Below are 120,954 nucleotides of genomic sequence, written 5' to 3' on the forward strand. Positions count from 1 at the left end.
ACCCCAGGGACTCGGTTAGACAGACAGGATGGGTGGTCAGTGGCAAGCAAATCTCAATTACACTGACAGGTGACGGTGAACTGAATAAATTATCATTACGCCTGCAGAGTAGAGCCAAATGTATTACAGACTGTGTCTATGCATGTTTGCGCCTGTACACGTGCGTCCCCCTTTTGGGATGAACAGCCATATGCATGAATTCATTCTGTGGAGCAGCAGCAAATGCCAATGAGGTGCCTAATAGCACCATTAGGCTCTGACAAATGAAAACGCTAACTTGCTCCAAAATGGAGATTCATACGTTTCAGTGCATTCGGTTTCTTAACCATCACTTCTGGGTGAGTCTTATGATTATCTATGGCTGTGACATTTTGAACTGCAATTGATTCAAATGGAGCATTCATGTCCACGGATCACTGTTATTCAGACAGTACAAAAGATGAAATTGTGGAATGTGACTGTGGACTGATTCCATTATCACCGGTGATTGGTAATATCCAGCTGGAATACTGAGCAAAATCAGGCAATCAGGGAAGGTTAACTCTACACTGACTTTCAAATACCAATATTTTATTAAGCCGCGATCGACGTGATCTGATTGAGCCAAACTCAAAATGACTGACTCACAACTGCAGAGGAAGTTTTTTTTTACCTGCACTGCACACGAATACCCATGTGCAATGCATAATTACTATCGAATCCAAGTCTAACTTGGGAAATAAATGAATAAATTGTGGATAGCTGCATGATGAGGATGCTGTTTGCCCTTGCACAATGTGTCTTTATGTTTATTTCTGTTGCAAATTGTCTTAAATATATATATAAAGTACATGTGCATCATTAAGGTGTCACTTTTATACAGAATCAACCCATTTTCCAGTACCTCATGTCATGGGGTAAAATGCAGTATATAATCTCTATAAAAAAAAAAAGTAATCTGCATTTTACACATGCATCAGAAACTAGGGGAGTAAGGAATATCCCATTTAAACCATGCTGATATGCAGTGTAGACACCATGCTACATTTTAACATTTTTCCCCTCTTATCCTTATCAGGATAATCCAAACCCACCCCCCCAAAAAAGGACTAAAATGTCATGGTCCTCTATCTCATGTACATACCCGTGACATTTCTCAAGAATGGGGTGTAAACTTTGTATATGCCAACATCGTTCTGGTGTTCATGCATGCGGTTTTTAGTTGTGTGTTTGGGAGTGCTGTGTGTGTCTGTGTCTGTCTGTGCAGGTGGACTTTTTTTTTTTTTTTTTTAAATTGACTTTCCGGTAGATGTCCTTGATTTGCAATGTCAGTGGATGTGCACTGATAGACAGGCCAGTTTAATGCAAAAACAGATAATCCCCAGCCAGCCTCGTGGTGGATGCAATACGATAAGAAATGTATTGTCGTTCGAATGTGCCTCCATTGATACCATCATCTGTCAAAAGTAGGGAGGAAAAGTGCATGAGGAAAAAAAAAAAATGAGAGAGAAACAGAACGGTGCGGGGAAAAAGGGAAAGGCAGACACTAAGGCAATTAGTCACAAAGTGAGACCGAATGAGCACGGGCAAGAATAAAAACCTATTCACTTACGCCGAAAGAAAGAATGACAAAGACAGCAGGAGCAAGTGATAGAAAGAGGCAGATGGGCGACATTAAGTCAAAGTTAAGTAACCATCGTCTGCTTCTTTATCTCACCCAGATATGCTAATCCAGTGAGCCTCTGCTGATATGAGTTTAACAGCCTGGCTGGTGTGTGTGCGCGTGTGTGTGTGTGTGTGTGTGAATGAGAATGAGAGCGAGAAAAGACCCAGTTGTCCTTTTTCATCATGCTTCCAGTTACACCAGCTCTGCTTAGCCAGTGCCACATGACACAGTTATAATCTCATTTGGGATGGAAAAGTGAGTACAAATTACCTCCAAGGCACTCGGAAAAATGCAACTGCGTGCATGTTAAAGCAAAGGACAAACATGAGAACAGTGGGTATACGGAGGAGACGCGCGCGTGTGTGTGTGCGCGAAGGAAGTTGAAGAGGGTAGAAGTGTGTTTGCTTTATCATGGAAAATATCAAAGAGTGGGCGTGTGTGACTATGTGTCAGAGGGATGAGGACATCAGCTGCAAAGCCACAATTGGTAAATATACATATTAGGACTTATACAAAGCTAAGTCAGTTCTCCATGAATTTATATATTTACACACACCGATCAAACATAACATTAGGACCACCTTCCTAATATTGTGTAGGTCTCCCTTGTGCCTCCAAAACAGTTGTGACTCATCAGAGAATGGACATGGGCCTTCTGAGGGTGTCCTGAGGTGTCTGGCAACAGAATGTTGTTAGTGGGGGCCTTTGGGTCCTATGGGTTGAGGGGAGGGGCCTCTGTGGATCAGGCTTGTTCCAGTGCATCCCACAGATACTTGATCAGTTTGGGATCTAGGGAATTTGGAGGCCAGGTCAACACCTTGTGCTGTTGGGACCCCACTAACTACAATCTGTTGCCGGTCACCACAGGAAAGGAGTTTGGGAGTCCAGCAGGCTGCTAAACCTCAGCTAAACCTGGCCTTATCTGAGTTCTGAATACAATCAGCTTTACCTCGTACACCCTTTTAGCATCTGCTGAAATCAAGGTTGAGTTTCTTTGGACAACCACAACAAGTAACTATTACTGACAAGTCAACATTGTCGACATGATTTCCGTTCAGATCTAACTGTGTGGATCTCCCTGGGAACCCATACTTTGGTTACTGTACTATAGCCCAAACTCAGCGTTATAAAAAATGTACAAGGAACACATTAAAGTCATTGAAGTCTTCACTATAGTGCTCTTTATACCCCATAAATCTGTTTGGTATTGTGGCTTTGTACCAATATAGTTTTAGTTAATAGCCGTTGGCTCACCAAGACTAGAAGAACACCATGAATACTGTCAGGAATCTTGCAGTCTGTTAGATTATGGTGTCCCTTAGATGACTGTTTGACAGATGGTGCCAGAGCAAAACACACATTATTTGTCATCTTGGTCACATGATTATATTTTGTAAAGTACACGACAGTCTGCCCTCTAGGGGGGTATTTTCTCCTAGTGGCAAGCGGGAGGAAGATTTCATCATTACAGCTCATCAGCCACTGGTCCTGGACGCCCCGTCTCATTTGAGGGGATGGAAATGTCTCGCCTCCTCCCCTTCCACAGTCGGCACAGTAATCTGCAACTCCGCTGGGGTTTAACCCGGTCCCAAGGGGAAGATCCTGGCATCTACCTTTGGTGGTGGTGCTATCATCTTCCGTCCCATGGGATTCGACAGTTATCGGGAGGACCACTACAGAGTTACGCGCAATTAGATGCAATAATTACAAAATTTATCGAATTAATCTGTAATTATCTGGCATGTTTGGTTTTAAAACATGTTTGTATGGTGTTAGTAATGTAAAAATGTGTGTACAACAAAGCCAAGTAGTGTCCAGCAGCGACTGGGGAAGGCCCTATCCAAGGTTGGATAACATGTGCTGACCCATTTAAATATATTTCTAACTTTTTTCCACATTTTCTTAATCCAAGTAGACACAACGTCCCAAATGTGACTCCTGCATTGTCAAGTGTGTCTCATAGCTTTTACAGATCTCTCATATAGTTGCTATGACTGTTACACAAATCATGCTCCACATCATGGCAATCTTTCCTGAAATGGTTTCATACATGTAAGAGCTTTAAAACCTGATTACAGCGGTTTTGTATCACATGGCCGTGAGTTTATCTTCCACTCTTGTGACCAATCAATTGGACATGCATCTTGCTATCTCTGAGACTTGACCTAGTAACACATTTAGGCGATATTCCAACTAGTACTTTTTAAGTAAGGACATGTGTAGACAGGGGAAAGCCGTGTTCACATTTGTGTAGTGTGACTGATCATCTGCTATGCTGGCACGTCTGATTCAAACAAATCATGTGTCATTCTCAGTGCCTTACAGTGTTAATGGGACTTGGACATGCCCCGGCGAGGTGTACCCAATCTGCTCTCCTGTAACAACTGGACGAATATACTGTATATAACAATGTATGAACCAATGCACATGCCCACATGCTGTTTAATCCATGGCAAACCTGCAAGCATTGACATGTACCGAGAGCCACGCTTTTGCTCACCGACTCACATCTGAACAAACTGGCAAAGACCTCTTTCCTGCAAAAATGACTATTTCAGGCCCTGATAGCTAAAGTGAATAAAGCTCCTTTAACTTAATCTTTTCCTTCTCTGCAGATCTCTCTCTTTTTCCCTCCCCACTTTATGCCCATTCCCTTTCTTGGTCCCGTCTTTTCTCCCTCTCTCCCTGTTTTCTTCCTAACCCCCCGCCTCCTATCCATCTAACTCTCCTCCTCAGCCCTCTCTCTAATATCTCCCCTGCAGCCATTTTCGGGACTCTACAGGGAGGGAAGCAATCTTAGATTTATTTTACCTCGAATTTCCAATTTGAGAGACCCCTGCTGCTGGAGGCGAATCTTCAGAGGGCCTGATGTGAGTCGTCCTGTTAAATTAAAGTCTGTAAAAAATGGCAAAATATTTCAATGGCTCCCCGTGTTTCCTAAATAGAGCAACAAGAACTAGAACACCACCCATGTCCAGCACACATAGCGGAGTGCATCATTTTCCATCATGGGATACAATTCAGGGCTCATTACGCTTGAGCTCCCAAATGACATAATAAATAACATGACTCAAAAGGGCTCCAACGCAAGACGAGACGGAAATTGGCTCAGAAACTCATAAGAAACCTAACTTGCTGGTGATGGAACAGCCCTCATGTGACAAAGTAAATCCTTTCAGTAGGAATCACTGGAAAGACTTGGAAAACATTTAAAGGCTGGTTTTGCTCATACGATAGTACATAATTGATTAAATTACTTCCTATTGCATTATTAGTTGCATTAATGTTCCTGGGACTGTATTTCAGCAGTCACTGCACCAAACAAGCATTCAACAGTTACAGTAAAATTAGATCTTTTGAGATACCGTTAATCTAACCCCCTGCAAAATAAAACCCCAACTATTCCCCCCAAATATCCTTTGATACTCCATTACCACTGAAAAGAATACAGTCTGCCTTGTAGTCTCCATATGTCCGTTCTCAAATCCACTCACAAAGGAGCCACACACACACACACCCACGATTTCTTCTTTTTTTTCTGCTCTTGATCTCCCACAAACACAAACTGTCTCCCTCTCTGAAAAACACACTCCCTCGTTTGCTCTCCCGTACACACTGTACTCTCGCATTCACACAGCACACAGCCCTCTATTCCCAGTATAAAGCCTGGAGACAGGTGTTGGATTAGCTTTCTGGAAGAAAAGAGCTCAGCCCCTTTGATAGGAGTTGAGCTGGCCTGGAGAGCAGGGAGGCAGGTGCACCACGAGAAGAGAGGCGTGTGTATATGTGTGTGTGAGTCTCTGTGTGTGTGTGTGTGTTTGTGTGTCAGAGGATGCAGCCCAGTCATCCCATCTATTGAGAGGAAAAGAGGGGGCTTTTGGCAGAGCTGGCTTCTGTAATTGGAGAGCTTGGCGCGGCCAGAAGTGAAGCGTGGTTGGCTGTTGCCACGTGGTGACAGTTGCTTGCCAGCCGTCATATATATACGCAGACACACAAATACACACTGGGGCAGACGTTTAAACTTACAATGCCCTCCATTAGCTACCAATTTTTCAATTTCCTATTTCCAGCTACAAAAATAGCCACTTTTTTTCATAACCTACATTATGATCCTCATCTTAAAAACATATTTTTTTCTTGTATTTATAATCTTAACACAGGGATATTTTTTTAATGGAGGACCTGCACAATCGGGCAAATACTTACATTACAGACTCGCATACTATACAAACACGCACAAGCTGCCAGCCTGTAACCAGGGTAACAGAGAGAGTAAAGGAGGCCTCTTCCAGATGCTTTTGTTCTTAAGGACATCCCTTGGAGATTGTCTGCCATATCACCATGGGACTGTCTCTCTCTCACTCCAACACACAAACACACAGAGCGACAGACAGGGTGAGTGAGAGGGAGACCTGCACCTCTAATCCTCCAATTTAAGTCTTTTTCATTTAAATGACCAATTACAGAAACACGGGGGGGACGGAGTGGGAGGGTGGGAAGGGGAGCAAACTGAAGGGCAGATGGAAGAGTACAAAAAGAGCAATGGATGGGAGAGTTAGTGCTGTGCGTGCCGTGTTGAAACCCAGCTGGACCCAACTTCAGAATACTTCAGCTGAGGCTGGCGCAAGGTTACATGTAGCTGGACCATGTCAGGTTCAAGTTAACTTGGACTCTTCTACAAAAAATAAATAATGAAATGCATTTATGAGTAGGAACTAGGTGCGAGTAAAGGCTCTTTTAGGGTACTGCGGGACCTAGAAGCCGTAACTTACTCACACAGCCTGAGCTCTGTAAAAACGCCACCCTGACGCTAGCCGGTGCTGTGTCTTTTTTGCCAGTCGGGTTAATTTTTGTTTCTACTTCCTGCTTCACTTTCAACAATGGCTGAAACTTCCACCGAAATTTCGCCTCAAGATGAGTCATACAAATGTTTGTATCTCCGAACCTCAGTTACGTGCACGTCAGTTACGGCGCCAGGGTCTGGGCAGGGTCTGCGCTGTCGCCGTAGCTACTGCTTCAACTTAACGTAGAAGTCTAAACCGCCTATTAGACCCTAGATTTTCTGGCATTCAGTAGTCATGATGAAATCTGAAGAAGCTTGACTTTGCTAGGCCACAGATCAGTAAAACAGGCGCATACCACGGTGAGAAAGTGTGCAAACCCCTTACCCAGGTTTTCTTTATTCTGATCATGGCAAAAATATTTCAGCTCATCAGTTACATCAATAATTTGTTGGACGTACGCATTAAACTGGACTGTCACACAGTCTGCAGCAACATTATTCTCTTTAAAAGGGGACTGTGGGTGTCTCTGTGGTGTCCCGACATGGACACTGAGGATCATTTACTGTTCCTCTAAAGCTTTCGCTGCGCTCCTTGTTTTTGCATCAAACATCGTAGTCAGTTGAGCGCAGAGTCTCCATTTATAGGTGGTTTGTCTTATTTAACTGTGTTCAGAATCGCAACTCTTTGAGATTGCTCTGCCGCCCTTTACTGCTTTATTTAAATCTAGATTGTAAGTATTCTGAGATCTTTTTTTCTTCCCTGGGCAAGGTTCACAAAGGCAGCCGCTTCCTGTGAATAGCAAAATGTAGTTATTTCATAGGCCAAGGCAACTCTAACCCACACCACCAGCCTTACATTGACTAATTCGCCAACTCCTCCAATTAGATTTCGCTGATGTTATTTGCCTTGCGGTTCACCAACCTGTTCTCATTCGGGTCACACACTTTTCCCAATCTACACTGTGGATGTTTGAATAATGCATTCACTGTGGACAAAAACGATATAATAATTTGAACGTTAGTTGAAATAGATTTTTTCATTTTCTTCCCTTGGAAAAAATAGAGGAAAAAAAATACAACTTACACGAAGATCTGAACATATTTATGGACATTTTATGGACAAAAATAGATATACGTATGGATCTTCTGTTGTTAGATACCGATATTGTGACATCCTCCAGTTCTTACCCCATCAAAACAGAATTTTCTTTAGTCTCAACCTACAGACATCCAATTTTTTACTTAAAGTCAACCACTTCTTCAAAGCCGCTGGAAATAAGCACAAGCCTCTGGGAAGCATTCCTAACCTAAATTCAATAGTAGTTTGTCTAACATTTACTCTTTTTTTGGCAGCCTTCACCTAAATGGCTTGAAAAACACAATAGGGAGAGGTGTGTGTGTGTGAGAGAGAGAGAGAGAGGGAGAGAGAGTCTGTGGGGTGTGATCCAGAATGATTAATTGCTGTTAAGTGTGATTCTTTGATGTTGTGCCTGGAGAGCAAAGCAGAGACTATTACAGTTCAGAGCCATACATCACCCCTGATAGACCGGTGAATGATGACCACTCAGTGCAAATGCTTGAAATGGTGCAATTAAAACACGGGGGCAGCTGAGGACCTCTGTGGGGACACCAGGCTACAGCCCCAGAAACCTGTGTATAACTGTGTGTGTGTGTGTCAGGGCCTACGGGGTAAAGTGTTGCCGCAAAGCTTAAACAAATCACTAGCAATTAATTATGTAGGATGTTTGATTAATACCCAACTTGTTTTTTTTTTGGTATGGTTTCTACCAGGCATCCTGAATAGAGATAACTTTTACAACTAAACAGCTGCAAGTTTAAATTGTGATCCCAGTCCAATATTTATATGAGGGGTTTATTTTTGAAATCCCTACCTGTGTTTTTGCCACTGTAACATTAAAGCTTCTGACTTGGTTAGTGCATGATTACAGAAAACTGGGGGTAAAGAAACATGTTCATACGGACTTGGTGAAGTAAAACAGATTACGTTTCAGTGATAATGCAGTGGATATACTATATACAGTATATTTAACAGATATTATTATAAGGAAAAGAACATGTGTTAAGGCCAATATATGGTTCTCTGTTGGTGTCCAATTAAGTATCCCCCAGTGAAGAGTGAAGGTTCATGGGAATTCAACCAATGTGGAATCTACAGTGAGACATTTGGGTACAGTAACAGTGTGTGGCCTCTGGGTGAACGTGCTATGTGTAGGTCAAACGTCAAGGTTGAAAAGGGTTGGCTTGTACAAGAAACACATCAAATTTGCACAAAAAAACAACAAAAAGACAGACAAAAACAAAACCAAAGAATAAAGAAGCACAGACAATGGAAACAAATTTGAACGTGGCTTCACTCCGCTACAAAAAAAGTTCTTTGTCCAGTCTTTTCCACAGCAGGGCTAAACCTAAAGGATTAACAACCAAATGGCAGCAGACAGGTACAAATTAGCAGTTAGACATGCCACATGCATCCTCTCATTTGCCTAAAGTACTTAAAAAATATGACAGACATTAGCAACAGCTTTAGGTATCATCCGAGGAAGCTGAACAGTTGTGCCATGTTAAGGTTTTTTGGTGTGATGTCTCTATTGTTCTAACACAGGACACTTGGCAAAGCTACACAAAGCCAATTATTTTACCAAAGACGACGTCTTTATGTTCCGAACGAAACAACAGAGGTTTTACTACGCCATTTCCTCGCCACCATTCTTTGAGAATGTATAAATGTTGCCTCAGTTTAATGCCTGTACAGCTATAACTTTGACAGCTTTGTCCCACAGAGAAAGATCACTTCCATCACAGCAACACTTTTTTGCCCCCTCCAGCCAGTGGTTTATGAAATACTGCATGGTCCAAGTGGAAAGTCCGAGCTTCCAGCTCTGGTGTGGCAGAATGACAGAGGAATCAATAAGATGACAAATGGACGACAATGCCAAGGCTAAGGTTCCTGAGATGGATAGATCTGCCGTTCCTTCCTCTCATCCATCATAAAATATAAGAGAAGATGGGGAGGGCCAATGCAAGACAGAGAAAATTTGTCAAACCTTTTTGTCTCATTTGAGGAATCGTACACCGAAACCATTAATTGTTTGGGTGAGTGTAAGTAATCTGTTGTAGGAATTCTGTTGTAACTACAACAAAGAGTATTATCGAACAATTAACTTTCATTACTTCGGCCCCTTTCATTTGCAGTACAATTCAAACGGAAACAAACATTAACATTTATTGCACATGCGCACTTTATGCTCCAAGTTGATTTTATGTCAAACACATGTTTGTCAAGTGTGCTAAAAATGTTTCATGAGTTATAATAGCTGCACCAGCATGATCTGGGCAACTGGAATATATGCAACTGAGGCCGTTTTATGTATTAACCTCACGGTCTTATTAAAGTGAGTGGCAAACACTTTACATGCTGTAACTGAATAAATCACATTACAAATATATGTGACAAACACAGGCCACACTAAAGGAAGCATGAAATACTCATGTGGCCTAACTAATTCATGTCTCCACATATATTGACTGTTATTGCAGATCCCACGGGGTCCAGTAGATGTCAGCCTTGCTAGCAGGAAGTCTTTACTGAGGCCGGCGTTGATGTTTACAGTGGTTTTGAGCATGTTCTTTCTTCCTTCTTTTTCCCCTCACTTGGTCTCATTTCTAGCAATTTAGAGTGTAATTTCAGTGTATACATCAGGGGCTAACAAATTACTTGAAAGACTACGGGGAGCATGGGAACAAAGTGTTAATATACCAACATTTGTAAAACTTCTCATATGTTTCTATTCATAAATTCTTGGTGAGTGGCTTCAGTTTGCCTAGTGAAAGGTTTTTAGGATGCCTCTTTTACATATTTGTTTTTCTTAGACAATGCAACACTGGCAGCTAGTGAGTGAAATATCCGACATATTTAATGTATTTATTCAACACTGTTCCGTTAGAGCCAGATATATAACATGTGGGTAATGCCTCTTTTTCTGCTTTATTTGCACAAGAAACTTGCAAAGTTCGGTTCTGTTTCCAGCAATGTTCACCACACTACACCACACATCTTCTGAAATTGTACAAACCTTTTATTACCCACAGAAACTTTTTTGAATATTTTTAATTGATACCCGCTAAAATTAAATAAACTGAAGGTGTAATTGTGCATATAGGATAGCCATACATAGATAGACATAGATTTTGAAACATGGCAAGGAGGATGACAATGCCTTTCAGGAATCAGGTCAGTAAAACAGCAGGTGCCGTCGTCACTGACACAAAGGTGTTGGGAATATTTTTATCTGAGGGTAATCAACCAAAGCATGCAAGGAGTCAAGTCAGAGATGTAGCTGAGCTTGAAGGGGAAATAAATCACTACAGTCAATCCAACGGATAGCCCATGGCAAAAAAAAAAAACGATTGATTAAAAGCTCGACTTAAACCGTTTGTGAAAACCAAGGTCACGGCCAATAAATAATCCTGAAGAACTCCTTAAGAAGAATATACACTTAGATCTTGAGCCAGTCAACTGTAATGATCATTTTAAAGTCCCCCTTCCCAGGCTGGTGTAATAAAGTTCTGTTTTTTTGAATTAATAGTGCATTTCGTCATCTGCTGTCATGCTTGAGCATAGAAGAGATGTCTAACGCCACAGTATAGCTGCAGCAAGTCTGCTAAAGTAGGTCACAAAATCCTCACATTTCTGTCTAAGTGACCCACAAAGAAGTAAATACAATGCAATTTTATTCACGTTACTAGCCACCGGGTTCTATCTATTTGTGTCATCGGCTACCTGCATCATGTCACATTACGTGGACACTGCATTTATAATAATAACTGCATGTGGGCTTAGCATCTCTGAACACCCGGTTAGCCAAACATGTTCACAAAACAGAGGCAGTGTGAAAGTGTGGCGTACAATTAGGATAAATGTTCTACTGCTTCTTTGCACTATGACTAATAATCCCCTCCCGCTCACCCCACCCTATCACGGTCTTTCTCTCTAATGAGCTGTGGTCTGTTATCAGTCATTACAGGAAGCCTGATTATCCAGCTAGCATTCTGCACACGCTCACAGAGAACTTCCTGAAGGTGACCTTTTCGCGTCGCCATAGAAACCGCCTCTCTCTGCTCGGAGATGCTCAGCTTGTACACAGACTGACTGCGAGACAGAGGCAGAGAGAGAGAGAGAAAGAGAGAACAGAGCGTGTTTTCCAAATAAAAGTCCATTAGTATGCTGCAATGTAATTGCACAGGCACAGATCATTTTGTGATGGCAGCGCAGATTATTTTGTTTGAACAGATATGAATTCATCACATCATCAAACACGGAGCTGTGACTTCTTATACTTTATTGCATCCAATTTATCTCAAAATTAGAACTGTAAAGGTTCATTATTCCCTCTGGTTTTCACAGTCACTCATTCCTTATTTAACATATGCCCTCGATCTGTGTGAAAGATTGCACTTCAAGCAAGTTTCTTACTACTTAGATTTAGCCAAGCCAGCAGCACAAGCTAGAAATTTATTTCAGAGCCATCTAAAACGATCATTTCAGAGAAGTGAGATTTGCAACCACTGGTTAAGCTGCTGTTATGTTTAAGTGAGAAGTAGGCTTGTTCTGATTGAACACCAGTATTTGGACTCTTTCTCATTCTAATACATAATCACATGGGTTTTGGTCTATGAAAACACAGATCGAGCAAAAAGCTGGAACACAACAAATCTGCGCCACTCATTAAACTGCACTGAATGGTCACTGATGGTGGCACTTAGAGTTAAGGCAATCATACATCGATGCAACCCACACCAGTAAATACGTCGATATGTGTGCGAGTCAGTGAGTCAATTATACTGGCTCCCACAGCCAGGCATGCTGAATATGGGCCTTTACCCCCCAAAAAAGGCCAGAAGTGTGGGAATTTTTGTAACAGACACCTGACAACGGACAACATCCGCCAAGTTTCCAACCTCAAAACAGCAAGAGGGCATTGCCAGTATTTGGACTATTAACAGTGAGTACCGTCAGATTCTTGGTTGGTGTCCAGTGGATGGGAGCCGATGTTGTGTCATCTGGTGTTTTTCCAGACAAAAGCTCAACAAAGACTCTCTGGAGCAGACGCTAATGACCAGTTTGGCAACGCAGCTTTTCGGTGCATCTGCAAGTTGTAGGCTGATTTTCTATACATATTTAGACCTATAAAATAAAGAGATGTTTGTTTTTTTTCAAGTGGGTGTAAGCACCCTTTAGCAGACAAATATTACAGCTGCATTTTTTTAAATTTCCAATTATAATCAGCACAAGACATTAAAGTTAATTCACACTCAACACTGCATTGGATACTTAATAGCAGACTATTATTGTTTTTACTTCAACACTACAGAAACCTTAGAGTTTGAAATCGTTTTTCCATTCACATATTTCATGTGAAATATCTTTTCCGGGAAAATGTTTGAATAATAGGTCGAGAGCACAAGGCAACTCGACCTCTCCTTCGGGACCTCTTCATCTTAAGATCATTGTCATGGCGACGGCTGTAACGGAAATCCTTATTTCCTCTAGCATTGCTAATGTTTTCTGCGCACTAATCTCTCCTATACTGCCCGCCACACACACACAGGCGCCACATCATACCTGCCCGACGGCTGTCAGTCAGAAGCTTCTCACTCCAGCTTTTTATTTGACTTTAGCACCTGCTGCTGCTGCTCCACATACCTCAGTATAAACAAAGGGGACTCATATCAATAAGTGTTCCGTCTCAAAATTGTAACTTAATTGTTAGGCCCAAGGGTTACTGTGTGCTGCAGATCTCTAGTCCGGTAATACTGCATATCCTTTAACAGTTACTAAAAATTCTAAATGTCGAGGTTGCTTACGTGGAATCATTAATTTTAGCTGCTGTTTAGTCAACACCTCAGAGAGGAAGTCATAATTAATCAGTCTTATTTATACAGATTCTAAAGCGAGAATGAAAAGCCAACTAAAAATAATGTCAGACTCATTCTTCCTCCACTTTTCAACATGACTCTATATCCTGATGCTTGATCAGGTTTTTAGGAAAACAATACTTAATATTAGGTTATTAAGTTACTGGGGAAAAACACAAAATATCATCTGATATTGTAACAGCAGGGCAAGAAAAGACATTACCTACTTTTCTTACTTTCTTGTGAAGTAGGTGGATGACTATGACAAAACCTTAAGAGTAAAAAAGGTTCTTGATAAATCAGATAAACGACCGAGTGAATGGGATGCTCATTCTCACAGTCTGCTGGAGCAGGGCTTTCGTATTTTGAGTCGTGATGCGCTTCTTTAGGTCATACCTTCCCCAAGAGCAGGTGGTGACTAACGCTTCCTTCAACAGTGTACGTCACTGAGCGAGCTAAAAATAGGCTGCCCTGGAATGTGACGGGAATTCTGGAAAATCGCGAGCGTGTTTCGCATTGTTTATTGGAGTGCTGCTGACGTCTCGCTGAGCCGGGGTACAGTTTATGGGGAAGTGACTGTGCCATTTTTTTGTTTTCATGCACCCCAACATGTAACTGCAGTTGATGCAGTTCTGTGTGTACATGTGTGCAAATGCATTAATACTGTGATAGTACTATACAAGACTACTGTATAAACTCCATGGGGTATGAAAAACAATGAGTGTTTGGCCCTCTATCTATCTATCTATCTATCTATCTATCTATCCCTTTCGTTCATTCATGAATGTCAATCCTTTCTGCTCATCCCTCCAACCATCTTGCCAGGTTATTTATATTCCCCACTGAATCATATATTGTCATGGATGGGACGCCTGCGCAGTAGACGGCGTGAAAATCTGAATCATCGATGGAAACTAACTGAGAGAGAGAGAGAGAGAGAGAGAGAGAGAGAGAGAGGTGACTGTAGAGTGATGGGACCCGGCTGAGGGAGCAGCAGCGAGTGATCACTCTCCGAGCTTGTAATGACAGGTAAATGCCACTTTTTTATTATTTGCCTCATATTATTTGTAATCATATACTGACAATGCCACGGCAGCAGAGTTGGGATTGTTGCTTTCGGGGATAACGGAAACTCACGTCGCCTGCGCAGATCGCTTCACCTTGCACAGCGAAGCCTACCGCTTTGCACATCTGGAAGTGGCTCCCATGTGGAGAACACCATCGAACAAATGTTAGTTTTAATCCAAGTGCCATCGTCCTCGGCCAAATTTCATTACTTGCACCGTGATTTATGCGCGTGTCGTCCGTTGGCATGGCAATCAAATTAAATAAAACTTAATGGTTGTACCTTCAGATGGCATTTTGTGTCAGGGATTACTTTTTTTTTAATCAAGTGCTTGACACGATTCGATTTGGTCAAACGGATTTGACGCGAAGTCCACCTTTTGTAAGTTTAATTGAAAAGCGTGCCGTGTGACTGTTTGCGTCTCATGGGGGGTTGGGAGGACGAATGGATGAGGTCTGTTTCCAGACTGGCGTCACACATTACGTCTGTGTGTTTTCCTGCTGGCTGGGGTGAGGGCTCGATGGAGGCTAATAATGGCGTTCAGCACCACGGACAGCTCCGGGCTCAGCGGCTGATATGAAACACTGCAGATGCATTTAGATATCAACGCATATTTCATGAGCTGGCGGCTTTAAGGGCGAGACAGGTTTGCGTTTGTTTGAAACGGGGAGCTCGTCTAGCGTGTTGTGGATAAGGGGAAGCGTCAAAGCTGAGAATGAAACTAATCTCACAATTGAGCTACAATTACGCGCTGATCATTCATTCAGTTTGGTTTTATTGATTTAGCCACTTCTGAAACACACAGTTCCAGTTTTTATTTAATTCAATTATACTGTCCAACCATATTTATAAGCCAGTTTTGACAGTTTATGTTGGCTGTGTATCTGTTTGTGTATACTTGACCAACCTACAGTCACTGATTCATTCTGGAGCTAGCTGTGTGTTATTTTGGATTAATATATGTGAAAAGCTCATTGTCCCGTAAAATATATGAGTACCCATTCCTGCTTAATGCAAAGGTTTGAAGTGAAACATGCAATCAACAATCTCGTATTTCCACTAAGTATACAGCTGGATAATAATTTGGAAACTGCCCTTGCGAAAATGCAGAGAAAAAGAAAAAGAGACTTAGAAGAATCTGGACAGAGATGTTCATGAGTGTCCTGCGCAGGTACAAATCAAGCAGTTTTATGGAAGGTTACAGAGAACAATGCGCTTCACGTTAATGGAGTTTTTCACCAATCACACTCTGTGGTCCCAATATTATATGTATTGTGTGTATTCACGTTTGGTCATTCATAACCTACCTCATCAATTTCCAATCTTTTACCACCCTTTCCAGATCACAAAGTCAGTGGATACGTGGAATAACATACTAGTGGGGCCTTGCCAAAAAACAAATTCAAATGAAACACCCTCTTTCAACAAACAAAACAGATTTGACCTTGGCCTTGACTGGCGTTTGATCAGTTCGATCAGATTGTAAAACTCAATCCACGATCGCGATGAGCAAATATAAGCACTTGCACAGTTTACAGACAGCCAGATACTTGATTGATCCCGTGGGAAATTCAGTCACTCTCTGGTAAATAAGAGTGACGCAATTAAAGGCACTGATGAAAACAAGGTACGGAGGCTAAAAGTGCTTGGCTTCTGCTTACACTACTCAAATCTGCCCCCATGGGACTCTTTCATGTTGCATTATTACCGCACACCTTGCAACGGTTAAGGCACACAGCCTTAGTGCAATTTAACTCTTACATTTACCCACACATAAGAGTTTAAATAATTTACTAACTAGTTGTCTTAAAATACAAAAGGTCCATACCCACTAATTTAACATTACATCACCTTCAACATGATTTACATATCTCCCCTGATGAACCAGAACGCCTGCTGGTTCTCTTTCAAGGGCGACTCTTTTGTCCATTTGCTTTGTGCGTTGTCACAGAACACGACACTGCTTTGGAACAATAACACAATGTAATGCAAAGTAATGCATTTCCGGGACGTTTAATCCTATTGGCATCTAAAAGAAACATTGCCAACAATGGGATCGATATTTTATTTCCACTTTTGTTCCCTAACAATCCAACTGTATGAGTTCGCTGCAGAAACAGCAGTGCAGATTTAGTGCTAGACTTAGACTTAGATAAACTTTATTCATCCACAAGGGGAATTGCTTGGTCACAGTAGCACAGTTGCACATAAAAAACAAAACACTATTAAGAACAATGTACAAGAAATGCCAGCTGACAAAAACTTGAAGCGCATTTTGCTCGTATCGAGGCAGTGAGCCGTGAACTGCCTTCGGATTCCGGACACTGAGAATTAATGTGTGTAGGGTAACACGTCCCACAGCAGGTGCATTCTTGTCTTTTATGGCAGTGGTTGTGAGGATGCAAGAGTTACTTTTATAGCAGCAAGACAAACCTCAGGGGAAAGGTCATTACAAAACACATTTAAGTCTGTGGGACCTGCCACATCAAATCTTAATAGTACACACACTGGTAGTCACATGTATTGTGAAAAGTATGCTTTTGTTTTTAGTAACAGTTGATTATTGCTTATTATCTCATGCTGTTTATGTTCAACTTTAAAGATTCTTACTTTACAGCACAAATCTTGCAAACGATAGGAGCTCTGCTTTGTTTGTAACACACAGCACAAACTGTGGTTTTGATGGTATGATTCTTCCATCAAGCACTGAAAAGAAGATAATTCGGTGCATGTCAGCACTCTCAGTACTCAGCTGAAACAATATTGAATCTAGAGAATGATACATCATGGCGTATTTCATAATGGCAGACAAGGGGTATGCATCATTAATCTCAATGTACAGAGGCACCCGTGCCCTCAGTACAGTGTTACATAATGTTCTAGCAGTATGTGCTAGGGTACATGCTGGTGTGTAACGCAAATGTGTGTGTGCCTGTTTATGCATGGGTAAAAGCCAGAGAGACTTTGTGCACAAACAGCGTGGGTGGTTTCTTAAAGGAAGCCTGCATTAAAGCATTTGTGTCTGCTCTCAGGTAGACAGATGTGAAGGATGACTTCATGCACAGACGTCTGTGGGTCAGACTATGGTGAGCATGCTCAAGCCAGCGGAAACTACCAGCAGTATGGAGTCCGCTCCTACCTACACCAGGTAAGACAGCAGAGAGACATACTAGAGCAGGCCGTTCTCCTGCGACTATCTATCATTCCCAGCTAACAAGTCGTAATCGCAGCATCGCTTGATCGCATAATCACTAGATCTTCATCTCCTGTGGAGTCATTTCCCATTTTTGAAAAGGTGTGAACAATTTCATTCTGATCCCTTATCCAGTTTTATGAGGAGTGCACAGCTTCCATCTGGGAACGTGATGAAGATTTTCAGATTCAGAGATCGCCTGGGAGGTGGAGCTCTTTACTCTGGAAGGTGAGGTTAAGTTTCTCAGTGTATTTTCAAACAAAACAGCGTATCACGTGCTGTGATTCGAGCAACATTACGCAACTGAAAAAAAAAAAATAAAAATCTGCGTTATCGAGCTGCTAATGCCAATCACTGCGGGATGCGCACAACCCATACTCACGAACACTTGACAGTATGGCACAAACGCGCGTCCCTTTCGCAGCCTGCTTTCTCCACGTAGTAACCAAACTTTGCTTTGTGTCAGTAGCGCGCATTTTTGTTGCCCTATTTCCATAAACGCACACATTTACATAAAGGTTACATTCGCTTACCATGCGTTGAAGTGCGTTGCGCATTCACCTCGCCGCCTCCCCTCACAAAGTTTGGTTGGCAAATCCGGGGCATAACATTTTCCTCTGTTAAATACCATGTTCTCGCGCGCTTTCACAGCCACGTGAACTTTCCCGTTGATATTAACGTTTGTTGTAAATAGCTTGATTTGGAGTGGAAATAGAAATTTAATTCTTTAGTCTTACAAGGTCTTTTAAATACGGAAGCACTTAACGCTTTATTTGGTAAGAAATTTTTTTTTATGACATAAATATTAAGTCTAGTGGGAGGGACTAGAGGCTGAAAGGGTGCTTCAACCTTGTTGAAGGTAAACCTGGCTTTGTTACACAACACTGTTGAATTTCCAGATAGAATAACATCCGATTAGGAATAATAATAAAACTTACTTTTGTAATATTTTCCAAATACACCTGAGTTTTTTCTAACTCCATCTTGATGGAGAACCATGTGACACTCTGAAATCAATGATCTACAACTACATGTAGAACAATGCGTGTGTTTCCTAAAGCATCCTTAGACCGGCCTCATTCTCTGTCTTCTTTCCCTCCAGGTCTGTCTCGCGTTCGGTACCCTGATCTTGCTTGCGGGCTTCATTGTTGTTTTGGTGGGCTATGCCACTCCAGCCAGGATTGAAGCATTTGGTGAAGACGATCTACTTTTTGTTGACAGGTACAGGAGTAATACAATATGTTAATGAGAAGGAGTTGATGTCACTTTTATTGCTCTGACACAACTAAACTGTATACTTGACGTCATCTGTGGTAATCCGTTAAAGGGGCGTACCCCAGAGATCAGTTCTGGAACCACTAACTACTTCATATTGCATTTAGCGTTCGCATAGACAGAAGCTCAGACTTTATTACAAAACTTAAAGGGCTTACTCACCATTGCTTGTTGTATGCTTGGGTCAGATGGTTTGCCATATCCACCCCTTAGTCCCATTGGTTTATTCCAGTTCAAAAGCTTTCCTTGATCCTGATCGGACAACTTATGCCTCCTACTTGTCCCGTAAGTCTGGCCTTTAAGTACACTTTTCCCTTTTTTAGGAATCAAAATTATCTAAGGTTCAAAGTAACTTTAAACTACTTAGAGGCATCCACAGCCGGGCTGTAGATGTTTGCTGTGATTCATATAGTCCCTTTTTGATCCCTTATGTTGATGATGAATATTCAAAGAGTATTTTTGTGTTCTTTTAATTAGTCTTTATCTTCATGTAGTGCAAATAAAGATGCGTATGCATGTTTGTAATGCTGCAGCCCTAGAGTTTGCGCTGACCAGGAAGCCCTTAAAATCATAAAGATTATAGATTATAAAGATTATAATATTGATGACAGTAATTTGCATGAATTGCCTGCTACAATTAATGTCATAATGAAGAGGATAGTGGGTAAACAAACAGTCCTGTTTTTGAACAGCCACGCCGTCAGTTTCAACCGTGCACTGGATGTTTGCAAGCTGACTGGTGCTGTGCTGTTCTGTGTGGGAGGCACCTCCGTGGCTGTGGGTCTCCTGCTGTCTGCCTTTGCCAAGAGCTACTCCAAAGAAGAATTGTATCTGCAGCAGAAGTTTAAGGAGAGGTTGGCAGATCTGCATGCAACAGTTGGTAAGATTCCATTCTCTACTCTACTACTATGACGCATGATGGGATGATGTTCAAAAATAAAATTGCCAAGATGTAAGAAGAGTAAGGGAAAGGATTTTTTTTAGTGTCAGGGATAGTTTTTGTGTCAGTGTCAATGCTGTACTTACATTGCAGTGTATGAATGTCCCTCTAGCACTAACTGCTTATGTCACAGGTACCCCAATAATGAGAGCCCCAACCCCCGGAGAGGGAAAGGTGCCTGTCACACTTTCCAAAGTCCAGAACATCCAGCCAGTCACCACAAAGTCAGAAACCTGATCAATGTCCAGATGAAGGCGTAAAATGAAGCGTGTGTCTGTGGACTCATTGGTGTGCAGACTGTGTGTGACTGCGCACAAGTGCTTTATGTTGATCCGTGTGCAGTTTCTGTTTTTGAAAGGTCAGCTTACATGACTGATTGTATTGATTCCCCATCTTCATTTGTCTGAGCTTGATTTTTGATATGGGTTAATATAGATGAACAAAGTTTTTGTTGTCGTACGTTGTATTAAGCTCACGATAATTTAACAAAGCACATTCAGTCTAAACTAGAAAACAAATTACAGAAACCATCCAGTGAACAACAGATTTTTGTTTTCCTGTCGAGAGAATTCACATTTTTATTAAGTGGATGGCGTTTCTGCTGAAGTGTGTAGAGCAGCTAATGCAGTGTCATTTGAAGTTAATGGTGATAGGCCCCTCTTCCCAGAAATAATCAAAAGTTGCACTGAGCACAACGATTATCTCTGCCCAGTGAACCTGACAGGATGAGTGTCTGTCCGTGCAGAATACTTACTAGTTAAGTGCTTACATGAACAGTCAGATCAAGGGTTCATGCAAAGAGTGAAGTGAATCACAACATTACTGGCAGCAGTAAAATCCCTGCTCTAGTATTTTTAGTTTAGGTTTGTTTAGGCTACATGTGACAATAACCTAATAGTCTTCACAGGTGCAAAAGGTTCACCATGCCAGAACAGATTAGATACAAAAAGTGCTCAGAACAAACCTTAAGGGCAGATTTCACACTGACATTTCCTTCTGTCTCGCCAGGCCTCTGACCTTGTTTCCTTCAGTAAATCTTCAGACAGGATCAATAGACAAGACCAGACAGGCTGATGAAAGGTGCATTGAACCACAGAACAGAACATTCAGAACAGCACAGTCTGTCAGATTACCTTTTCAGGGATTTGTCCTCCCTTCTATCTTTGCGAACCGTCCATTTTTCTTACCTAAACACTTACCTAGCCTCCCTTTCTGCTTTTGACAAACGCAAGCAAGCGGACACACATTTTCAGACCAAATGTTATTAGCTACCGTGAGGCGGGGCTGCTCGTGAAAGTCAAGACGGAATGAGGGCACGTCAAGAGAGACAAACAACGTGACGAGGAGGTTACATAACAGAGCGATGTGGAGAGCACATCCAGCCCTCCAGTGAGACATCAGCAACCTCGTATCTGATGATGACTGTAATGATTCAAAGTTGCTTCAGATAGAGCTATGCCTTCCTGCTCTCACACACAACGCTTGAAATTACATTGTTGCAGTCAGCTGGACATATAATGTGTAATACTACTGGACTGATAAGCTGCAGCATCATCAAAGCTTTCATGGCAGATTGTTAATTTGCTTCTTTACTGTATCTGAAACAGATGTTGCATTGAGAAGGAACTGATTTTATTTTACACACTCACTGTAACTTACAAGCACAATAAGCTGTTCATTGTCATGTTTTGCTGCTTTTTCAAAACGTACATGTATTTTTAATATGTTCTGAAATACGGTGACCATGTCACTTCTTCTTTTTACTTTATTCTTGTTTATGTTCTGGTTTCATCTCACAAAAAACACAACATGTAATGTAAAAATGACGTATTTGGTTAGTAGAACAAGTAGTGGTTTTAAGTGGCATACATCTCTAAACCTGGTCCTTCCATACTATGCCTCATCTTCAAATCCATACAGCAACACTTACTGATATTACTGTATTATATTATATTTGAAATGTTGAATTGCTATGCTGGCTACATAATATATGTTCATGTAAGTTGACCTTTTATTATTATTCTCACAACTTCCACTCTACTTTTACTTTAAATTATTCTCAAATGACATTTTAACACATTTAGACCTGAATAAAACACAACAACTAAGACAAACAACATACTGAAAACAAACAAAAAATGATATTTTCAATTCACCACTGAGCTGCAAAAATACAGAACAGGAAGAAAAGCCAATATGTTGAACAAGCTGATATGGACAAACTCTTCAGTGAGGTCAGAACTTTAGGTAGTGACCAGTAAATGTGCTGATTTGTAATTTCATTATGTTCCATGCTGCATTACAATAACAAATCCACAGTGAATACAATTTTTTTTTGCCCTGGTTCTAACTTCAACTCTCTCCTGACGTAACAGTGAATAAAAAAGTATACTGTACTTATTGAAAATGAGATCGGATTAAAAACAAATGTCTATATACAGTATGTCTATTTTTCAAAGAACACAATAAAACAGACGTATCTGCAGCTCAACAATGTGTGAACTTTTTGTTTCACTTTAAAGGTGCCATATGTAGGGGCTAGTGACATCTAGTGGTGAGATTGCAAATTGCAATGAACTGTGTATATTCCTCCCTCTGTGCTCTACAGTCTAGAGCTTTTCAGAAAATTCACCATGTTATACTGGTAATGGAACGAATCTGTGAGACAACTCTCTGATTGGCTGAAAACAAAGTCATTTTTATCTCAGTTTTCAAAAACACTAATGTTTTTACAACAACGTGACGTAGAATGAATAAGGTGTAGACCAACTGATCACCATGATTCTGAAGAGACCAGCTCGGTATGAAGATTTGTAGGTCTTCCTAGCTTCCCAGGCTGCCAGCTAATAGTAGCTCTTCTGGTTTCCTCCTTTCAGTGACAAATACAGATTACCTCCTGGTATGAGGAGGCATTGTTTCCTTTCAAGCAGAGACTTAGTGTTTGTGGTATGTTCAAGTGCAACTTTTCTTACAGTCTGCCCTTATTGTCCGTACTTTGCAGATGTCAGTTTGGTGTGTCTGTACCTTAAGTATAAATGTGCAAAGCTCTCTGCAGCAGGTGTTTGGTTTGTCCATCCTGGGCTGATGTAGAAACATGATGACACAACATCACAGGCTCCATGTAAGAGGATCCACACCCTGTGTGGATAGGAAGAAGCAAACTACCAAAAACATAAAGATTTGTCACTATAGGTTACAGGTTATAATACACAAATATGAAAACTACTCCATTTGTGCTAATCTCTCATAACATAAACTAGCGGGGGGAAAAGAGTTAAAAATTCCAACCAATTCTGTCACAGCCGTCACATGGACCAAGTGTTTTATTTAGTTTTAATCTTTTCTCTGCTCTTTCATTGTAAAATCACCTGGTGTTTTGAATTTTGCCAAAGCACTGACTCCTTTTGTATCTGCAGATACCGGGTCAGTTCAGTGTATATGTAGACTTTATTAGGTACACTACCAAAAGCAAATGCATTCTAATTACATCTCCTTCTGTGTTATAATATTCCATTTATGTTTAAACTGTGGATAAAAGGTGGTAATTGAACTGTATGATCACTCTGCGAGATGTAGTTTGTGGTGCCGTTATTTGACCTAGCGCACTGGCTACAGTGGGGGTTGTCAAAATAATAGGAACATACAATACAATAGCACTACAAACTGCAGCATCTAAATTGAAAGCACAGTTGAAAAAAAAAACACCATAACCATCACGAAGCTAAGATTTAGTGCAGCACTGTTATATTAGAATGCATTAATTTTCACGGGTCTACCTAATGAAGTAGCAAGTGAGTGTAAGTAAGGTCTTTCTGTTGATGTATGCCCTTCACTTAACAATGAATGACAAGAAATGGATGTTAGTTATAGCATTACAGTTGTCATTTTATTAATTATAGGATTAAAGTAATCAGAGGAAGACTCCATACCATCTATCAACATACTAAACCTTTACTGCACTGCGTAGCAGCTCTTATTGTAATCAATCAGGAGAGTCTTCCATTCATGGTCTTATTAACACGGACACATGAATGCACACTCTCACACTCACACACACACGTACGCTGAGAGGCAGGTGGAGAAGATAAGACAGAAGTGATGGCGGCTCCAGAAATAGCATCTCAAGGATCACCACCTCAACCATTCGGGCCTTATGACTCACCCGCACTCCCGCCTCCTCTGCTTTTCAGTGTGTCTTTTGCTCTCTGCTCTCCCCTTCTCCCTCACCCTCCCTCTCAACCATGCTCTCCGTCTCTCGTGGGATGGTGACTCACAAACACGCCGGCTGCATGAATCCCAGTTTGAACAGCTGCCGCGATGAGAGGGCTCTGAGGCCATCACAGACACAGAATTAGATCACAGTTTACATTATGGCTTCCTGCCGGTGGGAGGCAGTTTCTTGTGGCTCTCTACAGCCTTGTTTCAGTGACGCAAAGAAATGAGTGAATGAAACAGAGGAGACTACTGTCTTAACCAGAACTGTTTTGTCTGGTAAGCAGCTCAGCACAGATGCACACTGAGGCTGGCTTAGTTTGGTTCATACATTTGTAGGGCTAGTTTGCTATGCATTCTGGGCAATGTTCTCCAACTTCTAGTCAGTTAGTGTCACTACATTACCATGGAAACACAAGTATTAGTTATTTTAGTAAGCCTGAGGGTAGAGTGGCTTACATGTTTTGTTTTAAAGTGAGGCAGTTTGAATTCTGATTGATTTAACTGTCTAACATGCATCAGGCCAATCCCCCAAAACACAAGTCCAGGACCAGGACCAGGACCAGGTCCAGGACCAGGAGACTTTGTCGCAAAGCATTTGGTACCGGATTGTTATACGATTCTGCAAATCCCTTCAATGATAAAACAAATATATATGGGAACAGTGAGCAGATTGCTTCCATTTCTAACGTCATATTGTGTTGTTTTTTCTTTTTGCAATAATCAAAACGTATATGAAGCTAATCTGAAAATTGAAATATCAGACTAATCAAGGGGCAAATCTGAGACTGGTCTAATAGTCTAACTAAAGGTTGCTCCATCTCACTACATCATTCTCACACTTGACAAATTCGATCTGAGGTGCCAGGGTTACAGAGAAGGAGAAAGGAGACGGCTGTCGTTTTTATTCTCTTTAACTTTTATTTTCTGCTCAGATATATAAATAAACCAATATCCATTGGACACAGTGGCTACATTAAGACAGACTAGGATATGGGATAGCTTTAAAAGTTCGACTTTCAAACTGTATTCACTATATAATTTAGCTTATCATTCGGACACATACAGTGTTACACATACATTAGCTTATTATACTCACTTAAAAAGTCCATTTGGACCAGCTGCTTTGGGAAGTACCCAAACACACCAGACATACAAAACCGCCTTTTAAAAACTAGCTGCTAGCATAATCATACCTGTTGGAAATAAATATAAGGTTCTCAATTCAAACATTTAATTTCTAAGTTAAGTCTTAATTTCCCAGCATCCCCCACGACAGTGCTAACAGACAGTGTAAACTGAAACAATAACGCAACCCAGAGGGGACAGTGTGTCTTAATGCAAGATCCGTATACATCTCTATAGCTTGTATGTTTTCAGTCAAACATGATAGTTGTGAATAACTCTTTGTTGAATGCATACCTGAAATCTTTTAGCAGCCAGCCATTCAAAGCTTTTATTACTCGCTCAGCATTGTAAAACTGCTTCCCTTTCAATCCAGCTACACAACCATCCATTAATATATCTCTGACTGCAGTTTAGTCCCTCTTTGATTTCTGGGAATTCACTGCCATCTTCATTATTATTTTTCTTACCACTTTCAGTATTGCCCATTCAACAACTTTGACATTTTCTCTGTCTTTCCTAGTCTTTCTGCTTGTTGTCTTGATTCTTTTTATCACCATCTTCCCCTTTCTCTCCATCTGCTGTTGCATCTTCGCCATCGGCTGAATTTATCTCCCCCAGCTCTGCTTCACTTTCCACCCCATCATCTTCTCCACTGACCTCTCCGTTCACCTCCCTCTCTCCTTCTCCCGACTCTTTGGTATCTCCCTCTTTTGATTCGCCAACGCCTTTCTCTTGGTTACTGTTGCTACTGCTACTTCTGCTGTTATCGTTCTCCTTTGTCTCGTTATCTGCCCGAGCCTTCCCCGGGTCACTGCCGTTTTCTGTCCCTTCCTGTTCCTCCCCTGTGTCTAGATCATTACAGTGGTCCTCGCTCTTATCACCGTTAGTACTGCTGGATCCCTGCTCCTCACTCTTAACCTGCTCCTTGCTCCCCTCCGTGACCTCTTCCTTCACCTCCTCCACCTTCTCCTCATTCCCCGTTGCTGCCTCTCCTTCTTCTCCATCATTTTTGTCATCACTTCCCTTCTCATCCCCTTCTCCTTCTTCTCCATCATTTTTGTCATCACTTCCCTTCTCCTCCCCTTCTTCTCCTCCTCCTTCTTTTGCCCCATTCGCCTCCGGGATTTCCTTTTTGTCATCCGCGCTGGCCGAAGCGTCTTCTTGTGTGGGGTTTTCGGCGACGGCCTCCTCTTTCTCTTCTGCCTTTTCACCGTTCTCCTCGGCGGCGTTTGCAACATCAGTGTCAAGTTTCTGTAATGCAGCAATACCACAGAAACAATTTATACCTCTAAATATTTTAACAGGCACACAGTGCAATTGGATTGTTTACAACGACTCTAGCTGTGTCCTATAGTATAACAGGGTATCAAGCCATAAATAAAAATGTATACGTTAATAACTATCACATAGCTCTACAACAGCATGACATTGAATAGCGAATACAAATCAAACAAATTCACAACAACATGCATGATTTCTCTTTACTGAGGTACGCAAGCACGAATGACATGTCAAACTTAACGAGAGGTCACATCATAAAGTATGTACATTTCTTTACAGTGAAGCCAATGTTGGCCCTATTATGGACAGCGCTGCATGTTTATACCTCTACAGATTGCTGGTCTTGGGGGGGGTTGCCTTCAGTGCTTCCATCATCCGCCTTTGGTCCCGGGTCATCTGGAAATAGAGGGATATCCTAAGTGAGACCAACATTGCTGAAAGGTGGCCATTTCTTCTACACACAGCGCATTTGGCGTGTGATATCCCACATATAGAAAGCCACGTGATCCATTCTAATGTGTGATACTGGGTCCTGAATGGGCCTGCAGGGGCCAGTGTAAGAGACAGTGAAGGTAAACAATGACTGTCGTGACAATTATTGTATTTCACAAAGGTGTAAGTACACGTGTCTGGGCCAAATCAGAGGAAAATGTGGAGAGAAAGGCAATAAATTCATGTGCATGACAAGTGAGGATCAGTTATGACACTTACACTGATTGCAAACAGCATTCATTTGTATTTCAAACACAGGAATATAATGTCAGCTCACCCCTTTATGCGCTCACGGCTCAGCTCAAATGTCCCAGTCATAGCGAATTAATTTCAAAAATCCATAAAATGTGTCCCATAAACAAGGAAGCTGTTATTCATCCTACGGTGAGAGACTTGTTGAAATTACACAGCTCCTATTCAGCAGCTGCGTGTTGTCAGGCTTGAGCAAACACGGCACAAGAGTGACACCTGGCGGCGAAGAGGGGAAAAGCCAGCGACTACTTGAGTAAACAACTTCCCCCACAGACAATGGGAGCAGAGAGCCAGTAAAAAAATTTTTTAGAGATCTGCATGTCACAATGGATCACTGTCATCTTCATCAGCATCATTGTTCTTAAAATTGCAACTGCAGTAATGATCCTAATCATAACCACAGGTGTGATAAGGTAGATGTGGTTGCTTTTAGGTAATGCTGCGCATCCCCGTTCAAAAACACAAGCTAGTCCTATCAGATATGTTTAAATGTTGTTCGTCCTGTAGCACAATGCGCAGGACAAACTGAGTGGAGCGACAAGAGGTGGCAGACTGGTGTAAATGCCCCAAATGAATATCCAAAAGATTAGTTGTATTTGAAAGGAAATATCTCCCGGTGTCCTCCAGAGGAAGGAACACCTGTCATCATTTACCAGCTAAACAACCGTATAGTGATAGTCCTGGTATTCAGTGACGACATCATTCTGCAACTCAGTGCCAGCTACACACTCATTTCTATTGAAGCAATCAGCTCAGCAAGGTTGTTAGAGTGCAAAATGAATATGTGGCTTTTGAGTTTTGCTTTTTTTTTTTCTCTTATGTGAGCATGTGCATCAAAAGCCTTGGAGTAATTAACCCTAAACATCATAAGAGGAATACAACTATACGCTCTGATAAACAACATAATTACGCACTTGTTTTGAAACGCTGAATGAGACTGAAATTTCCAATCAGAAATAAGCAGCGAAGGAGTGCAATAAAAATAAATTATAAAAAGAAAAAAAAAAAAACAGAACAGTGTAATTAATGCCTTTAATATTAGTTTCCCTTTCTGCACGTACCGGTTAAAGAAGAAAAATGACTCGGGTAGAGATTAGAAGAGTTTATGGAGACATTTAATGCATTTCAAATGCAAAACTGATTGAAGTTTAGCCATGGTGGGAGATGAAACGTTATGGTAATAATAACGGACCTCTTTAAGAATATTTTATGGAAATCAGCCGCATTCATTAACGGCGAGGGCCGAACCTTTGAGCGTAAGCAGCGGATGAGCTGCTATGACTCTAAACATCTTAACGTGATTTGAGGATGAGGCACAGGCTCATGAAAATGCTAAATCAGATTTAAGACAATATTTAGAATCCCCCCTTCTTCTTCTTGTTCTTCATTAAATCCAGTAGATTTGGGTTCTGGCAGAGCAGATTGGTTGGACTGTAATTGTGCGTGGAAGTGAGTGTGAACTGGGAGTGTGACTTTGTTTTTCCTTCATTATCAGGCAAACACACACACACATACATTCCTTCCAACACTACTGGAACAAACATAGACAGAAGTAAAGCTACCTCATCTATCAGTATGAGGTAAAACAAGGATGCAACTGTAAGTGGGTATAATTACTCATATAAATGGCTCTTGCTGCCATTATCAGGCAAGGTAACGTTATATATGACTGTTGCTCTGGAGAAATGTAATAAAACACAACTGAAGATGAAGTGATAGCCTAGATAGAGAATCTTCCACTGCTACACACACACAATTGTGCTCAGACGAACCCAGAACATGAACTACTTTATCAAGAACTTTAACATTAAACTTTTATTAGTATTGTTATTATTCAAGACCCACCACAGAGTAGACAAGCAGGTGTATCTCTTTACTTCTGCTACCGGATGTGAGGGATTGCTGCAATCTTCTCCTGTTTACAGAAGTGGTCGCTATGAGTGTAAGCCTCGCGGGGAGCTGAATAAAGAATGTGAACGAAACCTTTTTTTTTTTTAGCTGGACATCGTTGTAATAACAGAGCCACACTCTTAATATCGTGTTTAAAAGCGCGTTTCCACTCCTACAGGAAGCAATTTTGAGCTAAAGAGCATACAGTACAATCAGGTTCTTGACTCCACGGGGCATATGTGGCAGAGCAGCGGAAGAAAACTTCTTTTTTTTTTTTTTCCATTGCAAATGGAACCACAAATGGGTTTATTGAGCGTGTCTGAGTGTGAAGCCTCTATACTGCTGTTTTCAATGTGTGGCGAGTCTTCTAGTTTCTCTGAAAGGTGAAAAATCGTGTCCTAGGATCAGAAGTGCTTCTGAGAAAAAGCTGCTGTTAGACACAAGTTAGTGAGAGATTTCAACAAAGAAAGCGTGCTGATAAACAGAACCAGACACTAGAGTATAATGAATACAGCTGATATTTACCCCCTGAATTGCTATGAGTTTGCCAACGCATTCCTTGAAAGAAAGACGTACTGAAAAGAAATCAAACCTCTACCACTACTCACGCACAAGCTGACAACTGCTTCATAGCACACTGGACAGATCCTGAATGCTTATGAGAACACAATATAAAAGAGCAGAATGCAGAGGTTGCAATCCTAACTAAATACAAATCACTGCTTTACAGTGTGGTATGCATATAAACCAAAGCATTAAAAATAATGTTGACACGGCCTCCTCAAGCCAGCTCCACTTTCACTGGATTAGCTCAGTGTTATTAAATCAACACGCGCATCTTGAAATACTACTTAATGCACCTAAATCACCCCACACAACACTCCTTGTATATCACCGTTCAGCAGGGCAAATTGCTTATTTACACCCAGATGATTTAATCCACTCAGCACATGCGCTGAGTTACAGTGCGGTGTAAAACAACATTGGTTGTAACTCTGAATGGTAATTACGAAATGTTGCCACTCAGCAAGTGTGCTCCAGTCGCCGGCCGGGGTCCTGTTAAAACATTTAATGGCTGCGTTGGCCAGCTGAAACGAGACGAGAGTTTCATCGAGGCCCGGTTGGTGTTGAGCTTACGGCGACGTGACACAGAGAAAAAAAAAAATAAATCCAGCAGCTTGGTTTAAAATATGAAAATCTGATGAGTGGGCAGTTCTTTCTCCATCGCTCATGGTGAGATCTTGGGCTAGGATGATGACCCACCGCACAACACAACCTGACAAGATATTATGTTGGAAAATGAAACGATCAGCCATAACATTATGACCATCATTTGAATAACCATTTGAATAACCAGTTGGACCTGCCAAAGCACCTACGATGCAATGGAAGAATGGAATGAATTTCTTTTCCATCATACGGACGGCTGAGGGCCTATGCGAAATGTACGGACACCAGGATGTAAGGAACACCCCCTTGCTGTCGTCATGGGGTTGTGCTTTTTGTGCAAGATTATTCAGGTGGTGGTACGTATCAAAGTAACATCCATGGGACTCGGGTTTCCCAAAAGAACCATACATCATGATGAGATCATCGATGTAATTGATTTAACAGGTCGGTGGTTTTAATGTCGTGTCTGATCAGTCTGCACATAAATGATGTAAAAACAAAAATGGCTAAAATCATAATTGTGATTTAAAGTGGCGTTGCAATGTCACATTAAATCAAAATAATACTTTTCCTGCTAGTAGAACTCAGGTCTATGTTTAATAGTGAAAGTAAAAACATTTCCACACGTACAATGTGAAGGGAACTCAAGGGATCTGGACTGAACAGCTGTGTAGCCTTAAGAAAACCACTAATCAGTGAGGCTAACTGGAATAAAAGGCTTCAATTTGCTATGGAGCATAAAGATTGGACTCTGAGCAATGGAAGAAGGTCATGTGGTCTGATGAGTCCAGATTTACCCTGTTCCAGAGTGATGGGGGCATCAGGGTAAGAAGAGAGGCAGATGAAGTGATGCACCCATCATGCCTAGTGTCTACTGTACAAGCCTGTGAGGGCAGAGCTATGATCTGGGGTTGCTGCAGTTGCTCAGGTCTAGGTTCAGCAACATTATGTGCCCAAAGAATGAGGTCAGCTGACTACCTGAATATACTGAATGACCAGGTTATTCCATCAATGGATTTTTTCTTCCCTGATGGCACGGGCATATTCCAAGATGACAATGCCAGGATTCATCAGGCTCAAATTGTGAAATTGTGGTTCAGGGAGGATGTGGAAGGATGTAGGATGTGCTGGAGAAGGCTTTGCTCAGTGGTCAGACTCTCCCATCATCAATACAAGATCTTGGTGAAAAATGAATGCAACACTGGATGGAAATAAATCTTGTGACTTTGCAGAAGCTTATTAAAAGAATGACACAGCGAATGTGTGCTGTAACCAAAATTAAAGGCGGTCCAACAAAATATTAAAGTGTGTGCCAGGCAGTGTAGTTCAACATGCATTCATTTTGTGAAGCTGTCTACATGGGCAAAAAATTAACTCAAGACCGCTCGCTGTTTGAAATTAAATCATATGCCACCTTAATTATCAATGGCAGGGCCTCTCCAAATCAAGTGTGCACACAAAGCGCAGTTCAGTTGCCATAAAGAGTCCTCCTTTACCTGGAGAAAAGGCTTAATTTAATTGCAGATGCTATTCAAAGACGATCCACCTGTTTCGGAGATTAACTTGTCTTGACTTTTCTTGGCCTCTGCTCCTACAACATTGACCTTTAGGTTTTAAAAAATAACAAGAAAGTCCCACAGCTTTATGAGAGTTTAAATGAATGGAGAATTAATACTCTAAAAACAGATGACATCTCTGCCTCGACATTCATTATATAAAGCATTTCAATCATTATAAAGCAATATCCTCCTTTTTTTGCCAAGATGAATCTGAATGAATGAACATTTCCACTCGTGTAAAAAAAAAAAAAACTCCCCACGTCTCCAGCAGCGCGCGGCTCCGGGTTGGCTCTGACATAAATCAAAGGAAAGCTCTGCTTAACAATGTTGGAGTCAGACAGGCAGAGTAATATTTATAAAGGTCATGGCTTCAGTTAAATTTTTAAATAATTCACGGACCTTGTTCTCTCTCTTTCAATCTCCGCACCGTTGCCTGGAATGCTACCATCCGGTGTCTTCATTAGAGGACGGTTTTACTGTGAATGGCTTCGGTCTAATCATTTCGGAGCTGCTGAAATTGGATTTTTCTTTTCTCCTTTTCTTTTTTTTTTCCCCTCAAAAGAAACAAAAATGACAGCATGCTATTTCACTCGAAAAAAAAAAATCTTAATAACCGGTAACCGCTGAATATGGTTAGGTATTTAATTATTAAAACAAAGAAGCACCTGATTGAGCGGGTCCTGCATACAGTCTTCACCGCAGTGCCCCCTTTGCTGCAGGTTGTCGCCTCTCTCTCTCTTGCCTCATTACTTCCTGTCTATCCTAGCTAATCTAACAGAGGCACAGAATACTTTTGTCTTCAGTCAAGTTCAAGTGAATTCAAGTTCAATTAGGCTTTCTCTGAAACAGTTCATCTTCTCATCTAAAACACTTCACCGTGTTGCATTCACTCTCTCTTGACCTTCCGAAGTCAATCATGAGGACTGGAACTGGCTAAAGACAGAGCTAAACAGCGCTCGACTATGTTCCCCGTCACAAGTGACAGTGACAAACACGCAGAGTCGTACTCTGGCAACACAGCAACTTCAGATTCCCTCCTAAGCCCGGATCTAACACATGGCGTAAACTTCAAACATCCACAAATGCCGCGTATTTACTCTTGCCATTTAGGCTGCATGTCAAAGCTGTTTGAGGGGTTTTCGGGTTGATGCCGAGGCTCCTATCAGAGCCACTCACATGTGCGTGCTCAAAAAAAAATAAAAAAGCAGACCTGATTACAAGTGACAGACGTGAAGTAAATTTGTGTCATTGAACGTGTCACACACTACCCTAACCCTATACTTTGTATGTCACAGCCTGCACTGTTGTATGTCACAGCTGAAACACTTGTTAGCAGATTAATGTGGCAGATTAGTGCAGCAACCCAGCACTTTAATCCAGTAATCCTGCATCAAAGGGTCATGAAGAACCTGTTTTTTTTAGTTTTTTTATCTGCTGCAGTGAAAAGAGTCAGATTGCAGGTCTGAGAGACAAGGATGCCCATATTGTCTCAAATGGGACGTATGAGCGTGTGTACAAATGCACATACTGTAACAGGTAAATTCATTAAACACACTTTCTAAGATCTTTGGAAAGTTTTCCATTAAGTGCTCATCCCTCATCCGTCGCTGCTGAGCCCCCATTCCTTGACACAGGCACACGATTTAAGACACACGAGCCCCTTTGTGCGCGCATCTCCTGCCACCCAACGCTGTTTTGAACCCTGTTTCACTCTGACAGGCATTATAGATACATACGCTAACGGGGCTAATTCCCCCGAGGCAGAATCACATTTTATGACACCAGAGGCGAAGGCTGATCTGGCTGGATGGGCTCATGCAAATGCACAGGCACGCATAAACACACGCACACATACGTGCAGCCGTCTTTATTTCACTCACATTCAACGTGCAAATAATGCAAGGAATGTTTTCATTTAGATTTTTTTTTTTTTATTGCTTTTTTTTTAAGTCCCTTCAAGGAAAGTCGTGGGAGTGAAAATAATGTGCATCCTTTATGTAGCTCAAATTGAACGGGCTCCTGCTGCATTCAAAGATATAGAAGAGCACAGTAAAAGGAGGCGGCGGCGGGCTTTTCAGAGGGTGAGGTTTTGTGTGAAGTGGGTGCCCTTGAGGTTTCAATTCGAGTTTGTGACAGGGTTACCTGGATTGTCTGGAACTCGGCATCTCCGGACTTTACTTATGTATAATAGGAGACGGCGTTTTCATAGAGTGAGACTGCGCTTCGCGGTTCTGAAATATGTTGTAGCGGGGTTGTTTCGTTTTTTTTTAAGGTTGTAATTTTAGTTGCAATTGTTGCATTCCGGGCTGCACTGAATCTGCAGTTTCCTGTAGCGTGAACGCAAAGCAAGCTTGACGAAAACACTGTTTATCATTACAACTGTACATCGTAATTTGTGTTCTGGTGATCTCACGGTCCGCATATAAGATAGATTTCGTGATGTTATCTTGGAAAAGCCTGACTCTGCCTAAATCCTGGCTAATTCAAACAAGGGGGGCGGCAGACACCTAGGCAGACGAATAGCAACATGTGAGTCCATCCAACTGTCACTCAATGTGGCAACTCCCTTAAATATGCATATCTTTAAACTTAAATTCAACGGCTGACTTGGAAAAAATAAAATAAAATAAGTTAGCTTAGACAAAGGCTGTAAACGTGTGTATTTCTGCTGTAAAGTTAAACATTTTAACATGGCGGTCTAGCATTGATGATTCGGTTTTGGAGGCACCCTCAAGCGGCCTTTCAAGGAACTGCATGTCGGCATAATTATTATTTTTTTTTCTTTTAACCCACACAGGTTCCTGAAAGGATTTTTCTCGAAACATCTACCAAAATAAGAGCAAAACCACTCCACAAAGTACAAACTACCTAAAGTTATTCAACACAACATAATGAATCTAACTTGTCACGACCCACCCCTGGTTTTAATTAGCATGCCCCCCACCCCCCGGTTAACACATGCAGGAAGCGTGCACGAGGCATGTAATAGTTGAGATAATCAGCAGGCCCACCTTCTCTAGCTCTTTCCTCTCTCTCTCCTCTTGTGCATACCTTTCTGTCAGTCCTTCCGTCTTGAAGTACAAGGCTCTTTTGTTGATTTCCAGAGCAGCAATTTGGCCCCAGCAAGGGGCACAGGCAAGTAAAAATCTGCTTTGATGACTCTAAATGGAGAGATTATCCAAATGAAAGGCAATTATCCAAAAACCCACCCATCCCTCTAGCCTTCAGTATCTCTCTCTGCCGTTTTTTTATTTTTTTTTCCCTTTCCATCCAGTGCTCATGCTCCATCATCTCGGGCTATTCATTACATTCACTATTTGATTCCACCTGTGTTCCTTCTCCTTCCCCTCTCCCTCCTCGTAATGTTCGCTCCCCTTCATCAGCTCAACCTTTTGTTCCCCCTTCTTTAACCTTCGCTTTTATCTTTCCTTTTTCTTTACATCCCGTCCCCTATTACCTGCCCAAACACATCCCTTTCTCATCCTCTTTTATTCTCCTCCCTTTCCTCACTCCTGCTGCGTTCACTTCTTCGCTCCTCTTTTCTCGAGGGAGCCATTACCAGAATTGGTCACTAAGGCCCTTTAAGAAAGAGAACAGTGATAAACATCCTCTTTCTATTTTGAGGTTAGCAACAACTGCTAATTGCCGCTATGCAAACTGAGCATGTGTGTGCGGCTGGAACGCAAAAGCTAACGCCGGGCAAACTGTTTTAAGTTTAAAAGAGCTACCAAAACATAGAACTATATCAGGTGAAGCATAAGACAAGACATTGCATCTTGTTGGTTAATTCTTTTAAGGCAGATGTCTTTGTTATAGCGAGTTCAAATTCATTCCATGACCTTTGCTGCATGAGTTGTCGCACCTCCCCTCCCTTGTCTTTGCTGTCACTCACCACTGTGTTCCCTCTAATGAAGCAGAAAAACAGACTTTACAATACACCAGACAGAAAGTGCTGGAGTTATTCTCAGTCTGGCTCCCAGCAGCTGATAGGCAGTGAATAATGGAGACCGGCGTACCGACAAATACACACACACACACACACACTCACACAACGAGACACGCACGAACCAACCTCGCTGTCACAACAGAGTCAGAACGGAACAGAGGGAGAGTCTCAAGTTACGGGGTCACTTTTGTCTTTTTCCTTCCCTCTATCACCTGCTTGCTTTCTTGCCTCAGAGCCCTCCGGTCCGTTGCGCCTCTCCAACTGTGCCGCCCCCCCCCATCTATCCCCTCACAGATGCATTTATAATGACACGACTCCTTAATATTAATCTTTCGTTGTTGTTCCAATGTTCCAGCAGATAAGACGTGTGGGTTTCACACTGTGCTCTTTCCACAGCCTCTGCCAGTCAGACAACTTTTTGGCCGTGCTCCTCTTGTTTACCTTATACCCAACCAGGTCAGGATTTCCCATAGGAAAAATAACACCAAAAACACTTCTGCGCTGCAGTGAATCAGCATATGAAAGCGATACGTACATGGTGTTCCAACTGAGAAGCTAAATATCACTACAACTTAGCTGGTCTACAGGTGCTAATGGGTACAGAGCTAATTTGTTTTCGGTGAGCCAGTGGGTAGCTATAATAGCTTCGGTTTGCTTTTGAGAAGCCAAATGGACAAATAACATTTTAGCATCTATTTGGTGCGGGGAAAGGCAATGAACAAAATGAACAAAAATAGTAAAGATGCATTTGGGAAAGCTCAACGTACACTCAGTTCAGCACCACGGACAGAGATAGACTAACTGCCATACAGAGACTGCATTACGTGCGCCATGCCTCGCCGCAAAACTAAACAAATAAGCAAAACACTGAGGCAGCGTTCGGATGAGATTTTACAGGTCAAACAGTGAAGAGCGCACGAGAGAGTGATATGCTCTCAAAGCCATTCAAACAACCTTGTCTTGTGCCCGGTCTTATTTTCTGAGCTGTCTTTCCCTTAATTTAATTTTTGGTCAATGTCACCCAAGGGGACCAATAATACAACATGGTTTTCTGTGCCGGTAATACGGCATGCCACACAATCTGATTCAGAGGATTTTGAGGGTGACATTACAAATACAAAATTGCAGACACACACAGGCACACACACAGACACGTTCCTCAGTCCTCTCTTTTGATGCAAAATGCCAGCTCCCCTGAACCGCAGACACAAATTCTCCACGCTGCTTTGGGCTTCTGCTGCCAACCCTCCTGCCGGAGGACCAAACAGGCAACATCTATCAGGAGCCACAAGATGACGTAATGCGGTTCACACAGCAGACGGAGCTTTACAATCACGGGGTCGCCAGCAGTCTGCAGAGGACATACATCCCTTTTATTGTGTAAATTCAGAAACATTATAAAGAATGTTTCCAATTTCTTAACACAATCATGGAAAAGAGCTGTTTGTGTCCCAGAGCCACAAGAGGTCTCATAGTTGAGAAGAACGCCATCGAGGCGGCAAGTAAAGATAATAACAAACTAATCACAAGCCAAGGAGGTGACGTAATGTGTTTCCTGTAATAACGGCCAATGTCATCATGCTAGACCTACTTTCAATATTTCATGCGACACGTTTTGCAGAGCAACAGTGCCACTATGTGGGGATTCAAGAAGGCAGCAGTTTACGTAAGGTTTCAAAGTCAAAGCATGACATCATACTGTGTGTATCTTATATAAGAGAGGAACATTCAAAGAGGCCTGTTTGTTTGAGGTATGTTGGGAATTATTGTATGGCATTGTGAACATTTGCTGAAAAGTCTCTATAAGGAAGGAATTTCCACTGAAAACTTATTCAGTTTCAAGAATATATAAACTCCCACACACACTTGCACACGTGAGTATAGCACACCCAGGCAAACGCTGAACCTGGGGATGATAAAGGCTGGAGCCACAAGAGCATAAACAACCTATTTTCAAAAATGTGACATCGCATCGGGTTGTTTTACTGGGGTCACAGCAAAATGTTGCAAGAAATGATTGTTTTGACTATTGCCAATTATAATTCCATCATTAATATTTACCTTCAATGCAACATTTTTGGATATATTAAAGGCTTTCAGATTAATTGCATGAAACGATACGAGCATAGGATATAAGGTATGTATCACTTCTGTGTTTTTCTTCGTCGTAATGTTCGGCTAATCTCTCAAACAATAGATTCAAAAGAATCTATTGTTTTTTTTTTTTTTTTCAGCGTTACCGTTCAAGCTTTGTCCGCTCCTCCTCTTCCTGAGTGAGAGGAGTCTGGCCTGAGAGATCTCTCTCACGATGGACGACAGGTGCTCCTTGCTGTTGCTGTTGCCGTTGCCGTTATGGCTCAAAGGAGAGGCCTTGGACTCCCCGTCTCCGCTGTTGCTGCAACGAACGATGGACTTGCTCTGCCGGAAACGTTAAGAGCGATTTAGGAACTTGTGAAACTCAAGAGCAATAACAACAGCATGCAGTGTAGAAATATAAAACAGATGGTACAAAAATATTAAGGACATCTTCCTGTTGAGCTGAAGCCACTTTTTCTTTCCATCTTTGCAGCTTCTGTTTACCTGCTTGGAATTTTGTTCTCATAGTTCTCATAGTTTTACCAAAGATGTAAGACTGCTGGAGCCTTACAAATATATAAGACAGATACTAAATTTAATCCACCTTTAAAATTTAAGACTGACTGCTGTTTTTTTTGTCCTCCTAACCATCCTCGTAAAACTGAAAAGCAACAAAAGTATGCAGGAAACCAAACACCTTCTCCCGCCACTTGTTAAGGAATGTTGGGATGGAGATTATTTTGCAAGTTGAAGTTCTTATCCCCAATTGTGGGAATGCAAAACGTTGGCTAAAATATTAACACACACACAAAAAAAGGTACATGCAATTCTTACGTTTCCACTTTGCTTTGAGAATCTGTAGATAGGCGGAAGAGAGTAAGCTTTCATTCTGTAAACAAAATAGACAAAAAAAAATACTTATTGACACCTGAGTCATAAACAAAGACATATATCTGTCATGATAAAACACTGTACTGTTTTACGGCCAGTAATGTGTATCAGGCTTGACTTGCAATTTCGCTCAAAAAAAAAACAAAAAAAAACGTTTTTTGAGATGTTTTGTGTTGTATCTGCATGTAAACTGACTAATATGACACATTCCTAATTTCAGAATCCCCATTGTTTTTTGTTTTGTCTCCACAGAGTGTAAAAATCATTTAAACATATAACAGAACACTTTCGTTCACACGTGGCCCACTTTTGAAAATAATATTCAGAGCCAAGGGGACGTGCATGGATCTTTCAGGAGACTTGAAAAAAGATTTTAGCCCTAAAGGAGTAATTAGTTGCCACACTGGAACAGAGACAAACACAAACTGAATGGTTTCCAGGAACAGTCCCTGGTAGCCATAGCATTCAATTTTCCACAACTGTTCATGAAGGACTCCGTGCATACTGGTGGATACCACAAATGTTGATGCTGTCCGTGTCAGAATAAATGAAACGGCTCGAAGGGTTTAGTATGTGAAGACGTGCAGGTACAAACTACAGCTAGCTTCATGTAGGTTCTGCTCACATATGAGATAACAAAGAAAACTTTCTGTGTTATAAGGGCAGCAAGTAACGTGTAGTAGAAGAAAAAGCAAAAAAATCCGTCAAAATCAGTGATCATCATTTGAAAGATTTATAAAATGTGACCTCTGGTAGTGAAATTCAACCGAATCTGTCATTAAGGAAAATCACAACTGAATGCAAACTGACAGATTAACTCTCAAGCTGTCTGTCTTCAGAAAACATGTGGCTTTAGTGTATTTTCTAAAGTGCACAGGACCTACCCTTTGGCCCTCCTTGTTCCCTTGAGTTTGGTGAAGAGCACATCGCTGTAGGGAAGCTTCTTAAACTTTTCTCTTCCCACGGCCACATAAAGCTGACCGATCTCCAGCTGGTTTCCGTCAGTCACCTGCTGGCCTTCACAGGTGTAGAGACTAGAACACACAAGGTTTCCACCGGTTTATGGTTTCCATCATGTGCACACACTATGCTCTTGTGCCATACTGCAAGAAATATAAAACATCTAGCAGTTCAGTTGGAAAACAAAAATCATTTCTTTTTCATTCAAGCAGACCGAATGACATCATCTGTAATAATGGAAGAACAGATTTTTCGTATCAACAGAAATTATATCATGAAGTGTGGAAACAAATCTGTGTGCGCCTTTTGTGCAGCCTTTTCTAAAGAGCGGTACCTCCGCACGCCACCCAAGACTCTCAAACCCATCTTCTCTGTGATCATTTCCAGGATTCTGTCAAACTGGTCCAGCATCCTCTGGTGGATCAGCAGCCTCATTGCAGGGTCCAAGACGTCGCCATTGGCTACCACACTAAGTAAAGAAAATGCACGTGGTTGAGGTAAACACTCAGCCGGAACATTACTTTTTTTTTGGGAGCTATGGCATTGTGACGACCTTCAGTAAAATGTCAGTGTATATGTCATACTCAAATGAAGGGATAAAATAAAACTACACGGTGGAGAATTTGTCTCCCTCTTCTGGCAAGAACACTGATTGTGACATACACTGATCAGGCATAACATTAAGACCATCTTCCTAATACTATGTAAGTCTCTTTCATATCTGAAGAATCAAGGACCTGTTTGGACATTTCCTAGATTCAGTTTTATTCACCCTAACCGTCAGAGACAGTGAATTCATAGAACCTCAGTTATAATTTTGATGAAGGATTACTTTAATAAACTCAGCCATATTCCTAGTTGCTATAGGCTACGCCATCTCAGTATTTTAATTTTGAAAAGTTTTAAGTTTTAAGACATGTTCTCAAGCCAGAATCAGTGCTGTAGGTCAGGATTGTGACAAAACAGTTTAAGCTATTAGGATATTCTTACAATATTGTGCACGGCTCCTTGATGGGCTTCAGAAACCGAGCCGAGACGACGATTCTGTTCTGCGGCAGAGGTTTGGCCTGAAAAAGAGCGACAAGGCACGGACAAAATGTCAAACATATAGTTGCTGAAAGAGCTTTAGAAATTACCTGACACACAAATGTCATACATCCAGCATTGCTAATCAAGCTAAGCATATATAAATATATGAAGTCCCGGCTCATTTATGTGTTACGATAACAGGGAACCCACTCTGAAAGCTTGTTAAGAGATCACCGTGTCAACTTGGGATTTAAGGACAGCGGGAGGTTTAGAACAACAGACCTGAACAAACTTGAGGGACCTTTGCTTCGGGGACAAATGCCAGCCCTAGAGTCAGTATTGATAAGCCAGTTGATGAAGACATGTACGTTAACTTTAGATCCTAAATATAGTTCACGTGAAAAACAGCCTGCACAGTTAATAATGTACAACTTGAAGTGCCTAGAGAACCAGAGCCACCAGTGGCAGCAGTTTCATTTAGCGCAATGAGCTAATTGAGAACAATAATTTCAGTTTTATCAGTTTTTGTCACACTTACCGTAGCCCAAGGCACAAAAAAGTTGGATAACATCAAATGATATTACCCCTAAAGGGACAAAAGGGCTTTGTTCACGCTGAAATAATGTGCGTCTGATCTCTCTGACAGCGCAAGAATGAGGCCATTGTGATCCTGCGAGGTTGTAAAGAGTGAGCTCCACAGGTCACGTCCCATAACACCTGTAACCCACTGTGACTCTAAGGCCAGGATTTGACTCCTATGAGAGCATGAGATATGGGAGGAGGCATATTTAAAGTCTTCTGGGGTCTGAGAGCACAGCCTGGCAACTGAAGGGCTTCAACAACAATACGGAGTCGGGCCTGCCCAGAGGTGTACCAGTAACAGGGACAGAGGCCATGTACGCGTAGAAAAACTTCTACAAACCACCATGGAGAGACTCTACTAAGTTTCAGCCTCTTGTATCGGCTGCAAAGCTTTTAATTGCATGTATAATCTCATAAAGCTGGTCAGACATCCTGCTGCTTGTCAACTTGCTGTAACCATAGGCCTTGAATTCAATTCAATTCATTGTACAGTGTGCAAAAAGTCCCCTCAGCTTTGTTTTAGAATCATTGTGCACATTTCACTTGGCAACAACCAAGCCAAGGAAAACACCTTGCACTTTTGATGCAGCTCAGACCCACGCCCTTCCATCTGGTGTGCACATGACGGGTGCAGCTGAACTGATAAGTCAGGTCTCATTTACGATTTGGTGTGAAACAGTGGTGGAAATCACAACGGTCAATCTTCACCTCCACTTCAGTCTCCACTGAATTAGTATTTTAACATCGCTGTTTTCTCAAACCAGCTGATCTGAGCGCTGCCCAAAGTGGGAGAGTCTCGAGTGCACGAAGACGGAGCACGCTGCAATCAGGACGGGAAATTAGAACAATCTCTTATCGGTCGTCATAAGCCATATACATCTAAGGTAGTAACCTTAAAACTTCACTGGCCTGCCCTGTAATGCCTCAAAATTAGCGAGGATAAATAAATAAGCATGGCAACCACGCAGCCAGCTAAGAGTTCTCATCATTAATTGAGCCAATCAGGCAGGTTTGAGTGCGTTAGCCAGGGTGAAGCAGAGTCCTTGTAAACTAAATTGGCTCTTTCCTTTTTTTACGCTCACCAGGCAATAACAAGCCCTTAAGCCTGTCTGTGATGAATAAGGCTCTTGCTAGCGGGTGATAAGACAAAATCAAGAACACACTCATTTTGTACATGCTACAGTGGAGAGAGACAAGGGGCACTTAGTCAGTGTCTGTAAAGCTCTAGTCACGGGCAAAAATTAAAACACACAAAAGATTGTCTGCATGCTGTATAAAGAACCGTGATTTATTTATTTATTTTTGACGGATCGTTTCCATAAAAGCAAGGACGGAGTTGTTAAGGTTAGTGGCATTGGAATAAATGCTATTATAAAGAAACAGCAGGTCGTTGTCGTCGTGTGGAAAGAGGACCTGCTGTTGACTTTCAAAATAGATGAGCCTGACTTTAAGCTGTTCTTGCTTTGGCTGTGACTTCATAGCTCTGGTGATTAAAGATGCATTGAAAGGAGGGATGATTATGATCCATAAATCAATAATGCATGGCCACTGAGACAACAACAAAGTGTTTCTTCACCGAGAACAATACTGGAGTAATGCTAAACATAACACCTCGCTTAAAGGAGATCTTTATAAAATCTACACCGTGGGCGTTCCCAAATCCTCATGTATCTTGCATTTCGAGGCAGTTTCAAATGTTGAAAACTTGGATGGAGCAAAGGTTTTGTAGTGGAAACCGCGCTTCTAAAACATATCAGGTGAAAGGTTTTATTAAGTTCTCAGTCGACAGTAAAGAAGCAATTTAAAGATTTGGTTTAGGATGAATTATTGGACACTTTACCATATGGTTCCCTTCTCAACTGACTGTGATTACATTAATTTTATTTATTTTTGTAATTCTTAGCAAGGACCCGTGTCTCTTCATTTTGTCTGAAGAGGCAACAACTAGGCTGACTTTATTTGTGCTGTGCTCATACTACTAGCGCACTGTAAATAAGGTGTGACTTGTGGTGATTCTCACCGTTAAAAACCGAAGGGGTAGTAAAACCTGAGGACCTTCTCGGGTAAAGGCATGTGAGGACGCACCACACCTCCCGAGCCCGTCTAGATTATTGACAGTGTGAATTATGTAAACCGCTGCCATCTCCTCTGATGCTTTTAATATCATGCCGGCGATCAAGTTACCCGGGATTCCCAGATAACGGCCGTTAACCTCGGCCGTCACGGCAGCTTGTTTGCACTGGATGGATTCACACACTGTTTGCCATGCTGCGCCACAAAACCACAACTGATGCTCTACGATTACCACTACAGCGGGGAAGGACAAGGTGGCTGGACTCGTTTGAGGCTCCTTGAAGTTATTTCACAGCTCACCCAAGCGGCTTCTTCAGTTCTTCAGACAGTTAGATGAGTTCTTCTTGAGTTCTGAAGAACTGGAGAAGCCATGAGTGAAATAGTCCAGTTGAGCTGTCTTACATCGGTGTACATAGTGTTAATCGTAGTGCAGTAGTTGTGGTTTTGCATTGCAGCATAGCAAACAGTGTGTGGATCCATCCAGTGCAAACAAACTGCCATGACGATAGAGGGTGACGGCTGTCAGAAAACAAGTCTAGCTGGCTTGTTTAAAATATATTGTACAATGAGCCTTTTTAACAGACATGTAATCGAGCAGTACTATTAGTAATTTTACCACATTCAACAGAAACTTGCCTTTTCTTACATGTTTGCTGATAAAACTGCTGCCTTACCTGCATTGGAAGTGTCTGCATCATTTTCTTCTTTCTGGAGCCAATCTGTTGATAACTACAGACAAAGCACAAAGTGAAGTAAGCCCGAGTTAATCACATACATCACTAATACTGCAGCTCACAAATGAATACTATGTTCTATACGTTTGGGGAGGGAATGTGCACCCCAAAACTTGCAACTTTAAAGCAGGAGTTACCATTATTCTGGGTCTTTATTGTTGCTACTTGTGCTAACTAGCTCTTATTTATATAAAACATATGCATTGCAAGAAAAAGGGGGCGGCAGGTAAATGTGTGGTGTGCAGGGAGACAACAGTGATGAGTTTAAATCCAGCAGCAGAGGGCTCTCACATTTTCACTGTAGGCACACAGGAGCACGGAGACAAACTTGACGGATGCAGAATACACCCACCACTGTATTCTATGAATAACCGGCTGCACAAATCTCATTATCTGCTGTATAAGCCCTCTTATTTTTAGGGCGGTCTACTCACAGCACTGATCTCGTTTGCCTCGTGCTGTGACTCAGCGCTGGTGCATAAGCTGTTTGAGCCACATAAACTTTAAAACCATGACTCAGTGAACAGGCACGATGCTGAGTGCTTAATTTCATGTACTGTATGCAACAAATGTCAGGCTGGTCACACTGGCTGGGAAACAACCCAGAAAACATCCAGTAGATTAACACAGATTTGAGCTACCCACAGTTAACAGTATTTACTAGTCATCAGCAGCTGTCCACAGCTTACTGCTGTTCCAGGTCAGTTGCATGCAAGTAATAAACTTATAAATACGCATATTCTTTAAGATAGTTAATTGTGAGGAAACCATTTGAATGCAGGCTAGATTGTTTGCCCAAACTTTAGATAAGTCTTACTCCAGCCTTTTGAACTTCTCCTTCCCAGCAGCGACGTACTGCTCCCCGCTCTGCAGGCTCTCCAAGCTGTCCACCTTATGGCCTCCTCTCGGCGTGTAGATGTTTCTCACCGCTCCAAATGGGGCTTGTATCCCTCCGGTCACCTCTCTCAGCAAAGTCTCGAAGGTGCACACCCTCTTTTGGTTTATCACTATCCGGCGAGCCTCGTAGTATGGATCACCATTGCGGTACATGAAAATGTTCTTCACTACTGGCTGCGAAAGAAAGTTGGGCTTCTCCGAGCTCATGTTGGCGCGTAAAAGCAGCCCGCCTGGCGCACGGCTGGGAGGTGTTTCTTACAGTAAACTCAAAACAGGTCGAACGCAACTGCGAGTCAAGCGCGCACAAACCATGATAACTTGCTTAGAGTTGCTCCATCCTGTTCAAACGTAAAAAGCTAAGGAGCGACACAGATCTTCGGACTGCAGTTTGGATAGATACGCATCCAGGTCAAAAGGCTACTCACAAGAAAGAGGTTACTGATTAAAAATACAAGCACATGCATGGACCCTCTGATGTGTCCCACCGCTATAAATGTCATCTACCTACAGGTTCTGCAGAATCTGTTTGCGCGAAAAAGAAAACGGTGCGGAGTAATCGTCACAGCATGTGCACCGCTACGCCGCAGGTGATGCTAAAAGCCAACTGGCTCTGTGTAGTTTCCCCACTATGCAGGCTGGGTATCATGGGAGCTCATCTGTTGGGATGTATCTATGGGAACAAGCCGCTGTTCTCTGCCGATTACGAGGGACCTCGCACAGCCGTAGTCATCAGGCAGTCAAACATTAACTGATGAGAAAGAAAGATAGACTTGCTTAATAAAATACACATCCTCGGTGTTTAAAGCGCAACGTTGCCACTGAGAGGTCTGTGATCGGAGAGGGGGAAAAAAATAGACAATTTCTAAGACTTGGACGGTGCAGAGGTCTCCCACAGTCAGAGTGAGGCAGTTAATTGGGCATCAAGAGACCAAGTGGAAACCCGGGTTGCCGGTGATATCCTCAAAGTGGGACAAAAAACATGTTTGTTTTGTGAACTATAATTGTGTTGCACAACAACAGGGAGAGCTGTACTCAATGTCCTTTAGTTGATTATTGTCAAGTGGCACGTTTCCTACAGAGGCTGCCAGAAGTCAGAGGAATTCACTAAGTATGAACGCCCTGGTTAAGTATTTTTAATCCAAATGCCTGTGCGTACATGCATGTGGGTACATATTTTCCATACCGTCAAACTGGACTTATATATTTGCTCGTTTGTTTACACTGTAAGTTGTGGCCAGAAGATTAATCATCACCAAAACCTATGCGTAATTCCTTCCCTCCTCCTTCCCCTTCTTGTTGTCATGACCTCCTTCATCAGCAATCAGAGGCAATAATTGCGCCAATGGGCGTGCAATTATTTGGTGGGGTTGCTAACAAAAATTACTGAGGGCCAAAAGCCCCAAAGGAGCTTCAACAAAATATAAAAGAAGCTGCAGAATATATTTTGTGTACAAGATATAAAGTACATCCCACTCTAGTTGTTGCAACCGACACCTCCCCCTCCAGAGACCCCATTCAGTCTTCTAGGCTACTCTCTTTTAAAGCCACGTGATGGAGACATAGCATAGGCTCATGTACTAGTAGATATCCTACCAGTGAGGCTACCATACAACATCATGTATACACCGATCAGCCGCAACATTAAAACCACTGAGGAGAAGTAAATGACATTGACCATCTTGTGACAATCCAGTGTTCTGCTGGGAAACGTTTGGACCTGGCATTTGTGTTGATGTTACTTAGACATGTACCACCCACCTAGACCAGACCAGACAAGGCACCCCTACCCCATAGCAATGACACTCCTTGATGGCAGCAGCCATTTCAAGCGGGGTGCAGCATGACACAAGCACACACACAAAAACGGTTTAGGAACAACTCAAAAAAACATGAAAAACAGCACAAGGTGTTGACCTGGCCTCGAAATTCACTAGATCCCAAACTGCTTAAGTATCTGTGGGATGCACTGGAACAAGCCTGATCCACAGAGACCCCTCCCCTCAACCCATAGGACCCAAAGACCCCCACTAATACCATTCTGTTGGAAGACACCACAGGACACCCTCAGAAGGCCCATGTCCATTCTCTGATGAGTCACAACTGTTTTAGAGGCACAAGGGAGACCTACACAGTATTAAGAAGGTGGCTGATCTGTGTATGCCATGACATGAATTACTGAAAATCTTCATACACATGTAGTGCCTTTGTTTTGCCAGTAGAGGGAAGTGTACTCCAAATAACGGTTCACTTTTTTTTCCTTTCAATTTAAAAGTTGTTTGGTGTAAATCTAATGCTTTGCACTTGCATTTTCTGAAACTAGACATGTTTTGCTAATAATGCATGCAAATATACAGCTTTACTTTCACCATGGCTTGATTCTATGGATAATTATTTCTTGCATGCTAAGGAAATTCCATATGTAGTTTTCCATATATGCAAATCTAACCTCTGCCCCTTCCTTCGAATGGCCGGACTATGTTCGCTGTCAGTGTAGCGTTGTATCACTTACCTACCATTTCACTGTCAGTATTACAGCTGAAAGGTTTCAGCTGATACCACTGGCTAGCTGTCGACTATGTGAATCTCTGGGACACAATGTCAAGTCACAGCCAAAATCAGACACAGAGGAGTGCACCTCAAAACAAGAAATTTCCTTCCACCTCTCCTTGTATATTTCTTTTCGGTCTCAGTGGCAAGACATGAAATTATACATAATTGCTGTTGTTTATTGGATGTGATAATGGCACCTCTTAAACCCTATCCCTGCACAGCCAAAATTGCTGTGCAATTGCTCTAGCCTGACAACATTTGGAAAATCCACAAAGCAAACGCCTGTCACCGCTGTCAACAAACGGAGGTGAGGTGTCGTCAACAAACACACAAATGCAGATGTATTAAGGGCCTTACATATCATAGGGAATGTAAGGAGAGTGACAGAGACATGATGGTATGGGTGAAGTCAAGTTTATAGGCTGAACTCATATCTTTTTACAATAATATTTGTTCTCTGATAATGTGGCATAGCTCTAATGTGCCATTTTCTCTTTATGCGGTCTCTTCTATGAAAGCTATAACGCGCTGATATTAGACATTCGTTAAGTGGGTGATTAATGTGGAATAGTCATGTAACAGAGAGGAATTACAAGTGGCTATTTACATAAAAACAAAAACCTTACACCGAGAGGAACGCCCTTAAAACATACACCTGAATATACGTGTCTGCTGCAGTGATAATTCCCTCATCTCAGCAGCAGCCTGTTTTAGGAAACCTTAATGGTGCAGAGATTTTATGCTTGGTCAGGGGTGAAGATGACAAAGATGACACATATATTGTCTTCACAAAGTATTTCTGTCTTTTACAGCTAAGTGTCAAACAAATAACCCATAATAAGTAACTGGTGAACTCAGTTCTACATTTATATTTATAGTGCATTACACCTACGTCCTCAGAAGGAGCTGGATTCTAAATGACTGGTTGCTTTTAGGTTTCAGGAGTACCTTGCAAAAATAAAAAATAAAAAAATCAAGAGCTGTGGTCAGACCACCCACTGATTACAGCAAATGTCAATATATCTGAATGCATTTTAGACAGTAATCATCCTCAAATGCTATCCACAGCGGATATTGGGTGATCAGTCTGTGAAGATTGTGTCCAAGACGGTGTGTTTGACACTCTTGTTACTGTAATGAACACTGCTGATTCCGGGTCATGCTGAAGAAATCCCGGAAGGGCTCAATTATCGGTACTCTTCACTCTCCATCAGGGCTGCGCTTATATTTGGGTAGAAGGCATCACTTTCAAATAGGTACAGTATGTCTGGAGGCTATGACCAATATCCCATTTTGCAATACTCAACACAACAATATGATGGATCAATAATCTTTGTTCAGTGTGTGCTCAGCCCAGAGAACCCGGTATTAAGCAAAACATTAAAATGTGATTATGGATCCCGAGACGCTCCCACACAAAAGAGAGTGGTGCCAAAGAACGGGATAGAAAGTGGTACAGCGATTTTTAAGACAAAATTGAAAACCACTATGGGACATTTTTAAATGTAATAATTTTTATTAATTATACTTTATTTGACAGTACAAAACAAAATCATACAGTCAGAAACACCACAAGGCACAGTACAGCAGCACAGGCATACAGTTTGGGACATAGTTAACCCTTTAGCGTGTTACGTCGACCATAAGGGGTTAAAACAAGTCATTGCTGACGTATTTGGATTTCATGGTTTCTGATTAAACTCAAACATTTCTGAGAAAAAAACAAAACAAAAAGGATTTTCTATGGAATTCTCACCAATATCCTTAAGGCTATTATAGATATATATATATATATATGTATACTTGTTGGTCTTATTCAATATCATACAGTACAATACAATACGAGGCCCTCTACATTACATTTACTTACACAGATATATAATTTAAATTGTAACATTACACTCTATTCATTTGCAGGTTTAATAAAAAAGCAGCTTTTTAAACAGTCTGAATAAGTCTGTGTAAACGGTTAAATTAAAGCTTTATGCTTTCTTCATGGAAACGTGACCGTCGTAGCTTCCAAAATCACAACCTGAAACTTTGTGGGTAACACAAAAAATGGAGAAGGAGAAACACTGATCTGGCGAGTTAACAATCAAGCGGTCTACTGATGAAAACAAAGAATGAAAGAGAGATCCCCAAGGCAAAATATTCTCATTTTGAGGAAGTTGTATATCTGAGCTCGTCTGTGTTCTTTGGTTGATTAAATCAGCAAAGTGGCAGATTCTGTTTTCTGTCGGTGATCGTTATTGGAAAGCTTAGAATGTGTGTTTGTTGGTTTATTGAAGCGATATATGACTCCGGGGCAGCATTTTAGCATATTTTGGGAATGCGGTCATCCTGTTGGTTATCATTTAAAACATGGCAGAGGACCGAAACTATATCCTTCTATTATCATTGGTCCATTCAGTGCATCTAAAAGCAGAAACACGGTAAGAAGAAGTGATTTACTTTGAGTCCGTCCCATTGACTTCTATTCTTTTATGCTCGCGAATCAGCAGCGCAATGAGAAATCTCATGTTTACTCAGACGTTGTTTCAGCTTGATCAAGTGACACTAGAAAGTATAGGAAAGAACTCCTGGCAATAATTTTGATGTAAACCGCTGACAGTGTTATAACATAATAACAGTCTTTAAGAAGAAAAAGTAGGTAACTAAATAATTACATTAACATGAATAAGGGCTGGGATTCAGTAAAACCTGTGGTATTCATTTCATTTCTGACTCCTTTGTATTTTGTACGCCACTACAAAATGAAAATAAATAAATAAAAATGAAAAAAAAATAAAAATGAATTATTCAAAAAAACTAAAATGTTATCGTGATGTCTCTCGACGTCTTTACTTGGTTTTCCTTTGACTAATTGTATCGTTTCTTCTTACGTCCACTTTACTCAATGTATACTGAACGATTGTGAATTCTTGCTCCTGAGGCTTTCACTTCTCATTGTCACAAATGAATAATTCAAAGACAGAACATTTCCCACACTAAACAAGCATGGTACGCATTCAGGGAATTTTTTATTTTTTTTTTTACCCCCTAACACCACATGAACAGTTTGACTGAATCCCATCCAGCAGCGTTAATGAAAAGGTGGAGAGGGCCAGTGCACAGCTTCACACATCCACTGTTAAAATGAAAGAACACTACAACTTCTATGTTTTGTTTTTTTTCCTTTTCTCGTTGGCACTTTTAAACTTCCCGCCGCCACCATGATCGGATATTAATTCAAATGGCTCGCTTCTTCTTAGCTTCTTGAGACCTTTGCTGTGCATGCACTCATCCACCTCGTGCCCATATAGTCATTCTCTCTCTCTTTCACTCTTTCTTTCTATCTCTCTCTCTCTCTCTCTCTCACTCTCTCTCTGTGTCTGCAGCTCTCAGACCACCAACCAGTGATGCAGCTGTGGGAGAGAAATATAGCATGCTTATAAGGTGAACCATAGTACTGCGGTCCAGAATTAATCATTATGGTTAAATGTAATTACAGGAACGCAATTGCACATTATTATATAAAACCTGCATGGCCGTGATGAAGATTTCTGTGTGATTATTATAAATAATGATAAAGTCAACACTTACAGTAAACTGCCGAACCTCGCCGTTGTCGACCAGATGATGCTCTGTCTCTGGGGTGATGGCATACGCCAGTCTCTGTCAAAGGGAGACCAGTGAGTTCAGGAAATCAAAGTAGGTGAACAGACAAAGCAAAGTGAAGATGAAAGACGATGAACTCATTTGTCATTTGACTTACATCGCAAAACTTTCCGGGCAGTGTGCAGAGTTTGTAGATGGCGTAGAGAGGCACCATGGACATTGAGGAAATAGCCAGACACCACCCTACCATGTTAGCCCACGGAGGAAACGTGTAGGAGCCGTAGTTTGGCGGGTTGAACGTGGCAAAGCTCACCACGACCATAAACTATGGGAGAAAATGTTATCAATAACAATTAATGAATTGAAAATACAGGAAGTAAGCTCTGGTGTTTTCCACGGTCATTAAAATGAGACCGAACCATGCATTAAATCTCACGATAAGTGAATCCCCAAGGAAAGACGCTAACAACATCTGCAAACCTGCGACTCTGACACATGGACCAGTAGTTATGGTCCAGTAGACACGCCTCTTGCCTCAAACCTCCATCATTCTCAAAATCCAGGAGACTCTCTCTGTCCTATCTGTTGTGGACAATTAGTGTTTTCCTTTAAGTATCTAGGGAGAGGAGCTATGAAAGCACAAATTCCTGATATGTTGCAGTTGTATGGCTGCATCTCCAGATCAAGGTCTACGGGTTTTGCTTTCTTTGCTCCACAGTCATTGCTGTGTGTGTGTACAAGGCACAGCCAGCGGATCAGAAATCTCATGACAAACTAGAGAGAAGCTGTTGGAGAAAAGCCTCTGGTGTAATTTGATGGCTTGAATAAGTAGGGCCAGTGGATGCCTGGATATCACAATGGCTACAGTACTCATAAGCAGACATTAAGTTTTGTTATTTTGTACTGTTAAGTTATATTTTTATTGACATATTAGTTCCATTGTTTCCATTATATTTGACCTATAAACCGTTGACTTCTGCATATAATGACAAACTGAAAAAAGTAGAAGTTGTCACGGTGCAACGCATTTCCTGCTGAGGTGAAACTCAGTCTCATTTCAGTCTTTACCTTGTCAGGGTCAGGGTCAGGCCCAGGGTAAACTGAACTCACCAGGAGGAAGCAGGGGCTGACAAACTTCCAGCACAGCCTCCAGTACATGCCTGGCCGCTGGCCAATCATCTCCTCGATGTCGTCACTGAAGCGGTCGACTCCTAAAGAAACACTCAGTATTACTTCCATAGTATGGTAGAAAAAAATATCGATATTTGATATTTGACAATATCAACATCTAGTTTTGATATTGTCAAAGCAGTGGGTGGTCTCTATTAAACCAATGCCGAGACAAATGATAACAGTAGTATCGGTAAAGACAGTATAAATATAACACAGAGGTAAAGCGGTTAAAATATTCTAAATTAGTGCTTCCCCAAACTGGGGGAATGGAACCACCATCTCTGCAGCTAATACACTGATTATAGATAAGAACGCCATACAATCACATTTTAAAGAGGCTACACTGTCCATTGAACTATTTGCAGTAACTGCAGTCATTCCCTAGAGCTACCTGTAATAAGCTGCCGCACCATTTTTCCCATACCCCTGGCTGTACGTTTTTTTTATGCCTTCGTGCCTGGAAGGCATCTCTCAGTGCAGAGGAAAATATCCAGGCTGACGACCAGATATTCAGCACAGCTAATTGTACTCATGCAGTGGACAGTAGACCGAAAGACCACAGTGGACGGGGGTCAAAGGTTCCTGCCAGCAGTGAAGAGGGTGGGGAAAAAAGGCCACAAAAGGCCCACTGAAGCCTTGGGCTTGATTTATCTGGCTTGCCAAGGTCAGGACCCACCAAAGTGGGGCAATGGGGTGACCCCATTGCCTGGGGCCCGGTTAGTATTTAGTCCTTTATGCACCTCTCCACAGGCAGGTCCAGGAGACATGAGACGAGAAATCCAACTCAGAAGTTCAGGTGGGTCGTTCTACCTGACCTCCAGATTGTTTTGTTTTTTTGTTGTTGTTTTAAAATAGGGGTCAGGTTTTTACACTATGAAAAGTTTTCTTGTTTTCAGGCGGTATGCAAAGATCTACGGCATGTAATTAGTCTGACGTCTTCCTTCAAAGGAGGAAGTACTGATGTTGTATCCTGATTATTAATAGAACCATAAGAGGTGACTAAATCATCACTATAAATTGATGTGATCTGAGCTCCTAATAATCAGTAAATGGCATAAAACAGTTATTTATACTTATACAACTGAATGATGTCTTCCACAGTGAGCCCATAGAGATCCAGAAATGTACAGTAAAAGTCTAGAGAGACACGTCATTAAATCATGAAAACTCTCTGAAATGATCTATTGACATGTGACGTGTTAGATGAAATTAACCTGGTGCCGAGGACACAACTATGTCAGACGGAGTGTCACGAGAATCTGAAGAGAAACGGACGAGGTCACCCTCACCAACAACAATCTGTAACCTAGCTATTAGACAGCTGACTCCTGCCCATGACAAATGGGAATTGTCTGTTCCCCAGCTGCAATTTTCTTTATGTGTTGCCTCACCGCTGCTGAGTGAACGCAGAGGTAACGCTGGCAGAGGTCACAATTCAGTCTATTTGTCCGTCTTACGAGCACCACAGCTACAGTATCCTGCCTCTCTTAACAACACATGCACAGAGACTGAAGAGGCCCAAACCATTAGCAGGAACAGATCTCCTAGCAGCAGTATTCTTAGATCTAATAGGACCACGCTGCATTGAGGCACAGAACACCTATACCAACAGATTTCTCATCAAGCCCCTAATAAAGCATCAGCTTTGCTGGCCATGAAAAAATGAATCATCTGTTTTTGCCTCTCCTTTCCCGCGGCCCATCTTTCTCACCATAGAACCAAGCGATGCCAATGGCTTCAATAAGCACTCCAAAGAGAATCGATGTTCCCGCTGCAAAGTGGTCCAGCAGCGTAAACACATACATCCCTCCCTGGAGAGAAGAACAAAATACAATGAGCGAGATTTTTATCAAACTTGTTACTGTCAGATCTGTTGGGAAAATCCCAGTCATTTGGTTTATTGCATATTCAGGTGCTTTTCCTCCTTCGATTAGCAGCTGGAAAGATGAATATTAACTCCTTGACTCCCTGGTATGAAACTTACATTTGTAACACAGAAGAGGGATATGAGGAAGGTGGCAACGACAATGAAGAGGGTGAACAGCTCCCTGTGCTTGTGGAGGAATTTGAATTCATCAATTAGGCCTGTGATCACCGACTCCATCCCACCCATCTATATACAAAAAAAACACAAGAGTTAGAAAGAAGCAGCATTGCAAGTGTCGCAAATAAGATAAAGTGCCTGAAGTAAATGTGAATGTGTGTGTTCAGACTCACGGCACTGTCAATGCCCAACGTCAACAGCATGATGAAGAAGATCACTGCCCACACGGATGACCCGGGCAATGTTGCAATGGCTTCCGGGTAAATGACAAACACCAACCCAGCACCTAGAAGAAGGCAACAATCAGTAACACGGAAGCAGACAGGAAAAAAAGCGGCATCCGACAAACAGCGTTCAAACTGGCAGACTGGGCTAGATGCGATACCGTACCATCTCTGGCAACTTTGTCAAGAGCCACGTTGTGCTTGTGGGACATGTAGCCCAGGAAGGAGAAGACCACGAAGCCGGAGAAGAAGCTGGTCAACGAGTTGATGGAGCTGGTAATGATGGCATCCCTGGACGGAAACAACAAGACGGAAAGAGCTCGACAATCCACGGTGAAGAACGTAAAAAATTCAACACTTCGTCTGTCAATATCTACGTAACGGACCAGACTAATTAATGCCAGGGATGGCTCGAGGCCTTTTTTTTTTTCTACACGCTTGCCTATAGGAAAAAGTGAACCTAGATTGATATCATGGATTGTTCTGTCAGGCTTTCAACATGTGACAAACTGTGGAGTTGCAACAAAACAAAAGGTAAGTAGAGAAAATTAACAAATATGCGTTAAATAGCAGACAGGGAAAAGTAAGCTCAGTCAGAAGAAAAACAGCTCAAGGAGGAACCCGCGAGGTGCACCGTGTTATGTGTCAGTTATCAGAAACATTAAAAAAGGCAAAAGAGGAGATAAAAGCCTCCTGCGGGATGCTGATGATTTTCAAAGAGTGCGACAGTTGTGATTGGTGTTACGGCTGTCTGTGGCACAGCAGGGTGTCAAAGGCATGAGGGGTTTCAAGGAGCTTCAAAGGTTATTGTAATTCACCTGCCTGTGTTGCGCGCGTGTTTGTAGAGGCAACTTCCCATCCCCTGTCTAGCCCCCGCGAGTCACCCACCTGCCTCTCTTCCTCTCTCTCTCTCTCTCTCGCTGTGTGCCTTTACCTGTAGCAGTTGTTGCTGAATTTGTTGTAGCTGGAAAAGGCAATCAGCACACCAAACCCCACTCCCAGCGAGAAGCAGATCTGCGTTGCCGCCTCGATCCAGACCTGGGGAGCGACAGAACAAGCACACTTGTGTGAAGCGGCAAACAAAAGGCACAGGAGAGGGAAAAAAGCCATTATTAGAGATAATTGCAGGAAACTCATTCAACGGCAGTAGATGAAAGACGCTTGTGAATACGGGGGGTAATTTTGCAAATTACTGCTCCATGCATCTATCTAATCTAATTCTCCAATTGCTCCCGTGCATCGCTCAGTCTCTCTCCTTCTCGCGTTCTCCATCATTCTCCATAACTGAATGCTTTGGTCTTGAATGCTTACTTATTGAACTCCGCAACGCCTGCTATTAAGGCGAATAAGATGTTGCAGTGGCAAGTTACAGAGATGGGGAAAACACGGTAAATGGTGGCACCAAGAATTTTCTCAAATTATTTTAATGCCTTGAGTGAACGCGTCCCTAAATTAACACGGAAAGCCTCCATAAAACAAGCTACAGCAGTTAATCAGATGTTGCACAGCAGTTTCAGTTCACAGGAATAATGTCGCATTCAGGCTGATCATAGATCAAAATGAAGAAGTTTGAATTTTACACTAATGATGGGGAATTGCAGTAGTCTGTTGCTCAGGTGTGTATGTTGTGCATCAATCAAGAACAAATAACTTTATTCTGTTGCTTTCCTATCCTCCTTTCACTTAGTTTCTTTATTTTAATTTACTTTTTAGCCGTTTCTCTATTCTAATTTTTTATATTTTATTGTTCTTTGTATTTTTGTTGTTTAGTCACGACCACACCTTGCTTTTAATGAATGCATTTTTAATGAACGCAAAATAACGCCATTCTAAAATACTTATTTACTTATTTATGTCATTTATGTATTAGTAATGTAAGTCTCAAGAGTCTTTGATGATGAATCACACAAAGCATGTGGTAAATTATGCCTTCCAGCAAATATTGCCACTGTCATGTTGCTGCTGCCCGCTCTGTGACGTGCCACGATCACAACGCACTGTTATGATATCATAAGTTGCAAATAGGTTGCAAAATACAAGGCGAGTCTTTTTTTTTTTTTTTTTTTGCACCACCGTTCTTCCGGTCGTCATGTTTTTTAACACGTCCGGTGCTAATGTCAGATAAAGAGAAAAGAAACTCAAAATGTCAAAGCTTCGTCTTCCGTTTCTTCTTCCTCTGGCATTCTTCCCCGCCCCTCTCTTTTGCTGGCGCTCACCTTGGCGTCGCAGAGTCTCAGGAAGTCCACGGAGAGGTAGGCCTTAATGCCATCGATGGCTCCGGGCAGAGTGACTCCGCGGAGCAGGAGCACAGTCAAGACCACGTAGGGCATGGTGGCTGTGATCCACACAACCTGAAAGAGTCACATAACACACACCGACACACAGGCACACACGTGCGCGCAGAGAATACCCCCACGTTTCCACAGAGGAAAGAAGGAGACACACGGAGATTTAGACACGTGTAAGTCAAAATCCTGGGATCTTGAATGCTGCATGGAGTCATGCTCCTATTCTGCTTTCAGACATAGCTGCTGTGTTATGTGCTACCTTGCCGGAGGTCTTGACTCCCTTCCAGAGGCTGAAGTAGAGCAGAACAATCACCACAGCTAGACAGGAAGTCAGCTGCCAGCGTGGACGACCCAGATCATCAATACCGTTACTGTCCTGAATATGGAGCACCCCTCGTCTGAGGAAAGAGAACACTGTGGTAAGAGGCACAGCAACCATCTACAGTATATCTGTAAATACCACATGCAGGAGACATGTAAGGGTAACCGTAAGTGGACTGATTAGGTTTCTAATAATCGGTGCATTTAGGATCCTTATGACTAAACTCAACTGCAGTGAGTTATACACATAGATCTGGATCTTAAAATCTGCAGCAAAACTGACTTAACAACCAAGGCCTGTTTTTAAAAGCTTAAAATGTTTATCGGCAGCAATTGGACACTTGAGACTGGAAATATGAACAGGTGGAAGCTACAACAAGCGAAAGAAAAACTGCAAAGAAAAGGTAACAGTTTCCTCTCACCAACTATGAAGCTGAATCGCCGAAAGGCTGTAAAATCACAGAACATTGTCGACGCCTCGATTCAGGTAATTTTAGAGTATTTCTGGCGGAAGAGGCTGAATAAGATCGGCCAGTGTTCAGCTGATGTGGTCAAATTGTCTGCAGGTGGTTCTGTGTAAATAGCACACTGCCAATTCAACTAACATGGATGAAATACCTCATCTGTCACAACAGAACCACCCCTCACTTGTCGGAAAAGGAAACACCTGCTCAGCTTCATATAGACCGAGGCAACATCTACTAAGTGCATCCAAACTCCAGATTAACTGTGAAGAGAAGATACCTGAAGTTGAGATCCAATTTCTATTATCTATTTGTTTAATTAGTGACAATAAGATATTATAGGGACATAACTAAACTTGGACTGTGGCGTTGCTGCAGGTTGTGCGGTTTTTGGGCTAAAGATCGGGTCCACTTACTCGAAATACTCCTGAGCAGGGGTGGCTTTGTAAATGTCACTGACTGAGCTGTTGTCAGCCCAGTCCGAGCAGTTTGGACTGTTCCAGGTGTTGTTGCAGTGGACCCAAGGTAGCTCGCCGGTGAACGAGGAGAAGAGGTAGAACAGCGCCCAGGAGATGATGACGTTGTAGTAGAAGCCAACGTAGAGGGAAATGAGGATCACTGTGAAGCCTACACCTGTTTGGGGAAACACAAGTGATCAACATTATATAGAGTCTACACAGCGGCACAATCATAGATTAATGCTGTATAAAAAATAAAGCTTGACCTGGCTGTGAGCACTGCACAGATGTTATAGGGGACCATTAATTTGAGAGCGAGCCATTTAATTGACAATTTGAGGGCGTTTCTTAAAGGAACATGTAAACAGTATTTCACCAAAAACAAGACAAAAGTCTAAACTATAACTTTATTAGCAAAACTTTGAGCTTTCCTCTCCATTTAGTCATCTCTCTTGTGACCTACTGAGGGAGTGTTAAGTTGGGAACCATTGAACTAAACCATCCTGAGTGTACATGAAGTCAAAAATGGCTAGCCCACCTGCAGTCTGACGTAAAAATAGTGATTACCCATCTTTTTATCTGTAATGAAGCATTTATATTTATTAGAATTGTATTAGCGCTTTTATTTAAGTACAGGATAAGGAATAATCTTCCCAGAGAAGTAGTATGTAGAGTGTGTAGAGTGTACACAGATGCATAAACGAAGAATATTAAACATTTTCTTTTGTCTTATTTTAGCAAATATTAGCTAGGGGCCACACTTTTGGAGAACTGTCTTCTCACATTTTCATGCAACTTTTTTATTCCTTCACCGCTAAGAATTACTGTCAATATTGTCAGTGTTGTCAAAGTGCATAGATCAAGAGGGCTAAAACACGGCCGTTGCAGATTTAATCACCAAAGCTCACACCAGAAAGCGCAATCTTTCGCTCGGTGTGAGCGTACAGTAGCCACCGATACACGCCTGAGGTCTCTCAACAAAAAGGAACAACTTTTCTGAACTGCCTCTCCATGCCTTAATTATCACCACATCTGCCCTTTCTATAAATCTGAAACAATGTCCACTCTTCTAAGGCTGAATTTAATTGTTAACCTTTGCTAAGAAGCATGACCACGACTGTGCCTTATTGATTTCTTTGTAATGTGGATGTGATATTTGTCCAGGCAGCGGCGGCTCTTATTAGCGCCGCATGAGGCCCGGCTATCTCTCCGTCTCCCCTTCTCTGTGCTTTTCTTCAAATGCATTGATCCTGAGAGGAAACCAGCCTGTTGATCAGAATAATTACTGTCAATACGGGCATGTGTATGTGTATTTGAATAATTACTGTTATCCCCCCGCTGAGAGACAGAGAGAGAGTGAAGCGTGTGATTAGAACGTCAATGTACTCAGTGTGGTCCCTGACAGACGGCACATGTTCACACACACACACACACACACACACACACACGCTCTGACAAACACACACAGAGAGACACATGTGGCAACACGTACGCACTGGGGGCCACCTTCAGACCAACAAGGACGTGGCTTTGCACAAGAAAGTGCCACGGCTTCTCGCGGCGAAGCAACAGATGGTCTGCTGCAATTAATGGCATTTGCGGAGCATCTTTAAATTGATACTGTTAAATACAGATTGACTTCTTTCGACAATAAACAACAGCTAGACAAGAGCTGGGTAAACAGTGCACAGAAGGAGACGGATGAACACACGCAAAGCTTGTAAAGTGTGAGGGAAGCAGAAGAAGTCGGAGCAAGCCAAGTGTAACATTATACTTTCAACCTACGACTTTGCACAGAAAATTGGTGAACGGGTCTTTAATGTTCGCGTCTCCATTAGTGTTGCGTCTGGATAGCATTCTCCTGAGCTGCGCCTCGCTTAACGATGTGTTGAAAAGTACCCCGCCACTGTTTGACAGAAGGATTTGGACAATCAGGACAAGTCTAAAAGCCCAATTTTCATTTGCTTTCCATCTGAGTGCCAACAGAACCTGGTGTTCTGGGGAGGATAAACAATGCCTGTCGCTGCTCAACACGGAGACGAGCAGACAAAAGAGACTGGCATGTGGACAGACAGGCAGGCAGGCACGTGGGCAGAGAGGGAGACACGCAGATATTAAAGGGTTTATGTTATCAGACAGACAGCGATGTAGGCAGATGGACATGCAGGAGGAATAAAAAATAAATAAATAAAAAAAAAGGTTTATTTATTATACATGTGCAAGCATTCCCCGTGAGAACATGCAAGTGTCAAGAGAGCACATTTGCATGTGCACATGCGTGTGGGCTGTCTCTACAGTACATCTGAATATAAATCCTATGCCTGGCATTCCTCACCTTTAAATATAGGACATATCTTCCAGACCCCTGCTGCCCCCTCTCTGTTGTACTGTCCCAGGGCCAGCTCCATGTAGAAGAGAGGCATGCCTGCTATCACCATGAAGAAGAGGTACGGCACCAGGAACGCACCTGCACACGCAGAGAAGAGACATTTTGAAGGGCAAATGAATTACATAGAAGAAGCTCTTTAGTATTTATACATTTGATTGTGACTTATATTGAGTTCCCGAGCATAATTATGCAAACTTCACCTCAATAAAAAGGATTTTGTTTTACACGTCAAATGAAAGAAAGGGTTTCCATAGCAGAGGACGGATATGGACACTTGTTTCATACGCTTAAGTTTTACGGCTATTTTTTTTATGCATAGCAGCATTTGCAATACTATAATCCTACATATATGTATGACTATAAGGAATATATGGAGGATTATACCGCAAAGCTTAAAGCGCTTAACCTTTTATTTACAGTATACAAAAAAGAAACTTTTGGCCTTCATCTTCAAACAAAACTTTTCCGTACATGCAGGCTGGACATACACTGTCACCAGATCTGAGTGTCAGCCTTGACCATGGCTACGGTGTCATTTCATTTACAGCCACAGTATCATTTACAGCTCTTAAACGTAATGAGAGCTCTATGTTAAACAGCCATAATTAGTGACACTGATTGTTAGAGCTAATCTATTCAGAGCAGCTGTGGTGGTTTTTCCCCTATTTTGATCTCTGTAAAGGGTTGGAGGGGGGGCGAAACAACAAAACACAAACGGCGACCATCGTACTAAAAGATGTCTGAAGAACACACACACCTGCATAGATAATGCATGTATGTGCACATAGTACATGTGTGGCAAAACATCCGTTAAAACATTCAGTGTTTTTTGGTTTTCTTTCGACACAGCGTTTACCTCTCTCCCTAGTCTGCCTTCACCCCCCACCCTTTTCATCCTTTCATCCACCTCACCTCCTCCATTCTTGTAGCAGAGGTAGGGGAATCTCCAGACGTTTGCCAGGTCCACGGCAAATCCGATCACAGACAGGAGGAAGTCGATTTTCTTCCCCCACGTCTCCCTCTCCTCCTCCCCGCTGGGGTGAGTCTGGGTCGGAGTCGGAGCCACTAAGGTGGTCGAGGTGAACTGGACCCCGTTCTGCTCCTTCACGAGGATCAGCTCCACCTGAGGGGAGGAGGGGGATGGGGAGGGGAGGGGTGGTCATCAAGTGCATGATCTATCACGTGCAATGTAGACTCAGATGGATGCTTCACATATCTCGGCCGCAGCCAAAAGTTCTGCTGAAGTTCTGATGTGTATTTCTGTTTAAGACATCATCCGTCTCCGCATGGAATCACAAACAGGCCGTTACATGTACGAGCATTTATATGGGATTTGATGGGCGAGCACTGAGTGGACATGTCTCTTGCATTTTATTATTCCCTCACTACCCACGCATGACGGACGGCGCCTGCCATGTCACCTTCACTTAATGCACAAGCCATAGGTTTTTATTTCGTGCTCTGTTCTGCATGCCAACTTAAATATGTTTTAAAATGCCTTTCGAGGCGCATTTTAAACCCCAGACAGTTTTTTATCCTTACGATTCTTTTCCCCACCCAACACTTTTTACGTCTGTGGTGATAAAAAGCTTGGTCCACACTGGATACAGTATGTTACAGACTGATCTGCATGCCTGCAATTTCCTGACCTCTTTGGGACCCATAGTGTTGGATGCGGGTTTTTCCGGGGCGACAACCGAAGACATCACGGCAACAGGGGCTTTCTCTGTCAGCATCAACGGGTGTGCAGCCTTTGGAGACTGAGATGCCGGTAGTTGCCGGTAGCTGCAGAAAAAGCAGAAGAAGAAAGAAGGCAGGTGAGACTGAGGAATCTTGAGTGATACAAAAAAATAAAAAAATTAAAAAAAAAAGAGAGGAGAGTGTATTACTCAGTTTATGAGCGGTTAGGTTATTGGAACAAATGTTAGCAATAAACCCCATCCAAACAAAATATTTTGAAAGATTATATTATTTTATTTATTTTTTTGGAGGGGGGGGGGGGGGGGGGGGGATTTTGTAAAGCAGAATGTTGGCAAATACATCATGAGCACGGCTTCATGAATTAATTTCTAGTTTCAGATTTTTTTTCCATAAAATCCAGAATGAGAAGAGAAGAGTGTAGAAAAGCAACAAAGAGTGACAGGATCCGGACCGAGGGTGACAAGAGGGGATGGGGGAGCATCTCCGCAAGGTCATGGCTGCGTGCTCATTTCATTTTCACACTTGTTGAACGCCATTTTGCTCCCACATTTGGCCCAGCATCTACGCACCACGTCGAAGCACAACATGCTGTACACCATATTTAATTGTGCTCTCACTTAGGAACTTATTTCTACGGTATCAATCATTTTACTAGGAAAATGCACCAGCAATATCAGACTCAGACTTAAATTCATTTATTTTTGTCTAGTTTGTTAACAGAAATTACATCTTTTTTTTTTTTTTCACAGAGGATCACATCAGTTTTATTTAAACCTTGGTTAATAAAATTGCTCAAAACAAATGCTGCCAAATTATGTCACGTGTTCTGTAAATGTGACTGTATTATTACAAAAAAATTTAAAATACTCTTGAAATGCAGATTAAAAAAAACTTTTTTAAATAAATAAACACTCACCTCTGACAATCAGAAAGCAAAAGCTCCTCCAGGTGTCAGATCAGACGATTTAATTCCAATGCTGATGTTCTTCAGCGTGCTGTGAACTGACCATATTTACGCAGACCTTCCTTTGCAAGTTAAGACTCGGACCCAGATTGAAGCATAAATGTTGAGGAGGACACAGACGGCCGAGAGACAGAGTCAGAGTGAGACAGGGTGAGAAAGAGACAACAGGAACTGGCAATCTATGAGCAGTTGTAGAAAGCCCTACCACCCTCCTCGGCTCCTGGGGACAGACACACAGAGACCAGAGAGCCCTGTGGTCTTGTATGGAGATCTGTCTGCGGGACCACTCTTGAAATATGAGGAACAATCAACAACACTCCCCCCATCACCGTCACTCTCCTCCCTCCCTCCCTCCCTCCCTCCTCGGCCAAGACTGGTCTCTTCCTCCTCCTCCTCCTCCTCCTCCTCTCTCGCCCATCATTGCTTATTTTCTCACCTGATTATTTAAGCATCTCCCAGGATGACTTTTCATCTGTATTAATGGACGCCTGTGGAGTGAAAAGAAATAAAACCTTTTAACACCTTTTAGCACCTTGAGCATCTCCTGATCATGACACTACGAAGCATGTGAAGCATCTTATTTGGCCTAAGAATATGACTGCTTAAAGCCGGCTTACATGTGAATACCCGTCATATATTTATATATATTTAAATCTCAGGCTATGTCATTCAATCTTAGTAACAGCATTCATATTTAGAACATCATTATACCATGTCGCCAACAGATATACACTCATTTTCATATTTATTAAGAGTCATGAAGCTGAGATTTGGTCTAGGACTGTTATATTAGAACGCATTTGTCTTCACGTGTGTAGATCTGGCAAGTGAATGTAGTGTATATATCCTGTGAACGTTATCGCTTGTCCAAAATGCTAAATGTAGCAACGTAAAGACAACAATCCATTATCCAACAGCAAATTTTATCACTGTTAATGACAAGTTATATTATCATATACAGTATATCATCACTATCTCTATCTCATTTCTATAATTCAAACTTGCCTCTGGATTTTCTTGTGTCAGTGACAGATGTACTGAATGAAGAGAAAGGATGGAGGACTAAAGGCCCCGATAATAGGTTTGTTACACTGACTGAGGCTTTTTAAATCAACGGAAAAAGCACAGACAGAAAGAAACATGCTAACATTTTGCAATACCAAAAGAAATTTGGCAGAAAATTTTGCATGGAACAGTTACTTAAAACGTGATGCAAAAGAAAATGCAAATTTGAAATTTAAAATGAATCCTTTCGTGTAAAATTCATAGCCGACTCTCCATAAAACCAGTTGCCCTTTCTCGTTTCTGTCTTCTTGCTCCACCCCTACGTGACCCACCCACCTTGCCGAGGCACAAATCTCATTACCTGCAATGTCCGAGGGCCTAAACACAATCAGTCCCGACACCCAGACCTCTCCCGTTTCAAACTCAACCAAAACAGGAGCGGGACATCAAATAACACAATCAGCCCGCTCCCCACGGACAGATTTATGACCCTCACGTCCGGAATGACAGCCTGTTGTTTGCAAGCCAATCACGGTGATCAATTGGACACTAATCCCCAAGTCTGCCGCCACCACAATGCACACACCTTTAAAGTGCAATCATCCGTCAAACCTCAGGCCTCATATCAGAAAAATGCCGGGGTCGATGTAAGCCGCGCTGGAATTATGAGGTTTCCGATGCAGCTTGGCCAACGATGAGTTGAACATAATCGAGTGTCTTGTTTTCATAAATGCAACAGCTGAGGCCCCGAGAGAGGATGGGCTAAGAGGAGGAGGAGGAGGAGGAGGAGGAGGAGGAGGGGAAAGAGCAGGAGCAGAAGATAGGTGATGGAGGGGAGGAAGAGGTAAGGGGTGAAAGTAAAAGTGAAAGACAAAACAAAGCTGTTTAAAGTTCTATGAAGAGAAGCTTTCCCTCCTGGCTCAAGCTGCTCTGAAAAACAAGTGAGAAGCATACACATTACCACCAGATCACACTGTTTGTCCTGCTTTGCTATGAAATGTTCTAATCACATTCTTAAAATGCACAAAAGACTCTTAGAGGAGCAGAACAGAGCAGAACCACATGCTTTCTTTCCACCTGTCTTGCTTCGTCTGAGCTCGGCCCGCTCACGCCTGCAGGAAGGGCTGAAGAAACACAAAGGACGAATGGGGACAAATTCTTCATCTCCTGAGCCACGGCCATAGGCACTGATTTCAGACAATTGGGAACCCCCTCCCGAACACCAACCACCATTTGACCCGCTGAGCGCCGCGGTGGGGACTCTGAGGGAAGTCTCATTCAGTAATAAACGATGTCGTGTTTAATAAGATCTGCAAGAGAGCACAGCTGTCGATTAAAAGAAAACATTTCATTAGCCGCCGCTCGCTTTAATTACTCACGGATGTTGTCTGTATGGGAAATCACCTCATGCACTGGAGGACCTGTTAAACACAAGGCAATATTAGTAAGCCTCAACTGTAATTAATGATTGCTCTTAATTGACTGAAGACTCTACAGCCATGTAAACAGAAAAATTCTCGTGCTTACAGGGCAATGCTACACAGGAACAGTGCATAATGTTAGCTCAGGAGTTTAGCACGTTATATGAAGATTTGTACGTGTGCACATTTATATTGTATTTACAGCATATGTATATATAGTGTTATGTGATATATGTATATTTGCCCTATGGGGTGTCAATAAATGGAATGTCTCATCTCATCTTAAACAGAGCAGCAGAAGTTGATGAGAATGTCGTCTTAAACATCATTTGGTGACAAGAAGTCGGTCAGGCCTGCAGACAAGAGGAGAACACGAGAGCACTGGATAACCATATCCTGATCGTCCTTAACATTATGACCACCTGCCTCATGTTCCGTAGGGCCCCCTTTTGCCCACCAAAACAGGCCTGACCCATCGAGGTGTGCACTCCGCTGAAGGTGTCCTGCGGCATCTGGTATCTGCTAGGCGGGGCCTCCATGGATCAGACTTATTTGTCCAGCATTTCCCACCGACGCGTGATTGGATTGAGATCTGGGGAGTTTGAATGGCATTTACCTTTTTTTTTTAGTTTTTTTTATTTGCACTACAATAGCTCGTCCCTTGGAGTGGAGAACACGGGCCGGCCTTCGCTCCGCGTGTGGGCATCGACGCCACCTGTGGCCTTCTCACTTTTCCTTGCTGCAGACCACAGCTGAAGACCGGTATCACCGCACAAGAGCTGCACTTTTGGAGATGTTCTGATGTTCTCAGTCGTCAAACCACTACAATTTGGCCCTCGTCAGAAGTTGCTCAGATCCTTCCACTTTTTTTCCTGCTTCTAACACGGCAACTTAATGACCAACATGACAAGATAAGATAAATGTCATCCACGTTACCTGATCATAATGTTATGGCTGACTGGTGGATTAAAGTATTCAGTTTCGATGTAAATCAATCTCATAACCATTTGATAAGTCAACTTGCCCAATACATGTACATGTAAAATATACTGTTGGATTACTGCTTGCAGGCTTGGACAACTTTTCACTGCATGTCCTTTATGCTGCCTCAAGAGGGAGACATTTGCAATAATCCAGCAGGAAGGGAAGGGAGCTACTCCAGACACGCTTACAGGGAGACATATAGAGGATTCAGTGAGATTTCACATTCTTTCGTTAAGGCCTTTAGCTTTAAAGTCAATAAAATTTGGTATAAGATTCACTGACGACTGGCAGTAAAAATCCCCGATGCCTCTGTGATATTCCTGTCTTTACGATGTGGATGTTTAGTGTTGGCCATCAGAGGGTCGCCAAATATCATGAAATATACGTATAAAACACATATTGTCAAAGGTTTCTCCTAATTTCTCCTCACACAACCCGTTCCAGACTCTACCGTGCAGCCAGACACACACATCACCAGTTACCATTGTGGCAGTGACACACCTGCGTGTTAATATTTCTTCTTTAATTCCATCCAAGAGTCACATTAACAAGTTATATCATAGCAGTCCTGAACAAATTCAAAATAGCTTGCAGTAATGACTCTTCATCATCCAAATGCATTAATAAAATAAAACCTGTTGGAGTATAGAAAAAGACAGGAAGTAAAGCTACAGAAAAAAAAAAACAAAAACAAAAAACAACAGTACAGTTTCTCCGTCCACGTACATGAAGCCATCAGAAAGACTATCGCTCTGTAAGAGTACACAAGTCTTTCGTCTTAGGCTCACCGCTGGACTGAACTGTCGTAAGCAGGCAGCAATAGCATAAATACATGTTTCTCTTGCAGGTTTACATTTTCCCAGATTGATGTCAAGTAAAAAAAGAAAAGAAAACAAACAAACAAACAAACAAAAAAACCCACAAGATTCCCCTCTCTACTGAGGTATTTGAAATAAAGGTAAGTGAAACAAGAGTGAGAAGACATGGACCCGGTATTGTCATACAGCCCCGATGCGGACTAGTTCTGAATAAATACTGAGAACATATAAACGGTACGTATTTGACTCGCCGATGAAAAGACATCATCGTCCTTTAGACTTTCCAATGGGATGTTCTGCTTAAAATAAAACGCTGTGAGGGGTGTGCTGTGGCTCAATATGCTTGGATTTTCAGATTCAGTTGTAATTCACAATGGGACTTCCCGTCTATGTACAAAAATAGGATGGTTTCCCCTCACACATACTTGGTGAATTGTATAGTTAACCACGTGTCGTAAAATCACATCACTTAGGAGTACATGTAATACTTATCCATTTCACGGTGCAAACGAGTCATTCAAACCTTCACATTGATGTCAAGTCCTCTAAGTTTAGAAACTCATTCCCAAGCTACAAAATTTCCACAGTCCTGAGACAAAGCAGAAAGGTTGGCCTAAAGAGAGTTTTAGATGTTAAAAGAAATAAAAAAAATTTAAAAAATCCTAGGGTGAGGGACATTTTTGACATCTTCAAATTCTGTGAATGCAAAACTATTACCAAAAATATGGCTAAAATACTGTAACCCTACAACCTTTAACATGCTTTGGAGCATTGTGAAATTTCTTTAGAAATTAAAAAATAATAATAAAGAAAACGATCTAAAGTGCAAGCACAAATACATACAATTTCAAAAGGACAAAGTAGTAAGGAGACGGTGTTCGTATGTGTGTGCAGTCTGGAGTGTTTGTGTGAAGCGGCCTGTCATGTGGTGTCGCCTCACCTCAAGGCCCAACACGCTTACGCACTCGCACTTTGCTTAGTTCAACCTGCACGCCTACACAAGAAAGGAAAAATAAAAAAAAAAGCACATTTGAAAAACCCATGATTTCTTAGGAAAATGTCCACTGGAGATCAGCGCTTTGAGTAGCTTCTGATTGTGACAAGATTGTCTATACATTCTCTTTAGCATAAAAATTCTATAGATTCAAGGCTATCGGTTTCCATATGAAATCTGCATTTTGTTTCTAAGCAGTCAACTCAGCGATAATAGTAATAACAATAAAACTTTACACTGTGTAGGAGGAGTACAGCACAAAAAACAACTGCAGTAGTATACAAAAGGAAAAAAAAATAATAAAGAAATAAAACATGTGGCTCATTTTTCACCATCAATACAATCTGCAGAGGAGAGAAGATCACAGATCTTTGTCATGGCAGTGAAAATAAAAAATAATTCATATACGTATATCAAAAATTCACAAAATGTCCCGCATTTGGAATATTCAAAATACATATCAGAACTCTTCAAAAGCATATATATATTGAGAAGGCTCAAGAGATGTGAAATATTGCTTCACTGAAAGCCATAATGGGGATACATATACAGTATGCATGGTCGTGACTGAGCTGGGAACGTGACGAATTTACAGTTAAAAATAATAATAATAAAAACAATCAATCTTGTGTGATATAAGTAAACAAAGAGTCATCCAGCTGGAAACAGATCATAATGTGGCGTCATTTCAACTGATGATGAGAGGTATTCCCTTTAACAATTAGTTTTCGTATCAAAACGACATGAATGTAAAGCACTGTGAGTCCAGAGAGAGAGCGAAGGTGAAACAGCCAATCAGAAGCTGGCAAATGATTGAAACGAGCATCACAGGCTACGTTTGCATGGACAATATTCCTTCAGCCTGATTTTAGAAAAAAAAATCTTGTCAAACACTTGTTTGATCGACTTGTTTTGCCCGCACGGAGCATTTATTCCTTCCTGAGAGTTATTAGGCGCCAACAGTTTCCAATTTAACAGATTATCAAAGGTTTACAGCACCTCTCTCAATTAAAAAAAAAAATCCTTCCGATAGAGTTGGATCTTTTCAGTCTGTTCAGGTTGAGGTGGTTACATGCAAGGCATTGTTATTCGGATTATTAGTGGAATCCTAGTGTCCATGTAAACGCAGCAGTCGTGTAATTAACAGGAGTGCACAGCACTGACACAACTGACAAATCAAAAAGTGTCAGTAGATTGTAATTTAAGATATTTCCTGAATTAAAATCAGAGATAAAATTAAAAAAAAAGTAATCTGGACATATAACAAAATGTCGATAACTCCTAAACAAACTTTTTTCCCAAAATCAAAGGAACCGTATTGTAGAAATTTATCATTTTAAGTCCACTATAGACTAATGAGCACCTCCGTTATCCACCTAGTTTGATATTTTTAATCTTAAATATTCCTTCATTTTAGTTCAAATTCAAAGCATAGGCTTACTAAATATCTGTATATAAATACATTTTACAACCACATTCAGTGGTAATTGTGTTTGTTTCAATTATCTCGCCATTAACAAAACTTCATAATGAGGTATAAATAAAACCAGTGGGGATATTGTCCAGTTGCAGATTGGTCCCTCAGTTATGATTAGATAAAAATGTTCATGGAGACCTTTTAGGAGAGCTTAACTTTACAGGTGACTACGGGGCAGACTTCATCCTTGAATATGTACAGGGCAGACTGAGGGATAATGTGCTGTGGAAAGGGCAGGAATGATTAAGAAGTTTCAACAGTGTAATGCAGAAAGGGACGTAGTATGACCTCGCCTTTAAAATACCCTACAAAGCCACCTAACTGCATGTGCTTTCAGCGGTCACATCTTGTGAATTATTCCCTTAAAGCCATTACACCACCGACTCAAAAGCACAGTGCAAACATGACAGGTGACATTAAATCATTCGATGGATATTTTGGTCCGCGTTGTGTCGTTTCAATTGAAGAAAAAAAGGAAAAAAAATACAATGCAAAGTGTGTGTGAATGAAGAATGACTAGACAGAAGAGTACTGAGAGTTTACATGCACGCAACCCACTGAGCGTCAAAAATGATGACATCATACGAGTTAAAATTTTCATTTTTGTCACTGAACCCTGAGCTAAATCAAATATACCATTGTGTGTATGTATAAAAGAAGCTCATAGCAGTCATGATCATCAACTTGCAGGGGCCAGAGTTAACCTCAAATGTGGCTACTTGAAGCTTCAGGTAGTCAAACAATTGTCACAGGTACCCTCAGGGCTTCCTTCCTTACACAAATAATCCTCAGTACTGCTCAAAATAACCCGAGCCCATGCACTTCTGCACTTTCAACCCAAAAGGCAGCAACCATTAAAGAGAGGACATGGATAAAAGTTACAAATAAATGAGAACTGAACACTGATTTCACTAAAAAAAAGGAGTTCATCTCAGTGTCCAGGGCGGGTCAATGTCTCACTTCCCTTGTGTTAAAAACATGCAGTCAGTATTATATTAGAGGGAAAGAGGGGAAAAAAAATAAAATAAAAAAATAAAACTTTCCCCCAGTAATCCTAATAAGTGCTTGCCCTTCAAGTATTCAAGCATTGTATCTGAAACAGCCACTGTTTGGCATTTTGATGATTCATGGTATGGAGTGAAAAAAGAAAACTTTCATGGGCACAATACTACTAATAAAAAAAGGGTATGGTAAACTTTAATTTTGTGGTTACTGAAGGGTAGTCCCTTTCTGTTCAAACAAGTTACATATAAGTAACTAAGAACTCTCTGCCCCTTACGCAACGCCATCTCGCCAGGAGAGGCGTTTGTTTTCTCCCACTACATCTTAAAACCTTTTCAGTTGTGTTTCTTGAGGAGTCCGTCTTTTGTGCCGTCGTGGTCGCTGGGGCTGAAGTCGGGACAAATACCGTTAGATGTTTTGCTGGTGGCAGTGCCTTGCAGGTCCGGGGTAGACAGGCTGGGTTGCGTTTGGTGGTCGTGACAGGGACCGCTGTGCAGACCTGCGTTCTCTGTGTATAGGTAGTCCTCAGAAAAGTCTGGGTGGTGCTCAATGAAGCTTCTGAACTTTTCTGTTGAAAGACCACAAGAGGGCGCCAGAGACAGGGTTAAGAAGAGAATGGACTTCTAATAAACAGAATAAAGTGGCCTGTTTGTTCAATCTAATGCTCTTCACTTTGATAACCAAGCAAAGGTCTAAACAAAACTTAAATTAAGAACCATTTCAAAGGCTGATTCGTTGAGTCCCTTACCAAACGTGACCTTCCCTGTGTCTTCTGTGTCGATGGCGGTAAACAGCCGCGACACGTTGAGGTGACCCAGTCCCAACGCCGTCTTCAGCACGACTGCCAACTCCCTTTCTGTGATGGCACCGTCCTCCTCCGCTTCAAACATCTGGAGAAGATAAAACGTCAGGAAATGAGTCTCTAGACTCTCATGAGCCCAAGTTTCCTCAGTCAACATCCTCAGTCAGACTCAAAGATATAATCTATAAAGCAAATCGCTTGCCAACATCACGTTGTCTCAAACTGTGCAACCTCAAAAACTGATCAGTTGCAATGATAACCCCCTGAAAACGCATTTTAACTAATCTTAAGGAAGTCTGACCTCAGCGCGCACGTGAGAAATATACTGTAATGAGTGTACACAGGTCAGTATGTTACGCACTGAAGGAGAGAAAAATACTTCTTCACTTGCAAAAACTACTCGAGTAAATGAGAGCAGAGTAGGTGGCATTTTAACGTGGCAAATGTCATGCTGATTCCAACCAAGCACAGAAAACTCTATTCTTTCTGGTGGTTAGATAAAGCCTGGAACAGAACTTACCTTGAAGGCCAATTTCATTGTGTCCAGAGTTTTGGCAGGTCTGCATACAACAGATAAGGCTATCACATATTCTCTAATATCCATGCTGTTATCTTCATGCTGGAAAAACAAGAGAAAACAACAAAAAAGAAAGAGCATGTGAGAAAGATGACTATATTTTCACAACAGTACCTAAGGGCAATTGATGTTTGGGTCACAAACACTGCCGCTGCTGCAAGAAAAAAAAACTTTATTGCTTCTTTGGGGACAAATATATCCCTGCATTGGAAAGTTAAGTGCTGGGATCAGCTTCAAAAAGCACCTGGTATCTAATGCAGTTGTATTGTAGCATTTTCTTAACTGATTGTTTCTAAACCATGTGAAAATATTGCGTCCTACATATTTATGATACCTTTAGCTATGCACTGTCACTTTATGTCGCAATTCTGTACATGCGGTGAATGCAAGAACACACAAATTAAGTAGATAGAGTCGTCTATGGACAGCGGCCGAACTATCGCGGTTGTGAGTCAAAGTGGTGGTTGTGGGAAGCCAGTTTTTACCTCATCAAAAAGAGCAAACATGTCTCGCAGCATTTCTGAAACTGGCACATCGAGGAAGTGAGCGAATTCCTCCAAGCCCAGTTTCTGTCCCTCCAGCTTCCTGGCTCTGTTGCCATACTCCTGCAAAACCTTCTCAGTGTTGCGGGGTTTCAGCCTGAGACAGCGAGCGGGAAGATATAGAACATGCATAATATTTCTTCAACCAGTCTGAAATAACTGATCAGAGATACCAACTTAGCAGTTTACATACTGTACATAGACACTAAATGAAATGACAGGACACATGCCCTGAAACGTCAGTCAGAATATAACTTTTTTGATAAGTGCAAAGCTGTTCCGTGTGCTGTGATGTTGAGGAAAACAGTTATTTTTTCCACAACTTTATTTCCAACACTAAACTAAGAAGATGACCAATATGGATCCATGTTTTCAGAATTGCTTCCCACATCGATTCCTGCATAGTTTCAACTTGTTATTTTGCCATCACCATGTTTCATAAACAGATGACTACAACACATGGCGCAAAGAAATTATGCATTTGTTCCAACCAGACAAAGGATCAGATCGCGTGTTTTCACTGTTATTAGCCCCTAGTACGGTATATTCTTATAAATCAGATTATCAAAGGTTTACACCACTTCTCTCACTCCCATTGAAAATTCCTTCTTATCAGGCTAATCTGTTCCCTCTGAGGTGGCGTTTTTATTCTGACTGGGCTAATACTTTATTACTGGGACACAGGTGTTCATGTAAATGCAGCAGCTGATTTTCTCTCTTTCCACTGTCCTTCACTGAACTTCACCTGCGTCTGAGTGGGACGTCGTATCGTGCGTAGAGATCACACTACCCCCGAGAGCCAATACCAAACAGGCACCTGACCAACGTGTGTGAGTCACAACTGCAGTGACCCTGCCTTCTGATGCGTGTGCACTTTGCATTTGTTGAACTGCACAACTCTGCCCGAGAAACCACTGCCAAAAACTGAATCCCTGCCGAGTCCCCCTGCTGTGCTGGTTGAGTATTTTGTCCCGTCTCACCCCTGTACCCTTAACTTAGTTCTCTTTGATGGGTTTATTGCATCGGAAAGTTTGAGTGACTCACCCCAGTCTCCTGACGAGCTTGGCAAACTCCAGCAGACAGGTGTCGACTGGCAGTCTCAACTGGCCTTCTGCCATGGCCAGCTGGCAGTCTTCAAATGAATAGTCTGTGATGGGTACCCCCAGGGCTCTGAACACAACACAGAGGAGACAATGATGGGACCTCAGTGCGTGCAAGTCAGTACAAACTTATAAGCTAAAGGGCTTACAAGGCCAACGTACTGGTCAATGTGGCTACTTTGATGTTGAGAACAGTAATGCTTTTCTGACAGTCTGCAGAGCTAAAGTTTCTCATCTGAGGTCCAAAGCAGAAACACACAGACTGTATGAGTGTGTGAGAAACACAGGTGGTAAATATAGCCTGTACTTCAAAAGCAAAGCATAAGAGTGTTTACAATGGAATAATAGTGAGTGGTACAGAGTTTAACTAATGGTTCTCATTCATTCCTGATCTTACAGTTGATTAATATCCTTTGTCTGGCTCCTTAGACAAAGGGACAACCATTCTTGTTTACCTGAACGAGAGAGGTACTGAACAGTTTAAGTGATGAGCATATCCAGACCTCTCTGTACCCTCTAAATGCAAAGATGGACAAACCAAAAGTAATGTAAATTGCATCTGTTCATTTTCATTTTTATACTGACAACCAAAATAAATGACCTATGAACAGTTGGTACATTAAATGAATGGCATGCTATACGTCACATGATCAATACATCAAACTTACTTAGCCATGATACGCCTCACATTGATAGCAAAGAGAGCAGGATTCTTTTTCTCCTCCTCTGAAGGTGTGTAGATCGGAAGGAACTGTGGAGACAAACTTATTAATTAGGTTTCTTATAGCATGCATATAATTAAAAGAAAATATTTACAATAAAAGTATAAGAATGCACGGGAGATAAACAGGGCCTACAGGGTGCAGCCAACATCTTCAATAAATGAAGGATTTGATAATTAAGTCTGTCCAACCGGCTTCCTGGGTAAAAAGAGCATCAGCCACAGCCACAATAAAGCATGAAATGTGGAGAGATACTTCCACGCTTACCTCTATCACAAATTCATTGTGTAACTGGCAGAGGGTCAGCCACAGGATTTCAAATCTGGACAATAAAAAGAGACCATCAAGAACAACAAACCAATGCAAACCCAGGGAGCCTTAGAAATAATCCACGTCTACGGGGTAAATTACTTGGCAGTGAGAACACAATCCCATTTTTGCCACAGCCTGTTTTTTTTTTTTTAATCTCAGTTTTGTACAAAACTAAATCAGATCATGCCCTAGGACAACTAAAGAACAATAGATTTGTTGTACTGAGTCAAATATAGAGAATTCTTAATCCATCCATATGTAATCCTGGATCCTGATTTTTAACATTAGGCTAGCCATATTAACAGCAAATATTAAACAGTGAAACTGTGTACTTACGCTCCAGGCCCTTGCCACGTCCATGTGATTGTGTCCTGTACAAAAAAAAAAACAACACATTCATCAGGACATAACTAACAACAGCCAGCAAAAGAAATAAAAATATTTAGAGGACACATTTCGAAACAACTGTTAATTTCCGCTGCAGATGTTCTTAAACTAAACAACAGTGCAGCTTATTTGCACTCCAAAAACTAATTATTGGGCAGTCAGGTTCTCAGTACACTGGTCCTCAGGCAGTATGATTAATCATCCACCTCAAACAAAAATGTATAAATGTACACTGTATTAGTGCACACGAATCTGCAGAGATTTATTTCTTAATTCTTTCAACTTTATTGTTAACATGGACATTTCTGGAATCGGGTTGCTACAACAAGTGGAAGATACTGGGGGATAAATGCAAACCTTTGAATGAGAAACTTTTTACACGCCTCAGATTACTAGCAAACAGGCACTTTAGCTGGATTTAGAATATCATTTGAAGCAGTATTGCTTGCAATCTGCACAATTAACAGTAGGCAATTGTTTTTATTTCCCTCTCCAAATCACAAGTTATTTCTCAGTTATCTTACCATGCACATTACCCATTTTTCAGAGTGACAAGTAGTATAGTCATGAATAACGAGAGGGAACTGCTCTCTGTGTTTGTGTGCATTGCTGCACTGTTTGGTGCTACAATGGGGATGGATAAACAAGGCATTCAGAGTTTTTTTTTTTTTTTTTTTAGCTGAAGAGGTTGTTTTAAGACAAACAGTTTTGGTACATTGACTTCTGAAAGTTGTGGAAGCTTAAGGCCACAGCATGCATTTATGATATCTTTCCAAGTTGGGAGTTTACATCTTTTGCCATTTTTTATGCTCCAGTTCAGCCTTTAAAAAAAAAAAAAAAAGAAAAGAAAAAAAAAAGATGTGTTTTATTAATCGGTAGCCTCAGGTACATCTTCTTTTGTGGAGCAAAAAAAGACCCTTGAGTATCAAAGAAAATACTGCTTTGCACTGAACGGAACACTCTTTAGGTTACGTTCATAGTAAGATATTATACGATAATATAATGGCCTTCTGAGACGACAGTATCAACATGAGAGGAGACTGGAAAAAAACAGCTACTACTACCTACATCATTAACAGACAGTTCCTCAAACCTCAAAAAAACTCCTCCTGACAGTGCCCTCTATTAAAGACAGTTTTCCACGGCAGCACTAAAAATAGGACTGAGCAATGCCTTGGACACACTTTCTGAATCATATGATTATCCAGATTTCCATTCAGGCAATCAGAAAGCAACTCTGCATGCTTCACTGAATTATTTCTTTCTAGCCACACTTAAACTACTTCGGCTAAATCTGCCTCTTTGGCCTTCCAGTAAGTTAGTCATTTAGGACGGTCTTTTGCCACACCTTCTGTCTCTATTCTGCTACACTCAGTTTGGGTTATTCATAATGATCCATTCTCTTTGTGCCTTCTGCTTTCCCACACTGCCACACAGTTCTCAGTTTCAGAATCTCTACTCTTGTCCAATGATCTGTTTCCTCATGTTCTCCAAGTCCCAAATCCACGTACTTTAAATTTATTTGCAGTTCTGTCACTCTTCCTTCCGTCAAACTGACACAAAAGCTACAGCGACAGTGCAGAACATACGTAGACCCTGCGCAGACCCTAGCGCTGTAGCTGATGTCCACCTCTCCAGAAATGTGCTGCAGTGGCGCAGACTGCAAGAGCTGTGATTGGTCCATTTAGTAGTAGCGTGTTTCCGCTTTAGTATTTCCAGGCTGCTTCTCCATCTGCGCAATTTTTGAATTGATTGTTTTGGATCAATACAGAGGGAACAATCGAAGAGAGGTTAACTAAGGAGATCTGGAGATGCAGACATTTGTATGACTCGTCTCTGTGGAAGTTTCAGTTGCAATTGTTGAAAGTGAAGCAGGAAGTAGAAACAAAAATTAACCCAACTTGTAAAAAAGACAGCGCCGACTAGCGTATGGGTGGCGTTTTTACAGGGCGAGTCAGACTTATGAGCGCACAACTATAAATGGCTTGCACTGGAGCAGGCTGCGTGCCGAAGTTACGGTGTCTATGTCCTAAAAGAGCCTTAATTCTTCATTAGCCTGCCACCAGTATTTAACATCACAGAGGGTCCTATTCCCATCTCTGTGCCATGATGTCGTTTCTCACCAGATTTTAACAGCCAAAATATTTATTCTTACATAGATTTTGCTCAAACTTCCTAATGGTCTCTCATCCCTTTCTAACACTAACACTCTAACCTGCTAGGCTGCAGGTCAGCATGGATAAACGGTTCAATATTTGCATTTTGGGAATGATGAAGGCACATATTTGTATTTTTGAATTGTGATTCATTCAGTTGATTTTCTGATAAACTATTTCTCTGATCAACAATTTTAAGGTAGCAACACCAATTCCCACATTAACCACAGGCTCTGATCAGTGACGCTCATACTATGCATATATTGAAGTCCATACATTTTATGAAGTCTGAACTGAATGGAAAGTCAGTATTATGCTCAGGACCTCCAGTGGATTCTGAAATGCAGCTTTGGCAGTTTTTCAGATATTTATAGTATCCACCCACTGAGCTGGGCTCTGGGCACATGCCAAGCAAGCTACAGGACACGCATAGTATGCATACAGACATAATACTCAATCTGTGTGATATTGCAAATTTTTAATATCAAACGGGGATTATTTTAATGTGTGACACAAAATTCTGAATGGGGTTTTTCCTACAAATAACTGTGCCGTTTGTGTTGCTAACATATCCTCTTACCAGTTTGTTAGGGTAACGGATCACCACAGGCTGCACCGGTACAGCTGGGATGAAGGCCCCTAAAAGGGATTAAAAAAAAACAGAAAAGACAGATTTAACGCAAATGAGAAAAGTAATTGCATATCTGAAAAACTGCACTGAACAATTTACATATTTCTTTGCATTTTGTCTCTCAAAACAGTATGAAATATCAGTGCATGCAATGGTTAAACAGCTGACATCCTAAGTGGAGCTACCTGGCTTAAAGGTGATTAGGCAGGATCTATTGGTGCATGTTCCTTCTGGAAAAATCATGATCTGTAGGTAAGAGAAGGAAATGAATCAACAATATCCAGGTTTGGGGAAAAGAAAAAACTGAAGGGTTGAAATCTTTGTTAATGATGATGTGTGTATAACAATTTGCCAGTGCGTCAAAGTTGAAAATATGCCGACATAAAACGTACATCAGCAACCTTGGCAGAGTCACTTAACCACCAAAGATGCTTAGTGATCAATTTCTGCCTTGGTGCCTGCAACATCTTTTGTTTTGTAATGTGTGACTTCCATCTTCCACTTACTTGAGGCCATTCCCCTCCAGAGTGGGCTCTGCGTTTGATCTCCTCCACCGTCTTCTTTCTGGAATTCTGGTCTGATCGTGACACAAACACTGGCCTGATGTATTTAATCAAAGCTAGAAGAAACAGGAATGGAGAAAATACAACATGTTAACAGTTGTCTCAAACAACAAATTCTTCTGTTGGAGAAATAACAATTACAAGCACAAACACAAACGCATCACTCTACAGGGTAAGAATGACTCGGCCTGCAAGAGAGATCAAATCAAGCACCACTGTGTCTTTACACAAAGCACTAAAGACTGAAACACTCCCACAAAGCAAAAAGAAGAGTAGAAAAATGTGGCTGAAACACTACGGTGTTAAAATAACGTTGATACAACTGTACAGCACCATTAAACACCATTGTAATTGAGATACAAAGGCAGCAAATATCAGTTTTGAGTAATATGCACTGTAATATATATCAATATAAAGAGATGAATAGTTTAATATTTAAAAAGCATCGATGTATGAAAAGCCAGATAATAGTGTTTATAAGTTTTACTAACTAGACAGTATGTTTTTCACGAAAAACCTCAGAGCAGGGGTTAGGTGCAAGCCAACTTAATGATCTGTGGGACCATCATGTGTACTGTGTTAATACAGTATGTTCCTTGATGCTGGTTGTACAAGTCAGATGGGTCCCACATGCTGATCACAAAAGTCTGGCTTCCCTCTTTGATTACAGGCTACGAATGAGATCAAGGTCAAGGTTTTGGAGCCATTTTATTAATTCAAATGACGGAGCAGTATGTAAAATACACACACCACAAAAAAGCAGCTGTTGGTTGGGTGGACAGTGATTAAATAATCAGCACGAGTTGCAAAGCGAAATTAAGGCTTCAGCGTTTTTTTTTCTTCCCCCCCCCCCAATCGATTACTCAGTTTTTTTCAGATTGTTCATTAGTTCTAAATAAATAACTCTAAATAATAAAGAGATTTGAACTTTTTATTCAATCATAATCACAAGATTTATTATAATATTTTCTCATAATATTATAAAATGTATAATATTAGTCTGGAAAAAATAACATTTATTTAGGTTTGATCACATAGGAAATATGTTATTTACGATATCTCTCTTTAATTACCATAAATAGAGTATGTTTTAACTTCAGTGGCTTGTGTTCAGTTGAAGTCAGTGTGTTGCTTAGACCCTCTTAGAGAGCAACAATCTACTCTGTTGAGGGGCTGCTGTGGTGGGCCATTTCATGTTTAGTAAGCCTGAAACTTACAGAGTCTCTGGTTTTGTTTTTGTTTGTTTTTTAAAAAACGAGACTCTCACATTTAAAGTTTTTCTGTAATTTTCAGTATTCCAAGCGTAAACTGTTTGACACTTTATGATACTCCGTGCAAATCGATGTTTTTAATCATCAGTGACGTTGACGGGTCATTGCTGCCCTAATCCAAATATTCAAATAAAAAAAAAGACCAAATCCACAATTAGCAATGCCAGCAAACTGTGCTCAGCAAGACAACTACATTTTGGAACTGAACTGTACAACAATATCATCTGTATCCAAAATGAACAAATGAATATGTCTAAATGACATGTTGATGGCATGATGATGTTACAGATTCACAATGATACGTGCAAAAAGTAGCGTCTAAACGGTTTAAACTGACGCTGTATTAAGCATGTATTTGGTTATTTTGATTATAAAGAGCATGTGCATATTAATCAACAACCACACAAAAGCTCCCTCAGGGGAGTGACAGTTACTTTCACTTCCTATAGTCAAGGGACTTGTCAGATCAAGACAGCAATCAAGCTGAAATTAACCAAACCAAAGAACATTGGCATGAAAAGGGAAGTGTGACTAGATAAAGACTGGACCCTTAGCGTGTTTTTTTTTTTTTTAGAGCCGAAAAGAAAAAGTTTAAGAAAGAGTGGGCGACATAGGGTGAAGAAAGAAGAGACTGAGGCCGTGACAAGAAGTAATTGATTCCAACTGAAAGCTGTCTGCTGAGAGGAAAGGATTAAGCTCTAGCTAGTACCCTGAGAGACACACTGCACACGTCACTGTGGATGATCAGGTCTTAATGCTTATTCTGGATTCCACTTGCTTGGCCAGGCATTGCTGCTTGGTTTCCATTGCCAAAGCTAATAGGAAGTTGTAAAACTAAAGTTGAGCAACGCCTCAGCGAGGTTTTTCTTTTAATATTTTTCGGACAGCCCGATATAGAGGGGGAATAATACTATATAATGAAGGTAATCCTAAAATGATATGCTGTATTTATTATTATACTTTAGGTTACTATAAAACAGTCTTAGCTGGCTGCATGTTGCTGTCACAGTCAATGAGTAAATATACTCAAGGATGGTTGCAGTCGTGCAATGCAAGCAAGTAAGGCCACTGTAAGTTGGCTGAGATTCGTTCAGCCTCGAGGTAACAATGCGGCCAATTACTGACTTAGTAGGACAAGCAAGAGGAGGAGAAAGGAAGTCTAAAATAATCCCTGTAGACCTTTACTGTGTGTCCTGCTGGCAGGAACACGAGACTCTATGCCAACTAGAAAAGGTGACTTAAGTTGAAAACTAGTTAATAGGATCTGAGGTTACAGTAGTGTGTGTATTGACCACAACTGAGCAAGGCCTGCATACAAGCAAGGCCTGCAAGCATGCGATGCCAGCAAGGCCTGCAAGCGAGCAAAGCCTGCACGCGAGCAACGCCTGCTTGACATCTGCACAGGGCTTCGGACGCAGTATTTCATGAAAGAAAGTGCAGCAGTCAATTATAAGTGTCCCACATAACGGGTGGAAATGTGGTTGACACGAGCAAATAAAGGTCAGCAAAGGAAAAAATGGGAGCAGATAAACTCTGGTGCTTGTCATATAATGCGCATACCAGTTAAGCATGTGTACATTTCCACAGCTTCAACATATTTGACAAAACTACTTTCAACACTTTGTTGCTATGAGAGCATTACTGTCACGGTTGGTCTAGGTGTGCCCTTTTGTTGTCTTTGTTATTCGGGCTGACAACAAAAAAAAAAATAAAAGTGAAGGGTTTCCGTCCATTGAAACCCTGGAGAGCTTTCAATTTGAAATGATGAAAAGAGGAGTTGAGTTTTTATTACGAGTGTAATGCAATAATAATAATAACAAAGGTCTGCCTCGATTACAAGCCTGATTCATGTAAAGATCTGTTGTCTTCTGTAGTTAGGGTAAATAAAGGTCCTGGTCACCATCTAAGGAAATGGTGTGGCTATCTGATTGGCCCTTCTGCTTGGTGGGATCCATCACTGGCACTGAATAACCTTTAAACAATGCCTAAACATCACAGCGGTTGTTGAAATGTCAAGAGCATCCTGACTTCTTACAATAGAGCTGGTAGGAAGTGAGTCAGAAATGCAGGCTCAAACAAAGTCTGCAAAAACTGAGGTCAGGAGAGATGAGATTTTCAGTTTCTTCCCTGTCCACTTTATTATTAGAGGTTTCTCGTACAGGACATCAAAATTGAGTCTAAATTTACTTGACAACTCTGTTAATAACGTTCACGGATGTTATTTTATCAATTATGTTGAATAGACTGACCAGTAGTCTTTCTTATAGCGAGCAAACTTTTTTTAGTATGATGAAAGCCACTATTGAGTAATTTCCTTTTCCTAGTCCAATGTGATCATGTTTTTGGAGAACGTAAACATCATCCAAAAGTATATTCGATAATCTTCTCTGTTCACTGTTTAAGCAGCAAAATAACAAAATTGTTGTGACCTAGACTGAGCTTCCAGGTCAGTTGTCACCTGCCTTTTGCACAAGCCAGATATTGTATTTATACCAAGCTTTACCCTACATGTGGTACATGTGACATCCTGTTTTTCGGTAAACATATTTTGCCTGAAAGAAGTCACAGAGGTTATACTTTTTACTTACTGCCCCAGAGAGGTATATCCTTGCTCTCGGCCTTCATGACAATTGAGGACATTGTCATTGTGACTGGGATGGCATCAAAGTAAGAAGAGTGGGGTGCCAGGGTGAGGATGGGTGCTTCTGCAGGCAGTGCCCTTTGCCCTTTCACAGTCATCCAATGGAAACCTCCCGCAAACCACATGACCCGCATGAGGATTTTCAGAATTATGCCCACCAGTCTGGAAACAAGATTAAGCATGTGTGAGGAGCACTTTTCGTGTAGGCTGTGGATAAATACAACACTCTACTGATATAGCATACACTGCTAAAACAGAATTATCTGTAATCTCCAACATCCACACAGGAAAATAGACACAAATGTACAGATGCATATGTCCAACACAAAACCACAAGGCAGACATAAAGGATTAATGCCGGGTAGGGGTAATGTTATAAGTTGTGGAAAATATCAGGGTCAGTAAATGGTAACCAGAAGGAAAACAACACCATAACACTATAAAATAACACCCCGTACTGCACAGTCTGTAGAAGCCGCCTTAAGTGTTGTAATCGACCCCATGGTTGTGTTAAGCCTCACCCTGAATTGCTCAGACTCGGGGAAGTACTGTTTTTTCACTGTCATGACTAATCTCACAACTTAAGTCAAAACCACGCTCTCTCTCCAACCAAGAGGCTCGCTAGCATCTTTGCTTTACTAAAAATGAAACTAAGCAGAAAAAGAAGGTTTAAAATAATCTTGAAGCACTGCATTCGTATACAGACTGTGCAAAAAGGCAAAAAAAGGAAATGCTTCATCCTAACAAGACACACCGTGAGTAGGTAACCAAGGCTATTTCTTTACACTTGACTATTTTACCCACCGCTGTCTGCATTTCACTTCCTTGTCTCTGCTAGTTCCTACTCGACTACAGAGATGCAGTCCAAGTACAAGCCTCGTCTATACCCAAGTCCCTTGCATCAAATCTGACATTAAACCCCTGACATTTTCATTAACCTTTCAGGTTATGCTTCTAGTCTTTTGTTTGATACATGTGTTCAATGAAAAGAGACCTACAGCCGATGTACAAGTTTCTTGAACGGACCATTACACAAGCTGGGAATATGGAGCAAAAGACGAGAGAGAGCTGAGCAGCTCAACTACTGTATCAAACATCAACAATTACTTGGGATAAAATGTCATAGGAAACAAACCATGTCATGTTTTTTTTATTTTAACCTAAAACTGGGACACAGTAACGTTTAAAAAGCATCAGATGATCCTCTTGAAAGAAGCACAACTGGAGGAACAAGCAGAGGGCCGAGGTTAGACTGAATTTCCAGAAAACTACGTAACTGCAAATGATTTCTTCTTGACCACAAGAGTAGGTCCCATTCTATTAGCCCAACTTATATTAATTTGTCTTTTCTTCATATGTTATTAAGCTTCAAGTATGTAGATATAAAAAAAAAAAAAGAAAAGAAAAAAGAATTTAAAATAAAATTGCCATTTTCCAGCAGGGACGACAGCAAACCGTCGATTTATTTGGAGCCAGAAATGATTTAACAGCACATTAGCATAATGTTAGTCCAAAGCACTTAATTGCAGAAAAACTTATCATAACTGATATGACAGCACTGCAGACTGCTCTATTAGTATACATGTGTCACACTAATTGGCTATTGCTGTCATATAGCATATTCTCTATTCAACAACGTTCAGCTCCTTGGTCAAAGCTGAAGTCTGAAGCCACACATGTAAAGGACTATAAAAGACTGAAACAGATATTTACAGTTAATCTGTCAACATTAAAAAGAAAGCCCTACTATAAAGTGTTGTTGTTTAACTAAACATGGTTGTAAAGTAGCATTTCTGAGCCAGCTACAGTGACTGCACAGGTAACAGCATTCTACCTCTGCTCTTTGTGTTACCATTGCCAATATAACATGCCCAAGCACAGTGTGTGAGTATTTATATGACACAATGTCTCATGCTTCCTGAAATACAAAATTCACTTTCAATTAAACAGTCACGCAGGTTCATAACAAAGCACCCACCTTCTCCAGAGGCACTGGGGCTCGACTGTGGTTTCGGAGCGCCCAACTGAGGCAAGGAAGGCAAAAGGCCAAGCCAGCAACATCATGAATGCAGCTATGAGTAGACGGATGGGGAATAGTGTGACTGTCATTAATGCAATCTGTAAGAGATTAAGAACAAGAGAAAAAGAACAGGGTTAAAATAACAGATCACGCACAGTACAAGTGTTTAGTCAGACCTCTGACTTCAGATTGTGCAGTATTTTCTCTACAATTAGTCATGGCTACCCATGTCTATAATTTTTAGGACCATGACAATGCTCTGTGTACAAAACAGAACTTTACTGCGTATCTTAATTTCCAATGAGGAAGCCGTGTTGCTTTCTGTTCCATTTCTCTTTCTCAGGTGCATTTTCCAAATGATGGATTAAAGTGGCCCTTTTCATGTGCAGACGTCAGGGTGAAGTCAGAGGTGTTTAGTTTTACCAGAAGCAAATAGACTAAGAGTTTGGCACTTTCGTCAAAATGGGAGTCCAAAAATAAATATATTAAGAAGAAAAAAAAAAACACAATGAAAAAATATGATGAAACGTTCATAGCTGTGATGCCATCGTGGTGTAAATGAATAAAAACTGCACATGAATTTAAACTTCCAGCATGTAATGAAGGTGAGTTATATAGGGATCTACATACTGTACAGTGTTATGGAAGTAGTCTGCAAACACGACTTTGAATACAGCTGTCATCAGCTCAGCATCACAAATATACACCAATCGGGCATAACATCATGACCACCTTCCTATTGTGTAGGTCTCCCTTGTGCCTCCAAAACAGTTGTGACTCATCAGAGAATGGACATGGGCCTTCTGAGGGTGTCCTGTGGTGTCTGGCAACAGAATGGGCAGAGTGGGCGTCTTTGTGTCCTATGGGTTGAGGGGAGGGGCCTCTGTTGATCAGGCTTGTTCCAGTGCATCCCACAGATACTTGATTAGTTTGGGATCTAGTGAATTTGGAGGCCAGGTCAACACCTTGTGCTGTTTTTCATGTTTTTTTTTGTTGTTCCTCAACCACTTCTGGTATGTGTCCGAGTCAGGATGCATCCTGCTGGGGATGGCTGCTGCCATCGAGGAGTGTCATTGCTATGGGGTGGGGCTGCCTGGTCTGGTCAAGGTGGGTGGTACATGTCTAAGTAACATCCACATGAATGCCAGGTACAAAAAGTTTCCAAGCAGAACATTGTATTGTCACAAGATTGTCAATGTTATTTACTTCTCCTGTCAGTGGTCATAATGTTATGGCTGATCAGTGCATATGAAGAGCTTATTAATGTTTCTAACTAGTACACCAGTAAGAGACATTGTACACTCTTCAAACTTGGCACCTCACTGTTTGGGTCCAGTGGTGACTGTTTGCTTTACAAATTTGTATGACCTTCTGATAACAGTTCTTATCATTAGTCAATATTTGTCCAGATAGCAATGACTACTGGGAATATTAAGTCTATCCAGGTTTTCTTATCAGGAAACAGTTTTTGTCTGACAGTATTGTCAATGTAAATCCAATGAATTAAAAATACAGACAGCAAGTAACTGATTTTTGAGAGTTTTGAGAGCTGTCTTTGAAGTAACAGATTTTTCATACATTCTTTACCCAAAACTGTTTATTTTCCCAAGACTATCTTAAAATACAGAAATGAATGTGCACCTCCACCACACACAGCTGTCTTTTTGGACAAATATGAAAATCTATTTTAAGAAATAAGACTTTTTATCCCTTCACAAAATAGGGTCTTGTCATTAATGTTTGAGACCCATAGAACAATCCATTTGTTCAAAGATTAATCATCACCCAAAGCATGGGAGTACATTAATGTCACTCAGAATTAAAATACAAGAAATGCCACAAAAGCAAAGATTTTATTTAGGAATTAGCGTATATTTAGGTATTGCACTAAAAGACATCTTTACATTTACGCAATGTCTCAGTCTTCAGAGCCAATGCAGAAGGAAAAACATTCATGAGGACTAATGCAACTCAAGTTATATATATAGCAGCTTCTAAAAATACCGTAAATAATGTACAATTGGAGAGTGGCTTATTGGTAACAAACCATGGTCTAGTCTAAAACAGCTAAACTTGGAAGTGTAGGCATTGCAAGCTAAATGCAAACCATGAAAATCATTTCTGATCTGTTCTGTCTGCCCTCACTCTAAACCCAGCAGGTTGAAACCAGTCTGCCTTTTTAACTAACATGCAGGAAAAAGCTATGAGAGAAGACCAAATGTGTGTGAATATATATATATATATATATATATATATATCTCAGCTCTAACGGCAGTTTCACACTAACCTCAGGCGTATTGTACTGTCACATAGTTTTTCTTTCAATTGTGAAATCAGGTCTGTAGGTGCACGTGCTCTTCCAATGACAAAACCAACAAACTTACAAATCATGCCTTCTTTCAGGCTTTGAGATTGGTTCAGTAAACCCACAAGGAAAGAGAACGCTGTACCAAATAAAGGTCAAATCAAATTGAAAGTTAGAAGTGTAATCTCTTTGTCAGTAGAGTCAACTGTATTCGCTTCCCGTTTTTAAAATGATGTTTCACATTGTGAAGAAAAGGCCGCAGGGTATTTAGATAAGATTACATTTTCCCTAACTACTACTAAACAAATCTCTGCTGCAGAAATCCAAGACAAAATAGTGATAAATTCATAAGTCTGAAGGATAATAAAAGTATTTGAGCACTGGGCTTTCTGGTAGCAAAGGTCAGCGTGCACGCTTAGCTGGCCCTGATTGTCCACATCGTATCAAGTCATGACCAACAAGAGGCCGAATCACAGCTTGTTAAATGACATTTATTTCATAACTTAAACTGACGGTAAGGTAAGACAAACTCAGACTTTCCACCACTGTTGTCTGTACTCAAAGATAGTTCATGAACTTAAGGATGCATCACTCTATATCACCACTGCACAATCACAGCAAACGGTGTTCCTGCGCTTTGAATAACTCAGACTGAGCGGAGGAGCCGTCAGCTGCTCAGGTCAAGTCGGGTTCAGCACAAACATCCTCTCTGACACTGATTAAGTTCTACTGAATCTCATTTCCTTGTCGAAACTACCACTTGCAGACACCAGTTGGGCGCTTTGAAACAAGCAAAATGTCTTTTGTCCCTTATTACATCTTTAAAAGTGATGTAAGAAGCTTCTGTAATGTTCTCCCGTCTTATACACCAATCAGGCATGACATAATGAACACCTTGCTAATATTGTGTAGGTCTCCCTTGTGCCTCCAAAACAGTTGTGACACATCAGAGGGCAGACATGGGTCTTCTGAGGGTGTCCTGTAGTGTCTGGCAAAAGAATACTGTTAGTGGAGTTTGTAGTGGAGTCCGTTTAGGCAATACTTGAGCCACAACCCCTCAGTTCAAGCAACATTGGCTTTTGACACCAAACTTACTGAACTGTTTAAAACTCTGGAGCAAAAGGCACCTTCAAATTATGTCCAATGAATGTGCAACACTACTTTTGTGTGGAAAACATCATGCTGATATCAGCGGCCAGAAATACTGGCATGAATATTATGCAAATAAGCTACCAATTGATCGCTGCTTTGGCAACATGGAAACAGATTTAGGTCTTTGTTGGGTTTATCCATTATATCACACAGCGATGTAGATAAGGTTTGTCCAAGCTGCTATCTAACATTATCAGCTTGCCCTCTGACACCTAACCAACATTTGGGAGTGGAATGCTGGCTGATACACCTAAATCTTTAACAAATACACTGAAATATTATGCCACATCAGACCTCAACACTGCAAATCAATTAAGCAGCTCATTGTGGCAGGTTGCCTCTTGTTTCTGGACAGTTGCCCCTTTGTCACAAACAAGGAGCTAGAAGGATTAGCAAACAAGTCAAATTTTAGTTAGTCTCTTCTGTACGGTATACTGCACAGAATGGTGCACTATAAATAACATGACTTGTTACAAAGGGTTAGTTTAATGCACCCACAGCCTATTAGCTCGCTGGCATTTAGCCCGCAATGACAGGCAACAGCTTTATAGTCTGTAATGCCAAGCAGGGACTGGGATAACTCAATGAAACTCATCTGGTCCTATTATAATCTGTTACCCTTCTAAAGCCAGATTTATGGTTCTGCGTCAGATCAATGCCGTGGGTATGCTGGAGCTGTATTTTATGATGTCGCCTATGCTGTACCTTGACGTGCATCAACCCAGAAATGTAACTACAAGTTGTCACGATGCACAGCACACCAGCTGCGACTGGTCCGAAATGCATTCCCTAATTCATGTCGCTAAGTGGCCGGACAAGCACAGAAAATTCAACCTCCCTCCTGCCTTCTAGAGAACAACTACTCAGCCACCTCCTCTATTTTTGTGAATTGCAGTGATTTCAGCAAAAGTAACAGCTCCACATTTATTAGCTCCTACTCCGAAATGAGCCAGTAATTTTTAATTGTCACTGTTTGAAGCACAATGAGCAACTCAACACAGCTGACTTGCATTTTAGGGACATAACTACAGAACGATGCAGACACACCAGTCCACAAGTATAAATGCTTAAAAGGGCATAGCCCGCTACAGCACAGGCTTTGTGAAGATCTGCTGTGGTAAGCTGGCTTCACAAATGTAATGTAGTCAGATATCATTTACTTACATTTACGCATAATAAAACTCAGTCCGAGAAAGTTTTGTCCATCTGTTTCAAATCAATGCAACGGAAATGAAAAAAAAACCCAAAAAACTTCCATTTATGGGTTTTATTACAATAACAGTGATGCTTAAGAAACAATCTCCGGCCACAGTGACACTCCTCAAACAATCTCCTGTGTCACAAGAGACATGCCACAGTCCCTTTTCTCTCTCTCAACCCAGAAACACATCCTGTTGGTTCACCAGTTTGTTGAGCAGTCAGCTGGAGGACAGAACCCCAACTCTCATTGCTCCACTCTTAAGAATTTAAGTTCAAATTATTTCTCCTCCTATGTTGCTGTGAACGCGAAGCCAGTACGACATGCTCAAACCAGCTGTTCTCAGTTACACGAAGACGAAGAAATTAACATCTATCTTTTCATGACCTACTTTTGGTGCCGTTTAAGAAACCAGTTTCAAAGGTCTAGCCTCTCTGACGTCTTTAATGTTAAGTTAAAACACATGTATGTGCAAACACACACACACCCACACGCACTAACAATCAGTTTCCAAGAGCTGAAATTCAAATGAAAGTTCCCCTTAACAGTTGTAAACACCCACTTCTGCAAATTTTATTGTTCACTTACAAGTCAGTTGATTTTGTGACACCATGTGCGAGCTAAATAAATGAATGTATTGCTACATGAACGACTTATTTAACTTAGCTACGTCATGCCTTGTGGAAGAAGCCAGAAAATGAACCTATTCCACCGGTTTTAATCCACCTGACATTCTAACTTTTCCTTTCAGTCTGTGAAAAGAACCAGGAGGAAAAATGTGTGTGAACCTCCCTAGGTCACTATTTGTATTTGTAACAAGATATGCTCTCACACCAGCTATGGCAGCGCAGCGCCATTCATAAAACTGGCTTTCCCATTAGACTGCACTGTGCTGCTGAAAATACCTCACAGCTGTGTCCCACTTCCACGTTGTTTACAAATACTACACTGTATTCTATGTGTACTGTTATTTGAGCGTTCACATACAAAAAATAAAAAGTAAATAACATGTTATGCAGTTTTCCATCCCTGAATTCACTTGTTTGAGTGAAGGCTGGTTCTTTTTAATTATGTCTCACTGATTAGTGCCAACTCATGGCTCTGAGCAGATGCACACACATACACTTCTGTCACTATTGGAGCTATTCTGAGAGCTCATGAGGTGAGCTAAATTTATAGCTAGGCCCAGTTTTTAAGAGCAAGATAATACTCGTTGTGCGCATCATGAAGGGAAGTTTTCATCATCTGTGAATAATGCAACATGTTGCAATATTTGCATGGAAGAAGACACAACCCTAGCCGTCATGGGTAAGTTATAAATCACAATTTAAAATACTGTGTGAAGTCCGGGCAGGCTGTACTCCAAGGATGCTGTTTTTGCAGTTTTGAGCAATGAAGCTGAAGGGCATACGTGCAGAGGCTGCAAGCTTGAATTGCCCTGCAATTAACGCCTTTAACAGAGAAGGCTGAAAGCTCTAAATCTGATTATCAACAATGACGGGCAGGGAGATGCATATCAAGGCTGCACTGTTGAAACTACGCAAATTTTAATCAAGATGCTTGTTCATTTTAACACTGCATAATGTGTGGGGATGGGAGGGGAAAAAAATGAAGATGACTGTCAGTTTTCCATCCCCTTCTCCGCCCTCCACATCCACACGTGCTGGGTGAGTGGCACCTTGGTAACCAACAAAGCCACTGGAAAATGGGAAACTGTTTTTATGTTGTTTTTTTTTAACATTTATTTTTAACACAAAGGGCACGTGTAACTGTCAACGAACAAGCATGGCATCTTGGTTAAAGCTACCAAAAAAAAAAAAACACCAAAAAAATAAAAAAATAAAAACACCAATGGCTTCACATAGCTATGGTAACAGTTAAAGAGCAACAAGCTAGGCCCCTCCTGAACAGGCGGCCATGCTCAAATAATTGTATTTTATTTCCAGGGGGTTGTTAGCGGATGCCTGAATATGAGAGAGGGGCACATTTTAAACGTTTAATAATGTAAAATTAATATTGCTTCTGCAGCTAAGTTGAATGTCTCTGCTTATTGACTCGTAGCCCTTTAAAATGAGCACTGAAGCAAGGATAAGTCAACCAGATAGCTGGGGGGAAAAAGCAACATGTATGCAGCTAATGTTAGCCGGCTAGCTAGTACTAGCTCAGCTGGCAACATGCAATCAGGAGAACCTCCTCAGTGATGGTGACAGCCAAGCCAGCGTGTCGCACTAAACTCTTAATGTTCTACAGGCGACTCGGGCTGAGTGTTAACGTATTTGTGCAAGTTAAAGCACTCGCCTGCAAGCACACTCTCTTACCTTCGCCTTTTCCATGGGGGTGAATTTCAAGACGTGCACAAAAGGGTTCCTAAACGGAGGAGCTTGGTCCATCTTTCCATCTTCTCCCACCGCACAGTGTCTGTTACTCGGCAACCTCATTGTTGGAGATAACGTTAGTCGAGCTTACGGCTGTGATTTTAAAGTGTTCAGCAGAAAACTGATTCTCCCCCGAAAGGAAAGGCTCCTCACGCGAAACGCAGTTGCCCTTATATCAGTCTTGAACGGTGGCTAATTGAGGTGGCAGTGAAGGGCTCTTATCGTTATCTTCCTCCCTTGGACCGCATGGGGGATAATGGCTAGCTCAAGGATTAGCTGGGGATATCTGAAGTCGCCGATATCTGTCTGCCTTACAGTGCTCAGGACGCCTTCCTCCACACCGTGTCCACCAACCAGACCAGTCCGCTAGCTATGGATGCTAACGCAGCAAGCCACGATTCCGTTCCTTCAGCTGAGCGCATGCGCACGACCATTTCTCTTGTCCATCATCATCTCCCAGAGCGATTTGATGTTGCCTTCACAAACTACCCAAAATATCGTAATTTTTAAACTTATTCTGTATATGATTTATGATCACATGCCACTGATTGTTGCCGTGTTAACCACATGTAGAGTTGTGGTAGCTGGCAAATACAGAATTGTAAATTTGTGAATTTCAGATATGTGAAGAATACATAAAAAAAAAGGGACATAAACCTTCATTAATATAATTCGCAAACAATGACATTTGTATTTCTTGTAAAACACATTTGAATTTCTTCACATTGTTGCACGTACTTATGAGGAAAGTTGTGTTCGAAAACATTTACATTATACTGCAATGGAAGATGGAACATTGTGTTTACCTGTAGCTAACTGCATCTCAGCCACTAACTTCTGAAATATATAAAAAAAAAGGAGGGTGGTTGCAATTACAACCCCTGCTTCTCTTCAGAAACTGAAAATGTGAGCCAACCACAAAGCTCTTAGACATAGATACTGTACATAGATAAGGTCAATGTAGGCCGATGTGTGCGGGACAGAAAGGATTCTAATCAGCTGCCACTTGATTAACTGTTCATCAATATACCTGCTCTTGGGTTTGTGCTCCATCACATGCAACTCCATCTGTGTATCTGCGAGAGTGCTCTCGTGGCTGCTAATGAGGACGCAGTTGCATGCTGTCTATACGGCTTTGCTTAGAACACAGGAGAGGTTATAGCGCAAACTGCAATTGGTGAAAAGCATTTATTAGCATTTATTTTATAATTTTTTTTGCATAAATATATAAGATTTGTTAGAATTCCACTAATGCATTGTGGTAAAATGAGGGCTTACGTGGCACAATATTTAGTTTTCAACAAAGTGATGGCCCAAAATAGTAATGATGATAGAGAAAGAAGTAACTTCACACTGAACTATAATTATAGTATGATTGTTTTGTATTATCCCTAAACCATGCAAATATTTGAAACTATGAATATTACTATATATGTACTATATATATGCACATATATACTATATATGTGTAGAGCATTTGACAATTTGACAGTTTAACTCCAATGTCCCACAGAGGCTTCATACCTTTTGGCATGGTGAGCGCTGGTAACTAGTTATATGCCTCCCTCTAGTGGCGAAAACAGCACAATGCTCTCACCGGTACACAACAGAATAAATGCTAGCCACGCCCACTCATTAATATGTGGTAAAATGTGACTGTGCATACAAATACAAGTGCAGCTGTGGGCCGTGCACTTCAAAGTGCTTTCCCGGTCGCATCTTTGCAATATAAAAAAAGTAGAATAATTGTCATGCAAAGCGAAATTATTTGGTTATAAACAAAGTAGGAAGAACAAGGAGGCAGTTTATTCAAAAGATCAAAGTGAATTGAAAGTATCCAGCAGAAGAAAAAAAATGAAACATCTGCAGCCTAGGCATAGACATAATTACTTGTAATACTAAGAAACAAATAAACGTTTATGATATTTTAAAGATAAGATAGGCCTGTTGTCACTTTACATGCAGTAATACATAAAGATTGTGAGTTCCTGTCATAACAGTGCTTAAAAAAAGAAAACAAATACACAAATACATGATCAAAATACCCTTTCAAACTAAATTACAATCAGTCCCATTACATATTACATACCAGTCACAGCACATCGGATGTAAAGTGTCTGTGACACAAGAACTGTAAGCAGAAACAATGTGAAAGGAGATAATAGCAAGCAATAAAAATGGAGGGGTTCTTTTATTTCAAAGAAATGGGTCAGCTGATCAATTTGGAAATGAACGCCTGCTTGTGCACAAATTAATGTTTCTATTTTTATTTGCTTTATGTTATTAGTTAATTTTCTCTTAAGTACTGCAGTTCTGTAGAACAACCTAAAATCACAACCGTTTGGAGATGTTTTTTAAGACAATGGCTGTTACAAGGAAATGTACACACCGGAAACTAGAAGCAGAATTTATTTTTTATGCGTTGCTGAACTACATTACTTATAAGTTGAATTGTGTACACTGCAGTCTTTAAAGTTCCCTGTTAACAAACCTATTGATTGAACCACTTGTTCACGTAGGAACGTATAGCGTGAGAAATGGTGCTGTATGTTGGAGGCTGTACTTTATTTATGACACTTGATTTTTTCCTTGTTCTCATAGCAATCATGTTTTTTTTTTTTTGTACTGTACTGTATGTCAAGGACAGCCAGTCAAGCACACATACACACAAACACAGCACATGCACATTTTGGAATCACAGTCACACAAACACACACAATTCAACTCTATATTTTAATTTGGGCGTGGACTAGCATGTAGCCAAAGTGCCCTGTGGGCTGACCATATCAGGTCGTGACATTTGCATTTGACAGGAATCACATCAGACAGGGTTAATACCAGAGAGGATGGAGAGATAAAAAAAAAAAGGAGAAAAAAAATAGTGGAAAAGGTTTCCCCCATTTCTCCTACAACCCCTTCCCTTTCTCTTTCCCTCCTCCAATCCCATAGCTGAGGTGCTTAAATTAAAAAGGAAGAAATGCAATTTAAAGACATGGGGTAAACAATCACAAAACACTTGTTTCTAGAGGAGAGACAATTTCCTGGTGCCTTGTCCAATTTCTTATGGCCTGGAGGTCTGCCGCATGCGTTTTAACACCTGGTTCTACACCACTGATTAAAATTGTAATGCCGGTGTTGAATCAATCCATATGACATTTTGGAAATACACAACTACCAGGACATTTTATATATACAGCATTTTCCCCCCTGTTGTATTAATTTGGAAACAGGAAGGTGCAAGGTGGCGACTCGCGCTGGGTGTCAGCACTATGCCTTCCAACTGTTTGAGGGGAAAAAAAGGAAGTTTCAACAGCCTAAACAAGTGGAAATATGTAACTATCATTGCACACAGTGTTTACTCAAAAGCCATGTGTAAGGCGTGTGCTGTGAAACCTACGATGGGACAATTACATTGCATTCACATGTATTTACAAGGTCGCGTCAACATGACTGTGGGATCATCATTAGACGTGGCCCTGTGATTGCTTTTCTCCCAAAAAGGAAAAAGTCTGGGGAGAATATGGACTACTTGCACTCTCACTGAATGATAATTTTTGGTAGCAATTACCACCTTTAATTGCAGATCCAAAACTATAAAGCAAAACTATGACCAAACACCCTCATGAAAACTGGCCGCGGGAACTTGAAGTCAAAATGTGTCTCGCTGAATGCTGAAAATTAGGAAGAAACAGTTATGTACGGGCAGCCAGAACACCAGGTGGAAAGACAAATTAAGGTCAGAAATGCAATCATAGATTCAAGCCGGAGTGAGTGAAAGGTAAAGGGAATAGAGAGAACGAGAACAAAACAGAGAACGTCCAGATTTTTGGTACCGCTATTATATCAGTATACCCCCCCAGGCAAAACATCTGAGGCAGAGTGACAGACGGACCGTTGTTTGCTTCACACCACAGAAATGTTTTACCAGCCCTTGCGCTCGTGTCAATCAATGGCCGGCATGTTCCAAAACATATTCAACACACAAAGAGAACACTTTGGCTTGAGGAAATGGATTGTGCCTAAGATTGGCAGGGGACTCGCTGGACGTGTCAATCACCAAAGGCCCTTTGTTTTACCCCTGTCCCAAGCTTTAAGAACAAAGACTTTTTCTATTGTTTCATGTGTCTTTGTATGCAATATAAACTCGGGGTTTTTTCTGTGATGGTCAAACAAAAGTATTATACTGTAGGTTTATTCCAGAAAGAAGGTTTTGCTGAAAGTGCACTGGTAGGAAAGGAATTTGCAACAGTCATCTCTGAGCAGCAGGCTTACGTGAGAGCACAAATCTACTTGTTTCATGATGTGCTGCTGATGAGTGCTGGATGAAGGGGGTAGGAGTGGGAAGGCAGTCAGACGGGTAACGTTTGAAACCGCAATTTCACACAACGGACGTTTGAAATCCGAGAGAGCCGCAGATCCGTTCTCTGGCATCGCATCTAAGCGGCTTCTTTCAGTTTTCTGAAAACCGCCGGGACATTTCATGTCGTCTCTTCCTGTCTGACCCCTCCAGGTGCCGCGCTATCTCGCAGCTAACACAGGAATCCGTGAGCCATGTACATCCACGGCCCTTTGAAAGAGGAAGCCACTTTGCCGCTTCATCTTGGAAAGCACCTTCCAGCGTCCTCTGTGTTCCTCGCCGAGATGAAGGCGGCTCCAGCTAGAAGAGCGGGTTTTGTAACCAAAGCCACATGTTGGGCAGGACAGCCAGTTGTAAGACAAGAAAGATCTTTGTGGCGAACACAAGTGCTTGGCTGTCCTCTCGCATGCCTGTCTGTCAGCGTTCCTTTGCTGGCTGGACACCTGTACAACTGTAATTTTACACAGGCAAAAACAAGAGGGGTGTGTGTGAGAGGGGTGCAGGAGGGATGATACAGACGTGTGTTTGTGTATGTTTTCTTTGTAAAGAATCAGTAAGTGGTGCTGAGTGCCTGCTCCTGAAGGGTTACGTTTGATGGGGAAACAACCAGCCTACATCTCAAAAGAGTCTCCCGTGAAGCTGATATATCTTCAGTACTAGTAAAAAAGTGTTGCTGCAATATTCGAGTGTCGACCTTTCACCTCAAGAGACAGCTGGGCCATGACCAGCGTGAGCACTGAGAGACTGAATGACTGAGAATTTTGGATTTGCAACATGCCTTAATTGTTTCTCTGTTCTCAAGCCTCTTGTGCAAAAAGGAAAAGAAAAACATAGAAAAGAAAATTAGGAAGAAAAAATACTGAACAGAAGGGCGACAACGAGCTTGTCTGGGAATGAAATGCGAGGTCATGGCTTTGGAATGCGACTGCATGACAGAAAGCAGGAAGAGGAAACAGATAAACTCTTGAATGCTGCCCTTACACACACACACACACACACACTGCACACTCACATACCTTGTTGTGCTATCGTCAAGGGTCGGGTGTTGGTTGACAGAAACCACCGATCTGCCTCGGCGCTAAAACCATGATAAGACACAAGGACATCTGTGACCTGTGTCTGTGTGGAGAGACGCATGTGAAATTCCAAAGTGACAAGAGTCACTCTGGTTTCTGAAGTATAAAATAACGCTGCCAGAATCACAGTGCGGCAGGTGTTATCCTCCATAATTTAGCAGCGATAATCCATTATGTATATGATTTGGCTTAAACGACACTCACTAAAAGGCACGTCCATCAGGTCAGTGGTCCACAGCCCTTGTTCCATGTGAGTTATGCTCAGATGAAGACCATAAAATGGACTTTGCTCTGCAATTTGTCATCACAATATGGCACACATTCGTTTGTGTTTGCCCATGTTTCTGTGTACTGGCTTGAGTTTAGGATGGAAAGCTGACACTGCGTTTGAAATGTGGTGCAGTAGATGTTCTTAAATGTTACAATATTAAAACTTGTGACAGAGAAACAGTGTTTGAATTTCTGTTAATATGCCTGTCCTCTTCATATCTGTGAGTTAGACGAGAAGACTGAAACAATCTGTAAAATCTGATCAGAGACTCCAACTTAACCATTTATGTGGATGATTAGCAATAAAATATGTTTCACTGCGACAACACCAGAATGAACTAGAATCTAAATTTTTTGCACATGGACAAAGTTGTTCAACCTGCTGTGGAGCATTGAGTCTCCTGGGAATACAACTGTAGATGAAGAAGTTTTATTCCTCCCCAACTTCACTGAAAACACTTAATTCATTCAATGCAAAAATACAAACAACAACAGATACACCTTTTCAGAAGCACGACTCATTCAAAAGTAGTAAAAAAGCGCATAATAAGTGTCTAAAAAAAGGTTTACAGAGGACCAGCACAAAATATTATATCAACAGATAGAAAAAGGTCAAGTAGATGCAGCAGGAGAGAATGAAAAGGAAGAAACAGGGGGTTAATTCTTTTCTTGACAAGCCGGTTGAAAAGCTTAGACTAAAACAAAATTACTCTACTTTGATAGGTACAAGCGGCCAGGGAACGTGAGAATGGAAGGAGTGTGGAGGGGGGCTTGGGAGGATGAATTTTCAGTCCCACTGTTGAAAGGCTGATGTCACATTCCTTGTGTCAAATGTTCTTGGTAAGTTTTTTTTTTTTTTTTTGGAGGGTGGGAGTAATGTCCTTCCCTGTCTCCACATCTGCCAACACTCAACAAATGTGTCCTTTTCCCCCCTCTCTGACTCTCCCGCAATGTTCTATTCTGCAAGAGGGATAATGTTTAGTCTAATTGACCATCTATGGTGATGACAAAGGAATCAAAGCAATGGGATTTTGATTTCACGCTCTCTTTTCCTGTTGGGCTTTTCCTGTCTCTTTCCCGTGGTCATTTCCTCATCTCCTCCATGTGGGATATGACACAGTTTTTTCCCCCCCTTTTTTGCTGCAGTACTAGCCGTGAGCAAGTGGAGGAGCTCTAGTGATGTTCTTTTGACCACTCGCACAGACCACAGGGAGGACCACATCTACATCCCTGAACGTTTACATCTGCATGAATACCTAAGCCTCTACTCTCCGTGTATGTTTGTTACCACTGCATGTACAGTACATGCGCACAAATATGCTCATGCATTTGGTTGTGTTTTGGTGGGTATCTGCACGAGCGCAGAGAAGTGTGGTTTCATGTCTTATGCGCGCGTCCGTTTGTGTTCCATATGGGCATGTCCCTGTGAATTCTGCGTATGCATGGGTGATAATGTGAATTCTAGTAGAGTAACGACAATATGTGGTTGTAAAGTAGCGGCTGTTGAAATTGGTCGCAGATGAAATGTTGCTTTTTCAGGCCAAATTTAAAAAAAGAAAAAAGAAAATGTCTCCGCTTTGTGAAGAACTGAACTCAGCTGCTCCTGCCTGTTCTGCAGAATCACACGGGGAACTATTCTGACTGAAGGTTTTTTTTGTTTAACTCTTTGCATTAATTGTACAATTGTCTCTTTTATTCAGAGGAAGAAAATATCATGTTGTTACGGACCATAAGCAGAAACTTACAGCATCGAAGAACCATGGGAACTCTGGATTCTTTCAGAATTACAGTACTGTCTACAGTATGAATATCTGACATGCTTTCATTTTGACCAACAGATCTGCATAATCTGCAGGAGCTGGAACATTTATATACACAGAAACCATCACATGCAATAAGAAGTACTACACTTGAAATCTCACGCAAGTTCAAGTAAATTTGTAGTGAGCAAACATGCATCTTAAAAGAAGATGCATTGAAAACAGCACTGCAAGTCTTACGTGTTTCATCTTTTGTTTTCATCTTTTTCAGGGTGAATTATTGCCACAGGTTAGCATAGCAACGTTAGCATAACTGGCAGCAGTTTAAATAAGAAACTGCAAACAGAAAAGTCAGCATGCGAAGGTCACCGTGCAAGTGCATTAGCTGTTCTGAATGGTAACTGTAATGGTCCACTGTTATTGCATACAGTCACATTCAACAGCGGACAAACTATCAAGCACATACATCCTTCCTGCACGTTTGAAATTAGGCCATCTGCGGAGCAGCCTAACTGTCCCGGCACAATCGTTGACACTGGTACTACAGCAAAGAAAACAATGACCCGACACGCTCCTATCAAACTCTAACTTAAATCCCCCCTTTTACCCCGCTTTCATTCCGTGTCATTCTGCCTTGTATCTGGCCGGGACTTACAAGTCTCCGACTGTGACATAAGGGATTCCATGTTGTCCACTCCTAACAGATTACACGAGCATGCAAGACAAAAGGACAGCGAGCCTGTGCATTTATTTGCCTCTGTAAAAAGGGGAGAGGGGGAAAGAGGGAAGGGAGTTTAGAAGCTGATGGGAGAAGGAGAATAAGACAGAAGAAAGGAGGGGGGCGGGAGTAGAAGGAAAAAGCAGGAAGAAATTATTAACGGGCACGTGTATTTATGGAGTCATGAACAGAGAGAGTGAAAAATATTAAAAGAAGTAGGAGGAAGAGCGGGTAGAAAAGGGGAAGCATTTCTTTGTACTCTTGTTATCACTGGCCCAGGCTAGCATCTTTATTCTACCAGGAGAAAATGCTAATCATCAATCTCAGGCTGCATGCTACGTCTCTGTTTAATAGCTGATAGGGAGTCTCCACAGGCTGCTTTGCTTCTTTGTTTAAAATGACATATAATGGGACTGAGCCTTATCAGTGTCTCGTTGCATTCTCTCTCTCCCCTCTCTCTCTCTTTCTCTCTCTCTCCCTCTCTCTGGGATTGTGGTCCAGTTTAAAGGAATAAGGGATAGCAAACTACGAATGATTTCGAGCAAGGGATTACTTAATCCATCAATTTAACATGAAATACATACGCAAAAGTAAGCGAGAGGGAAGGGGGGTGATGACAAAAGGATGAGGAGGAGAGAAAGAACAAGAGAAAGAGAGACAAAGAATAACGAATGGAAAGGATTTTGGTTATTATTGCCACTTACAAAGTCATACTCTCGTCGTCAAGACAAATTCATCACCAAAGAGAATCTACTGGAGCAAAAAAAAAGAAAGAAAAGAAATGATTTATTTCTCACACACATCCATAAATCTAGCAGTGAAAATACATCACCACTGTCTTTTAAGATAAATCAAAAGACTTGTACGAGCAACATCCACAATACATTCTGTATACATGGGACAACTTTAGTACCAGGTCTGGATCTGCTGGGAGATATGCGGGTGAAATATTGCCGTACAAAGGCAGATGAGATGGGATGCATTACCACAGACTAACCTTAACTAAAGGGTATAGGTCACCAGAGGCATTCTTGTCCACTAGTAGTCCTACGAAGCAATGCTTTTACATCCGGGTCCTTGTTATTTTTTTCTTATGTGGCATGAGGACACACAGTGAACGTGAACCTAATTCTCATTAATGCTGTCATCGATCTACAGGTGGTGGCGATGCAGCAGGAAACAAAGCAGTTCTTCTGTAAAATGCAAACGTGCACAAACTACGCAGGTTTCGCTCACTCTAATATATTAAAAACACAGGACTCGTGAAGCAAGTGCATATGATTGGTTGACATTTAACTGCATCAGAGGAGCAACAAAAGTAGTTAAAGCCAGGTCAGCTTTCACAACGTGCATCTCGCCTGACACGCATCGACATCAAGTGCTGGACGTTAGCTTGTCGCTTCATATCCCCAGCTTCCATTGAAAATGTATTGTAGCTCGTTGCTCTCTCTCTGTTAGTGTAAATGGATCATTAGGGTAAGGACCCACTGGAGAACTCCCCTCAGAACTACATGTTTTGTTCTTTTATACATTTGAACTGCCGATAACAACCCTGAAGAGACCTAAGATGCACCCGGAAGATGGTATATCAGTGCCACTCACTTCTGCGGGACACACAACAACATACACCTATCAGCCGCAACATTAAAACCACAGACAGGAGAAGTAAATAACAGTGACCATCTTATGACAATACAGTGTTCTGCTGGGAAACTTTTGGACCAGGCATTCATGTGGATGTTACCACCCACCTAGACCAGACCAGACCCCACAGCAATGACACTTCTTGATGGCAGCAGCCATCCCCAGCAGGGTGCACCCAGGCACAGGCACACACACAAAAACGGTTTAGGAACAACTCAAAACACATGAAAAACACCACAAGGTGTTGACCTGGCCTCCAAATTCACTAGATCCCAAACTGATCAAGTATCTATGGGATGATCCACAGAGGCCCCTCCTTTCAACCCACAGGACCCCCTCAGAAGGCCCATGTCCATTCTCTGATGAATCACAACCGTTTTGGAGGCACAAGGGAGACCTACACAGTATTAGGAAGGTGGTCATAATGTTATGCCTGATCGGTGTATAACACATAAAGGATAAGGAATGGAATTCATTGTTGGTTTATTTCTGTGTGTTGTGCTCCATTGTAAGGCTTACGTCAAGAGCTGCTGGACACTGCCGAGCTGACATTCATACTGAGAGTACAGAGCTAGCCTCGACATATAGCTAATATAGCTGATGTGTGACACAGTGCTGTAAAGCATTACAAACGTTTCATGGGCATTTGTTCCTGATCAACCCAAGTTATGTCGTGCTGCCAGGACAGGCTTTTGTAGTGCTGGGTGAGAATTAAAAAGGGAGTATTCTCTCACAAGAAAGTGAAAGAAGGAAACAGACCATGCTATATCTGATACAGAGTTAGAACAGATACCACTGCGGCGGTATACTGATGATGTTTTGAAGTGTTTGCATAAAATGTGTGTTAACTCTGCTGGAATATTCACTGTACTAATGTGTTGCATTTTTAAAATTGTTTTGCACTCATATTCTCATGGAACTTCCCTTCTCTTTTACCTCTAGTTCATAACAGGGAACACTTCTATTCAAGATTCAAATCTACCAACTTCCAGCTTAAGCCTAATACATACTGCAATATAGCTCTTTTCCCCCCAGAATATTTCACAAAATCATTTCAGTAACCCTTACATTTTTGGTACCAGAGTATGAAAAACTTTTCAAACTTGAGCACCGGCTCTGCCTCAGTAATGACTTTAAATCAAAATCAAGTAATCCAGCGAGCTATTTCCATTTCTTCATCGCCACGCACTTACAGAGTGCCACTGTTTATGGTGGTTTCGGGTCAGCTGCTTGTCTGTCACATGATCAAGAGGGAAGAAAAACATTAACATTGAACATGGGCTGGAGCAGATGAAAGCTCTCGGCCTGACTGTCAGTGCTCTGAGGTGATGAGAGATGTCATTACTTATTCATGAGTCCTAAATGCAGAGCAGAGGAGATGGGCATGGCTGACCCTGAATCGTAGGGGGTGGGTTACGAGCGTGTGTGTGTGTGTGTGTGTGTGTGTGTGTGTGGATGGGGGATATTGGATGAAAGCAGCGTGATTGAATCAAACTCAGTTGTGCCAGCTGTGATGTTGACTTTATCCACACAACCATCTGAGGTAAACAAAGAGCATATGCAATCTGCATTTATAAAACATGTTATTTCGTCATGCCTAAACACTGACACTGACAGGAGGAAGTAGAGTTTGAAGTGTTGTCTCTCAGTGCATTAAGGTTATACTGCACTTTGCCTATGTGAAAAAAGAAAAACAATCTCAACATTAAATCTTTAATCCCAATTATGGTTTTGCATGGTTTTGACTATTACGAACAAGTTGCATATATTTTACAGTACTGTTGACAACTTTGCAAAGCACAATAAAAAATGTTTAGTTTTGATGGGATTGTACTTGTCTTGAATTAGGACGGGATGTGGAATGTGGAAAAATTATATAAAATGGTAAACAAGACATTTGGAACATTTCTATTTAATATTATTTGGTATCAGCTACTTTATAGCCACTTTAGAACAAATGATACTGAGAAAACTGTACAGCAAGGGGTTAAGATTGGGAGAATACTCTGACAGAGGTAAAGAACAGATAAATGCTTGGCATTACATGCTATCCACAATGTAAGATTTCAATTTTTTTTTTTGAATGTTTACCATAATCCATTATCTAATTTAAATTAGCACTGACTCCTGAGTGATTCCATAAAAATACAAACATAAACAGGAGGGCACCCTCAAATAACCCACACAACATTGCCATCATATGTATTTGCTACATAGACTGTATAAAATATGAACTATGCGACTCCACTTTCTTCCATATATTAAAAAAAGAAACCTTCCTTGAAAAAAAAAAAAAACACTTAAGTGTTTTAGTTAGGCCCAAGCCCCATCCACTAACATGGAGGGGGGTGGAGCTTATGACCTATATTGCAGCCAGTCACCAGGTGGAGCTCCACTTACTTTAGCTTCACTTTTGAGGATCTGTCTCGTCAGTCATCTTTAATATACATTCTATGATTTGATGAGTTGACCACTGGTATCATTCCTTTTCAAAATAATTTAATTAAAAAAGTCATTAATTCTTTAATTGTGTGCCATCAGAAAGTAGCTGAAGGCAACAGAAAGTACAGTAGTAAAAATATCAAAATAGTACATTTATGAATACACATAGGTTTTTTGTGAGACTGTTCTACAGTAAAACATCTTTTGATCAAGAAGATTATTAGATTAGAAGATTATTACAATAGTCATATTTCGTTGAGACATTGCCCCCTAGTGGCTGTAATAATCCTACAGCGCAAAGGTGGAACCAAAGGTCAATAGGGAGGAGGTCAGGTTGTGTGTGTTTCACATTGATAGTCAAAGTTTGTATTAAAAAATATATATATATCTCTACTATAATTTCAGTTGCCAGATTTGGCAATAGTTCAGGAAACATGCTGATCACACTAAAAGGATAGGAACAAAAATCACTCAATTTTTAAGCTAGTAGAGTCCTACAGGAGTAAAACTAAATACAAGCAACGTGGATAAGTAGCATGATCTATTCTTTATTTCATCTAAGCGCTTTATAGTTAGTCATTTTGATGATTCAGAATGTACTGAATATACGTTTCCGTTCCCCTTGTCCAGTGAACTCAACAAGACACCTGTTCATGTTTTCTCCTGACACTTTGTTTGAACTCTCCACCCCTCCACCCCTCTCCCTCCTCTGCTGAGTGGAGTTATGGTATGCATTCAATGGGGCATTTGAGCGAACAGCATCTTTTATAATCCATATCCAGTGTCTCAATTTCCCACTGAATCCCGCTCTTGTGTGATCAGAGACCTGTACACAGCTGAGGGTGCTACTGTTTCAAAGCAGCTGGAAATGATCTGTCATCAGAGGGGAGAGATGAAGATAATGGCTGGGTATTATGGCTTGTATCTGAGAGCTTAGGAACATCATACGCACTCAACACATGCACAGTCTCCGTGTTTGATTGTGATACCTGAAGAAAGTGGGTTCGGAAACTCTAGCTAGACAGCTGAACTGGAACAATTTTACTATATTAACACAAGCCAAAGGAGAAATTGCTAAACTCAACTCCACATAATACCCATGAATAACCACTCTGAGGTCACTGCCTCTCTCACTCTTGCAAGTACAGCGAGCGGTTTGTTTGATTTGATCCTGCTGGCCGGGGATAAAATAAACTTAGCAGCAGGCTTGTAGCTAGACAGATGATAGCAGGTAAAAAACAGCGTCGCCCCATGTACCCAGTCTGATTTACAAACCCTGCGCTCTGTTTTCTATCCACCAGACTCCTGAGCGAACAGGCCACAGAGGTTACACTACAGGAAATGAACTCCATATCACGTTGCTATTTCTATTTGATAGAGGTTGGTGTAAAATATGCACGGCAGTAGTCGGCAGGACAACCCCGCCATGCTATTATTGACTATTCATTTTTCCTTGCCTGTCATTGATGTATGTGGGCGAAGGAATAAGTAATGCAGATGTAACCTATAGCGTATACACTGCTTTTTAAATATACATTGGCCAAGAAGTAAAAAACTGCCCCGGTGATTTTTCCACAGCCCTTATCTGCATTTGCAGGTTGCCCAGATCCATCAATGTTTATGAAGCCAGGGCCAGTGTAATTCTAGCACATTTATCCACCTGGAACACACACGTGCATGTAGACATGCACATGGAACCATACGGACACAAGCACACACACTTAGCGGGGCTTTTCCATTACGCCATGAATATCTCCTGCACGGTCCATATTATTTTTATTTTTTTTCGCCCTTTTCTTAATATCCAGCCAAGACAAAAATCTTGAATTATTTTCAGAGGAAAAATTCCCAAATATTTTATAGTAGATAAGAAGAAGATATGGCTAGGGGAGGCTCCTGGCTGGGCGTCACTGGAAGATAACTAGGTTTTATTAACGACCTGACAGTGGGACAGGCTAAAGTAATTAGGCTCTTTCCTCTCTCTCCCTCTCGTCTGCCTTCCTTCCCTCCTTCTACCGCCTCGGTGGATGGGCAAGCAAATTTTGGCGATAGTTTGATAACCAAAGGGGCACCAGCATCCAGTGGACAACACAATGAAAAAAAAAAAAAAAGAAGACCAGAATGAATGAGTGCAGGCAAAAAGAGGGATGCCACTGATGTTATCAAAGTTTATTCGATTTGCCGCAGAGAAAGCAAGGCGCCTATCGGTTACATTCACCTGTGAATGGTTAATTGTCCGGCACATGCATATGGGCGAGTCATTAATAACATTTGACTAATAGTTTAATCCCCATTTTCCCACCTTCCCCATTTCCCAAGCTTAACGATAGAGATAATATTTTTAGAACCAGCGTGTTTGCTTTATGTTTATCAAAGCTAAAGAGAAAAGAAAAAAGAAAGCAGAAATTGTCACTTTTGGACAGAGCCAGGCTTCTTCTACCTTAATGTTTTGCTATTCATCAGTTCACTCCTCTAAGTCTCTAAGAAAGTAAATGCACATTTCTCATTTCTGCCCTTTTCCAAACTAATTTAATCTCTGGACTCTTTTTTTATTTTTTTTTTTGGGATCACATCTCATTTAAATCTGTAAAATAGATTTTTGAATCACATATTTGAGCATGATTCACTGATACAGCTCCATTCCAAAGTTAAGTTTTATGAAAAACATGAGAAAAAAAAATTGGAAAGTCTGATTGTGTGGCTGTGATGCGGGGACCAGAAACTTCCTACTGCTTTATTTCCCCTTACTGAAATAAGAATTTCAACCAATACCAGCCGGGAACTCGATAACTCGTGAGTTATCTAATTCAACAAACCGCGAGTGAATAATCTGGAGGCCTCTTATGTGATGACAGACACCAATGACCGAATCACTTGCGGAAGAAATATCGTAAAACACGCGGTATACATGCGGTGATACATTGCACTTATTCCACTGCGGAATATATTTTCCACTGCGTTAATAAAAATGGCATATGATAAAAATCAGCAGGCAAGGAATATGTCATATAATTATCTCCTCGGGACACACTCCCGCGGAGCGGCTATCCATTTTTAAAGGCCCATTTGTCTTTTGATCCATTAGCAGAAACATCTGCAGTATCTGTCTATCTCTCAGTGCAGCTGTAGGATGGAGAGGAAGAGTCAGAGATACATTAAGACAGCCAGTTGGTCTGTTAGGTGCTTAAATGTGATGCTATCCATCCCGGCCCTCAGACTTTGTACGCGTGTGTGAGAGAGAGAAAGAGAGAGACTGTGTTTCCAAGTATGTCAAACTGTAGGTCAAACTTTGTGTGCACGAGTTGCAAGGAGTGTGTTTTTTGTCAGACACGGCAATCAGGCAGACAGAGAGCACCCGTGAGTCACTCCAGATAGATCCAGTGCCCACTTATCACAAAGGAGGAGGATGAGAAGATAATCTGAAAATCAAAGGTTGCCAGTATCTGGACTGCGATAAGTGCGATGGGCAGGCACTCACTCCTTCTGCCAGTCTTCTAGGATTCACTTGCAAATCTTTGGCTTACTCTGTCTCCGCATAATTTCCCCCTTGTTTCCTTCTTCCTGTCTCCTTGTCTTTTCCCCTCATTCTCTCACTTTGATCTCCACTCTCCCCCTGTTCTCACATCTTTCAACGTGTTCGGAAAGCCTGAATTGTCTGGGATGAACTGCAGTTCAGTCGTCTCAGCCTGAAAGGAACTAGCTGCTTCCTCCTCAGAGGAAACAGTTAGCTTTGTTAACACACCAAGTGCAAGCTTCTTTTACCTGGATTGTCGGACGATAAATTGATGCAATAAACAATATAACGAATACACAACAATGATGTTAAATAGATCTCCCCGGAAAGAAATTATGAAATTTGCAGGTTACCAGCAGATAAATGTTCAAAGACAGTAGAAGAATTCCTTTAGCTCTCACAGCAAAACAACACAGGCAAAGCAAACCGCCGTCCGCTGTGGCTGAGTTCATACAGCCAAAATGAATACAAGATCGCGGTGATGCAATTTATGTGCAGCTCCATTATTCATTGCCAACACAGAAAGCTGTGAGCGGAATTGATGGACAGTGTGTTTTGACTTTGACCCTGAAAGCAAAGGTTTGGGTCCCCACCTCAGACTGAAAGAGTTTCAGTGCTTCTCTGATGACAACGGAGGACGCTGGCAGAGGACACTTAACGGGAGTCAGGCTGGGGATTCCAAGAGATGCAACTGTGCCGTGAAAAACAGCGAAATCACTCAAAAAGAGCCTTGATCACGTCTGCGACCGCAAAACAGATGTGTGGAAGTACTGTGCAAGCAGCACGAAAACTGGATGAATAGCTTTATTTTACTTTCTTGAAGCTGCGTTTACCTGTCACTTTGAGGGACTTTTTAGCAGTGCTTACGTAAATGTTCTTTGGTGTAACACTGCACTTATAAATGAGCCGAAAGTGAGCCAACAGGGCTGCACTTGTGACAAAAACGCAGCCTGAGAGATTGCAGTTGCTTCTGTGTTAGCATTCATGCCTTTGTTAATGTCCTGGCAAGGAGTGTGTTTGTGTATTACTTAAGTATGTTGGAAGAACGAGGGACTTTGGTCCATTTTTTTCCAATATACTTGTCATAGGCACACAGTCAGTGAGTACGCTATAATGTTCTTGCAATTAAGTCACTCTGTAATGGTGTGGGAAATAAATGACGTCAATACGGCCAAGCCAAAGTGAAATTTCCTCCGTGTCCGGTAGCGTGCGGTAAGCATAAAATCCATGAAGCCATAATTGCCTCAATTTGCAGTCATAGCTTCATAACAAGACAGACTAGATGTTCTTCTCCGAGTACAATGATGGACCTGTGATTTAAGATGTACTACAGCAGTTTAGCTGTAGTGTGTGTGTTAGACAGACAAGATGTTCTACAGCCTTTACAATGACAGATCTGCGGGGTCGGAGCTCCACAGCCAGAGTGTGTGCGTGCTCCTGAGTGTGATGGATCCGCCCTGGGTTGACATGATGTCCAACAGGAGTGTAGTACAAGCTCTGAGAAACCATGTTGCTTCTGGTCTACATGCTCTCTGCATTTGCTCTGCTAACTAGATTTTTTTCTTGTGGTAAGCAACTAGCACTTTCCACCTTTGGGGAAGCTTTCGTCTCTCTCTCTCTCTTGCATACTTCCTTCCTTACGTCTAGTTTATCTTACTTTTAGTTTATCTTGCTTTCTGACAATGTGCTGTTTTACATGGCTTGTATTAATTAATGCATGATGTACATAACTGTGGTCTCAAAGACTGCCGGAGCTTTTGAATTCTCTCTGGCACAACCGACAAAAACTGAGCCTTGCCGTAGTGGGTTTACATTATGGGATGCTTTGAATTGTATATTTTGTTTATATTAATTAGTCTTTATTTTAATTAATTTTAATCACTTTGATATGATGATCTCCATACTTTGGATTGACAGATACGTTAACCGCATTACATTACATATATGTTTTTTTTTTGGTTTCAAAAGAATGCGCGTTTTAGAATTTATCTATAGTATAGACAAACACGCGCAAAAGTATAGATTCTATACTTTTTATGAGGTGTGTGCTATAGGGGCCAACTAGTATTACATGTGTCAGGATGGACTATATTTCCCCTGTACTGGCTGCTACAGCTGCCTGCCACTGCAGTTCAAATCCCCAAAGGAAAAACTTGCTGTGTCTTCCTCCTCAATTTACTTTGTCTTCAAGGGATGCACGGTCCCAGCAGAACACGACTACAGAGCAAACAACACACACACACACACTCAGGCACACACCCACACACAAAAGGCCATTATAAAGTGCCAATTTATATTTCATATGTTCCTGTTTGAATCTGTTTGGACCACACAGTTACAAATGGAGGCGACGTGGTTAAAGTATTTATGCTATGCAACCCAACAGTCTATCTATTAGTAATACGGGAAGGGTGAAGGGAAACATATTCTTTGTCTTATATCCCATTTGTTGTCAAGATGGATTCGCTCATTCAGCAAGACGCCGTACGGGGATAACAAGGGGCAGTGAAGAATGTGTGTGTGTGTGTACTCACCAGTTTTTATGAGCAGAACTTTACTTGTGTATGTGAGTGTGGGAGTCTTGGTTGGGTGGAGGCCTGGTTGAGGGGAAAAATATATGTAATTGTGTTATAATTACATGTTTTTCCCACATTCACTATGTCCTCTGTATTTCTCCTTTACTTGCACAATATGTTGAGATTAAAAGCACAGTAGCTAATAACCAAACACCAAATAAAATAATATACATACGCATCGTGCAATTCAGTTTACACTATTGCTACATTTTCTTCCTAGGAGCCAGCAGTAACAGTAATTATAACAGTAACTGCAACAACAAGAAAAACAAAATCCCATCCAATTTCCATTTTACACCCAGCAGTGAAAGAATATACCACTAAAGTACAGGCCACAGCCTCAAATTATGACCATATTTCCAACTTTAACAACGAAACCATCACTTTTAAAGTAAGTAATTAGGAATTTGCTCTCCTTGTAAAGACGCTCACATTTGCGCCGTAGGTATTCTTGCTAACACCGGAACTATTTGTTGGATCACAGCAGACAAACTAACATAACCACAGTGGTAGCATAACATCATGTAAACCAGAAGAACGGGATGCCGCATTAGGCTAAATGACAGTTAAATCCGAGGCATGCAGCGCTGGTAGCGATATGTCAAGAAGTAGACAGCAAAACAAAAAGAGAGATGTTTACAATAGTGTCGCAGTGAGCCGTGCCAGGGAGAAAGGTACGAATTAATAGCTACAAAATGAAATCTTGCCGAGGATGCATGTTTACCTCTGGTTAAATGCATATTAGATGACTGGGTGGAACTTCAAAATAAAAGAAAATAAAATTTCAAAGCACGGCTGAGGTGCACAGGGGCGTGGTGTAATCACAACACGCCGGAACATAAGTTAAAGTCTTTCAGAATTTTCATAACATGGAAGCGACATTATTTTGCATGTAAATGAAGAGGAGAATTTGCCTGAGATATGAATTACGCATACGGGCACAAGACAAGATTTTTTAGTACTGAGGGCACCAATCAAAATTAATTATTTCTATTGTTAATTTTTTATTGTCCCAACACGCGACTAAGAAAGTGCATTAGTCACTTAGCATCCGCTTAATTTTTCATGGCAAGCTGCTTGGGAGAATAAAACGTAGCCACCAAAGAGAAAACAACAAAATGGAAGCCCGCGATGCAACGACATACAATCGACACACAAAGGGAGTGTTGCATCTCCAGAAACAAATCAACACTGAAATGCAAGAACTGAAGACGCAATGCAAGTTTCAAACCCAGCTAATTTTATTCACTAGCCAAGTGAATTTGTAGTTTTACTAATAAGAGTGGCTCTTTTTAAGAATACTCCTGTAAAGCTGTCACTGTATACTGTAAGAATGCAACAAACTAACAGAAACTTCACAAATTATCTTTGAAGTGTCTATGGACATTTGTCAAATGATCGCAGTTTGAAAAATGTTGCAAAATTTATACTCGCTTTGAGTTTTAACTGTCTCTCTTCCTTCACCAGCTCCAGGAGGGATGCAGGCCCTAGGGTATATGGTTTAAAGTCTGTTTGATTTTATTAGGCATTTGCTAATCTTGTCCACAATACTACAAGGCTAACAATATCTGACACACCCCATGCATATTAAAAACATCCGTTTTAGTGTCAAGCCATGATCATGATGTGCCAGAAAATATGCTCAATTAGCCACCAGTCCCTTACCTCTGTGCAATTCGCTTTCTTCACGGAGTGAGGGGAGGCCAGTGCCTGTTTATAACAGTTTGGCTCCAGAGGAACTGGAGTTTTTCAATCTGATCAATAATACAGGCCTTAATGAGGCGCAACTTGCCCCCGACTGTGACGATTTCATCCAAAATTCATTAATTCCCCTGTTTTATTAATCTGGAACCACAAGCTGAGGTGTTCAAAGCTGCAGGGCGGCCAGAACCTGTGGTGCGGGGAAACAGGGCAAACAAGTTAGAGCGAGAGACAGAGGAATTATGTATGCATGTTTGCCAACACTTCATCAGGAGCCCCTACCATTCCTGGTATCTTGAAAGTTATTGGGAAAGTCACTCAACTCTATAGAACTGTAATCAACCTCGCACAAAGTCACCTTTTGGCTTTGTCTCCTTTGCAGTCTGCAGGCTGGAATGTTTCTGAAACCATACCGATATCTCAATACTTAAAATTCAGCTTGGCAAATTCTTAAGCAGTATTTTTGTGCCGTTAAAGCTTCCTCACAAGTGAATGATCCGAGAGTCGTATATATTCTTCAACTTTCATTTTTTTTTTTTCCCCCATTCGCATGTAGGAAAACAACCCATCTGTGCACACTCTCAGTTTTGATGTATATTTCCATTCATTTTTATCAAGCACGGGGTGTGGGATAGCGGGAAGGTCACGGGACGTCATGTTCTTAAACTGACAGGGTTTTTTAAGGTACTTGTCAGTCTGGGACGACTGAGCAGAAAAGCTGCTACCCTGCATGCACGCTGTGTGGAAGAGGAAAGTAGGGAGGGGATGGGGAATAGAGGGGAGAAGGCGACGGGGTGATGGAGGGAGGAGGAACGGGGAGAAGCAAAGCGAAAGCGGCAGAGATGGGCAGAATGGCAGCAAGGCATAAGACAAACAGGAAGAGTAATGAAAGCTTACAAAATAGGTGGCGCCGAATGCTTCATTAATCACAGTAACTACTTCATGGCTAAAATGATTTGATCTTGGACTCATCTCTTAATAGCACTTTTAATATTGGTTTGGATATGTGTGTGTCCAGTGACAGATTGACAGAAAAATCTATGTCTTTCAAAATGATCTAATGCGTTTTGTGATACTTTAAATCCATGCATTTGAATCTAGTAGAGGTTAGGCCTTCTGGGCTCTCTGAACAGATCTTTTTTTAAGCACATCCTTCCCACTGCTCCTGGACCTCCCATGGCTGCCCTTGCCTCCATTTGCATTCATTTTCATGATTGCTCCATGCCTGTCTCTCCCTCCCCGCCTCACCCTCCCATTACCTGCCTGTCCACTCGGTTTTGCGTCAGTCTACAGACAGGATTCACCATATTCGCCTCCTTTTCAAAACCACAGGCATGGTTGAGGGGAGCTGTAGTTGAAATCGTTCAAGTGTGCTCATTCACTTTTTTTAGGGGCTTGTCATTTCACAATTCTACCTTTTCCGACGCTGCTGTCTGGATAGAAGGGGATTAATAGGCACCACCTCAGTGCTCTTCAGACCGGATTTCCCCCCCCCCCCTTGCCTTTGAAATTATTAATAAAAATTCAATTTCCTACTGAATATATGTATTTTAAAACGTCTTTCCTAACTGACAGCATGTCTGTGACATTTAACAATCAAGGCAATGAAAGGTGTTTTCCAAGAACTACGCAGGTGAGATTCACACAAATGTTCTCCCTTTTCCTCGGCACCACCTTCTTCTTAAACCAATGGAAATTAAATAGAGCAGCAGTACGCCACAAAAGCTTAAATATTCCTGTAACATACAAAGACTTTGCATTGGTAACTCCCCTCTAGAATACATTATCATATTTATCACGGTAGTTAAATGAGAATCAATTTACTTCCTGTTCTTGGTTTGGAATTTTAAACATAGTTACAAACCAGACGAGTCCACAACCATGCAAGTGACCATGCTAGTCCTGTGTGCATGGGTACAACAGCACCAGTGCTAATATCAACAATGGATTAATAATGCTAACCATTTTATGACAGTATTTTACACAGTATAATCTCAAGTGTTGTCTCTCTGTGTTAGCCCTGTGATAGACTGACGACCTGTCCAGGGTGGACCCTGCCTCTTGCCCGATGACAGCTGGGATAGGCTCCAGGCACTCCTCATCCCCCCACCCCTTCACAGGACAAGCAGTTATAGAAGATGAATGAATCTCAACTGTTAGCATGCTAATCGTAGCTAAACATAAAAGAGAACTATGGCGTAAAGCAAAAGAAAAGTATTAGGAAAACTTTGACCGGGCCATGGCGCAGCAGAAGTTAAAGTGGTTAGGCTCCAATAGTTGGACGCTCGTGTAGACACTCACTCTATCCAACAACTGCTGAGATGTTCCATTATGGTTCGAAAGACCCATGCTGCAAATTTAACAAAACAAGCACACACTGAAAATGAACTTTCCAAATGTTTTCAGATATTGTCGGTTGAAAATGTTTCTTTCTTCTTCTTTGTACGTTTTCTTTCAAAATATGAGATCAACATGTGTGATCTTCAAAAGCACTTATACCTTCAAGTTCTCAAGTATGACAGTTTGAGTCGATGAATATTTATCGTTGGATGTGAAGAACCAGAAAACAGAGAGCAGAGATTTTTTTTTTTTTGTGGGCTGTGTTTTCGACCAAGGTCAGACTTCAGTCAGATCTAACCCACAGCTATGTCTTGCTCGGATCACAACTACTACTAACTTAATGAGCCATTAACTACTAAGGTAATGGATCATTATGTTATGAAAAGATTGTGGACACTGATGTGATGTGAATCTGACTAATCCTCAGACCTTCAGCCTTATACAGTATGTATGTGCACAAAGCTCACTTAATCAGTGACCATAACCATAAAAACTAGTCCAACTGTCAGTAATGTCTTCACTTTGTGTCAAGTCTTGATAAGTTTTCTGCATATAAAGTGTATAAACTTTAATAATAAAGTCAAATTACTATCACGTGCATTCATATCCCCGCCCCAGTTTCTGTTTTACTTGTGTATACATTCCACATTCCCTTTAACTCCTCTTCTCACTCTCGTCTTTCCTGAAGGCCAGAGGTGACAGACAAAGACTCTCTTGTCTCTTCTCTGCAGCTCTTAAATACGGAAAAGGTTAATTCCTCCAGTGTGTACAGACCTCATTTCTACTGTCAGGTTCATATCCCTGCCCCCGTCTTTTAAAGACAACATTTTAATTTTTAAAACCTACACGTCCTAACCAATTTAACTCCAGCTGATTATTCTACAAAAGCACATGGTGCAATGAAAAATGCATCGCAACCAAGTTTTTAATGGTCGGGATGGAGAAAGAAAATGAATCTCGTTTTCATGTGTAATGAGGAGAACTTACGAATTTGGAGTCAGACAAAACTTTTTTTAAATCAGAACCGACCGAGATGTCAAACATGTCTGGGTTTTTCTTTGTGAACTGGCGGGCCCGTCACTTAAACATTTATGTTTAAAAACAGTCAGTTTCACATCACGTCCGTGTTTTACCTTAGCACAAATTTGAAATCTAGCACCATTTATTTGTGGTGCCTTCACTGATTCATTTGATTCAGAACCTTCTGGAAATTACACATTTTTAATCTGAAGTCACTATGAATAAAACAACATTCTCCTTTTAAAGTGGTTTGGCTAGATTTGGGTGCAGATTTAGACTTGTACGTGGATGGATCATTGTTAAAAGAAGTGAAATTTTGATGTTAGGAAACATGTTTTGTGGACCCATCCAACCACCTTGACTTCATCCCTGTGTGGACTTTGAGACACTGATTTGTCTATTGCCTTTGGAGAACAGGAGTCAGAACCAACATAATATATTATTATTCTGTATTGAACATGTGTAGTGTTGGAGGCATTAGCCGTCTTAAGGGCAGGCTTTTTTTGCCCCTAGGGTGGTCATTCTCTCTTTAGTTAAGCTGTTCAAAACTGACACCACCATGCATTGTGTGTGGATCTATAATATTAATACAACTGATTCTAGCATGACCTGGTAAACAAACTTACTTAAAGCTTTTAAAAATGAAGGCTTTATTAAATTTCCAGCAAATGAAGGAAGGAGGAGAAAGAAGACAGAACAGTGGGAGACAGGGAAGCTCAGGATCCAACAGTTGAGGCAGGGCATATTGCAAAACTAAAGAAAGTATGGTATATGGATGCGATATGGTTCTTTAATCTAAACAAAAGACAGTAACACACCTTTAAATCAATAGACAGTCATTTAAATAGATGGACAAGCACAAGTAAAGGAATATACTGTATGTTGTGGCATGTGTTCTTGTGCAAGAATACATGCCACATGTAAAAGGTCTAATAGTTTCATTTTTAATCAGTCGAGAAATACAGATTTTTGAAGTTCACACAAAAGTAGTTTTTAGTTTAGTTGAGTTTTTTTTATTTGAGCTTTTTGTTCTAAATTTTCTAAACATTCGTGTCCGTGTTTGAATTGCAATCGATTTATGTAATAGAAGCTGGCATCTCTCCATCATCGTGGCTTTTGTGGGCCTGAGATAGAACAGCTGGAGTAAGATGAGATTTTTTTCTTCTTTTTTTTTTTTTTTCAACATGAAAATTGGCTTACTTATGCAGTTTCTAATTTTATTATCCATTTGACAGTGTTTGGACGTTCAGACATATTCTATCCATCACTTTTGCAAAACAGAATTCTAAGAACTATTTGGTTCAGGTCTGCCTTCAGCACATTTTATCAAAAAAGAGAAGAAAACAAGCCATTATTTAACAATTATTTGCAGAAATGTTGGGCAGCAAATGGGCAGCAGCTACCCAGGTTCACCATAGCCTGTGGCATCTTATTGCTGGAGTAGTTTAAACTGCAATGTCCTGGATGGACAATACAGTTCTCATCATCTCAGTGTCTTTCTATCACACACATGCACACACAGGTACACACACAAGTATCTCAGTCTCTTTTGCTCACTGTGTCTCTGCTTATCTCCGGCTTCCTGACAAATAAGGGGACAACGAGCAGGAAAGTCTGCTGGACATGCGAACACATGCACACACGCGCCTTCACCCAGCCACCCCTGCCGCTGCATCTCTGCACCGCAAACAAGCGTACGGTTGTTATCGCTCTTCGCCATGCTCGCTGAGGGAAGTTTAAGCTGATTCGGTGACAACCCAAACTGAGCCACCCTGGCATTTCCTTACAGCGAGTTCCCTAATCTGCTAGACTCGTGGAGAAACAGAGAGTGGTCTGCTCTCTAATTCGACAGAGAAGCGAGGCTTGAAACAGCACAATTAAAAAGATACTGTTGTGTTTACACTCGCCGGCCTGTGTAACTGCTGAATGGGGGACATAAACAGCTTAGCTGCAGCCAGTGTAAGTGGCCTGCGTGGGCCCCCTCCTGCCGAATATGAGAAGATCCACTGTATTCTGTCACACCGCATTTGACAGGAATTTAAAATCTGCTGCATTATGCGCTGCCCACAATAAACCTTGTGTTGTTTGAAAAGCCGGCATTAGACAGCAGAAAACTGGCATCACAGAAGGGAAATAATTTGATCTTGTCTAATCTGGCTGAGGGGGGACATATTGTAATCCCTTTCCGCGCTCTGTGATCGCACATGTGCATGTGTGTTTGTGCAAGTTTGTCTTTATGTGGGATTGTGCATATGCAATTGTTTTCATCCAGCGCAGAGGTTTTTTGAAAGCATAATTCTGTTAGTTGGTGCTTTGTGTGAAATCGTTGATATTGCCTTTTCTGTTGAGGTTCCCATAGGTGTTCCTCACACAGCAGATAATAACAGGAAACTGATTTGGAGCTGGAAATCTATTGTAGAGACACATGCACGCCCTCCTGCTCAGTCCTCGCAGGCCCGTCGGAGCCCCATTGTAAAAGCCGCCGCTTTTATGAGGAGTGCCGATGTAAATCCTCACATTCTCTGTGACACGTCTTTGGCATCCCGCAGTCCCTATCTTTGATCACCTATCTTCTGGGAAGTGACGGGTGCTGCGAGCCAGAAATCTCAAACAACAGACACATTAGGCCACTTGTATTTAAACCCCTGCCGGAAACAATGGACCCGTGTCAGGGCGATTGTTTCCCCCAGCGACTCTCAGGGAAGGCTTTGAAAATCAAAAAACAAAAACTTTCCGTTTCACACAAGCCTGTCCCATCTTTCAGCCGCCATTGTTCCTCTTTGATAACAGGCTCGAACAAAACCCAATACTAATCGCGCTTGCTTTCATTCATTACAATCCTGCATCATGAAAAAATGGACATTTTTTTTCCTGGATTGTTGTTCAATCAAAGTCTTTGTAGCTTTTTATTTTCATGCCAAAACTGTGTGTCCATTCATTGATGCTTGCTGTTTTGTTAGTTGAATACTACTGTATAATTATCGCTGCACAATAGGTAATAGGTGTTGTGAGAAAGAAGGCCCTTTCTCACTCTGGGTGAGGGTTCAGGGGGAATGATTAGTGCAGCGCGCTCACCCTGGGACAGGAGACAATGAACAGAGTAGATTGTCTTGTGTACGACGATAAACTAAGAGGCTCATTATTATCTGCAGAGTGATAAACCACATGGATGGTGCAGATATGATGCTTGGACGGCTGCTGTGTGGTTTGGCCGGACGCTTCGATCTGAACGTGTTCCACTGGATTAGAGCAAGAACTTTTAGAATAGAGTATAACTACTTTGTGCAGCAGAAAATATATATATATATATATATATTTTGTGAAATTATCTTAGTGCAGGTAATTATTAAAATTAAACTTGGCCAATGTTAGAGTTAAAAGAGTTAGCTGACACTGAAAATTATCAGTAAGTATTCATTTAGGTATTTAAACGCACAATCTCCAAGAATGAAATATAAGTGCTGTTATCCGACATTCTTGTTAATCCTGCTTCCTGAAATACCCCTGCTGATCTGAAGAGTTGTGCGACTTATTTACCTGTCCAGCCTCTCTGTGTACAGCGTTGTCAACAAGATGTTTCGCACTCAAAGGGGAAAATAACTGCAAATATAAACATGGTGAGGTACATCTTGAGCTGGAACAAACCTGCTTTTCTGACAGCTTGACAGTCACCTGAGGGCGAAACAGATTCCGAAATCACTGTCCGACCGGCCACACGTTGCCTTGCTTTGTCTGACTTACACTCACACACACACACACACACATAAACACACACGCACACGGCTGTCCGCAGTGGGGCCAAGCAGGAAAAGAGGCCGTCTCTGGCTGGGCAGATGTACGGTCAAGCAGAAATATCTAGATGTTTCCCCTCCAGCAAACTGCGAGTATCAGTGGTGACAGACAGACAGTCTGACAGACAGTCTTTCTTTTCCCTCACACACACACACACACATGATTGGCAGAGAGATGGACAAACAAGACTGACAGACAATGAGACATATTCCGTATATAGAATGCAGGCATAGAGACACACAAAGACACTGATCTACCTTTACTTTAGACATAAACACACATTGACGAACTCAGCTTCTTCGTTTTATCATTTAAGGCGCCAAGTTTCTTACTTTTATGTCACTGACTTTTATAATCGTAACCTGATACCTAAAAACTAATCCCAATTTTGCATAGAAGTCTGCCAGCATGTTTTAGTCATTGAAATACATGGGATATAAACTTGTCTCATTAAAATGACTGGTGAAAAAAATTAAATAAAATATGTGACAATTTTGACACCAACTCTGAAACCTGGTGTAAATTCAACTCACCCAACTTCACATTCTCCTCCAGGCCTGTAATTCTGCTTGCAAACCACAGAGGTCACTGTTGCTTTATATACTGCCCCCGCACTCTCTCTGGCTCAATGCAAACCTCTCCTCGTCCTGTTAAAAGTGTCCAAGGTATTCGGGTGTCGGAGTCTGTGTTGGCTGTTGCGCACACGGGACAGAGGGAATGAAGTGCAAGGCAACACAAGTGCTTAAAGAGGAGGCTCAAACTTACCACAAGCACTTAATACCAACTCGCCGCGGTTAAAATGGCTGCGAGGAACATACCTCACATTTTTAAGCAACATGGGAGAAACCTCACTGAGGCGCTGCACCTTTCAGACCACAAAACCGCAGTCTTGAAGAGCTCTTGAGCTCCTTAATTTAAGGAAAAGCGGTGAGTTTTGCAGCTGCCCACATGCCAGCAGGACCGACTATATTGGGCAAACAAAACACATGTACTAGTAACACTACTGTTACCAGCTTTTGTTGCAAATCAGCCCAAACTGAGGGCTCTAATACACCACCTAAGTTTGAAATGGGTCAAACTTGGTGAAGCTGGTGGATGTTTTGATGATTAGTAGTCATCATGTCTTGCCTAAAAGCAGAAAAGCAATATAAACCACCATATTGAAGCAAAGATAACAATTAAGAGTTATAGTTGTCTTATTAAATGTTAACAAACTGGTTCTAGTATTTCGATATTGTAATGATGATAACAGTACTATGGTACTATGGTACTACTAGAAAATCTCGAGACCAAAAACAACTTTGAATTTATGTCCTGACAACACATCTGGCTTTGGGCTATTTTATTTTATTTTTTCTCTGTGCAGCTCACACACACATCTCTGTCAGCATTAAAAATAAAATAGTAATTTATTCAAAGCCTGTCATAAAACACCGTTTGTAACACAGTCAAACGTGTACTTATCTTGTTTTGTTTGGTTCGTTTTATTTCAGTGTGATCGCGGTCTCTGAAGTACACCCACACACTTCCAGGCCAGGCCGCTCATCCTTCAATACCAGACACACAAGAGTGTTTGTGTGTGTGTGCATGTGTGTGAGGCCTCCATAACTCAGACATGCTGTGTAAAAGTATACAAAGCGTGCAAGTGTCCATGGGACATGCTAAGCAAGTTCAACACACCTCTATACACGCTGACAACCATGCCCACATTTAACACATGAACTGCAAGTGCCAAATGTTCAGGCTCTGCTGGCTTGTTCTGGGGGTTTGTGCCCACTCGCGCACACTTGTACACACACACACACACACACATACACACTCAGTGCTCAGTGTCTCCTGGAAGAACTCACTAGAGACTTTGTGGCTTGGCATTTGGCCCATCAACATTCTATTTCCTTTCTGCCCCTCTCTCCTGAAGTCTCATTTCCATCGCCTGACAAACACAAAGGCAGGATCCTCCCTGCCCACTGAATCCGTTAAAATAAATAAATAAATCACCAAACCGGCTGTACATCAGTTAATTATCTGTTTCACTGAGTGGCAGACTGTCTCTGCCTTACTTTCCTGCCTGCATGTTTCCTTTCTCGCTCTCTCACACAGAGAGCG

The 120,954-nt window shown here is 41.4% G+C and overlaps 4 protein-coding genes across 5 annotated transcripts; 1 reads left to right on the forward strand and 3 right to left on the reverse strand.

Annotated features, from left to right (window-relative positions):
- Nucleotides 1–16,660: 16,660 nt before the first annotated feature.
- Nucleotides 16,661–20,400, forward strand: nrsn1 (neurensin 1). The gene is made up of 5 exons (XM_084556697.1): nt 16,661–17,578; nt 17,759–17,851; nt 18,726–18,844; nt 19,591–19,778; nt 19,972–20,400. Exons 1-5 carry the CDS (start codon nt 17,480–17,482, stop codon nt 20,073–20,075), a joined length of 603 nt encoding a protein of 200 aa, XP_084412823.1. The 5' UTR covers nt 16,661–17,479; the 3' UTR covers nt 20,076–20,400.
- Nucleotides 20,401–25,080: 4,680 nt separating this feature from the next.
- On the reverse strand, nt 25,081–45,253 carry LOC311496808 (uncharacterized protein). The gene is made up of 9 exons (XM_084556796.1): nt 44,931–45,253; nt 44,054–44,108; nt 40,686–40,762; nt 40,030–40,164; nt 39,620–39,769; nt 38,679–38,733; nt 38,009–38,186; nt 26,785–26,855; nt 25,081–26,429 (listed from the first exon to the last, which is right to left on the reverse strand). Exons 1-9 carry the CDS (start codon nt 45,215–45,217, stop codon nt 25,695–25,697), a joined length of 1,743 nt encoding a protein of 580 aa, XP_084412922.1. The 5' UTR covers nt 45,218–45,253; the 3' UTR covers nt 25,081–25,694.
- Nucleotides 45,254–50,825: 5,572 nt separating this feature from the next.
- On the reverse strand, nt 50,826–62,254 carry slc6a3 (solute carrier family 6 member 3; the record flags this gene model as incomplete). 2 transcript variants are annotated; one of them, XM_084557995.1, is made up of 15 exons in its annotated part: nt 50,941–50,964; nt 51,143–51,214; nt 51,315–51,482; nt 52,268–52,368; nt 54,042–54,141; nt 54,315–54,443; nt 54,548–54,660; nt 54,765–54,889; nt 55,533–55,636; nt 56,815–56,949; nt 57,146–57,284; nt 58,088–58,304; nt 60,465–60,596; nt 61,431–61,641; nt 62,168–62,254. In XM_084557995.1, the coding sequence occupies 15 exons, from the start codon at nt 62,252–62,254 to the stop codon at nt 50,941–50,943; spliced, it is 1,857 nt and encodes a 618-aa protein (XP_084414121.1). The 2 variants fall into 2 exon arrangements, with proteins under 2 accessions (XP_084414120.1, XP_084414121.1); XM_084557994.1 differs by having other exon boundaries at nt 50,826–51,214; nt 62,168–62,224.
- A 4,838-nt stretch (nt 62,255–67,092) lies between these two features.
- Nucleotides 67,093–92,128, reverse strand: LOC311496809 (lysophosphatidylcholine acyltransferase 1). The gene is made up of 14 exons (XM_084556797.1): nt 91,582–92,128; nt 84,567–84,706; nt 82,536–82,750; nt 78,620–78,732; nt 78,299–78,359; nt 78,063–78,121; nt 75,276–75,310; nt 74,895–74,949; nt 74,574–74,656; nt 73,850–73,975; nt 72,749–72,902; nt 72,207–72,305; nt 71,633–71,774; nt 67,093–71,452 (listed from the first exon to the last, which is right to left on the reverse strand). The coding sequence occupies exons 1-14, from the start codon at nt 91,699–91,701 to the stop codon at nt 71,220–71,222; spliced, it is 1,635 nt and encodes a 544-aa protein (XP_084412923.1). The 5' UTR covers nt 91,702–92,128; the 3' UTR covers nt 67,093–71,219.
- Nucleotides 92,129–120,954: the final 28,826 nt, after the last annotated feature.

This window comes from Chelon labrosus (assembly GCF_963514085.1).
Source record: "Chelon labrosus genome assembly, chromosome: 12".
Lineage (NCBI taxonomy): Eukaryota > Metazoa > Chordata > Actinopteri > Mugiliformes > Mugilidae > Chelon > Chelon labrosus.

Bases quoted from the DNA above. Each gene is read 5' to 3' on its own strand.
- nrsn1 (XM_084556697.1), top strand. From the start codon at position 17,480: ATGACTTCATGCACAGACGTCTGTGGGTCAGACTATGGTGAGCATGCT. The intron at 17,579-17,758 runs GTAAGACAGCAG...TCCCTTATCCAG, and splicing joins TCCGCTCCTACCTACACCAG to TTTTATGAGGAGTGCACAGC. The intron at 19,779-19,971 runs GTAAGATTCCAT...CTTATGTCACAG, and splicing joins AGATCTGCATGCAACAGTTG to GTACCCCAATAATGAGAGCC.
- LOC311496808 (XM_084556796.1), bottom strand. From the start codon at position 45,217: ATGAGCTCGGAGAAGCCCAACTTTCTTTCGCAGCCAGTAGTGAAGAAC. The intron at 38,734-39,619 runs GTAGGTCCTGTG...TTTTGTTTACAG, and splicing joins GGAACAAGGAGGGCCAAAGG to AATGAAAGCTTACTCTCTTC. The intron at 26,856-38,008 runs GTAACGCTGAAA...CTCTATTTCCAG, and splicing joins GAGCGGACAAAGCTTGAACG to ATGACCCGGGACCAAAGGCG.
- LOC311496809 (XM_084556797.1), bottom strand. From the start codon at position 91,701: ATGAGGTTGCCGAGTAACAGACACTGTGCGGTGGGAGAAGATGGAAAG. The intron at 74,657-74,894 runs GTAAGCGTGGAA...TTGTCTCCACAG, and splicing joins ACAATGAATTTGTGATAGAG to TTCCTTCCGATCTACACACC. The intron at 72,306-72,748 runs GTAAAAACTGGC...TTGTTTTTCCAG, and splicing joins TGTTTGCTCTTTTTGATGAG to CATGAAGATAACAGCATGGA.